Here is a 121,896-nt window from a genome sequence, read left to right as displayed (position 1 = left end):
AAATCATCTGTCAATCTGTCGTCGTCTGCCTCCTAGTTGTTCAACTGAAAAACACCCTGCGTCTACAGAGTGAAGAGGGGGACACTGCAAAACCTTGGCATAGAATACATCATACTTTACATTATATCTATGACACAAAACGTAAATAGATTTATATATTCTTCTATGTTTAAATATATTTGTAGACTGTACACAAATCTTTAGAAAATGAGACGGCAAATGCTTTTACCTGATATTTTGAACAGCAATGGTAAAGAGGCCGATGAGACATAGACCCTGTGATGCAGCCAATGAGATATAGAGATATAGAAAGTGCATTCTTTGTAGTGAGTGACTCCTTTTGAAAAGAACTCTCTAGCTCTTGCATTCGCTGTTTAAAAAAAAACGACAAAAAAGAAAAAGAAAATCTGTTTTGCACCCACGCAAATACATACTCTCTGTCTTCCCTCCGCTACCTCTAGAAGCATATCACAGTGGTAGTGGAACGCAAACATTTACATCAGTATACACAGCAGTATACACATATACACAAGTCTTTGAGGACTAGAGATAGAGAGAGAGAGGAAACAAAGGAACAATTAAGAAAAGAGAAGGAGGAGATGGACAGAAACACAGAGAGAGAGAGATGAAGAGAAAGAAAGAGAGGGAGAGAATGAATCGTAGAAGTGCACACTACCAGAGGAGCCTCCTTCTGCAGATAAAATTGTGTGTGTGAGTGTGTTTTTTTTAACAGTTCACAGTTTGAAATAGTGTGCATCTAGCCGGCACAACGGTTCCTTCAACGCTGGCGACGCTCGTTTTCATCTAAAGCAGATAAACCAGCATTGACGGCTACCTTTCACAGTCTTAACGCTTAAAGTCACATTTCCCACACTGTCCCGTCAGTCAGTCAGATCAGCCTGGAATAACAAGTGAGGTCCCTGTAAATCAACGAGCTATGCGGTGAGAGAACTGAAGACAAAAAAAAAAGAAGAAAAAAATGATAGAGAGAGAAAGGGGGAGAACTGGTGGCTCTGGGTGCAAAGTTCATCAGTACAAAATTAGTACAGTGCTGTGGTGAAAAGGATTCTCCTCTGTATTGCTGCTACATAGCTCCCCCTGCCCCCTTGAAATTAACAGGAAAAACAAAAATAGCAAAACTGAGAGAATACAAAGGAACGAACATGTTAAAAAGTCTCCTTTTTTCCCATTTTGCTCGACAAGCGTGTGGAGTTTATGCTGAGTTCCATAGACAAAGGAAGATTAATGCTTTCTGTTCAGGCATGCAATAGGCACCCTGTGGGGTCCTCAGGATTATCAAAAGTTCATACACGCAGGTCTCAGACTGTTCCCTCTATGATATTTACACATCTTACAATGTGTGTTCCTGTGTGTGTGTGTATGTGTGTGTGTGTGTGTTTGTGTGAATGCGTGCTCAGAGTTGTGATCAGGAGAGAGGATTCAGCTAATGTAAAGCTCTGTGTGTGTGTGTGTGTGTGTGTGTATGTGTGTGTTTTAGGTGTGTGTGTGTATCTAAGTGTGTGTATGTATCAGTTCAGTCTTTGTTTCTCTTCTCTTTCTCACACATGTGTCTCGATGAAGGAGTGTGTGTGGGTCATGAGAGGTGCGGCCAGTGGGGAGAGGTCGTCCTGGCCGTTGGTGCCCGGGCTGAGCTGGCAGATGTCTGAGTAGAGCTCGCTGTGCCACTGCTTCCACTCTCTGAAGGTCTGGGAGCACAGGCCAGGGTCCTCCAGGAGGGCGCAGATTACCGCCAGCTCCGACTCTTTGGCCTGGAGGGAGCAAAGAGGGGATTACCACATTGAATCCTCACACATCTAATTTTTCTCTAAAGGGTAACTCCGCCAATTTTACACATTCAAAGTGTGTTTACAGGTCTTGGCACCACTGCATATGTGAAAAAGTAGAATAAAGCATTTTGTGGCTCCAGAGGAAGCTGCATGTAATCTGATAAATTGCCTCCAGTGATGTCACTCTGTGGCTACTTGCATTGTGGGTTACACCAACATAGCATTACAGGTAAGAGGGAAACGACATATTTTTAATTTTGGAGTCAACCGTCCCTTTAAATCCTGTTTACCCTACCTTCAAGGTGCTGCGGAGGGCTCGGACTCGGTGCAGCCTGTCGTTGAGCAGTGGGTCCCTGGCTCTCTGGGTGAAACAGCGTCGAAGCTCCTGCCTGCTACAGGGTCTCGGGTCTCCGAGGGCATTCACGTTGGCCTGCTCCAGGGCCCGGTACAGCTGCTCTAGCCCGTCCAACGGTTCCGGCTCGCGACCCTCTGACACCCGCCGTTCTCTTCCCTCCGACACCCTCCTCTCTCTGCTCTCCACTCTCAACTCCCTCAGGTCTGACACACCCAGGAGACGAGTAAAAGTCAGATTAACTGCTATAATGACATAATGATCCCCAGTGGTATCTACAGTGGTGTGCTTAATATAAAGCTAAACAAATTCGCAATTAATCAGTTAGTTGATTGACAGAAAATTAATTGATTTTTTTTTTTTCAGCAAAAAAGGGCAAAAATCTCCATCTGACAGCCTCCAAAATGTGAATATTTGGACTCATTATTTTCTGTCATTAGTGGAGAAACTAATCAACACATTAATCAATAAAGAAAGTAATCGTGCAATCGTAAAGTGCTGCCCTACTTTAATATTGACAAAGCAGAAAAATACCAACAAACAACAATGTGTCTTGTTGATGTGACATTTCAGATCTGAAACCATACAAAGAACAATAAGAAAAGTTTACGATAAGAGCATGAAAATGTTCTTTTATGAGGCCCATATGAATCCATCTCCATCCAATCAATGATTTCTAAAATTTGATTGCGACTGTACAAGAGGTTACATAGCAGAAGTTAATCTTTTAGTATTTCCTATGTATGACAATCATCTTGAGACCACCTAGATTTATTGCATGACATGTAGAGAACCATGGCTGTAAGTGGAGTGGTGAAATATAACTGTAACAAGCACTGTACTTAAAGCAACGTTATGTAGTCATTTGATATTTTGTGCGATTTGGAGCCCCCCACAGTGCAACAGTGGAGTGCAACACCACTGTGGTAAATACAAATCCCAGGTCTGTAACAATTGTCAGATGTAATGTAGGTGCTAACTACAAACAAAACTCATGACGTCATAACAATGGCATAACGCTGTGATCCTACCCTCTCCCTGAAAAAACTTTTATAAAACTCCAATAACAGAACTCTTAATAGACTTATCTGGTATCTGTGAGGGATAGAACAATCACAGTTATAGGCATATGAACATCTATTGTATTTAACTATTTATCTTTTTACATGCAGGCCTTTTACTTGTAATAGATTATTTTTACAGTGTGGTAATGTTACTTTTACTTAAGTACAGGATCTGAGCACTATTTAAAGTGAAATACATATAGGACATATTTATGCTGTCTGTCCCAGGTCCACTTTCCACCCTGATACCCAGTTTAACTATGACTTTTGAATATAAAGTTACAATAAAAAGTTTATATGCAGTACTGTTAGTCCTGAGAGTTTAATTAGTAAGTCATGATGTTTGACTCATTTGTTACTTCGTCTATTCTGAGGACCAGAGAGACTTTTTTCACCTATGCCTCTGAAAGTGTTTGTGCATACCAATGCTTCTCTCCTTGTATAAAAACCATTGTGTGTGATTTCCTTACCGTCCTCACCCTGGAGCATGTCTGCAGCCTGCCCCTCTGCCTCCTCATCCTCGCTCCTCTCCTCCATGTGAGCTGAGGTGTGTATCAGCTTCCCTGGCATCGGGTCCCTGTTCCTGGGCAGACTCTGGCTGCGCTGCTTGTGAGAGCGTCGGTGTGTGTGGCTGTGTGAGTGTGGACCTCGCTCCAGAGGGAAGGGCCCGTCCCGCTCCCTGTCCCTCTCTGCGGCGTGGTGTCTCCGTACGGGGAGCGTGGCCTGCCTGCGTCTCTCCGGGGACATGCCCTGTCTGCCCAGACCTCCGTAGAGCCCCATCTCTCCTGCCATGCTCCCCATTAGGCCTCCGTAATCACTTTCCCCTGGTGCTGTCTGCAGGAAGTGCAGCCCTGCGCTGGTCAGAGGGGTCTCGATGAGGTCCTGCCAAGAACGTCGCTCACGATGGGATGAGCGGCAGCCTGACGAGTGGGTACTGGTGCTGCCTGTGCCTGTACCCATGCCCATGCCATCTCCACGCTGGTCCTCAGCCGAGGAGTGGGAGTGCGTGGACTCGCTGGAGAAATGTCGCCCGTGCTTGGGCTCCGGGAAGGGGCTGGAGGAGTTGACCTGGAGAGGGAGAGGGGAGGAGGAAGAGACCATCTGTGGAGGGATGGGGGAGGTGGAGGCACTCATTGGAGGGAGTGGGGACGGAGTGGAGCGCATGAGGCTCATGGAGCTGACTGAGCGGGGCAACTGGTCATAACTGTGGAGGAGGTTGGCCTGAAGGGTTTGTGAGGTGGACGGGAGTGAGTGAATATGGAGAGGAGTGGGGATTTGAGCACAGATACAAGGAAGATGTGACCCGCAAAACAAGGAGACAGAGGAGGTGAGTGAAGACGGAGAGACAAGAGGAGAAGAAAGAAGGACAGGAAAGAATAGAGGGCAGAAAAAAAGACCAAAAGATGAGAGCAAAAAAGCAATGAGATGGCAGGAATGGGCTAAGGTGGTAGCAACGCCACTGCTCCTTAATGTGTTGAACTTCAGTGTTAGATTATCTTTCAGAGATGTTATGAGCAGTGGCAACTGTCGCCACCAAGAGGTCGGACTGTAAACAAGTTCTGGCAGCAGAACACAGAGAAGCTATGGTCTTCTTGGCTGCTTACCGAACCAGATACTCTCACACTCTGATGTTTTATTAATGCTGAGAGCTCTGGTCTATGCAGCTCTGAAAACTGTGGGGCTTTTAGGAATAAAATATTCTATCAGAATGAAACACTGCAAAGAAAATGTCGAGCGTGGGTGTGTGTGTGTACTTACTGATGGTGTGCGGTGATAAGTATCACAGAGGGATGAGGGTCCCTCTTGTTTGAGCGTCATTGAGCCGTCGACCTCGTCCTGATCACTCTCACTCCAGTAGTCTGATAATGAGATAAGAACAATGTTTGCAATTCACGGACGAAAGGGTAAAGTTTTGTTTCTGGCCAAGTGAATCTGTCTCACCTTCATCAGGGCGTGGCACCTTGTCGTCTGGTGTGTAGCCAATAGCAGCAAGCCCCAGCCGGTTCATCCACCTACAGGAAGGAAGGTGAGGGATGAGAAGTAAGGAGGAGAGAAAAGAGAAAGAAGAAAAGAAAAGGAGCAGAGTGGAGGAGAGGAAAAGGATGGGTTATACTGGGTAAATGCTAGGTGATGAATAAAAAAACTTTGGCTTTAAATAATTTAAACGGTGTCTCTTAACAGTTGATATGTGTCTAACTGACTCCATCCCCCTGACGAGGAGAGAACAGCACCGAGATAATTAGAGAGATGGATGAAGAAAGAGAGAAGTGACAATCCTCTGTCCCATTCTCTCTCAGCAGTGAGTCTCAGATGGCGTTCTCTCTCCACACGCACGCTTCCTGTCCTCATCCCATCCCTCTGTCTGTCTCCGCTGCAGATCCCGGCCTGTCCTGTGACTCTCTGCAGACACCTGATAATAAGGTCGTTACTAAGAATAGAGGCCGGTCTGTGCGTGAGGAACAGGTAACCCATCATCATAGGACGTGCACGCCACAGGACTTCCAAAGACCCAAAATTAAACATTGATTGATCCACTAACTTGTATTTTCTGTATAGACGAAGGCTGATGTAGCTTAGTCCGCTGTGCTGTAGAAACACATCAGTGAGCTTCACTGTTGAACTGGCTGACATGTTCCCTTATGAAGCTGAACTTATGCACTGTTGTTTATTTTGAGTCGATCCCACATACACAGTTTGGCTGCCAGAACTTAGAGTGAGACACTCACTAGTATGCCAAATTTGTTTGAATTTGTGTCTTAAAATAGTCCCCAACAAATGCACTATTTTCCATTTAGTGAAAAACCAACAATTTCAAATAAGGTAATTATAAATCATCTGGTCCACTTGTATAAATAATGGATAAATCATTGGTGGGCACCTCATCTCCATGTCCTTCTTTAGTTTGAACCCATAGCATTTCCACACAGTCGATTTACCCTTTTTTTTTTTTTTTTTTGGTGACAGGCTTAGGATTTGGATTGACCAGAAAGATACGGGTTCCTCTTGTGGCACCTCAAAATAAATCAGGAAATCAATATAAGACTGTACGTTAGCAAATTAGACAGCTTTGTTAGGTCACTGATGTGAGTATATTCACGATTATCCCGATTTAAGATTGTCACCATAATGGAAATGTAAGAAATTAACAAGCCTTTACAAAAATAAAACTATATATTTGTGAACCATTTTTAAAGGTTTACATCTTCATCAGGAACAAATGGGCTATAGGCTGAGCAACACAGACAGGGAAAGGAAGACACAGAGTGTTGAGAGATGCACCAACACATTACCAATTTTCCATTTAAACATTCCCTTGAATTCATTCTTCAGTGTGGCTTCTGATCATTTGTCTTCCTACACAAGGCAATCTCTGCTCTTAGTTGCCTCACCAAGGAGGTTATGATTTGACCCATGTCTGTTTGTCAGCAGGATTACACAAAAACTACTTAACACATTTTCATGAAACTTCCAAAATAGATCCACTTAACTTTTGGTGCTGATCCAGACAGTTTTTCTCATTTTCTTTAACATTGCAAGATAGGGCATTTTTCGGCATTGTTTTCAATTTCTCAGGGAATAATACATGGAAAATCAGGGGTATTTAATAAGCTGGTATCTATGAGCGAGTATGATTTGATGCGGATCCAAGTAAAAATCTGAGATCTATCTGATTAAGATATTTTTATTTGAAATTGGATTAGGCTGATTGAATTAAAGGGACCTGATGGGCCTTGGCGGAGGTATGCGCTCTACTAAGTGCCATTCTAGTTATAACTTCTTTTCACTGTAAAACTTTTCTAGAGCAACAGGAAGTGTTTTAGGGAAGTGCATTTCAACCAAACCCCCTGGAAATGTGTGTTTCCCATAAGCTTACATTGTGGAAAAATGTGGCTGTTACATTTTTGGGAAGTGTCACAAGCCCCACAGAACGACTTTGTTCGGTCTTTTGGGAAGTCTAGAAGGGGTGCAAGATTTGATCATTTTATCCCCATTCAAGATAGTGGAGGGCTAAAACAGGAAGTCAGCCTGCTCACCCGGAGGAAGTCTCCAGTGCCAATGCTCTATGGGCCCCACAATGTGGAGGCATGTAAAAGATCCAGGTGATTTTGTTCCCAGGAAGTTGAGCATTTTTGCCGTCATGCGCCACTGAGCAACTTTCATGAATGGAAGGAATGAACAGGGCCCCGTCTCCAAAGCTGTATCCAGTTTCTTCTTAATACATTAGGAACCAGAGTCTATGTTTAGATCTTCGGCTGTCTTATTCCCGAAAAACGTCTCTGCTTTGGGACATTTTTTCAGCTTGCAGAACTGAATGCAACTGATTGGTCGAGTATGCTCACATTTTGCAACTGCGCGCACTGTATTAGTGATTGCCTTCAGAAACTAGGACAATCCAGATGTAAGTGCACCAAGGAGACATGTTTGTGACACACATATACAAACACACATGAAAACGTGTGCAGCAGCACATTCACACATGAACCTACAGCCGCAGTATTGAAGTCAAATATAGCTGGTTAATTACGCTCCCCCAATTATCTCTCCATGTTATTGAGGAGAGGTGTGGATAATTAGAGCTCATCAGCACTCCTGCAAATATCGCTACCGTCTCCTTCTCACACATGCACACGTGACACACAGGCGCACACACATTTACACACACAGTTCCACATTTAACAACAGAGGGCCAGGTTCATGCCTTATTCATGCATGGTGTTGTGTGGGCTGTTGCCTTGTGTAAACCTGGTTTACTCAGTTAAAATATTCATGAAAGAACACGTGATGTCCCCAGCATCTGACTATTGTCCACATTAAGACACAAACACGCTCTCGGAGACACCCACTCACTCACCTGTTCATTTCCTCAAGACAATCTGTGGCGAAGAAGAAGCTCTTGATTTTTGGATGACAGGCTTTGAAGGCACTGCAGTCAGTCAGGGAGAAGGAGACTGATTAGTGTTTTTGTGCTTCATGTTGTGTGGGTGAGAGCAAATGTGCTTGATTAGTAATTTCGGTGACACGTGAGGGACACTTACAATTTCCGTCTGCACTCTATGGCTCGGTCTATTCTGAACTCTGGGAGGCTGATGAAGCCCTCAGCCTTCTCATCCTGCAGGCCAGACAGATGGAGGGTGGTGGTACATCATCAACACACAGAACTAAATGTCATACATACTGATATGCCAATTTTATTTGGGAGTAGTACTCGCAGTCAAGCGTATGAAAACAACATATGTTGTTTACGTTTGCCGGGATAAACTTCTTTCACCACTTGACAAGAAAAAGATGGACGAGATATGATTATCTTTGGCTGGAACACTGAGTTATAAAAACAAATCATCACATTTACAGTTAATTATCGGGTCTGGGGAAGTTTTCTTTCTTTTCATTATGTGGCAGAAATTGAATTAATCCATTGATCCAAACTTAAAGTAAGTCTTGTGTTTATATGATATCAAAAGTCAGTCGATTGATCAATTAGTCAATATGTTGATTGACATCAAATTAATCTATTAGATAATTCAATCAACATTTTAAGTCAACTTTCAACCAAAAATGCCAAACGTTTGATTGTTCCAGCTTCACAAATGTGAGAATTAGCTGCTATCCTTGTCTGCCATTATAATAAATGGGATATCTTTGGCTTTTGGATTGTTTGTCTCACAATAAGGGGTTTGATGATATCAACTTGAGCTTTTTTAATTGATCAGTCAAGAAAAAATAACTGATGATTAGTCAACAATGAAAATAATTGTTAGTTGCAGCTCTAGTATGAGAGCTGAATGTACAATATAAGATAATATTACACAAAAACATATTCTGGGTGATGAGAAACAAGACTGAATCGAATTTACACAATATAACTCAAAACTTCTTTAAGCCTTTAACATTTTTTCTAAGATTCTTTGACAACAGTAACCAGCAAGAAAAGGTTCTGAATAACATGGAAAATAAACAGCTACATTTCTCTGTAACATTAATCCTTAATTTATTATCTAACTGAGGACATTGCAACTACATGGTAATTTTTATGTTATAATGGTCAATTACAATATTTTAAAGCAACATTATGTAACTTTTTTACCTTGAAATAATAGATTCAAAATCATGTTGATGGTTCAGTGTCTTGTAATAGTGTGAATGGTGTCTCTGTCTTAGCCTCTCCGCCCCTCTATCACTATGTCACTTCAGTGAGAGGGTAGGATCACAGTGTTACATACAAATACAAGTTTTTAAGACATAACATTGTTATGACATAATGAGTTTTGTTTGTTGTTAGCACTTACATTACATCTGACAAATTGTTACAGAGCTTACAGAGATTTATATTCAAATATTTTTATGGTGTTGCACTCAGAAACTGTGGGGGGCACCAAATCACACAAAATGCCGATTTTCTACATACTGTTGCTTTAAGTTTTTGTTATTTTGCAGAATGTAACTGGAGACATTGCAGTTACACAGTCATTTTTATGCTATAATGTGTGATTATAAGATTTTACAATCATAAAATCAATCTATATTTAACTGAATAAATATATCATAAATATTCAGTTAGTTCCTAGTATTGGGACAAGCTCCAGAAACACTGGATCCCATAATTCTCATGATGCAACTCAATTGCATCTTTTATTAGAGACGCTAAATGCCCTCAACTTTCAATGTCAATCCCCAGATTATAACACTGATTTGTTGTTGAATATTTAAAGTTTCAAACCTAACTCAAGATGACCCTCTCACTTCAGAGACTTTAGAAAGCTCCCTTCAGAGCCACAGTAGACATTACACGCTGACTAATTCTCCCAATGATGAATAAACTGACCTGTATGTGTAAAAATCAACAGCACACTCCTTTAATTCCCCCTAGCTGTGATATGTGATTGTAAATTAGTTTTGTGAACTGAATGAAGATGTCGGTAAAACGTGTTGCCTGATGAACACTAGAAGAGTTTGACAATGGATTTCAGGACATAATTATCGTTCAATGTGATTCCTTACATTTTGGTTGGTGTACCAGTAGAGGCAGGACTCTTTGAGGATGAACCAGTACTTCCTCCATTTCTGGGTGAAGTAGCCTTTAGCATCCTTCTTCTTCCACAGCCAGCCCTCGCAGTCACCGTGGCCCAGGTCCTTACAGGAAATTCTCCTTCGACTGGCACTCGTGAGGGAACCTGCAGAGGGGAAAGAACGATGTTAATACTGTAAGTAATTTTGATAGCATTTGAATGAAATTAAGAAAAATAAGGCTGAATCTAAATGTCTGGACCCTTTTAAGTCCACAGTAAGCAATATGAAGTGTTGAATTTCTCCAAACTAAAGAATATTCTGAGTAATACACTTGTGACAGTGATACATGAGGAGCATCCAAAAAAGGGTGAACAATCAATCAGGTGTAGCAGGTGTTGACATCTGTGAATGTACATTTTCTATTTTGCAAGTGCAGTGCCATTGCACCTTTGTTTTCATCAAGTCCTATGCATTTTGACTTTTCACATACACATGCAATGTGTTATATCATCGAGCCTGTCTAAACTCTCCTCTTGACATTTTCAAGCCATACTTAAGAAGATATGCAGAGAAAATGTCTACCTTTACTTCGCTTTTTGGTTTTCGTTCTTAGAGAGGTGTAATGGAAGGACTAGAAGAGGGAAAGAGAGAAAAAAACATGTTAGCGGCAAAAAACTTTCCGTGTTGTTGGTGCTGATGCGCGTAGGGAGGCTGCAGGCAGTTCACTCTCCATGTTTAGCTTATTTTTATTTTATCAGGCACACAGCAGAGAGGATTACAGGCACAGAGGGATCACAATCCTAAAACTGCTGCAGCTAGGAAGTGACCTACAACCTGTGATGGAGAGCTGAAAGCTGTCTGCCACAGAGACTGAAACCACAGCAAGGATCAGGATGTTGAGAGCTGCATCACCTTAGCTGACGCTTTGAGTTATTTAAAAACACTGAAATGCATCAAAGGTAATCAGGTTATAGATTTTCAGTACTTTGTCCAGCAACTTAAATTTGTATTAAAAGGCATTGACGATTAAATTAATGGTGGTGGAAAGTAACTTTAAGTCAGTTCACTCAAGTATGGAGTATTTCCATTTCATGCCACTTCTTACTTCCACTCCACTACATTTCAGATAACAGGTAAATATTGTATCATTGTATTTACTCCACTGCAGTTACTTTTCATATAAAAAACATACATGTTATATTATGCGATACAGTGCTATATTACTAATATGACCCAGTAGCATTGATGGGCTGTAACTAAGTTAATTTACTCAATTACTCGAATAAAGTCTAATTTTGAGGTACTTTTACTTCACTTGAGTATTTTACATTTCCTGCAACTTCATACTTCCACTCCACTACATTTTGTAGGCAAATACTGTATTTTTACTCCACTACATTTATTAGTGATTTATTTAATGACCTTAGTTACTAGTTACCAGGTACTACAAATCCACAGTAAGACATTTTAAAATTAATATATTTTTTCAGCAATAGGATTTTAAAAAATACTGAATATCAAGTCCTATAATCAATTGTCCGAAACCATATATACAATACATACATGGAAATATATGTATAATTATACTTTTACTTTTGACATGTAAGTACATTATTACAAGAAAAATACTTTTGATACTTGAGTACAAATAATATCAGAACCTTTAAGATGTTTACTGTAGACTTTAACACAAATTCTTTACTTTTACTCAAGTATGACTTTTGGGTCCTTTTTACAACACTGCCCAGTAGTATTAGTGGCATCTCAAATGCTCTTCATTGACAAACTACAACTTTAAAATGCTCTTACAAGTTAGTTAGTGATAAAAAGGTCATAATATAATATTCTACATTAAAATAACAGAATGAGTCTTTTGTTTTGTTTGTTTACTTTTGATTCTTTAAGTACATTTTGTTGACAATAGTACTGTACTTTAGCTTAAGCAACATTTTTTTAAAGAATTTTACGTGTAACATAGTATTTTTAGCCGATGGTATACTTTAACTTCAGTAAAAGATATGAGTAGACTTTTTCCACAACTGTGAAAAAACCCTCTGCGATGTAATTCTTTGCTGACCGTAAATTCTCTGCTGTTTTTAGCCATGCTAGCGGCATTACTTTTGCGACCGTGTGAATAGCTAAAGTTACTGTGGCCACAAGATACAATTCTGTGCTAATATTTGATGATATGGTATGATTGATACCTGAGGTGAGTAACTCGGTAATGTATCTAAAGTAACAAATAAGAATCTAAAGTTAGCCAACTGTAGCTAACATTAGCCACCATGAGTGACTGGTTATACCACTGCAACTAAATTAAGTCAAAGTAGCAAAACTCCTGAGTGCATTAAGCTGGACCAGGGTGCCTTTTATTGCTTATAGATTTAATCTTTGATTTGCAAAATGAAGAGTGTTTTATTTCTTCTTTCAAAGTTACAAAGATAGCCACACTTTAAAATCTGATTTTGTGTTTGGATTATATCAGCAGGACACTATGCATCTCACAGAGGCTAATACAAGTAGGATATAGATACAAGCAATAACATAGCCGTATGCACCCGCAGGCTATTTATCTGGGAAACAAAGGTGAATAAATATCTGTTTATACTCAACTGAGCTGACTCACTGTATGCCACAACTCATAGTGCTGTGGAGGAGAGGCTAGGGCTAATGACTAAGACAGCTTCCTGTGTCACAGTAACCTAAATATGGAAAGCAATTTACCTCATCCGACTGTTATCTTTTATTTAATTATTATAGTCCTGAATGGATTTAATCTCAGGTATCTCTCCTGTTATTGCCTGGCTGTATGTGATTTGGACACAATAGATCTTCATGTAACAGTGCATGTGGTTGGTGAGAGATTGTTCATGTAGCTGTTGCTTCATTCAAATAATGTCAGAAATGTACCAGAAGGAAAGCATTATTCAAAACTCAGACACAAGTGTGCATAATAGGTTTATAAAACAACTAAATACACAGACAGCCCCACAGCATCGTCTGCTGTCCTACCTTCCTCATGGAGGCCGCTCCTGAGCTTCCTGAGCCGGAGTATCTGCAGGAGGAAACACAGGATTGATTGTAACCACAAACGACTACTTACAATTCTTTCCATCCATCCTGAGCATGTGGCCAAACCACAAACAAACAGAAACTCACCTGTCTGTTGTGTCCGCTCGCAGCGTGTCCGAACCTCGCTGAGACACAGAGGAAAAAAGACTTCATTAAAGAGCCCACCATACTGACATGACTGCAGTCACATACTGTACACACACCTTTTCTGTGCACCACGGTTTGTAATTAGCATTTCATGTTCTGTGGCTTTTGTCTGTACTGTGTAGAGTATATGTGAATCAATACAGTCTGAAAACCTGGATAATTGATATGCACTTCATAACGTTTCGGCAGTCTTTATAATCCATATTTGAAATTCAAAACACTACAACACTACATATTTTTGTAATTTGAAACACTACTACATGTAATAGTTGGGCCACTGAGCAAAGATTACCCTTGTTACAGTAATATATGGTATACATTGGACTGGACGAAAAAGTTAAAACAATTTTACATCGGGGGTAATGACTCCTTATTAATCTGCTGCCACACAATACACATCTGAATTACTATTACCACCACTAATAATATCAATATTAACTACAATGACACTCAGTAGAGCGCATATCTCTGCCAAGGCCAAACAGTCCCCTTTAATTTGATTAAGCCTAATCCGATATACTATTTGTTGCCATATAGCAGCTGAAAAAAGACTATGAAAACATATTTAAATCTGCTAGATCTGGATCTTTATTAGGGTATGCATAAAATTATACTAGCCACCTAAATACACCAGATTTGTTTTTCTGCCCCTTTATCCAGATTGGCACCTAAAGTTAATGGGGTCTATTCTGGGCTGAGACCCATCCTCCATCCAAGTTTGGTAGAAATCTGTTTGTTAGTTTTTGTGTAATCCTGCTCACAAACCAACCAACCAACAAACAGACACAGGTGAAAACATAATGTTATAACAATGCTAGCCTTGTCAACTGACGGGCTAGTTGGCAGTGTTGTACTAACTGGACATGTACTTTGTGTTTTGATAATTGATAATTGAATCTATTTACAAGGACTCTCACATACTTAACTACCTCTACCAAGGAGTTTATGTTTTCACCCGTGTCTGTTTGTTAGTTTGTCAGCAGGATTACACAAAATCTACTGAACGGATTTCCATGAAACTTGGATGGAGGATGGCTCTTGGCCCAGAATAGACCCAGTTACCTTTTGGTGCAGCTCCGGAAAATGGACAGATTCTGGCATTTTTTCTCACTTTCTTTAACATTGACCAAGCAAGAATCTTCCCTTACGTCGCTCTGTAGCACCACGATGCTTCACTTATAACAGTATATTGTGTACCTTTATCAAAAAATGGCAAATGTTCGCCATATTGCTATTTCAATAATATCTTGATTAATTGTTCAGCCCCCGTAGACAATGTGTACATGTCTGCTGGACAAAGACACAAGTCCTTCAGTGAGCTCAAATAATAATTTCTTGCTATAATGTTGGTGTAAACAGAAAAGAACCCTACAGAGAGAATGAGAGAGCAAACGAGCAGGTCATTAAGGTTACCGTATGCTTGTTAGTGCAGGATAGTATACTTCATGTGCCACTGAATAGATATGAGTCACCGCCATGAGAGACACACAGCTGAAAGGGTTAGAGAGGGCTAGTGTTAGCTAAGCTGTTGGCGCACTGTGAATGTGTGTGTGCACGGTGTGTCGTGTTTTAAGCACAGTCTGTCAGTCGTGCTTGTAATTGGTCTGGCTGATGCTGAGTCATACACCTGCTCACAGGGATACTTGTTTGTGTGTGTGTGTGTGTGTGGGTGCGTGTGTTTGTCCAGAATAAACTCCTATTTAGACTCAGGCGTGTCTGAGGAGATGGGGATATTAGGATGAGTTAGGATGAGTCGTGAGATGGCTACCCTGCATACAAATGCACTCCTGTGTGCTACTGTGTGTTTGTTTGCATATGACTGTGTGTGTGCTTGTGTGTGCATGAGAGAAAACACAAAGTTACAGAGGGGTGTGTCTGAGAGTGTCATTCTCATAATCCGTGAAGCTGGCAGCCATGCAATGACAATGATCATCCTCACTCTCCTTTGTCTCCTCTACCTGACACACACACACACAAACAAACAACAATGTGTGTGTGAATCTGTGAACACCATGACCTATCCTGCAACCACAGAAAGTTCCCCTCAGAGAGGACACACGTAAACTGTCGGACAAAGGAAGTTGTGTGTGGGAGCATGCAAGGTAACTCTATTCCAGTTCCAGCTAAGTGGCACAATCAGGATTAAAGCCTTTTTAGTGCCACTTACAGTTCTTTTTTACACAGCAGACATTTTGACATGTCACAGTATGAAAGCACAAGTGTGAAAAATAACATTAACAATGGCTGAATTCCATTTCGTTGCTTCAGTTTTAGGGTCTTCAAGCTGTCACAGCTGACTGGAACCCTTCAATAGAACAGTGGCATCATTATGTTATGAGTAACACCTGTGCCCTTCCTACTATGGCAAGTCAAAATGTCTGCTGTTCTGTACACCGACTTATAAATAGGAATTACTTTTAGTTCACATTGTGTGATCATTTCAATGAGAATGGCCATTACATGTTCTCACAGCTAAAGTTACACTTCTAGATTTTACATTCACAAAATATACGATAAGATTGTAAAACACAACACAATTTTAAAGATTAAACCTGGACTACAAAACCTCTTTAGCTTGTGACCCTTAGAAAAAATGAGGGTTGTAAGCAGTTCAGATAAGGGGAGATTTCCCCTGTAAATCTAAGATGGTTTTACAGAAGCTCTCAGGGGCAAGTGAGGATTTTATTTTCTTCTGGTGATCCATTTTCTTAGTCTGATCTAAAGTGTTTTCTCTGCTGTGTTTGTGGCTTGAGAACTGGTGATGAAAAAAAGTTTTGCCAGGAGAAGTTAGTAAGTCCTTTTTTATATCTGTGAAAACCCGTGGAAAAAAAAAGTTGAGTGAGAAAAAAATGCTCCCATGTGTGAAACCACACACAAAAAACATTTTCAGGAGAAAACTGTTTGGTTTTTTCATGTGAGAAAAAGAAATTCACTTGGTTTCACACACAATTTTTTTCCCCCCCTGATAAAATATTTTCCTACTGAGTTTCACACACAAAAAACCTCCTGAAAAAATGTTCCCACTGGGTTTCACAAATGAAAATATGTATTTCTCTTGAATTTTTTTACCACGGTTTTTCACAGATATAAAAAGGACTTATCAACTTATCCCGGAAAGACTTTTTTTCACCAGTTCTCAAGTCACAAACACAGGAGAGAAAACACTTTGTCTTCAGAGATGACAAAAAAATTAAGGGGAAAAAAAACTATTTGGATCAGACTTGGAAATGGATCCCCAGAAAAAAAAAAACCTCACTTGCTGCTCAGGGCTTCTGTATGGTTTCATTTAAGTAACTGTAAGAGGTACGATTAACCGATATAAGCACAGGTTATGAGAAAATATGAATACAGATTTGTACAGGAGAACTTCGTGTTTCTACTGTCATATCATATCATATCAAACATTACCCTGACAGATGTAAATAATGCACTTACACCTGGGGAATATCTTCAGTTATAGTTTATAAGCACTTGGTGCACTGCTGAGTATTTACAGCAGCAGGATGGTATATGTGGGATTGACTCAAGATAAACTACAGTGCCCATGTTCATGGCAATGAAGGATCATGACAACCAGTATCAGTGTGGTTCCCTTTTTAATAATGTTTGGACAACAATGGAGTTCTATGGCACTGAGGAATAAGATGTCCAGGTTCCAGGTTTTAGCCACCTAGTTAATACTTCCTTTTTTATTTTGGTAGATTTATCCTCCTGTGTAATTTTTACTTTCCACTTCCTCTCTTTGTCTGTTTTCCTTCTTCCTGCTCGAATGTGTTCCATTAGTTAATCATTCCCGTGTATTTAAGCCTATGTATTTCAATTACTATTTGTCAGTTTGCTGTTATCCTGATTCCTGTATGTATTTCACTTTTCTTTTGTGGATTCAGCTTTTAGACTAATAAAGCTTGCTTTTTTCATCTATCTGCCTGCCTTAGTGTCTTTGCATATCGGTACCTTTTTTGGTTGACTTGTTTTGCCCAAAGATATTCAGTTTACTGTCGTAGAGGAATAAAGAAAACAGAAAATACTCACATTTAAGGAGCTTAAATTAGAGTATTTTGCCTTTTTTTCTAAAATTGCTCCATGCGCCACAAAAGCAGTTTTTTTTTTGTTGTTGTTGTTTGGTTTTTTAACCTAATTGAACATTTAAATACATCTAACATAATAATGATTTGATAAGTGATTGATTACAAGCAGTACTGCAAAAAGTTTGACTTATTTGACTCTTAATAACAACATATAACCCAGGAAATAGATAGAAGAAAACAGATATCATTATTCACTGACGTATTTAAAATCATATTTAAGAGACAGTGTACATACAGGCAAAGGTTCAGGAGGCTGGTCTAGGCGCAGGGTTGAGGACAGCATGGAGGGGCTGATTGGAAAGCTAGGGCTGCTGGGATTGCGGCTCTTGCGCCGGGAGCGTCTGGTGGAATCCCGCCGGCTCTCTCTGCCCGGAACCTCCGGCTCCTCCTCGATCACCAGGATCTTGTCGTCGCTAAGGTAACGCAGCAGGGAGTTGTCTGAATCTGTGGGGATGAGGGGAGGGAGGGTAGAGGGACGGAGCAGTTAGAAGATGGACAGGCTCAACAGAACGGAGGGGGGGAGATAGCGGCATAGAGTCGAGGGAGAACCCCAGAGTAGAAACAGATGAGGGAGAATAGACCCTTACAGATAAAAAGCCAACAGAAAGGGATAAAAGTGCCTCAGAGCTGTAGTATCTGATATGGATCCACAGCCGGGGACATACAGCTAATCTGTTTGCAATGATTATGCTGATTTAGAGGGCACTACTGCTAAATCCTGTCAGTCACGGAAAGTTTTAGTCTGCTTGAGCTGCAGACAGACAAAGCTTCTCACCTAATTTGTTTATTATCCATAAACTTAAATGTGAAAAACTTAAAAGTGACTGAGAGAAAGAGAAGGAGAAAGGCAGACCCCCCGACAGTAGTGCTGCACTTTAATGTTATTCATGGACTTTCTGATGCTAGAGTGGAGGAACCTCGCTCGAATACAGATCGAGTCTCGCTGCAAAACGGTGAGGCTGGTTAGAATTGGTCACATAGAAATACCTTCATTTCCAGAGCGGCTGTATAAATGCAATTTCCTTGCATTTATGTTTACTCATCGCTCTGTCAGATACATACCTGGCAGATATGTATCCTCACACAACCACACCACCATGGATAACCAGAGGATGAGCTGAAATGTATTGAGCTGAGTATGGAGCAAAGCACGGCACCAGTCCGACCCTTTTGTGTTTGAGGGGAACTCTGTTTTTGCATGTATGTGTGTTTGTGTGTGTGTGTACCTCGGCTCCCTCTCTTGCCCATGCTGGGTTCCTTGGCCTCGGCCATCCAGTTATATTCGGGAGGCATGGAAACAGGCCTGAGGTCACCTGGAAGGACCAATCAGTAGTCAGAGAGTCTGCTGGGGGGGGAGGGAGTGGGGGTGTCGCGACTGAGAGACAGCGTAGGAGACAGCTGGAGGGGTGGACAGGAGAGACAAGGTGTGTGCAGGTGGGGGGGGGAGAACGGGAGAATATGACGTGCAAGGCAAAGGTCACATGGCATTATTCTCAGGTTTTAGTGTGAAGTTAGTTTTCAATTCAGGCAGTAAACTCAAAAACCACGGACAACCTACATTTAACGCTGTGAATGCATCCTGTGTAGACACAGACAAGGCTCCGAAGCTGCTGCTTCGCTAACGTGATGCTTTGGCCAAGTATTCTGAATCCTCTGCTGGACCATGCATGTACACATTAAAGTAAATTACTGTGGTAGGAGAAGAATCCTTAAAGGGGACATATGAGGGGACATGTGTAAGAATTTTTTAGCTAGCGCACAAGCAGACTAAGCTAAAAACACATATTAATTATCACATTATAAAGTTGTGCTGGTGAACTAGTTGGTAAGAGCTAGCACTATTAAATGTATGAAACATGTTTTTGAAGGTAAACATTTCAACATTTTACAAATACATTAAACAGTAACCAATATCAGCAACTGCTTTGACGCCTGTGGTGAAAGTCCCCAGACTCCCGGAAAAATTGCTAAATTTTTTTAAGTTGTTGAGTTACAGGACATTTTAGAAACTTCTGTGTTGTGTGCACAACACATTCTAAACTATTTGGGCCTTCTTGTTAATTCGGCAAACAATATTGGTGAAGATATTTCTTTTTTTGTGTAGAAAATGTCATATCCGTCATGTCATATCCCAGTGCAAATGTGAACAGCCTCTGCCAGCTAGTCGTTAATTTGACTCTGCTATTTGTTGCTCGGCAACAGCTTCCTGCTGTGGTTGAAAACAATGTCAACCAAAACAATGAGCCAAAAGAGGCTAAAAAGCCCATTAAACCTTAGGTGATCACTCTCTAGTAGGTTTGACACCCTTTGCACAATACGTTGTCACTGACCCATCGTTAATGTAAAAATAGTTATTCACATGGCTTTAAATGTGATTTTTGGTTGCTAGATAGTAAGGCTACCATAAACTACTCTTTCAATATTTCCATCGATCACATGACCCTTGCCTTGCACATGATAGGGCACTTGAGAGTCTCCCAAGAAGGTACAGGATGTCTAGGAAGCCGTCTTGGACAAGGGTGACACAGGTGGTGGGGCAGACAGGGAGCTGGAGACAGTGTTTGTGGACTGACCGTTTGGCATGTGATCAGTGTTTTTAGGACGTGTGCACGTGAGGTAAAGACACAAGGAAGCAGAGCCATGAGGCGAGTGATGAACACACATGGAGGAGTTCTGAGGTGAGAAAAAGGTGAGAGAGAACATGCTGTTTTACAAAACATCCACCATTCACACTGTCGAGTTGCACTCTCCATCTTACCATGGGTGGGGGTTTTGTCCCGCCGGCGAACCCCCGTATTGCGGCCCCTATCGTAGTCGGGCCCTGGGGGTCCGTCTCCCTCCAGCAGGGAGAAGAACTGCCCGCTGTCCTGGTCCAGGTAGTAGCTGACTGCCTCTGAGCCTTTAGAGCCAGACTGGGAGCTGTAGCGGCTGATGTCGTCACATGACATCAGACCCATCTCCTCCCTGGGGAGAGCGGTATTGTCATCATCACTGTCATCAGCGCCATCATCGGTGTCATCAACAGGATCATAATAATAATCACCATCATCAAACATCTGTGTGTGCAAGCGTCTGACCTGGTGCCGTAGAGTCCAGAGACAGGAGAGAGGATGTAGACGTCCTGCATGCTGGGGGCGTCCATTTTGGACATGCCCAAAGTGCCCCCGGGCGTTGGGGAGGTGCTGGTGGGGCTGGTGGGGACCGGCTGAGGGGAGAAAGAGGAGAACAAGAAGGAGAGAATGATTCAATTTGAGCACCTTTTCGCTGAAGCGTAATTGGAGGACAACCTGCAGAAAACGGAGCATCAGGTCTTTTCCTGCCTCACAACAAAAAACAAACAAGCACACAGTTTACGGTGTTACGAGGGAAGGGAACCTTTTATTTTGCTGCACTCGTTTTAACACAAACAAGAGAGTTATTTCCACAGAGCTGCCATGTTGTGTATGTTGTCTTTTTTTTTGTATCTGTCTGATTGTGCAGCCTCTCCCACGTTCAATCGCTTCGCTATTCTGTCATTTTGTCTCAAGCCTCTTCACTCACACAGGGCTCTCCATGTCTGTTCCCATGACAACCTCTCTTCTCCCCGCTCTTCCTTCCTCCTCACCCCTCTCTCCCCTCTCCCGTGCTACAGGAGAGAAGGAGAGGACGGAGGAAAGCTAGCGTGGCCTCCTACCTCGGCTCGACTCAAGGACGCGTAGACTCATTTGTCATCAGGTCCTCCGTGAGGACAGGATGCCTCGCTTCTGATGTTACGGAAACTCAGTCCAAAATTTAAGTGAATTATATTTGTTCACAGTCGGAACAGCTGGGGTGACGAACGCGTAGCTCCAGCCGGCAATTTTTCCCCTGAGGAGGAGGTTTCCATTTTTTTTTGAAAAATGGGGAGTTTTACTGTATGTCTGAGGGGGGACGCTCCATTTTAGAGAGGAGATGCGAGTGTGGACAGACTTGATAAACAGACACAGAGCCGGAGCGATGGCGAAGCGGGCAGCGTTCTCATTAAGGAGGCCCAGTGTTTCATCATTTCATCAGCAGTGCATTAGGCAAATTCATTTCATATTCCAAACTTTCCATCCTCCCCTCCTCCCCCTCCTCCTCACTACCTCCATCCCCAGGCCCTGTCTCTATCTTCATCTCCTTCTCTCTCTCTCTCTCGCTGTCTTCCCCTCATGAAGGCAGCTTACAGTAAGACGGCTTCACGATAAATAATGAAGACAGGCTGGAAAGAGAGGGACGCGAGAGAGAGAGGGGAGTGCAAAGGAAATAGGACAAAGAGAGAGAGACGGAGAGAAAGAGTGCAGGACAGAGAGAGAGAGAGGCGGGGGAGCTGTGCAGTGTGGTGACTGGAGCTCAGAGTGAAAACAGTAATTTAGTGATTACAGCCCACTGCTGCCTGCATGGGAAAGGGGGAGGGGGGAATGGGGGTAGAAGTAAAGAGAGATGGGACCTCCACAGCAGGGGAAATTCCAGTCTGTTAAAACAGCACTTAAACCATTTGACCCCCGCTGCGTCCACTCCAAACTACCGAATCACACTCTCCCCAGACCAATGCTCCAAATCCCACTACCTTACATGCACACATGCAAACCCACAAACACACACACACATTATCAAATATGGTAAACATAATATTTGGACTATTGAAGGACCTCATGAACAGTATGAATACAACGTTTACAGTCATACATTTACAATAAATAAAAGGTAGGATTCCACCAATGTGTTTCTTTGTCAGGGCTGATAACCATTGCGATGTGGAATGTAAAGAAGTACGTTTTACTCAAGTACTGTGCTTAAAGGATACATTCACTGTCCCTCATGCCAACGGAAAGTTCGATGATTTTTTTTTTCTAGTCCAGCAAAACAACTTTGCAGCATTCTCCTGAACAATGGAAGTAGATGGTGACTTGTTTTCAAATGTGAAAGTACCTGAAAAAAAGAAAACATAAATTGTTCCATACAGCTCATCCAGTGTAATTGATTTGAGAAGACCTTATTTAAACTCTTGATGCACGATCGAGCTTGTGCACCCACTGCAGACAGGGTGTGTGCTAACGCTTTTAGCTCAGCAGCTACAGTGAAGATTACGGATTAAAAAATGGTGTAGATGATGTCTTTTCAAATCAATGTCAGATTTCACGGACTTGAAATACACAAGCTATATGGAGCCATTTTATGTTTTTTCAGTTGTTTTTGTAACATTTTAAAACAAGTCCCCATCTACTTCAGTTGTTTAGGAGAATGCTGCAACTGCAAAAGTTTTGCTGTGAAGCTCCAGAAATGTTTTGTGGACTACTTAACTTCACTCAACTTTGAATTGGCATGGGGGTGAGTAGATAACGACCAAAATTTCAATTTCAGTTGAACTTATCCTTTAAGTACAATTTTAAATATGATTGTACTTGTACTTTACTTGTGTTTCTAAATTTCCTGGCACTTTATACTTCCACCACTACAAATTTCGAGTCAAATATCGTACCTTTTACTTCACTACAATTATTTGATAACCTTGGTTACTAGTTACTTTGCAGATTTAGATTATTAATCTGGTGTTGGAGCCAAAGTAGCCCATTTTTTAATTAATTAATTTTATCTGCAATCTGACAAAAAATTGCTGAATATCCCATCCAATAAACGGCCAACCCGATATTAAGTCCATTCCTAATTAAAGGCCTTTTTCATTACAGACATTTTGACCGTCTTAGTAGGAAAGGCAGAGCAGTTACTAATGATATTACAATTCAAGTGGCCCAGTAAGGCAATGTGACAGTGAACCAGCATGCACAACACTAGGGCCCTGAAACTGAGGCAGCTAAATTCAGCCATCATTGATTTTATTATTTATACCTACAACGTCCAAATATCTGCAGTGAAAACGGTGCTTTAAACCTTCATTCAGTCTGATCTAAAGCCTGACCTGTACTGGATTTTTAAGGCTGACAATGATATCAATATCATAAAGAAACATTTTGATACCTTAGTTATTACTGAAACTTAGATATCATGAGCTCAGTAAGACATTTTACAGGTGAAAAATAAACTGATTTCTGCAATAAGCTGCAATTCCATGTTACTTATCGACCAACATTAGCTTACAACAAGCTAATATAATGAATAATAGATTACAAGCTGTTAATATTGACCCAGCCAATTTACAAATAAAGACAGTTCAAACATTTGTCTATGAAAGGATGATTTTAAGTTGCATTAGCTGTCAGATAAACGGACCAAAAGAATGTACTGTAAGTAAGACGTCTTAGAGGCTACAACTCTTCACCCATTCAGCTGGCACATCAATAATATATAACCAGCCAATACATGTTGCCTAAAATAGCATCCATTCTCAAAAGACTAATTATTTATGCATCTTAACATATAACAGATTTATGAAAGCGGGGTCATGGACAATGTGGGGCACACGTGTGACCGGTGAAGTGACCTGCGATGCAGTTGTGGACTTGAGTCACACACCAAATGTGTCTCTGTGCACATTTTGCAGCGTGGCAGACGAGCGTGCATGCAATATGCAGCGTCACAGTAATCCTCAACTTATCTGTTAAAATCATTGCCAGCATCATTGTAATTACAGAGGATCATTGAATTGCTTTTACTCCTTCCTACTGTAGACAGACAGATACACAGACAGACACACACACACAACAACAGAGGGAAAGAGAGAGAAAGAGAGAGATGTGTTGTCATTTAGTCGAATAGAAGAGGTTGCCATGGAGGGATTTGGTGCTGGAATCACATGATAATTTGTGAGATAAATTGTTTCCTTTGTGGATTCAGTTATAATCCAGCTGAACGTTTGCCACATTTGGGCTAAACTTCGCAGCCGCACAATTCATCCTCCAAAACCAGGCTTAGAGGTATGAGTGTGCATGTGTTTGTGTGTGTGTGTGTGTGTCTGTTTTGGGAACGTGTGTATACAGTATGTATCCAAAAAGCGAGCTTACAGAGTGCAGTGACCCAGTTCCTCCGCCTCTCGAAGGAGCGACGCGACTGATAACCGCAGACATCTCTCTTCATGTGTGCACAGGAGCACACTTGGCTTTGACACATACAGACGGACAAGCGTGCATACGGCCATGCTTAGAAATATGTGCACACCGAGTACCCGCGCACACACACGCAGGCTGTTTAGCAGGATATTTTGGATTCAGTGCATTATCTCCAGTATTTGCTGAGTAGCGGCTCTTGTTTCAGAGCCAGTGGAGCCGCCTGTAGTTGCTTATGAATAATTAAGAGCTCCAGTCTTTCTGAGAGAGAACAAATCTAAAACACTCTTTTCTTCTCTTCTCCCGCAGATATCTCGGCGCTCTGATCCGGGCGCTCACGGCGCGTTTGTGCCTTAGCGGCCCATCAGGGTAGAATTCCCACAATCCTCTGCTGTTGCACACAGCAAATATAACAATAAGCTCATGGTAACAAGTTAGAGCGATGATCTAACAAGGTTGCAACCTTGTTAAAGACAGGGATGGTGATGAAGTTGCAGCTTTAATTTGAATGGTTTCTAGGCCGTTATAGAAACCATATGTGAAAATACACTCATATGTATACTGCATGTATGTGCTCACAGACATTTAGAGACCAGACTGGCCCTCTCCATACCCCTCTGTCCATCTCGGCACAACTTGCTCTTTCTCTGCACCCACATTTGAGTGATTTCTCTGGGCTGGGTGAGTGACAGATTTGCAAAGCACACCCACTCTGAACTGTAAGCCTTCAAACAAGCATCCCACCTTTTAGATATACTGCACATTATAGGGGCACTGTGTGGTTTTGGAGAAGAAATTCAAACTCAGAAATTTCAATATTTACAATATTAATGAGGAATATTTTGTCCATAACTGAATAAACAAGCTGTTCTCAGAGGAAAATAAGGTCCCAAGAACACTGTCTGAAGCTAGAAAGGTGGCAGGGTCCGCCAAATACAAACAAAGTAAAACAGTATGAAATAGTGTTGTCCATTAAGGTCAGTTTATTTATTCAGTTTATTCAGACATGAACACAAAGAGAGTTTGTTTAGTTAGTTTGTTTAGGCATAAAAAAACAGTCCATGAAGATCTTTCTCTTTTGTTCAAAACTTCTTCCCCAAAACTACATAGTGCACCTTTAAAAATGAACTCTCTCTTGAAAGAGATGTACTTTGGGGCAGAGGTTGAACAAATCGAGACGTAGGTCTCAATAAATATGAATGTGAATGTGAGTGGGAGTGTGGATCGACCCTTTGGTGACCTTTTATTGGCCCGCAGTCGCCCCTGAGCAGGAAGTTCAGCCAATTTAATACACAAGAGCTAATATAAGATTTAATTTAATTATTCCCCCCTTCACTATCTCAATTTTAAATCATCTCTGTCTAAAAATATTCTTCTGGTATGCATGAATTCTCTTCTGGTGGAAGTTCAGCTACCAACACATTTGTGAATGGCTTTGAACTGTGTCAGCAGTACGGCAGGCTGTAAGAAAATAAGAGATTTGTTGAAACGCTCTACGGGAGGATTGATGCAAGGTCAAGCAGTGAACAAGTTTCCTTTGAAAATATTTGTTTAAAATGCCAGCAGGAGAATGCAGAGTGTGGGCAGTGAAAAAACAAGAGCTGAGAGTGAGTCAAAGATATTAAGCCAGAGGTACAACACAGCTTACTGTATATAGTACTAAATCCTCCAACTTCAGTCCTTAACTGTAAGTACAAGAAGAGCGCAGTTATACATGTACAACACTGACAGTTTCAGCTCAGGATGTGGCGAACGGCGTGTTATAACACGGCAGTTACGGGCGTCCCTTCATGTGTTGCTGGTGTTTACCTGCAGGCCCAGCGGTTTCCAGCGGACGTTCCTGAGCAGAGCCGGCGTGGAGCTCAGGGTGTTCTGGGGTCTTTTCTTCAGTGTGAGGATGACTCCGCACGGGTCCTCTCTCAGAGCGTTGACCAGGTTCTTCAGCTGCCAGCCCACCTGAGGAGCACACACACCGGGGCTACCGAAACAACTGCTGCAAACCACCACACGCACACACCCACACACACACATGCTGTCCACGATGCACTAGGGAAACTAAAACTGCTGAGGAAAACCACCACGCACTAATACTAAGTTTTAAAAAACTGCTGCTGCAAACCACCACACACAGGTCCTGATACTACCCGTCTAACACCACATGCTACTTTTATTGATTTTTGCATATGTGCCTTTATTAGAGTGACAGAAGAGATATGATAGAAAACAAAGGAGAGAGAGGTGCAACAAAGATCCTCAGCCATAGTCAATGTCTTAAACTCTCAGCTTCGAGGTTTCCTGACATGCTACTGTGTAACATATGACCCTGTCAAGGCCCAGGAAAAATGAGTTACTTTGAAATTAAGGTAGAGTTAAATTCGGGGCTTGGAGTCAAATTTCTTTTACTCCTGAATTCTTTGGTTCATGACCGAGGTCAGTATAGGAATATCCTGACCAAATTGGGTTCATAAGGTATTTGAATGAGCCATTATGCTGTACCATTTCTCTATAATTCTCCTAAATGAGGCCTATTTGATATACAGTTTAGTGGGTATCTCATACAACAGTCCTGTAATAGATCTTATCTTCATACAGTGATGGAATTTAACTAAGAACATTTACTCAAGTACTTGTACTTTACTTGAGTATTGTCTCCTACTTTATACTTCCACTACACTTAATTTTGGAGGACATACGTGTAAAAATATATGTACAATTTACTTTTACTTGTACTTTTGATATTTACTGTAAGTACACCTATTGCCAGAAAATTACTTTTGATACTTAAGTACATTTCATATCACACACTATAAGACTTTTACTCTCTAATCGATATCTTTACTTTTACTCAAGAATGACTTTTGGGTACTTTTCACAACACTGCCTTCGTGAAGGTTATGATTAGGCAAAGGGACATTTCATTGAAAATTTCATGTCACCATTATCCTGTCCTGCATAACTGCGATTCACTATACTATCCCGATTATCATCATAATATTCCTAAAACCTAAAAACTAAAATTGCAGTAAAACATACTAGAGTAAGTTCACAGAGAGGACACGCTGCGTTTTTAGTGAAAAACAATCACAGAATCTTAAATAAGTAATCATAAATCATAAGGTCTTGTGCGGCACAAGCAATACATATATATATATATATATATATATATAACTGGCGGTAACCTCCTCTCCATGTCGTTCTTTAGTTTGGAATCCTTAGTATTTACACACATCTGATTTAACTTGTTTTTATGAGGGACACAATGTGCAAGCTGAGACTTCAGCCATGGTGACAGGCTTAGGGCAGTTCAAAACAAATCAGGAAACCAATAAAGGACTATACATCAGCCGGATAGACAGGTTTCTCAAGTCATTCATGCAAGGATATTGATGACTATCCCGATAATTGAATTTCGCCATGATCAACTTATTGGTTTTCTTTACCGCGATCGAAGATAAAATCTTTTATTGTCCCATTCCTAGTTATGATGCTATGAAGTTTTTGTTGACTGACAGGTGCAGCTAATATTTTGAAAGCTGACATCTTGGGGAACAGAAGAGGCATGGATAAAATGCATGCCATGCCAATTATGAACCATGTTAGCCGTTTTCACACGAGGATAACGTCTGCTGCGAGCCCAGCTGATCAGCCATGAACTAACAAGGTGCTGTCAAGTTTTTTCACAGCACTCGACACTGAGCTGGGTCACACAGATACTGGTATTGAAAGGATGCAGATTTTTATATTTTTGACTGTTGTATTCTGATTTTTAAAGGACTTTCTAATTAAAAAAGGGAACGTAGATTTATCTTGCTGCTTGTATTCAATTATGAAAATGTAGCCGCGTTTAGTTCTATTAATAAAATTCAAGAGCTGTCATGAGTCTGACTCACTTGAAATCTTGCTCAATGTGTCCCTTTTAATATTATATTCCAAGCTAATGTCCAAAAATGATAGCCTCCATCAGCGGATTGACATTGTCCGTAACTATGTGCATTTTATTTAACACTATGTGTTCATTTTTCCCAATTCGAAGTGGTGTTAACAGTACAAACAACAGCAATGACAGAGAAGGAAGGTGTAAAAAATATGAATATAAAAATATATAATTCCAGACTCTCCTTGTATCATAAAGTAAATTCATAAATTTTAATGACAGAATAAGCCTGTTATATTGCAGTGGATGCTTTATATCGTAAATATGTGGGTATTAAAGTGTACTGCAAGGACTCAAGAATCAAGGCAAGAATAAATATCACTGTCTGATATGGATCCACATGCAGATTAAAAATAATTTCACCACCATGACTCAGACAAGCTGCTTTTGTTCCCTCTACAATAAATCTTCACCAAACTACACTTTGTGCCTGACAATACAGCAAGACGCTACCACAATGGACCACACAGTCCCAGTACCACTAGTCTGAAAACACGTCACATTAAAACAAAGCCTCGCTTAGTCAGTATGGTTAAGTTCTGAGGACGAGAGCGAGATGGTAAAAGAGTAAGAAAGGACTGCTGACTGTGAAGTTTTTGCTCATGGTTCCGGCCAGCCTGTCTCCAGAGCTCACAGCACTCGTCAGGCCATTGATTGGCTACACTGGTCTCAGCTACTGGAAGTGTCCTCAGAGGCCACCACGCTCAGACACACACACTCACCCACACAGAGACAGCACCGCTCTGACCTTATTCCTGACATAATGATGACCAGCCTGTGTCAGCCTTTAGCGCCCTGTCTCCTGTTCTCTTTGGCCCAGTTCAGGACTCTGGGTTCAGCCAGCGTTCAAAAGCAACAAGAGCCGCCACGGGTGTAATGTACTGCTGAATGTTTTGTCTTGCCCCTCCTACTGAAACAAATGGAGGTTTACGAGGACTCGCCGGGACTACGATCAGTCATTTGTGATTCGATTTATCAATTTAAACTGTTTGAAAGTGAATCATTCCCTAGTGGCAGATATAGGACCATGTATTGCACTGACATTTTGATATGTGTACTGATGATCAGAAACCGTGTGGTCAGACATTTACCTCTGCACATTGGCCTCTTCATGTAAGGAATAGTTTTACATTTTGGGATATATGCTTATTGCTTTCTTGCTGAGTTAGATGAGAACTCATATCTGCCCGTGTCTACCAGCACCTCTAAATCTAATGCTGTTACACCAAAATGATCACATAAATGTGCTTCGTTTAACACAGGTAAAAAGCTAAAACAACTGAAAATAGGTGACTGACTCTTCCCATTGCCATGAGACGAATTTGCCTTCTTTTTTGTTTTTCTTTTTTTTTCTGTTGTGTCTCATCATCATCATCATGTCAACATCACAAACCTGCAGCAGAGCAAGAAAAAGGCTGAAAGCAGCATGAAGGCCAGTGACAATGTTGCTGTGGCTACTTCTTTTCAATTACTTTTACATCCTTCTCCCTTTCAAACTCAAGAGAGACAAATGTCCTTAAATTCAACACTGTCATAGCCCGAGTGTCATATTTCCATTGCTGCCAATTGGAGCAGGAGCTGATTAATACCTACAGACTATTGCAGAGTCGTTTGACCTGATATTTAATGCCAATATTTTACCCTTTCCCACTGAAGACTAAAGCCAGATGTTAGTGGGTGTTACTGGGTCCAGTGTGAAAGTGGTATAACTAATTAACACATTACATCTCGTTTCTTAAACTTGCTCTGTCCCCCTGCTTCCAGTATCTATGCTAAGTTAAAGGATAGGCCACCTGTTGCATTCATATTCACAACAAAATAGGGGGCAGCATATCGCCAGAGTAACCAGTAGCTAGTTAGCTCAGTTAGCGGTGAAGCTAGTGGTCCAGGCTGGGAGCGTGGAGCACTAGTGAAGTGTTGGTGTTTACACTGCCAGCAAAGGAGCTCTAAACTCGACAGGCCTGGGCTAGCTGGTTAGCATGCTAAACATTGCAACACAAAACATTGATGTCATAACGTCAAAACACTTGACTCCTCCACATTCTGTTGATAATTTTAGTTTCAGAAACAAAGTAAATGAACTTATTTCCCAAACTGTCAAACTATTCCTTTAACAAAAGAAGTTCTACAAGCATTTTGCTTAAATTTCATAAACTTTCAAACAATCCCCGGCCTCAGACGGGGAGAGAATTCATTAACCTCTGAAGGAGTACGACATTTTCCCGCCAAAGGGAAACCCTTAATTAACTGAATCAAAAGTGACCTGGAATGGATCTTGATCACGCTAAACTCCTCAACCCTCTTTAGATCCACCTCGATGGTGAACAGCACACGGCGCATGTTAACAGCAGATTTAAACCCATCCTAACCGGGCCAGTTTAGAACTGTTCTGTTGTGCAAATACTCAGAGAGCAGAGAGAAACAGTCAGAGACCTACCAAAATAATAATAGAGCATAAACTGCTGCTGGAGAGGTTTTTCAAATCCCCGGGGTCTTCATTATTTTCCCAGATGCTATTACCTCCACATAATTATGTTGCCTCTTCAAACAATCAGTTTGTTATTTGAGCAAATTCCACATTTTACCTCAAAAGAGAAAGCTGAGCTAAAAACACTGTGAGTCCTGTTTTGAAGTGGGTCTCAAACAGAAGCTCATGCATAGACATGAAGGCAGTGCTGTTGCTAAATACGTGGGATAGGCCTACATAATGATTCTATAATGTAATGGAATTTGTTCATTCAATATTCACACTAATCTCATTTTTAAGTATGGAGCCTCACTAGATAAACTTATCAGGCGTGATGTTGACAGAGAGTTTGCTGGTGGTGTGTATCCATCTTCCCTTTTCAGCAGCTCCATTTAGGGTTGAAAAAGACCTATATTGACTAGAGACTTCCCTCTTCCTTTTCCCCCTGACTCCCTTTTTACTTCCTCCTCCCTTTTTTGCCTGACTCTCATCCCAGCATCCCCTGACTGCTGCTTCTCCCCTCCTTTACCCCCATCATACACTCACACACACATACACACACCTCTGCCTCCCCCCTGGCTTATCTCCTCCCCCAGAGTGAGGGATCAGAGTGGTGAGGGTCTAGCTGTGGGAGTAATGAGGGGTTGGAGCTGAGAGCCTAGCAGGGTGCGATCTGCACTGTCACCCGGAGGAGAGAGAGAGGGAGAGAGATAACACGCAGCTCCCTAGCGTGTCAATCAACGCCGCTCCCCGTGCACGCTTTCGCATGAGCGGCACCTATCGAGACGCACGAGGAAATACTTACGGGGAAAAAAGCACACAAAAGACGTCTGCACACACAGACACAAACCTTTTTTCCCCCCCCTCCTCCTCAGAAATCTCTCAAATAAACACTGGAACAAATCGTTTGTGCCAGAGCTGACAGCGCAGGCAATAGACAGCGCGCTCAATCACATGCTCTCACAAGGCACCCGTTCCATTTAAAATGGCTGCCCATTTTTGTGCTTCCCTCTGATGTGATGAGTTGAAGGCAGAAATGCAACTTATTCAAGTCGGAAAGTGGAACATGAGTTCACATTTCAAAACCAGACGCCTCCTTCAGGGGTTTCTTACGACAATGGGAACAAATTCCGGAAAGAGTGCGCTGACAATCACGCCGGACTGAACAAAGGTCTTGTAACAATCGTCCTATAATCGGCTCCCAAAGCAAGTCTAATTAGCCTACATAGCGACACAGGCACAGGACAGGAAGCACCATGGCGGCAGTGGTGGTGGTGGTGGTAGCAGACATCGTGTACCTTGACATCTCCTCAACATAGCACAGAATGGAGAGCAAAAGACAGTTTGCTGTATGTATTCACACACGGAAAGGACATTCCCTGTGACTCTTCACGACCACAGTGTTGAGTTTGGGAGCTTTTTGACTCACCACTGTCTGGTGGTTGACTTGGATCACCTCATCACCTGCGTGGATCTTCTTACACAGGTCTGCTGGAGACTACGGAGGCAGAAATTGAAGAAGAAAAGGACAACGGAAACAAAGTCAGGATACATTAAAGTGCAGATTCACTGTCAAAGTGGAATTTGAGATCACAGATTGTAGATGGTGGAGCGTAGAGCTTCCGACTGATTGAAACCAAAACTCACATTCTCTGTTGTTCCGGTGATAACGTGGAGTCCGTCATACGTAGATTTGATATACATCCCCTGAAACATAAGTAGGGAGGATTCAGTAAAGAGTACACAGGGAAATGTATGATATGATATTTGAGACTGTACTCATGGATGGGTAACAAATTAAAGGAATATCGAACATTTAGTGTCTCAGTCAGGTGTTGGTCTACTCTCTCATTTTGTGTGTTGATGGTGGTGATGGTGGAGAGTGCTGTCTAAAATGTCGGTACAAAATTTCCCACTGGTGTTCAGTTGGGTTGTGGCTAACATAAATTGTATACTCTTCAAACCAATCAGTGACCTCTTTTGTTGTTTTTCCACAGATTTGTTCATGAATATTACATGAACATTAATTTGTCTTCGCCTGTACTTGAAACTTTAACCCCCCGAAGATTTGACATGACTTAAGACTTAAAGAGCGAAAATCATTCAGTCTCAAGTTCTGACCTGTAGAAGTTCTGTAACAATAAATAATGAATAAAGACAGGAAAAGGCAGGTGTTGCAAATTAACACAACCTTTATTATTTATTTCTTAGCCCTATGCAATGGAGAGACTTGGATTCAGTAAAAACACTGTCAACACTGAAATAGTTTGAACATGTTTTCACCCCCACTGACTATGATGACTTGTTTAAGACAAGTCATAATATGCATATATTAGCATTGGTGCTATTAATGTTGTCAAATGGTTGTGGTTTGGTTAGGTTTACGCAGATAAAAACTTGGTTGGGTTTAGGCTCGATAAACTACGACTACAGTTTTAAGAAAAGGTCATACTTTGGGTTAAAATAACGACCTTCAGTCTCCTTACTCACGTAATGTAAGTAAACATATTTACAACCTGTCTCCTTTATAAATGTTAATGCCTACAGTTGTGCCAGGGTTGTTCTTAGTCAAGCGGTTAGAGTTAACACACTCTATTCCACATCTCAGAAGCTCAATTGGTAGAGCGTGCACCACAAGTACGGAGCCTGTGTCCTCGCCACTGCGGCCCAGGGTTTGAATCCAGCCTGTGGCTCTTTGCTGCATGTCATCCCCGCTCTCTCTCCCCAATTCCTGTCACCACTAACTGTCCTATCGCATTAAAGCCATGAACACACCAAAAAAAATCCACATCCCTAATAATTTATGACCTTTATTCAACTTTTATACACACATACTGAACATACATTGTTGTCCTGCTCAGTGGACAAGGGGTTTGAGCATAAGGCTCATGAACACTGGATCAGCTGTTCAAATCCTGACTATAATTAAGGCAGTGAGGCAATTTCCAGCAATAGGCATTTCAGCTTTCATACTATTTTTGGCAGGAAATGCGTTTTTCTAGTTTAAAAACACCTTACAAACGGGACGCAAACTCCGGTCTTTAAAGGGAACCTCCAGTGCCCCCTCCAGCCTCCCACTCGGACTTTCTCGCTCTTCTACACAAAAGGGGTGCCTCAAAAATTGACGCTAGAAGGGTGATTTAGAAACGTAAGGCCACTGACGAGGCTGCTGTGTTTGACAAGTTGGGAGGGAGAACCGGCTGGAGAACCTAAATGAATTCTAAATGCCATTTTACTTGTGAAGACTTAAGCTGGATTTGTCCTTTGGGGACTTTCGACTTGACCATATGATTTAAAGATGCTATTTATAATAAAAGTTAGGACAGGTCGGGTTGGCCGCCATCCCAAAGCGTCATTATTTGACGAGTTGGGAATGAGACTCAAAAATCTACTTTAAAGCTGCGTTAAGTTCAGAGGCAGTGAAACGAGCTGAAACCAGAACACTATCATATTATGTATGACCTGATAAAGTTGTTAAGGCATATGAGGCAAACATTTGCCTATTTACTCATCTAGCAGACATGGAACAACATTAACAAATATTTTGTGTCTGACTTTTATGCTAAATGTCCCAAATATTAAGTAACTAGTTGCTAACTTTCTCTTTTTGCTGGTCTTTGGTGCTGTCGCATAAAGTGGCTTGATCACATCTTCTTTTTATTGTTTTATTTTTCTACTGAAATCACCTGCTGGCTGCTGAATATGAGGTTGTGGTCTATTTGGTTTATATGAAAACATTGCTTGGTGCATCTCTAAAAACAGCTCTGGATACATGTGTGCGCATGTCAGTTGTGTCCTTACCAGCCCTTCGCTCGGCATGATGCTGGTAAGGTGGACCACCTCCAGGTGGGCGGACTGGGAGACCAGAGAGTCCGACGACAGAGAGATGATGTGGTCGCATATCCCTGCTAAAGTCTTACACTGGAGTAGGCATCGGAGTTAAAGAGAGCAGGAAAAGAGAGAGAAAGAGAGAGAGACAGTGACAAAAAGAGAAAGACAGAAAGTTATTGAGATTGGTTTTGGTCCACGAGGGATGCTTTGACCTAGCTGGAGGAGGTGAAACAGAAATCATTTCATCATATTGTTCCACATCGCCACTTCTATCACTCCAGCACACAAACTGTTTCCTGTCACAGTCTGTCCACAGGCATGCCCACAAGACACTGTCACAGACAGAACAACACATCACCGATACCAGCCAACCCCGAGGTGCCCGCATGACATTTTCTAACATCTAAATTACAGAGCACAAATTCAATTTGCTGGTATCTGCTTCTTTTTTTTTTTTTTTAGGGAAGATAAGGGCTATTTTTGCCTTCATGTCAACTAAACAAACACTGACAGTGGTTAGATTATCTGTCCTGTAATTTTTCTTACACTGCACTTAAATTCCTGAGTATTTTCTGGGCAAATACGGCAAATAAAAAGCAGGGCTTCACCTTGCCTTTGTTCTAAATAAACCCTGACTGTTTTTCAGGCTATTTGTACTGCATGGTCACGCATGCAAGTTAATTTATCATCAGCAACATCTCGGCCTTCTAATCTTGGCTGACTGACTGCAGCAGGCGTACGGAGACTGTTACCCTCCCTGGTTATCCTGCCTCATTGCATCGCCGCTTGGTGCACAGACACACACACACACAAACACACACACAAGACATGCATGTAAGAGAATATATGTTGGCTACATTCACACAAACGGCATGACAGTGATGAACCCTGCATAAAATAATCTTCTGATCTCAATCCTAATGAGCAATTACCGGATTATAGTGATGAAATGAACAGAGATCATCAACACACACACACACACACACACACACACGGTGCAAGCTCTCTCTCTCTCTCGCACACACACATTATAGCTCAGAGCCTATGATTCATTCAGTGTGAGAGAAAAGGTGGAGGATCTTCAGTGAGCTGGCTATGTGATGCTTATGCTCTCTCTTTTTCTCTCTGTCTCATACACTGTCTCTCGCTCACACACACACACACACACACACGTAAATATACACACCATCCTTTTCTGGGTCAGTTATCTGAACATTACGCCGCCTGTTTAGTTTTCCTGTTTATACAGTAATGTTATGTTCTAGTCAATGTGTCCACATTACGTAATGGGATACCCAGGACTCAGCTGCAAACACCAATTTGAAAAAAACCTAAAGGGGAAATGGATGAAGAGGTAAGAAATAAGTAAGGGGAAAATATATCTAATCCCACCTATAGAGCCATTAAAAGCATGTGAAGTCCCCAGCTGGAAACCACAGCGCGGGACAATGTTGTGGCTCTGCTTGTATCCCTCTTTGATCAGTGGACTAATAGTCTTGACCTGGGATTAACATGGGCCGAGAGACAAAAGGCCAGTAACCAGCGTGGAGACTCTCAACTCCTCCAGCTCCGACACACCCAGCCTTGATCTGACACGCCTCTGGAGAATCAGAGCGCAGATTATAGGGAAGTTAACTTATGTGGCTGGCTGGCTGGAGTGAGATTTAAGAGCAGTCAAACAGAAAGCCAGACATAGTACGCTGCCAAATGGATTAAGCACTGGCTGCACACACACACACACACACGCACAACCTCTCCACGTCCACCACCTCCCTCCAAAGCATTCTCTGTCACCCTTTCTTCCTCCTCGCACCTTCTTTTACATGCTAACACACACCATGCGTGGTTGTGTAATGCATCGTCTCCACATGCACACAAATATAAACCGGACCCGAGACACAGAGAAAGATGGGGAGAGGGAGAGAGGAACAGAGAGGCAGGGAGGTTGGGAGGGAGGGAGAGTCCGGGAGGGAAAGGGGAGAAAACAAGGGAAAGAGAAAACACACAACTAGGACAGTCTTATGTAATTCCTCTCATCCTTATGCATGCATGCACATAAAAACACACACACTCATACACACTTCACGCTCCATCAGACACACAGACTCACACATGCTCATATCTTATCTCGCTCTTCTTTCTCTATCTCACACACACACACACACACACACACACACACACACACACACACACACACACACACACACACACACACTATCCCTGTCCATCTGATTGCTGCAGGCCGTAGTCTGAAGGAGAGCAGAGTAGCAGTGAGTTTTGCATTATTGAGGAGAAGCTGACAAACCTACAACCACCACTACAGCAGCTACGACACAGCTGACCTGAGCACTGAACAGTGTCTGAACCCCCATCCTGGATGCACACTGGAGACTCTCTCATAGGAGTCTGTTTGGATCAACCCTTGTACATACATTACTTTAGTAATGTACCAATACCATTGTCTATAAGACTGTATAGGTCTGGTATCTGAAATGTGTACTTCTGTAATGCTGTAAAAAACAAACAAAAGAAACTGAAGCATTAAGAGCAAACTGTCTGATTTTCACTTATTATGCATCCAGTCCTTTCAGAGTATCTACAGTTATTTATATTACTGTAATAACTAATGCATTAACATGTTTGCAGTATAACAATGGTGTGGTTGACATGCGGTTCATTTTAAGTACCTGGACTAAATATTTCATTAAGCTTATATTAGGATTGGGTAGTCTCGATCTATGAAAACACATTGTAGGCCATTGTGAAGTATTATTTACCATGACAAATAGCCTGTTTGAGAAAATGCACTAGATAACATTTCATCACTGGTCTAATGGTAGTTATTAGCAAGTTATTAGTTAGCTATAAGTCAGTCGCAGAAAGTTAGCAATTAGGCCTATATATCATTTGAGTAGGCTAGTTACTAGTTACTAGGCTAGTTAGTTAGTTAACAATAAGTAAGCATCCTATCTAGTTAGTTAGTCAGTAAGCAGATTAGTTCGCTTCTTAGTTAGTTAGTTAGTTAGTTAGTCAGTTAGCATATTATCTTGTTAGCAAGTTAGCTGATTAGTTAGGCTACCTTACTATCTCATTGGCTATTCAGTTAACAGTTTCCTATCTAGTCAGCGAACCGATTAGTTAGCTTCCTAGCTAGTTAGCAGATGAGAGTTACCTTCCTAGCTAGTTTGCTAGTTAGCAGATTAGTTACCTCCATATCTAGTTAGTAAGTTGGCAGATAAGTCAGACTAATCCAGTTAGCATCCTATCTAGTTAGTTATCAGATTAGTGAGCTTCAAATCTTGTGAGCTATTTAGTAGATTAGTTAGCTGATAAGTAGCTAGCTAATTAGTTAGCATTTCTGTATCATCAAGAAAGATGTAGCTAAATCATTATCATCACCATCATTAAGATGATACATTGGACAAGTGCAATTTTCTTTTACCAAAATGAAATACTGTTCTGTTTTAAAATTAACTGTGCATCATCTTCGGGTCCTTTGTGTGGATGTGTGTGTGTGTGTGTGTGTTCCTATGTGTGTGTGTGTTCCTATGTGTGTTCCTATATGTGTTGTGTATGATTTTGTGGCAGTTTCACTTCACCTCGACTTTCTTAATTTCTAAAACACATAGTAAACAACGATCAGCAAGCGAGCAGCATCTAAAAACAAACGCCTCCTCCTCTCTCTCTCCCTTCACGCTGTCTCCCTATTTCACACATAAACCTCCCACACATAACAGACTTAGTCATGTGTAGCCTTTAGTCTGGCACCCAGGGTTTTGTGTGTGTGTGTGCGCACACATATGCACCGCCATTTAAAGATCTGAATTTGCCTGATGTCACTGCCCTGTGTCATTTACAGGCCTGTACCAGCAGCCTTGGTTCCACAACCAAAAAGCTAAGGGGGGAGACCTTTTGACAGGAGGGACATCGCATCAGGGGGAGAGCAACATCTCAAATACATGCGTATGATTGGTATGATGGTTTAGTTTGTAGAAATATGGCATATAATTTGGTATGAGGCACACACTGATAGAACATCTCATCTGGGACTTATTTCTTGGCATAAAATGCTCAGATATGTTTCTGTGAGCTCCCCCTGCCAACATTTTATTTGGTTTCCTCCACCTGACCTTGGATGGCAGCAGGAAGTGTCCCAATCCAACTGTCAGCCTGGATCAGACACTAGCTGCTCACTCGGTTTCAAACGTGGACGCAGACAGTTCTCCGTCATACATGCATGCACGCTCACACTCACTCACACACGCACACGCGCGCGCACACACACACACACACACACACACACACAAGCTAAACTGTGTTTAGCTCAGGCCTCGGGCTCACTTGCACTTTAACATGAACACAAATAACACACAGTACTCTGGCATGCAAACACACACTCCCACGCCAAAAAACGTGTACATAGGCAAGAACACATACATATATTTTTCAGCTTTGCCTCTTCAGTGTGTTTGTTTAAAAAAAGACAGTTTCTACCAGTGCAAATAAGATTTTATTAGAGCACGGTTCAACATTTGGGTTTGCTTTCTTAGATGACATGATAGACACCACTGTCACAATGAGCTTAGCTTAGCAGAAAGACTGGGAACAGGGGAGAACTGCTAGCATGTCTCTGTCCAAAGGAAACAAAATTCATCTACCGGTACCTCGACGACTTAGTTATTAACATTTAATTACCATGTTATGTCTTGTTATGGGCCTGGTTGCCTGGCAACTGTTTCCGTTGATACACTTTTACACTTTGGTTTTGTATAGATTAAAATTAAAATATGGCATGTTGCTTTGCACAATAAGTCAGCACCTAAGAATATGTTGCATATAAAGCTTTGCAAGCTTGTGTGTGATGTGACCAGACAGGGAAGGATGCTGAAATAAAATCAGACTAGCATGGCAATGTTGGGACTTTAATAGCTGTCATTGTTAAGTATGCTATGGTGCCTCTTCCCCAACAACTTTGAGTCATTATTGATATTTTAATAAAAATTTGACATTTCAAAACAAAAACTTACCACATGGAGAATCTTGTTCTCTGTCTCATACACAGTGCAATCCTGTAAAAGAAGAAGACGGAAAGTAGAAGAAGAAGAAAACATGAGATGGGGAAACGTCTAAGTGAACATCCGCACAGAAGCTCAAATATCTCTCTCTCTATAACAAGTAGGAAAGAAGAATAAGAGAAATGAGACGGGCAACAGGAAGAAGGATAGATGAGTTCTTTGTCAATTGAGGACATCAGCAGTCAGCTATTTTATTTCTAACCTTCCCATTATGCTTAGTATATTTTAATCCATTCAGACTGAAACATTGAATTGACCAGTTCTGGATCGACTCTGCTTCCTGGAGCTCCATGAGCCTCTGCAGGATTTAGAAACTACATTATTTGAACATGACAGATTGTTATTTAACGATAGCTGATAGTTAATCTATTTCTGGGAAAGCAGCCCACTGAATCCACCAGATGTGCATGGTAGCAGCTAATTCATCTGTTTGATGCATTAGTGCGGTCAGTGCTGCCACCTTTGTCTGTCACGCTGCACCCTGGCAGCCACATGTTCATTTGGCCCATTGTGGGCCCACGGTGGACCTTTTCTCCTCCTTCTCCTCTGGCCCTTGTAAGAGGGGATGGGTGTTATCTGCTCAGCTCCAGGACTCACTCTGGGCACACGTACAAACACACTCTTACACACTCTAAGCAGGCTCTTACAGGGTTGACATGGATGGGGTCCAGAAGAGCAGACATAGTTTCTGCCCAAACAATGAGATTTCTACAGTATCAGGGTATGTATGCATGCAGCTACAGTTGTATTTATTTTCTAAAGTGCATCTGTGTGTGAAAGTGTAGTGAATCTACGGAGGGGGAGCAGAAGGAGGACAGGAAATGAAGGACTGACAGACCCCTAGTTCATTCTCCATCAGGGCCCACAAGTGAGGCAGAGGATGAGGTCTAACAGTGAGTCAATGAGTACTTTGCCCAAGGCTGTTACTGGGTGATACCCGTCCCATCAGCCACGCTGCAAACAGCCTGTGGCAGTGGACATATGTTCCACTCATAATCAAATCTATTGAAAAGAGCTATAGACCAGAACTAGCTGCATCCATATTGACGTGTCCAATCCAAACCCACTTTAGTTTTGCCCTTCCAATTCAAATCACGACCTGTATTATATGAGTGTAATGAATATGGACACATGATGGATTGTGTGATGCATGCATCCCCTGTGTTTGTGAGTGTGTGTGTGTGTGTGTGTGTGTGTTTGTGTGTGTGTAAGCACCTGTTGTACAATAGTAGTTAATTCTAGGCAGAGCTGCACAATGTTGTTCTTCAGTAATGAATACTCTGTCACACTGGCAAACGGAGACCTGAAGCAGACAAAAAAGAGAGAAAATGTTAGTAATCTGATAAATTAATCTGAGACCTTAAAGGTGCACTATGTAGTTTTGGGGAAGAAATTTTAATCAGAAGAGAAAGATCTTTATTGAATGATTATTTTGTGCCTAAACAAACTAAATCAACAAACTCATTTCCTACTGTTTTACTTTGTTTATATTTGGCAGACCCTGCCACCTTTATAGCTTCAAACAATGTTCTGGGGACCTTATTTTCCTCTCAAAACAGCTTGTTTATTCAGTTATGGAAACGATAAATATTTCTGACTTCGTATTATTATTACCTCATTAATCTTGTAAATATGAAAATTCTGAGTTTGATTTCTTCTGCCAAGAGCTGAAAGCTAAGTATAGTGTTTTTTTTCTCCAGGGTGAAACAGGTCTAAAAATCACACTTTGAGCATGTAAATGTGAGCAAAGCACATTCGGTTAATAGATTTAAAAAGAACAAGTTCTTTTTGAGGAAGTTATTTATTCCATATTGGTGTTTTTATTATGCTCCTTTCATTTATTTGCTAACAGTGTGATTTGAAAAGCTGTGTTAGAGCGGTGAGAGGGACAAATAAAAGCTATTATATGCTCCTCTCAGAGCACAGGAGCAAGTGATAAAGACAAACAACAATATTTGGTTTTATATCGCGGCCAGAAGGCTGTGCAACCCGGGGATCTACTAAGGCTCAACATCGCTTTATTTGTATGTGTTCAAATATGTTCGTTATATGGTTCCTTCAGCCGAAAACACACACACACAAAAAAAATCCGTCCTTACCCATTAATGCATTATGTTACTGTATGTAGTCAAAATAACAAGAACACCTGATAATAAAATGTAGCCCCACAATATAAACTGTCTCTGTGAAGCATATGATGTTAATCTTTGTTTAAACTTTGTGTCAGAGGGAGACTTTAAGGTGTTCCCATTATCTTGTCCACTGGCTGAAGTGGCCTGTGCAGTTAATAACAGATGTACTTGCTCCAAACAAACCCATTGTTGCAGTTGTGTTCAGTAAAATAAATGCTCTGAATATTAACATTCTGACAATTTAAAGGAATAGTACAACATTTTGGGAAATATGTGTATTTACTTTCTTGTGGAGAGAAAGACAAGGCTGGAAACCGTAGACACTTAGCTTAGCACAAAGACTGGAAACAGGGGGAAATGACTAGAAATGACTACTTGCACTAATTTTTACATACAGATTTTTGTGATCGTCTTTACTTGATGAGAATTAGGGATATTGTCCAAAAAAATAAAGGTCAAACTCTGAAAGTAGTTTAACAGCCTCAGGTGTGGTCTCTACCTGTCGAGCCAGGCTAAGAGGTTCTTGGCTGCACCAATCAGATCCACCACCGAGGTAAGAAAATCATTGGGTAGCCTCCGGGAAGCTCGTCCATCGTAGTGTCCGCCCCTCCGCCGGCCAAGGATGAAGTTCTGGAGGTTCTTCGCTGAAGCGTTCAGCTTGTGGGACAGAGTCCGGAGGTTCTCTGTCTCGAGGCCGTAGTTCTGTGGGAAAAACAGAGAAACTTATCAGACGTTTTAAAAAAGCTTCTCTACAGCAGTGTTATGGTTTGCGTTTTCACTCGCAACCCAATGTGTACATTCACACTTCACATCTATTTTCTTCCCTTTCATTCATGTAATTACCTTGACTGTGTATTGGGGCTATGAGCACTGCCAAAGCGCGAGTGACCTACATTCAATACTGTACCTGAACGCATCTCCTGTAGAGGGCCGGAGCTGCTGCTCCTATGCTAACGGGCTGCTTTTGCTAAGCAGGCCATGTCAGAAATAATTGATTTGAGGTTATTTGTGGCACTGATTTGTCTGATCAAGGGTTTAAGGATTAGTTTTCAATTTTGTCAATCTATCCAGGAGTTAGATGAGAAGGTCGATACTACAATCATATTTCTGTGTTAATTCTGATTGAGCTGGATTCAGGACATGGTTAGTTTAGCCTAAATACTGGTGGCTGGGAGAAACAGAAAGAGGAAAATGTGCCTACAAGCACCTGTTTTGCTTATAAGTTCACTTATTAATTAAAAGATTGTATTTTATACACAAAAAGAACCATAGTACAGCACCTGGCAGCCTCATTGGGCAAAAAGACGAGGCGAGACAACTCACTGCACCCTGCTGTTGTTCATCAAGTCAAACCACACAACTCCCCACAAACTGTTATGTGTCACAATATTTTTAGGCCATATCGCAATATATAATAAATACCTCCATATTTTGAAATCTTCTCAAAAGCCCTTCATATTTATAGGGCTATATACTATATACTATATTTTTGATCAAGAAGGCCCTCTTCAATATCAGTATTGCAACAATACTTGGTACAATACTCACAAAACATTAACACACTGAGATTTCTGATACATAATCATCAGTAATGTGGATATAGTGACTAGGTGGGTAAAGACAAGTATTAGAACAAGTAGAACAGTCTGGTAAGTTCAGAAAATGACATCACTTCACTGTGATGCAGCCTTTGAAAGAGTCACGTGAAAGCGTTGCAATATATTATGGAATGGATGCAACATAACTCACACATATGTACATGTATCTCTCTGGATAAGGATGATATTTCCACAGGTTTTATAAGTTGAACAGAGATATCTTCTGTGATTCATACTATCTCTGAAATACCATGAGCATTTTCATAAAACAGCAACTCTCTGCACTAACACAAGAACACCAAGCTGGTCGAGTAGCCCATTACTGCACTGTGACCCTCACACACACACACACACACACACACACACACACACACACACACACACACACACGAGCAGACCCACTGAGCCACATTGCTCTACGTCCCAAGGCACCTCTAGTCATGTCCTGCCTGACAGAGCCTGATTCCTGCTGACACAAAGGCTACACACACACACACACACACACACACCCTTGTATAGGCAGATGTACAGGCTTAGCTAGACGTATCTATTCCTCCTCTGCCTCTAGATCTATTCTACACAGTCACGACCACAGTGACTACAAAGGAGAGAGGGTTTCACTGTGGCAGCGAAGAGAGAGAGAGAGAGAGATAGAGAGAGAGAGAGAGAGAGAGAGATGAGGAACTAAAGAGGCTGAAGACAAGAGGGAGAGAGAGGAAGAAAAGAGCACCCAGCTATGCATCTCACTGAAACTGGGTCATGCATACACTGCGTTCTGTATAATCTTCTGTTTTCTGTGTGGATGTACATGAACTTGGAGCGTACATGTTTGCACAGCTGTAATTAGCCTGTCCTATGATTCGATCTGAAGCTGTGTGCGGCGGCTCCCTCCAGGGGGACGGAGTGTTGAGATGAAGCGGGGGAATAATGCCCTGCGTCAACTGTCTGAATGACTGTGTGTGGAGAAAGAGAGCGAAATAATTTGAACGGTGCGTGCATATGTGCGCCCGTGTGTGTCGAATCAATACAGTAAGAGGGCGATGCCATTAGAGCAACCACCCCTCCACCTTCATGTCGATGTGGTTGCCATAGCAGCCATGTGTGGAGTGGCCTCTCCTCCATGCTGATATTTCTGCCATTGTTCACAGAATCACGCTCAGGCATCGTTGATGAAATGTGTATGAAAGGAGGGCTTCACCATTTAATCCTTTTCTTTTCAAAAGTACAGCTTTATTCAGTCTCTATGAATCAAGATATTATTGATCGTGCGTGTGTTGCTCACAGCGTGGAAGATGTGGGTTCACTGCTCAACTCGGGCAGATGAGCGTCGTATAATGATATACATATACATTATAATTTCTTATTTACCCAAAACAAGTCCAGATAAATTTTTCCAGGATAGGGCACTGGGTCCAAAATGAAACCAGTGCTTTTTTCCATAATTGTCGAATAACAGCTGCTCAAAAACAGAATACAAATTATGAAGCTGTGCATGGTTTTGATTTGTTTGCATTGGCCTTTTTGGGACTGTTTCAAACAAAGTGTTTCAATTTAACCCTTGAGCAGCAACTAGAAAACAAACCGCTGGTGGACAAAACATGGTGAAGTGCCCTGACCTCACTAGAAATATATCACACCTTGTGGTTTGCCCCTCAAACATCCTGAGTCCACCACTGACACAAACTGATCAGAATCCCCTGTAAAAATACACACACCTGCAAATTATCACAATGGCAAAGGATTCAAGAAGTGTTGAGTGAGTGGAGGGCTAAGACGATAATGGGGGGCGCTACTTCAACATTTAACATTCATTTAAACTTCCCTGTATTTCCTGTCTAATTAGCTCAAATGTTCAAATGAAGATGAAAAGGACTATAAATATAAATCGTGGCCAACCATTTAATAACATTCACATAACCAAAAGGATTTTAAAATCAGTTTGGAGTCACACAGGGAAGCATTGAAAAGGACCCAACATAGAAAGCTGACTCAGAGTACAGGAGGAGATGACAGAGTGAATCACTTGCTCAGAACAAAAGCAGAACAAAAGTAGAATTGTGGCATCGTTCCAAACCGAAAAAAAGCTACCTAATTATTATTATAATGGATTATGTGGAGATATTTTAAGTTTCAGAGCTTTTTAGTGATTCAGTTGTGTGTCAGATGTTTGGGTAGAGAGGCAGAACATCCGGTCTTTTCGTATGAGGTATCTTCCAGGTGCTCAGATTGATTAGAAACTCTAGTCCTGATAGATGTGAATATTTTAACTGTGTTTTAGCCCTAACAGACTGTTAGAGTTACAGGGAGTCTTGCTGCCCTTCATCCAGTAGAGAATAACGACTTTCCTGAGGCACTGAAGAGGAAACAGATGGTATAGACATTGCTGTTGGATTCATGTTAACTGAATGGCACTGCTCAATGTTATAGTCACAATGATTGTTTCACCCCAAGAAGGAAATAAAGTTAGTCTAGTACGATACAGCAAAAAGAAACATAAGTGGCACTTCAGCAGAACCTCGGGGGGCAGCGTGAGGGCTGCTTGAATCTGAAAGGTTGATCTCAACCTCATAAGCTGAACCAGAAGGTGGATGAACAAAGTATGTCTGTAAGTATGTGAGAATTGAAACTCACTTGAAATGTATTATTGCAGTACTCAATAACTGCTCACTGTTACCCGGCTGTGGTAGACATATTTACAAAGTTGAATTAAGATGTTTCAAAGGTGTAATATGTAAAAACTTTCATTTAAAAAAAGTTTCAAAAATTAACTAAAATTGTCAACAGAATGGGATGAAGTAACAGTTGTGAAGTTCTGTCGAAGACGGCTATGTATTGTGTTGCAGAGATATATACTGAAGTTAGCATGCTGACCAGCTAGCCCCGGGCTTGAAAACCCCCCTCTGGGTCCAAAGTGCCTGTGCTAGAGGTGTAAACACCAACACTCCTACAGTAGTCTGGCTAGTTGCATGGTTAACTGAGCTAACAAGTTAACAATAGCTACAGTCATGGATGTAACATATTACATTTAGCAGCAGCTAGCAGTTACTCTGCTGATATGAGGCCCTATTTTTTAGGAGTATGAATTTAACAGGCAGCCAATTCTTACATATCGCACCTTTAAGTTGCTCAGTCTTTACACTTTTTATGTAACTTTAACTGTCACTTATGCGTGTCTTTCAGTTCAGATTTCGGGGATGAAGAGTCACTTCATTCTTAAGTTATGCCCATTTCCCAGCACATCTTGCTGAATATTCCCTGCACCCACTGAAGCCTACTTATCATAGATGCTAGGGGCAAAAACTCGACTGCATAGACATAAAAGAGGGGTCTTTTCCACATTTACAGCGAGACTGAAAGCTCAGTCAGCGCTTGAAAGTTGCATTGATCCACAGCCACAGAGGCTCCCCCTTTCTTTTTTTTTACTGCAGAACGAGCAGAAAGTCATAACAGTTGAGCCAGGGGAATGGGGTTTTGCTTTTCTTATGATGGATTATATTGCTAACGACAGTGAATCTTCCCTTATTATCCAAATATTCAGTGACTACAGGTACTATAGCACTGTGTCCCTTTGTTACCTGGGGAGTACAGTTAATGAGAGCTAGGAGGTCAGTTGAGAGTTGCTTTCCCAAGGCTACCTTAAAGGATAGTTCTGTTTTCTTATAACTTAATTGTGCAGTTTTGGCCTTCATTTTGAATCATTATGAAAACTTTGCACTCAATAAAATAATTGCTGAGATATCAGAACACTGCAACTTTGCTTAAACAAAGTCCAAAAGGTCGAGAGATCAACAATAGCATGATCAAGATCATCTTTGCACATAACAACTGTATATGTATACACCTGTGGCAAGTTTGGGTACAAGGTTACAAGGTAAATGTATTGTCATTTTTAAAACACAAGGGTTTAAAAACAAAACTATGTTTTTAGTCTTTTGTGCTAAATCTATGTTATAAATGGAGTATTGATGATGAATTGAGGAGTCTCACAGCCTGGGGAATGATGCTGCTCTGTAGTCTGGTGGTTGCAGAGGTTTGTACCCAAGCCCAGAGTGTTACGTTTGTCAATTTATTTCATGGGTGAGATTGTGTTGAATGCTGAGCTGAAGTCAACAAACAGTTTTCTGATGTAGGTGTTCTTATTCTCTAGGTGTGTGAAGTATGAGTGAAAGGCGGTGGATATGGTACCCTCTGAGGATCTGTTGGTTCTGAAAGCATACTGGTGTGGGTCCAGTTCTGGCAGGGATGTTGTCTTTGATGTGCTGGAGAACTAGTTCTTAAAGCACTTCATCAGAAGAGGGTTGAGAGCCACAGGGCGGTAGTCATTATGACTAGACACAGCAGACGATGGCTCCTGTGGTCAAAGTTATAGCATGAAGTCCGTCTGTAAACTGATAATTGATAATTGATGGCTGCTTGGGTAATATTTCACTGTTGACCTTTATATTTGACTTTTGACTTGGCACTCTGTTAAAGCCTGTCTGATCGTCTGACTACTTGTGTTTATTCCCCAGATGTTATCATATCAGATGGGAACGATAGCTAAAGCTACATGAAGCAAGTTGTAATAAATTGGAATTATGCTTTTTAAGTTTTTGTGATGCACCTTGTCTACCTGGCATCCCTACGTCAGTGTGTGTGTGTGTGTGTGTCCAGCTGCAGGACTTATGGTGATTGCTGCTCTGGGACACTTATTCCCATGCGGGAACGTTTGAATGAGAAGAGGTGCTGATTAGCACACACACAAGCATGTGTGCATACACGCGCTCTCACACACACTCGCACACATTCAAACAGCCCCAACTAATCCAGCCATGTGTGCCTGGGAGATAAGGTGCATCCTGCATACTCTTTCTACATACTCTCTCTCTTTCTCGTCCTCTCTCTTTCCCTCTCACTCACCCTTCGTCTCTCTCTCTATCTCTCTCTCTCTGGGAGAGTAGCACCTAATTCCCCCTAATTCCCTAATCCTGAGCAGGGCCACTGCACATATAGTCAGCAGTGACCGAGGCAGTACACACAAAGCAGGACCCAAATGAGAGAGGATTTTTCTAGCTATTTCTTAAGCCAATATCAATATCAGGTTTGGGAAAATAAACAACAACCAAAATATAAATTGTTCTACCTGTGAGAACTTGTTTAGTAGTTACATGGACGAAAACTATTCTCTCTCTGATCTGATCTTAAAATAATTCTGGCAAAGCGAGAGGGAAATTATCATAGTTTTTCTTAAAAATAAATCCTCTTTATAACCTACTTGCACATAAAAATCAATCTAAAATGTAGATTAGATATAGATACATGAGTTTCAGCACCAAAACCACAACAATGTATTTCTTTGAAATCATATACAAAATAATATTGGCAAGCCAAACGCTAACACACAAACCAGCCAGGAGCAAATCCACTTACAGATTAAAATGGTATTAATTGGTTGTGTCACAAAATTTAGCAATATTAAATGCTGGTGTGACAGGACCGATACTCCACTAACATTAGTACCACAGAATAATTGGGGGTTCAATACCTGGTCCAATTGACAGGTGGGTACACAGTTTTTTATGAAGCCCCAAGTGATTAAATTGAATAAATATTGGTTAGTAAAATAACTAAAATGGGATGTGAAAAGAAATACAAAACTTGAAAGAAGAGCAGCAGCCTACATTTTTTGTCTTTACCTCCACTTAGCTGAGAAAATACATTAAATTTTAATTGATCTTACTCTTCTATTTATAATTTAACTAGTGTCAACCATTAGTGAAGTGATCAGAAGGACTATTAAGCTAGCTATTTTAATTGAAAACACTGATGGCTAAATACATTGAGCACCAGCTTTTTTCCCCTGGCTGAAGCTAACTGTCTATTTAAAGCTACACCAGCCAGTGTTTGAATGTTAATCTTGCATACACTATACCGCAAAGCATACTGTTGCAGCGTCACCTCTTGCAACAGTAGCTAAAGCAATTTAGCCGACAAAGATGACGCAAACAAAGTTAGCAAGCTAACGCTACGCTAGTTAACAAACTACAAGCTAGTGCTACTTCACAAGCAACTGTCTTAGGTTTTATATTGTATGTTGTTGGTTATTGTTGCTTTTTATTTATATTTATATACACATATTTGTCCTTGTATATATGTAACAGTTGTATTTGTATCTTTGTCTTTGTTCAGATTTGTTGTCATGTTTTTTTAGCTGTACAGCTATTTCTGTGTCCAAACTGTTGTTGGATCTGCACATTAGTCCTTGCGCATATTTGGCCCATAAATGTAGTTGTGATCCTGATTAAACTATTGATTATTTATGAATGTGTTCAGTTATATTTCTGATTCATTTGATAATCTTTTTAGTGTTTTTTCTCAGTTTTAGGGCTCCATAGTTCTGGCTCATGGTAGTCTCAAACACACAGTAACACACACATCCAGTACCTGCATATATATCACTCCTGCCATAGTAGGCCTATTACAGATAGAGAGAAATAATGTCAGTTCCTAACAATGGCTGACTGACCAGGGCACAGAGGAGGTCGACAGCTTCCAGGATGAGCTCCTGATGTCCTATTCTGGTGACACCCAGCTCCTCCAGCTCCTGATGGGTGATGTGCAGCAGCTGCTCTCCTCCCATCTGCTCCCGCTCGAAACTCTTAACGTACTGCTGGAGACAGTCATCCAGACCTGAGGAGAACATAAACAGACACAGGTTAGCCAGTGCTGAAAAGGACACAATGATTCTTGTTTTTTAGTGTTATGGGGAGCTTTCTAGCTTTCCAGAGACACAAAAATGAGTGGGAAATATTGATTATTGACTGAGAGAAATAATTTGAGTTCCTTTCTGTGATATTGTACACTCAGTCCTGGTCCACTTAGATGCAACACAGACTTCAGGCATGAGTGCAGACACCCACACAGAAGCGCACTGCGAATGTGCGGTTTATTCTCCCAAATGGAAACAATAGACAGCCGAGAGCCAGAAATTTCATCAATGCTTTATTTGCAACTCACTAACTGTCACCTACGAAACGCGTCTGTTGGTTTGGCTTTTACAATATCTGATGATGATTGCACACCTACACCGTACTGTAATAAGACTTCCTTTGCTGTCACTGATTAAAGAGTCAAAGCAACGCATTTTAAAAATCTGAATTTCATGCACATTCTGAGTGATTGAAGGTGTGTCCACAATATATACCTAGAAAGATGTGACTAACATATTGAAGTAGGACTTTCCGCTGTTAAGTTGTGGCTGCCTGCCATGCAGAGAGCCAATCAGCTGCACATGGACGTGGTGGGTCCGGGATACTATTGATCAGTAGAGCCTCAGGCTTTGAACCAAACAAAGTCAGCAGAAAGCACACCTCCCCACAGACCTAATGAACAAGCCTGCTCAGAAATGAGCACACACAGAGCAAAAACACATGAGAGGAAGCAAATCCATGCATACACACACACACACACACACACACACATGGAGGCAGAGGGCAATGCAAACAAGTACACTCTGCCTCTTTGTGAACACACACTCCAAACACAATCACACATACAAATACAATTACAACTGCTGTTGTTATTCAGGGTCTCGACGCCTCTGTGGAGGCATGTTGTTAAAGCCGAGTGGAGCTGTGAGGAAAACACTGATGCCCAAGGGAAGCGATGCTGACAGAAAGCAGACAGTGTGGTAGCACCTTAACACAGTCACCACACACACACACACACACACGCACGCACAAACTCAATGAAAAGAATGAGCAAAAGGCATCTTGCTCTTGGCGTGCCATGGGACACAACAGACAAAATATAAGCCTACTGTTGCTCTGAGTGACATGGACAAAACAATCCTGTTACATTCAGCACAGAGGAGCAATTTTAAATCTAGCACATCAGTGGGAGGCTCTGCTCTGTAGCACCACAAGTGCAAATTGTTTAATGGAATACGTTCCCTGTGGACAATCACTCTGATCCCACAGTACAGTCATGTGTTTTGCATATGTTAATACAACATTGTGCCAGACAAGGCTGTTATGAAATCAGGTTTGTACATTGAGGACTGTATGTGAAATCAACCAGCTGCATGTGACAACTTGTTTTCACATGTACACAATAATGGCATTATAATCAGATGATGCTTAGCAGTTGTTAAACATTGAAACTGTCTTTAAAAAAAACTGTTTAAATATTAATGTGAGCTACCAGCAGTGGTGGAATGGAACTACATTTACTCAAGTACTGTACAAATTTGAGGTACTTGTACGTTAATGGAGTGTTTCAAGTTCATGCCACTTTCTGCTTTTCACGACTCCAATTCAGAGGGAAGTAGTACTTTTTACTCCACTACATTGACAGATATAGTTACAAGTTACTTTATAAATTATGATTTTATCTACAGTTTAAAATATATGATGAGATTTTAGAATATATGGTTATAGATGCATCAGTGCAAAAAAGACTTTGAATAACATCCTTTAAATAACATTACAGTATAAAACACAGAAAGCGCAGCATTGAGTACTTTGGACACTAAGTATAATAGTAGCAGTACTAGTACCATACCTGCAACCTCTAGTTGCCTTTTGTCAAAATCACTTTTAACTGTCAACCAGGTCATTCACATGAATCTGGTAAATATGAAGATCTTTTTTTTCAGAATGTTTTTTTCTTAGAATGCAGATGTGTTCAAGTGAATTACGTGAGAATGATTGTCGGTGACATGTTAGAGTTAAACTGTCTAAACACAGTGCGTTTGAGATCAGAGCTGCCACAAAGGAAAAAAAAGGCTCCGATTGGTTGAAAGGCCAGGAAGACAGCCTCTGATTCGTCAGCATCATGAATGGTGAGTGAACACGACAAGAAAATGTGGCTCACAACAGCAATAACTGTTTTAAACACGGAAAGATGGATAAATGTCACAGAAGACATACAGTCATTCATTGTTCATACTCTTGGAGTACAATCGCACCAGAGCCCTCGTTTGAACATCACAACGATTAGCCAAATATGTCTCTTGCAAGTAGCGTTCCAGAGATATTTAATATTCGTAACAATATGTCATGTGCGACATCAAACCCAGAGTTACCTTTTAATAATGTCCATATGTCAGATTTTTGCTCCTCAGTCCTTTTCAAAGCTTTGTTGTGAGACAGATTCACACAAGCAGCTCAGCTGGAAAAGCTCCACCTCAGTGATACAGTTTGCAGTTTATTGTCAGATAACGTTACATTAGACATCACATTTATTTTTCACCTGCGTGATCGAACAGCTGCATGAGGCATTTCACTTCACAGAGTTTACCTGCTCTGGGCAAGCGTTACCATTGAGCCCTCAGGCTTTAATGGTCTCTATGGTTTATCCTCAGGCTAGCAGCAGTATGCAACGTAATATGTGAAATGCATGCAAAACAATTAAAATCAGCTCCACAGTTAACAACAGCAACATTAAGTAGTGATCCAATAATGTAGGCTAAATTTATATTATTCTGATATGATATGGGCCATTCTGTGTAATGAGTACTTGTCAGGTCTTCTTAAAGTATATTTGGGTACTAATACTTTTGTACTTTTACTACAGTAACATTTTCAATTCAGGACTTTTACTCTTAAACAGAGTATTACTACACTGTGTTATTACTACTCAATCAGGCTTGCACATGTGAATTAATGCTCTTTTATTCGGACAGTTAACTTGCAATCATATTTGATGTGTTTTTCATGGAAAAGGCTGTAAAACTCTCTTCAAAATGTTATGTTCTCTCATATCCAGCTTAAATTTCTTATCTTTATTCACATAAACAAAAAAACTGTGATAATTCATTTCAATACAGCTCTTCAGATTGTGTACAAGAATGTTCTTGTTGACTTGAATAAAAATAAGTGCACTGCCACTTTTCAGCATTACGTTGAGATTAGCTGTTTTTCTTTCCTTTCAGTGTAAAATGTTTATTACAGTGGCAAAACAGTCCAGTGTAGTGCAATAAATCCTCACCAGTGTTGGCCGAGATATGCACAATTGGACTGAATTTGCAGATGTTCTTTAGATAGCCAGCAGCTATAGGAGCAGAGAGAACATGGAGGCCGAGCAGAGAGAAAACCCTGCAGCTGATAAACCAGGATTTTTGAATATGTGACTCCTGACCTTCGCTATAAGACAGACATGTGAGGAAAATAAACCGAGATGGCTATTTCTCAAAATGGAAGTCTTGATGGAGAGGCGAGCCTACAATACATCCTTCTCATTTCCACCACCACTCCCTCCCTCTCACACTTCCCCATTTACACCCCCTGCCTCTCCCTCTGAAGCACGGGATCACCTTTTAATAGTCGCCATGTCATACAATGTGGCACGTTACGGCTTATGTCATCATCATGCAAATGATATCTGACTATATTTGCAGAATGATGACAGTATAATATCTTCATTGCACATTTGAGATTCTCTGCAGGTGGAAAAGGTGGATTAACGTCTTCACACTTATTATTCCAGTCCTCACTTCATTCCTCTTCCTAATAGCTGCACCTTTTTTTCCCTTCTCTTTCTTCCCTCTCTCCTCCTACATAAAGTATATAAATTATATAAAAAGGTGATGAATAAAGAATCAAAGAGGTCCAGGCTGACTACCTCTGTTTCCTCTGGGAAAGCACCTTACTATAGCTATGTCCTACTTCTGCAACACACAGATGAATGGGTTGCTGAGTTGACAGCAGTGCATTTTGTGAACGTTCTCTTCGAGGCATGATGGGATCTGTAGTTTCAAATATATGTGAGTCCTTGCAAGCACATACACCGAACTTCACACAGACATTCACACATATACATACATGTTGTGACACACAGCTGCTGGCCAATCAGATGAGTCAGAACACTTCCCCTAGAGGACAAACAGCTGATCTGGGTTCATCTGCTGAGTTCATATGCCAGCTGGAAATAGCACATGGTGCTCGCAAAAACACACACATACACAAACTAACACACAGGGGGGGTCGGGTTTGTCAGTACCGCACCTCGCCAGACAGTTAATGACATCAAAATGATGTAGATATTATTAGTCAAGAACTACAGCGTCAAGCTATCGCGCCTCCCGAGTGCCTTCTCACATCAGGCTGTTTGTGTTCACAGTAACTGCAGGAAATATTCAAGCTGACCTCGTGCTTAAGTAGGCCATGTGGAGCAATACGAGTCACAAAAATCTTGGCCTGCACGCAACTGAAATAAACAAAAAGTAATTTTGCATGAGTAATGTCAGAAACGTCTCTCTGTGTACTCATGTCATGAGCCAGTTTCCCCAGGGAGCTGTACTGACTTGTGAATCAGATATTTTATCATAGCTGAACCACAGATAGTTGTTGAAATGATGCTGTAGAGGCAATACAGAGGGCACTGCTCATGTGAGGCCACACTGTAAATATTATTTTCCTGCCACGATTCAGGAACTTAATATTGAACAGTACTGGCTGAAGCTGGGCACATCTCCTGTGTTTTTACACTGCAAATAGGTCCTCATAACACACATTTGTCAGTTTGTCATTTCAACAGTTTTTTCTTCCACAGTCTTAAGAGTCTATTTTTGTGAATGAAGATTAGTGCGTGCAGCATGACGTCAAATGACAATTGAAGCACTCGTTAAATTTCCGCTGTGACACTTGGATTTGTCAGTCAGCTCAGTGCTTTTTCACTTTTATACGCTCCTCTTTTAAGTTGAATGAAAGCCTGAACAAAAATGTGCTGGGTTTTGATAGCTGGCTTTATTAAAAGGTCTGGTTCCAAAAAACATTTCTTCTCATGCTGTTCGTACTCTGAGTTAAGGGGTCCTCCATGAACACAATTTTGGTTATTACTGTTTTGAGTTTTTTTGAGAGATTTTCTATATTTGTGTTTTGTCGCTCCTCTCTTCACTTACTTTAAGTGTCCAGGATTCATTTGGGAAAACAGTCTGATGCCACTGACTTTTTACATTGATCGCTCTGGTGCGCCTAACTATTTCATTTAGGTCCTCCCAATAACACATTTTAATTAAATTTCTTAACACATTGCAAAAATGTAATTATTTACGTAATTAATTAAACAAAAATGGGTGCAAATACATGTTTTTTTCTTTATTTGAATCAAAACACAAGCAAGAAGAAATGGCGATATCCTGAATTTAAAAAAAAACTAAATTTCAGGTGCACCAGTGCCACCATGAAAATGTTTAGTTGCACTTGACAGATTTTTGTGCAACCAAAGTAGTTGCACCCTGTTTGTTAAAGCCACTCTCAAACATCTCTGATCCTACTGCACTACCACAGTCCAGATAATTAATTAGACAATTAATAATAAAGATGCTTTTATCTTTACTCCAACTTTGATTGCTGTTTATTTGGTCATGAATATTTCATGTTGGAGAGAAGTACTTGAAGATTTGAAGTTTTTTTTTTAGCTCTTACTGTTATTAAATCTTTTCTTTCATCTGTTTTTAAGTAGCATAAAGCAATACACAAAACATTTATCTATAACATGTACAGTAGGTAGGTAGAAAATATTTAAATGCCTTGAAAAAGAGCTTGAATTTTAGTTATATGAATGACAATTTCAACCTTTTTTTCTACTTTTTTGAATAAAGGGTCCACTGTACAATCTGAAAAGGTGATCTTACTTAAAAAAAAATCAGGGAAACTGATTAACCTGAAAATGTGTGCACGTTCTCGAGTGTCTCATCTCCACTAACAGAGAGCATGAGTTTAGAAATTGAGTCAGCCAACATAACATCCAGCTTCCAGCACAACAGCGTTAGGCAAACTTGAATCTATGCTTCAGATTTTAAAAATGCTGTTGAAACACAACCTTAACAAACCTTATGGTCATACAAATATCTTCAGTTAGCAGAACTGGAACATCTCTGTATGAAACACTGGAGAATCCCATGATCCCTGCCATCACTGACTCCCAGTGCGTTCAGGCTTGAGCAAGCATCTCATGTTGACAGCTTCATCCACATTTCATGCAATTCCCTTCAATCTTTTCCTCTTTCCTGGGCAAAATAAACCCCTCCCCTTCAGAAAACACGAGGGTTGCCAGGCAACCGGAGCGAGAGAGGCCTCCGAGCAGAAGTGAGGGATCAGCAGTTGCTGCCCCTCAGGACCCTGCACTGATGCTAGGCTAAGGAGCGCGCACTCACAAACACACACACACTGTAGCCTAAGTATGCGGTCCACACACGGACTGAAAGCTTGTTGAAGGCCACAATAAAAAGACTGCATTTGCAGCTGAATATGGCTCGAACTGAGCAGTTACTTTGCAGCGTGGCCATTAACATCAACTGAAATCAGACTGTCAAAGCCGAGCTTTCCTTTGAGACCATGTTTGCGTCAGAGCGGAGCCCGCGCTAAGAGCGGCGGCAGGCAGCTAAGACTCCCGGCCCGTCGCCTTGCCCCCCATCAGTGAGCTTGCAGCCAGAATAAGTGCTTCGGTGAGTGCGAAGAAAAGACACAACACTCACTAAAAATATTCCTACTGTGAAATATTCATCACATCATGACAGAATATTCTTAAGACCGTTGCATTTTAGCTCCCCGGTATATGAGCTTTCAAGTGCACCGCCACCTCCTCTGTGAAATCCAGCTAGCAGGGAGGTGTCAAGAGGCAATCTGAAGGAACAGGAAGATAGAAAACAGGGTCAACATAGATGCTCCAAAGAGTTCAGAGGCAGAGCTCGACTCTGAGGATCTGCCCGACCTCAGAGAATCTTTAGTGACTGTACAAGTACAATAATGTGTTAACATGAACTTAAGCTTTACATCACAAGCCCTAACTGTCCCTATTCAACCCTATTTGAACTATATGCAGCCATAGTTTGGGAAAAGAAGAAGACACAGAGGAAGACGGGACACACTGTGCTTAATAATGTACTCTTCTTAACACTCTGACATAGGTGGAAATGGTCTTTGTGCCAACTTAAATGCGGTTTATACACAGTAATCACAAAAATGTCTCATCTGTTGGCATTAATGCTAATGGACAAATGGAGCAAATGACTGTGTGTAGGTTAAAAAGCTACTCAAGTAGCAAACTCACATACAATTATCACCCAACTCTGCAGTTTACGTCAGTTCATAGTAACATTTTAGCATTTTTCAGCCCTATGTTTTGGTTTTACAGCTTTGTTGTTTTGGTTCACTCTCACAGCTGTCACCAGTGTTGTACCCAGGCACATCAGGCAGCTGTTTTCCCAAAAAAAGGCACTGATGAACCCATTCTGAATTACCAAAGCACCAAAACAAGAAAATAAATAAAACAAAAATGACACACTAAGTTAGAAATGTGTTGGCTAATATAGTGCAGCATTCAGGTGCTAAAGATGAGCAGATATTTTTCTCAGAGCAACCTGGCACACCGAAGAAAATCATGAGAAAAATGAGTGAGTAGCAAATTCAAAGCAATTCTTCGCATTATTTCTCATCACATTATTGAAATTCACTGGAGAAAACAGACTTATAGAGAGATTTCACATCATTTGTATGAAAGTTTAAATGAGTGGTGGTTGCATGGCACATGCGCTGCATTTACGCTATTCAATTGGCGGCCAGTGACAGATTGTTATGACAAAGAGGTCAAAATAAAGCTCTCCAGACAAGTCCATGCATGGAGAAGGGGGAAAAGATGACGGCAGTCAGAAGCCATCTCAACATCAACATTGAGGATGCTCCTCTACCCTCCAGCACCTCCTAACCAAAACCAACCGCTCCAGCCACAGCTCCTAACATGATACTGCCGCAGCCGTTATGGATTTATCAGTAATCAATGAACGTACAGATGTTTAGTGAGTTGAAAAGTGTAGTCACCACACTCAAGGTTTGACATTGCTGCAACAGTTCTGCTATAATGTCACTGAGGACTTTATTGCAGCACTGAATGAAGACATAAAGTTGCAGATCACCACCACCACCTTATTTCTTGAAATTATCACATGTTGCCAAGCAACAGTAAACCAAACTAGTGCCCTGCTATCGATGCATTGAATAAAACTGATTGCTCTCAATTATGTTTTAATAAAGGGTTAACTGTTGGGGTTGAACTATATATCACTTTTTGCTTCCGTTCTTATTGCACACATTATATCCAACAGGCTCACCTCAACTATTATTTCTGGCTACACTTCTTGTGGAAAACTGATAAAGAGGACTTAATAGGTGACAAAAGCGTCTAACATGAATACCATAATAAATCTATAAAGCTGATAATGTGTCAGTTACGTTGGTCACAGCGTGTTGATGCAGGTTTAAAGGGGTAATATGTGTAAGAATTGGCCACCTGTCAAAATCATACCCAAGACAAATAGAGGGCAGCAAATCACCAGAGTAACCGCTAACTGCTGCTCAATGTAGACATTAGCTAGTTAGCTCAGCTAGCTCAGTCAGCCGTGCAGCTAGCGGCCTGGTGTTTACACTTCTATAACAGGAGATTTGCACTGTAAGCATGCTGACTTAGTTGCTCGGCAACACAATATATAGATGTCATAACGCCAAAACTGTCATTTCTTCACATTATGTTGATCATTTTTTTTTATTTGTGAATGTTTTCAACTAAAATGTCTTACATGTTGCAACTTTAAGCGTGAGCTACTGTTTCCTTTGGCTATTTCATTGGTCAGCGCATCATAACTGAGCTGATAATTTGCATGAAACACTGGTACATGTACACACACTTGACTGCTTTCTTAATGAATTCCCCCTGTTTTTATTGTCATTGCTAGGGTTGTTGTGGTTAATACTGATCACATAATTACCTGCTAAGTGCTGTAACATGCAGTATATATACCGGAGTATAAGAGAGTAGCAAACACCATCACTCTCTTAAACACCAAAACAAATTACTGAAGAGCTGCGATGCCATAAAGCCAATTCAACCAAGTGATTTTTATGATTCTGTTGGTGTGAGCTTAAACAGACAAACTAGCTCTGCAGTAAAAGAGTGCTGACAGCTAAGCTAAAATAAACTCCAGAACTCCAGATAGTCATCCTGGCTACTATAAAAGGATAGAAGCTTTCATTCCAGATCTACTCTGTAATCTTGTTTAATCTTTTAAGTCAGGGTTTCTCTACATTTGCTGGCTTGTAAACCCAGCTGTTAAGCTGTCATGTACATTTGAGTTTTTAACACCATTTTTTGCCAGATCCAGAAATCTCCTTCGCCTCTTTTCTGTATATCTCATGCAATCTCACGGGTGGGGTGCTGACCCCGAGGTTGAGAAACTTCACTTGAAGTTAATATATGTGGTCGTAAAACTGCGGCCCCCGGAACAACAGGTGCAAAACCCAAAACACACACACATACACACACATGCACACAGGCTCCTCTGTCCGACCGCCCGGATAGAGCGGGCGCTTTGATATGATGCCCACTGCATCTCCCATTCTCCGCACCGCTCTGCTATCGCCTCTGTGCTCTCCCCGTTTCTCCGTCATGCCCACCCTTCCCCTTGCACACTCCCTCATTTCCTCCCCCATCTTAGCCTCCTCAGCCTTTCTTTCATTTTGCTTTGCGCCTCCCCATTTCTGATGTCCCTGCTCTCTCTCTCGCTCACCCCCTCTCTGCTCAGGGCCATAAAACAGGAGGGGAAGCTTGTGTGTGTGTGTGTGTGTGTGTGTGTGTGTGTGTGTGCACCTCATTATGTGTCTAAATGTGTGTTAGAGGAATACAGGATGTAGATCGGGCATCTCTGCGTGTTGCTGGTTCCCCATCTTATGACATGTGCTGTGACTCCAACACGATCAGATCTGGTTTCCATGACTACCGATGCCCCACTTAAAGCTGCTGCTCCAGAGTTTGTGTGTCTATGCATGTGTGTCAGTGTGCATACATACGTATATACCATATATTTCAGTGAGCATGTGCATCCCTTTGAGTGCGCGTATCAGTATGCAGCGCACGCATCTCCGCATTTCCTTTGAGTATGAAAGTTGACGACTAGAGGAGTTTCCTCTACGTGTGTGTGTGTGTGTGTGTGTGTGTGAGTGAGTGTGTGCCTCCTCACAATGAGGCACGCTCTTTAATCTTTAATGCAGCTGAAACTACAGCGAGCACACAGTCAGAGCCGGGGGAAGCGTGTTTTCCACCACAGACTTCTTTACCGTGTCAGCAGGAGACTGAATTGGGGGACACAGTATGGAAAGGTAGCAAACATGGCTTGACACCCCAGGATACTGAAACCACCAATAACATCCAGGGGATTCTTTCAACACAGGAGCAACACCACTGCTGCACATTTATATATTAGAATTTCATCTAACTTTGTACGTCTCATGATATCAGTCATTCGCAGTCTCTTGCACTGACCGAAATGTCACATATCGCATTTATTTTTAGATTTTTGGTGCCAATACATCCGCACGCAAAGAGGAAAAGACAGATTAGTGCAGGAAAAGTGAACAGCCTTATTCATTTTCCTGTCACTGTATGCATCAGCAGGCCGCAGATACCGTGCGCCTGAAATCACAGGGTGATCTTATGAGGGATAGACAGCACCGACAGCAGAGAAGAAGAAGAAGAAGAAGTCCATTTTTTCTTTGGTGCTAAAAACATTAAAGCGCAGATCCGTATACGCGTCATACTTTACACATCAATTGCGTCTGCACACACCCCAGCAGATACATACCCTTACGCACACAACATAGAGGAAACTCCTCCGGTGTGGGTGTTCAAATCAAAACAAACGCTGATGAGTCATCTTTCTGTGAGCCTCACCAGTGTTCTGCTGCTGGAGCAGTCCTTCCACAGCTACAGTATAGGCTGCTTGGCCTGGTAGCTAGCTGTGTCAGGTTTTCTCGACAGGATTGCAGAGTATCCCATCTCCCTGTCCCATATTCTCTCATATGGCAGGAGGACACTGTTGAGGAAGAAGTAGCTGCTGTCCACAAAGTAATTGTAATTTTACCCTTTTCTCTGTGCTGGGGAAGGATGACTCCTGAAATGTGCAGTCCTAAATGTGTCCATCTGATTAATGTCACAAAACCTGATACTGTCTTCACAATTTACACTCTCTAAGTCCAAGTTGATGATCTCACAAGGCCAAACTAAATACAAATTTAGCTAAAAACATAATTGACCAAAACCACTCAAGTCCTGATGTTCAAAGGGAATCCTGGTATTTTTAAACTTGGGCCTTATATTTACATTTTGGTGTGTAAATGATTCATACTCACCAAAAGCTCTGGAATCTATCCAGTAGATCGTCTCAGCTGGCAGCTGCCACACAGCTGCCATGGCTGCAATGTTATCCTTTGGGACACCTCCGACCGTCAAAGTTACGTCCATTAAAAGTGCTTGTTTTTGCCACTGACAGGCTGAGGATGTTATTCTCAGTGTCTGACAGCTTTACGGAGAGGTTTCCTACGGAGATAGACCCTTTTATCAAGGGTAAAATCCTTTTTGTAACCAGAAACACACGCTCTGAAATCTCGCTAGGTGTTTCGTCATCTAGATTGTTAAAATCAACTAAATATTCAGCCATGACTTTGGAAATAAATTCTCACTGGCAGTTCCTCTAGGTAGACCCCAAGCTCCTCTCTCCAACTCTGACTCACGTTTTCACCGGCGTCTTCCTGCAACAGCTTACCTCTGCCAAGATTTCTGAGTGAGCCTTCTCCATATGAGTTAGACTTTCTGGTTACAAAACAAATCTTATTATCTAACCAAAAGGTCTATCTCCATAGTAATTGTTTCCATAATGTTGTCAGACACACAGGATAACAGACTCAGCCTGTGAATGGCAAAAACAAGCACTTTTAGCACTTTGGGGTTCTTTGCGGGTCGCAGTTGCCCCGAAGGATTACGTTCAGGATTACATTGCAGCCATTGCAGCTGTGTGGCAGCTGCCAGCTGAGGCGATCTACTGGACTGATTCTAAAACTTTTGGTAAGTATGAATCATTTACACACCAAAACATGTAACTATAGGGCCCAGGATTAAAAATACCGGAAAAAGTATAAACTTTCAGGTACATATTGCACTTTTAACAGACTTTTTGACAGCAATAGTTACTGGTTACTTCGTAGACTAAACATAAAACAATAAATTATCTTATATCATATATTTTGATGAAGTAGAATGCCAAGACGTACATAAAGTAGCTAAAATTTGCTTAGCATGCAGGTAAAGCTACTTACCCATTTATGTATCAGTAATACTAAACCAATAGGGATTCAGTAAAATATCTGAGTTATACTCTTAACACAAAATATGCAAGTATGTAGTCTTAAATAAAACCATGTCTCGTCAGTGAATCTTCTATATACATTTTTTATAGATTTACAAAATCATAATATAGAATCTTACAAACAAATTGTAATTTGTAACCAGCATATTTTAAATTTAAGGTAAGATTCTTCAAATGAAGTGAGTAAAAAGTGAAAATATACATAAAATACATAAAATTGATGATAATTTGACAGTATGGTGGTTGGGGCAACGGTCAACTACAGGTGAAGCTGTGGACATTTGATACTCTGTCTTTTTTGTTCCCTGTCATCTCTCTACTGTTGCTGTCTAGTAGAGGCATTAAATGCCCCCAAAATAATAATTATAATATTAATAAAATAAGTACACACAATTTAGCTAGTTTGTCTATGTGAAAGAAGGAGGAACTGAGGACAATGATGGTGAATTTGTGCCCCCACCTTCCAAAGAAATAATAATATTAAGAGCAATTTGTCTAAAAAATGTAGGTGAGGACAAACGCCTGCTATCAGCACATTAAGTGTCTTATATCTGTGTAGATTTAAAGTACTTTTCTCTCTTATGGCGAGCAAGAGCAATCACTACGGCGCTTCTTAAGGAGGTCTCAATGTCACTGCTCCCGAAAAATGGCACAAGACTACTCAGATCAGTGTGCGAGAGATGAAGAGCTTCCAGAGAAAGAGGCCACAGCGAAGCCCCTGTAAGCGCAGAGATTAGTAGTAGCCTTTCGCCTTTTACTTTATTCGTAAGAAAATAAGATCTGAGAGTAAGCCTGCCACTGAGGGGTCTATGTTTGAAGCCACACAGGAAGGAGGAGGGGGCTTCACGGGAACGGGGACGACACTGGGAGATGTTGGCGTAGGTCTGTGAAAATGACTCTCCGAGCCCCGGCTCCTCATTTGGAAGAGGCCAGGAGACTCTTTAACAAGGAACATATATGAGGAGGGCAGTAATGACATGAAAAAATTTCCCCTGCAAGACTTTGGTGTGATCGCGCCTTATTTTTGCTGTCTTTTCTTGACTAATGAGAAACCTAAAAGAATGTTTCAGTGTATTAAATTACCTGAATCCTGCAAATAATAGCATGTGTGGCAAAAAAAAGGAAATACCATCATTGTATTTTTTCCAGATTCAGGTTTTAATCATGACACTCATTAACATCTCTCATCACATGTGCTGTCTTTCCACCGTGAGCTTTAAAGGTGCACTATGTAGTTTTGGGGAGTACATTTAATCAGAAGAGAAAAATCTTCATTGACTTTATTTTCAACTAAAGAAACAAACTCTCTTAATTTCCACGACTGAATAAACCGAATAAACACACTGACCTTAAAGGACAACACAATTTAATTCTGTTTATATGTGGCGGACCCTGCCACCTTTCTAGCGTCAAACAGTGATCTGGGGACCTTTTTATTATTATTACCTTATTATTGGTTTACCATGGGTGGAATGCATATTACTGTGACATGCAGGATTTTATTTTAGCACATATTTTTAGGACTGACTGGCTCATAACATAATCTACAGCATCTTTTAAAACATAACTAACACCACTGTTCTGATCTGCTCTGATCACTTCTATCTTCCTTGCTGTCTTACGTTTAGATATCCTCAGAACAAATATGTACTGAAAGTCAGTTTTACTGTGGCATCTAAGAAAAACTGAACCAAAACCAAAATCTTTGCTGGTTTTTCCATGTTGCAAAACTCTCACCACAGAACCACACTTGCCCTGTTACTCAACTTATCTCCAATCACACTTCATCTCAGCCTCTCTTAATGAAAGGTGCAAAGCTTTCCAAGTGAGCGCTCCGCGGATCAGAAAGGTGAAGCCGTGACTCCACTGGCTGCTGCTTCTCCCTGTGACTGAGGGGAGCAATTATAAAACCAGGAACATCATCGTAACCGCTCAACGTAACGCATCCCAAATACTCCCTCGCCGTGTCCCCTGAGGGTCTCGCAACCACCTTGACTTCTAATCTCAGACGTGAGTGCTCTACCATGATCAAAAGTAGTCCTGGAACTCATTTAGGAAGATGGAGTTGTAGGAAAATCATAGATCAGACGATGAAACCGCTCACACAATCGCAAGTGTGTACAGGAACAGGACATTGTGAGTTGGAGTCAGCACACAGTAGCCTGGTGATTAAGTCATTCTCTTAAGTAAGGGATTGCGGACACCCTCCCTCCCCATTTTCCATTGTCTGTCAGTAGGCCTGCCACAGTTTCTCTCACAGGTCTGGAGCTATGGGGTGTGTGAGAGCAGCTCCTACCACACACACACACACACACACACACACACACACACACTCATACACGCATGATTAGTGATTACTCATTCATACTGTCTGTTTGAAGGGGACGTATCTTGCACCGGAGAAGCGAGCAACCCAAAAAAAAAAATATATATATATATATAGAAAAAAAGGGAATGTGATCGGTGCGTTTGCCTTATAAGGCAGAAGGCACTGCGCTGTCCAGGGTGCTGAAACCGACTGTACGGCTGGCACTGAGGGGGGGGTGGGGGGGTGGGGGGGTACACGCAGCTAACTACATTAATCATACACGCACGCGCTCAGGCACGCAGGCACACACGCATAGAGAGGGAGAGAGAGAGAGTGTGGTGATATGAGCTTTAGAGCATGTGGCAGTGAGTGAAAGAGCAGATGACATATCTTCCACATTCATTGATGAAAGCTGCTGTTGCCGCTGATGGAGTCAGCAGCAGCAGCAGCAGCAGCAGCAGAAGCCTATAGGCTCTGGCTGAGGCTCCACTCCCTGCTTCTTGGGGACATCCATTTCACTGCACCGGCTCGAACCGCGTTCACTTCACTGACTTGACTCAGTCTCACACTAGCGGCAGGAATCACACGTCAGCCTGCAGGTTTGGAGCAGGGGAGCGCACATGCATGCACACAGTGTGGCCCTTCCGCTGCTCACTGCTCAGCATCCCCACCACCACCACCACCACCATCAGCATCATCATCATCATCATCATCCTCATCCTCATCACCCTCACTCCAACACAAGCAGCATTTATATCAGCCTGATGCAATGGAGAGATTCCCAAGAAGAATTACCTTTCATCCAGTCCAGCACTTGCTTTGGTGTCCATTTACTTATAGGTTCCATAACCAAAGCCATGGTGTCACAGTCTCTCCGAGGTGAACGGCGCAGGACTCGAAGCAGGAGGCGACATAAAACGACTTGTCAGTCACATCTGGAATGACACGGCGGTGGGGACATCTGAGGGAAAAGAAAGCGTTGTCAGTTTTATTCTCTCCATCAGAGCATGGCCGCCTGCAGAAACGGTGAACGGGATGCGGTGGTGCAATCCACGCGCACACACAGGAGACACGCACACACACGCGCTCGCTCCTCTCTCCCTCCCTCACTCTCTCTCTCTCTCTCTTTCTCTCGTGCCTTCCCGCCAGCAGCCCGCGCGCTGTGAGAAGTGGATTCGGTGGGCGCGAGGGGATGGAGCGACCCCTCCCCTCTCCTCTTTTTCCTCCCGCCCGCCACGCTGCAGCATCACAAGGGCCACCACTCATAATACAGACCAGGGAATGGTGCAACGCACACCATATAGGGAGGATCTCTCTCTGTCTCCCCCCCCTCCCGCCTTACACACATGCACATACATACAGAGAGAGGGCCAGAGAGGGTTTATGCAAACACAACTTAAACAACCCTTTAATGTATTGTATACACAGCTTAAACACCAAAATGAACCTCATGTAAAGTGCAGTTATGAGTGGCACAGAACCTATAGAAATATCATAGAAATCAAACCCTGTTTAACCAAGGTGAAGGAAAGGATTCGTGACATCATAACGAAACATGCTCATTGTCTGCATGTAAGTGTGCGTGTGTCACATCACAAGACAAGCTGAGGCTCATATGTCAGCTGTTTTTTTAAGTTCACAATCTGTGGATGAGGAAATCAGCATCAGTTGTCAGCAGAGCTCAGCTGTGAGGAACAGCGCCCCCTGCTGCGCACCTGGGACACAGGTGACGTCATGGATTACAGCAGCAGCCCCTCCACACACCCCCGCCGTACAAACAAGACCGACTTTATACAGGGAGAGAGATGGAGACGGTACAGCAGGAAGGTAAGACAGACAGACAGACAACGATAAACACAAGAAAAAAGTTCTTGTCATTGAACATGTGCAGTTACACCAACCATCATCACCTTCATCATCCTCACCATCAGAGGCAACACAATTGCTAAGCATAATGTTCTCACTGATATGATAGGATATGTGTATGTGACCACTTTATAATAGGGTATGCAAAAATGTGAGTGGTTTCTGAGGAGTGACTGAGTAATAAAAGACTTGATAGTAAATGAACCGTTAATGAGTAATTCCTGAATAACTGTGATTTGAGGACCATATAGTTGATGATGATGGGTTACAACAGAACAGACTGAGATATACTACATTAATGAATCATTAGGTAATGATTAGTTCATTCATATCTGTGAGTCGGCATACTGAACACTTTCTTCATGAGTTGTTGAGGCTGATAAACTACGAACCAGCTGCTGAGTGGCATGAACGAGTGACGACTCATTAAATACTAATTACTTAATCTTTACTTACTCATTTTGTTTACCTTCAAGTTAAGTGAAACATAATACTGAGTGGTTAAGAAGTACACTCATTAATTACCATTTACTTAATCATTAGTAACTCTTTTTGTATACTTCAACTAAAGTGAAACATAATATGGAGTAGTAATTAAGTACATTAATTACTTAGTATTAACAAGTAGACTTATTAAATACTAATTACTTAATCATTTTCATTACTTACTCTTTTTATGTACCTTCAAGTAAAATCAAACATAATATTAACTAGCAGTAATCAGGAACAACTGATGAAGAAAGCGGTCAGTATGTTGATTCACAGATATTAATGAACTAATCATTACCTAATAATTCATTAATATAGTATCTCCCAGTCTATTCTCTAGTAACTCATCATTATCCACTATATAGTCCTGAAAACACAGTTACTCAGGAATTACACATTAATGATTCATTGACAATCAAGTCGTTCCTGATTCATTCCTTACTCGCTCCTCAGTAACTACTTACAATGTTGTGTACCTTATTGTGAAGTATTACCCAATATCTAAGTGGTGTTCTGGTGTCTTTATACTTGCCTGTGCATTTAAATATGTAAAATGCCACATCTGGATATAACACTAAAGAGAATCAATCTGTGACCCCCTATAAAAAGCCTACGAGTAGGAACAGATCACAAAACACAGTGATTATAGATGAAATGACTTTATTTCTGTTACAGAGAACTGACAAGGCAAGTTTATTTTAAAGTGCAGGATGTTATGTAGCTCTTATGAGAACCTTCAAACAGAGTGGGGTGCTCTGCAAAGTAACAAAACTGACTTGAGAAGTCTTTCAAATATAAATTTGAAACAGCTTGTGGTCGTGACATTCCTGGCAAAGTACCTTTTGTTTGTCCTGGTTCAAAGGAGAGAACATTTATTGTCCCAGTTGCCTATAATGGTTTGGACTGCTGTCTCCAAATTCTTCATGCATGCTCTTAGGCTATTTGTCTTTCTCTCCGCCTCCCTTCCTAATACATTTTGTTAGCCATAATGCAGTAAAAATGCCATTAAGCTATTAGACTTTAATAAGACAGTACCTAAGTCAGTCTTAATTACTTGAGGTGCACTATAGCCTACTTTATGTTTTAACAATTTTCACTTGTGAAGCACTTTCTGACCTCACTCTGTAAAATGTATTTAATAGATTTTACTTACTTATTGACTTTGAGATGTTCAGAGTTATTTTTAATAATGTAACTAGAACATCTGCAAAAGTCTTTGTCTTCCTAATTTGATTAGATAAAAAGTCATAAAAATGTAATTAAATCTATTTTATGTGCATGACCATATAAATACAGTATATAAGAAAGTTATACAAGGTTTACAAAGTATAATACATATCTGAATATACAATAATTAAAAAGAAATGCTGATTTTAACATTTATCAAACTTGTGAAAAAGGAAAAGCATCAATCATATTGAGCCTTTTAACTGTCAACATCAAGTCTAATAATTGATCAAAAGTGAAAGATACAAACTAATACAACATACATACAACTACATGTTCTGTAATAACACAGTGTGGTCTGCAGTGAAACTGTCCATTTAAACATTTCCTGTTGGCAACATTCCCATCATCTTTTGTATATGCCAGCACAGTGTCAGTGGCAACCTATAAACACTTCAAAGGATACTTTGACATATTCAGGTGATGAGGAAACAATCCATTTTTCCCCAGGCCAAGTTTCTGCTGCTGTCATGTGAATGACCTCCTCCTCCAGCAGCCCACTGAACAAAGTCAATGGTGGGCGGGACCACGGTGCTCAGTTTTCAGCCCTTTCCGAATGTCACAGCGATGATCTCGAGCTCCCATTGGCTCCTGTCTGCAAACACGTCACAATCATGATTAGAATTGATGATCGGACGTTCTGATTTCATTGTCTAGCAAAGGGGACTGGTGAAGAAATCTGCTGAATTTGAACGTTCGTCTGATTTTGACATCAGAAATGGTAAGTAGGAAAGTGGTTTTACTTTTCGCCTCAGGGGAACCCGAGCCGTTTCTGTTCGTTTCCGCCGGGAGCCCGGGTCAGCGCGAATGACCATGCCAGGGTCGGGAAATCACAGATTTGAAGGAAAAGTTTAGCTGCAGCTACCCACTGGGAGAGCTATGCTAATGCTAGCTAACGCTGGCTGGCTCAGATATGGCCGCTCGGGCCTGCAAGCTAACGTAGGCTGTCTGTCTGGCCATTGTGGGGATGCGGAGCTGCTTACCCGGTTTGTTTACTGCCTGGCTCGCGGTCGTAAAGTTATGGCAGGAGCTTCCTGTGTTGTACATTGTGTGTGAGAGTCTCCGGGCTGCTGCTCTGGCGGCGTACTAATCTGACGTGCCCACAATTTGTTCGCTAATTCTCTCCGTAATGTTTCCATATTTGACTGTAGCCATGCGCAGTCAGCCTGCCAAAATAAACCTGCTGGATGCTTATTGGTCGCACAACATTCCCGTATGTGACATTTTCTGTTTTTATTAAAAACCTCCAGCAGCAGTAACAACAAATGTGTTTTAAACCACACTTCTCCAGCTCTCCGAGGGTCCATGTGTTTTTACTTTGACCGTGCTGCTTGATGCTCTTTCCTGTCTCCTCGGTCTCTCTGTGTTCCAGTCATAATGTAGATTTGCTGTGAATATGTCATATATTTGACATTCATAACACTGGTCCTAATTCACTATTATTTTGTATTTGTGTGGCACATTAAAAAGCCATGTCTAAAAACATAAAGTTAAACTTACATTGTAGCGGTTTCCTTGTTGTTTGTACGTGCATCTATTGAATTGAAGGTGTGTTAAAACTGAATTATGTTCATTAATTAGCTTCAATAACTAGTTATCACCTGGAGCTGGATTTTTTTTTACCTGACCTTGCTTATATAAGATCATGTTTGTAAAGTCAGATACTATGTAGTAAGCTATAAGGCTGTAATAAGACAGTCCCTTAGTCAGTCTGTAATAGGGTGTATGGTAGTGATTTGAATGCTGAGATAAAAGATAATCTAATTCAAATTAATTTGTTGTATTTGCATGACCGGAGTGAAATGCAAAATTGCCCAAAGCAGGTTATACAACGTTTACAATGTAAGCATAATATATATCTGAATGTAAACCAAATCTTTTTTATAAAAAAAAGGGCTAATTTAGAAATCTAAACACCAATGTTATCGTCAAGACCAACTAAAAAGTGACCAAGTCATGACCAAGACCAGAATGTACCGAGACCGAGTCAAGATCAAGACCAGTGCGAGTCCCACAATGCATGATACACAATAAAATATGGAACATGCAAACCGTAAGCGCTCCACAAAAGACAAATGAAATTTCCTCTTCATTCACCTCTTCTATTACCACAAATATACATTATGTGTCTTTTTGATAAAATAATCAAAAAGCATTGCAGAGGTGAACTTTATGTGTAGGAATTTTACCAAATGCAAAGGAGCCAAAATCAACTTCACGATTTATATTCAAAATTCCTTTTCCATGTTCTACAATCGGCCTAACACAATCCTTTTTTTGCTTCAGCGTCAATTTGTGTGACTCATAAATTCCCATATAAACCATCATAAAGAACAGTATGTATAATCAATTATTATTATACAGTGATATCCCTGCAGTTGTGATCTTGACTAGTCTTGGAATAAGCAGTAAGTTATTTTTTAAGACAAGCACCTTTTGTGCACTGACCTAAAATTTCTGAGGAAAATTAACCAAAGCACTTCAGATCTAACTTATGAAATGATACTTGTATAATTGTAACTTCAGGGTTAAAACATGGACACACATTTAAATGGTTTTCAGCTGATAAACAGAACAATGTCTTGCAAGGGATGGCACATTAGCTTGATTGATAGTGTTATTGATGTTGCACAGTGGCTTGTCATAGCTTATTATACTGTGACTGACAGTGTGGTGTAATTTTACAGCTCACAGCGCTTGATGTAATTTTTTTCAAAATGTTGTAACGTGTTATATGACAAAGTGTTGACTGGCTGTCTACAATATGATGAAACTGATTGTTGCATTCTCAATCTTGCTCCAGAGAAGATTGCTAGTCTTCTGTTATTTTTAGAACAGAATTGAGCTCATAATGACGTGGATTGAGCTTTTTATTTACACTCTTGGGCATCACGTTGTCTGCTTTGCTTTCTCCTCAGCCACATTTTCCAGCAGTGGGCCAGGTACACTGAGACAGGATGAGCGCAATGAGAGTTGTGCCACACTAGAAAGACGGAGGTTTTGCTGTGATCTGCATGGCAGCCCCGTTCCCCTCCAGCAGCAGAATGGATGCATGGCCACAAAGGCGTGGCCTGCAGGCTGTGAGTAGATCAAGAATTGTATTCCCATATGAGTTGTAAAGAAATGACATAGGTTAAGTTCTGACTAAAACAAAATAGAAGTTTTGCTCCTGCAGTTGTAATTATTATTATTTTTATTAGTTAAACGGGCTCTGTGGAACTTTGGTGTTAGTTTATGTTAGCGGGCTCCATTTCTAAATTAACTAAGTTACTTTTGGCCTCATTTTTTACGTCGCGTTACAATCCACTCAAATAGGGCCAATATGAAAGTTACTAATACATGTACATTTCTACAAATTGCTACATAAAGTTCCTTTAATGCATTTGCAAAATGAATGTTTAACACGAAAAAATATTATTGTTTCTCAAATTTAACTGGCTACAAAAAAACATTTAATTACTGCATAATCCAAAGAAAGGACATCGCACCTTTGACCTCATCATATGCAATTATCTGTCAGCTAGCTCTGATTAGTAGTGAATTCTTATGTAATACAATGTTTTGGGGGTTTGTTGGTCTCTCAGATGAACCTGCGGTCAGTCTTTACAGCTGAACAGCAGAGGATCCTGGAGCGATACTACGACAATGGGATGACCAATCAGAGCAAGGCTTGCTTCCAGCTGATATTGCAATGTGCTCAGGAGGCCAAATTGGACTTCAGCGTGGTCCGGGTAAAATACACAAGTCATGAATTATTATTCTCACTTTGCAAAATTAGTCCCTCTAGTGTTTTGCAGAATGTTTATTTAAGTGTTGTCACTGAGCCGATTGCTCTTTTTACTCTGCAGACATGGGTTGGCAACAAAAGGCGTAAGCTCGCCTCCAAGATAGAGCAGAATGGAGGCGTGTCTCATTCCTTGTCCAGTCACGGACTCGCTGGGGGACTACTTTCCAATCACACATTAGCCGGAGGATCTCTGTCCAATCATAGCCTAGCAGCTGGGGCGCTGCTTCCTGCTGAAATAGCTGCGGCGCGGACCATCCAGAACCGTGTGCATCTTCTCCCTCCATCCTCGTCCTTCCCTTCTTTCTCCTCGACATCCTCCTCTCCTTCTTCATCTTCTCCCCTCAGCAGTGGAAGCAGCAGCAACAACAACAACAACAACAATGACGTCATACTGACCGGGATCTACTCTATCAACTCCGTCCCTCGCTCCCGGCCGAGACCCACAGCCCCTCCGTCTCAATCAGACTCTGAGCTTTCTGCACACACATCTTCATCTCTGATCAACCAGGCCCTGCAGAGCAGGAGCACCTCCACCTCCACCTCCTCATCCCTCCACTCCAAGCTAGTCTCGCTCTCTCAAAACCTCCCATCCCTCACTTCAGCCTCAGGGCCTTTAGTCTACACTGCAGTCAGGAAGGGAACTTCATCCCTTGGGGAGGCGGGGGTAAGTGCAGGAGCAGGTGTAGTACCTCACAGCTGGACTAGGCAGTATGGCACAGCGCAAACTCGCCCTTGGTCCTCTTCCTCCCAGTCTCAGACTCAGCTTCAGCCCAGACCTCACTCCAACCCCCAACCTCAACCACCCGCTCCTCAGAAGACTCGGGTGTCCCTCCCAGTACAAAACTCTGGTCCCTCCTCTGAACAGACACCTCGTATCCAGCAGGTCTTCACCCTGTCAGAGAGAGGCGAGGGGGACAGACTTAGGCAGAGTCATGTGTCTATCCGGAAAAGCCAGGAGAGTCACAGGCCAGCGCCCCATCCGCCACTGGACACCAGTCACAACTTCTCCATCGCCATGGAAACTGGTGATGAAGAAGATGAGTGGCAAAGGGAAGAGGAGCTGGCAAGTATGGCCGCTCGGACACACATCCACAGGGAGCAGACGTCAGCCAGCCCGACCGGGGCTGAGGTGTCCGTGGTGAGAGGAAGCCACACACCTCCTATGACGAGCTCCAGACCCGCACTGCTTCACAGCAACACAACCCTTCAGGGCAGCTACTCCCTCACAGCACAGACCTCATTTACAGGGGAATCCAGCTCACAGGTAGGAAAGGGTCTACTGTGGTTACAGCTTTCCTTGAAAGTGAGTTAAACGACTTAACATGACTGTGTCTCTTTGTGTGCAGACTTCAGTCAGTGTGTCTGCAGCCCCCTGGGTCATCAGCAACTCCAGAAAGAGAACAGTTAGTACTTTTTTTTTGTCACTTTAAATGCAAGACTTATATATAATATATATATAACACAGAAAACTAAGATGGTATGAGATGGATTTTTTTCAGCCGATACCGATACCCGATAATTTTCTGCTTCTTGTGCCAGTTACCAATAAGATAACGAATAATTTCACATTTTTGTTCTTTACATAGCAGTTCCTAACCTCTTGTTTATGCACACCTGAGGATAAAAAAGGCTAAGATATAGATGAGTTAATATTCATGATTTAATCTCGTATAATTTTTTGCTCTTCTCTGAACCCTTGCGGAATGTGTATTGCACATTGCAATCATGTTAACTTCCTCTGAAACTGTAAAAAAAAACATCTACACGGGCGATGACATTGTGCTCACTGGAGCTGGCATGGACTCTACAAGCCTATAATTCTGTGACATCACATGAAGTTTTGCCTCCATGAACACTTGGGTGCATGCTGTCATTAAAGCAAAAGAGGGTCATACTAAATAGTAAGATATTCTGAAACTCTGAAACATTTTTCAAAAATTCAGCTGACCAGTCAAACTGTTAAGCTTGTATCATCATTAATCACTAGAACAAAAACATAAAAAAATATCCGGTTTACTATAATTATTGTACATTTATGTTGTCTGGTACAATGTAAAGCTAGAGTCTGCTTAGTATCTGTGTGAATGTTCTGTAGTTAAACAAGGGTTTGTGTTCGCAGCTGCAGGATCGGACCCAGTTCAGTGACGGGGATCTCATCCAGCTGAAGCGCTACTGGGACCGAGGCATGACCAGCCTGGGCTCAGTCTGCAGGGAAAAGATCACCGCTGCAGCGAACCAACTCAATGTAGACACTGAAATAGTCAAGGTAACCAAATCCACAGGGTTCAAATAATGCAGATAAATCTAGAAAATGATGGGTTTTATTGAATTTGATTTGAATTTCTGCAGTGTCATTGAAACTAGCAAAATGTTTTGTAGACTAAGAAAGTTTGGAGCCTTATTCACATATTCTGGCCACTTGTCTATGACATTTAGGGAGAACAAGATTATTTGACTTGTCTGAACTTTAGTGAGCGAACAAGAAAACAGGGAAGAGTAACTTTTCTAGGTCATGGAAGTTTTCTAACTTACTGACTCAAAGTTGTGTAAAAGTCATGCAGTTATATATCAGGGCCACAGCAGGAATGCTGATGGACTAAATATAGTCGCTCAGTCCTGACACACACATGACCCACGGCCATCTCACTTACTGGGATATTTATTGCATGGAAGAAAAATCTTTGTAGAGAAACAGTATGCTGCTATAGGATCACCTTCAAATAATTTCAATAATTAAACAACTACTTAAAACCAAGGCTTAATGTGATACATGTATTCTGATTGGTGATTATATAATGATATTTCACTAATTAGTTTTCCTGACTTAACCCTCACATCTACCACATTGGACACTTTATTTATTATTTATTAATTGATATACTTGAATTTTAGTTACGCATGTTAGCATTTTGTCTACTGTGTTCTCTAATCGGCAGACATGGATCAGCAACAGACGGAGGAAGTATCGTCTGATGGGTATTGAAATCCCTCCACCTAAAGGCGGGCCTGCTGTGTTCACCACCTCATCCCCAGGAAACGAGTCCCCAGTGGGCCTCAGCCCTGACGAGGAGCGGCTTAGGACGCCCGAACTCGGAGACGACTTGAACGACGGGGGGTCTGTCTGCCTGTCTGAAGGTTAGGCCACTAGTAGTATTACACACACCAACACTTACTGCTGCGTAAACTGTGTGTCTCAACATTCATGCAATGTTCTGGCTCCTAGATGGCACCATCGACTCACAACATAGAGACGGAGAGGATGGAATAGATGTGCCCACTGCTGCTCCACTGGCCAATAATGTGGTACTTGATTATTATTATTTCTCGGATATTACAGTACAGCCTCATTAAATCCATCCACGTAGGAATTGGCACTGGTGGAGCTCATTCATTCTACTTCAGCATGTAAGATCATATTAGTTTGTAGCAACAGAACAACACCAGCTGTACCTTTTTTTTCACCATTGCACGTTATTTGTAAAGTGATGTTTAATAGGCCTTTTTTTAAAGAAGTAAGAAAAGCACAGGTGATGATAATAAAATCAATGATGGCTGAATTGCATTTTACTGCTTCAGTTTCAGGATTGTGGTATTGTTCAAACTGGCTCACTTTCACATCTATCAGTTAATTTGACAGGGACAATACGTGTAGGCATTGTTACATCTTATTAAAATGCAACCAGTGCAATGCATTAAGACTTCTAGCTATGGCTAATTTGCAGTCTTGGCCTGGTTAGGCTTTCAAAGAATAAAACATGATACAAGACTCTAAAATAGACATAAAGGCTAATAATAAAACAGACATCGAGAAGCAGCCATTACAGACAGTGATTGTAACTTAGACCAACAGTTAAGAACAATGACTGAAAATTATGACTAAGATCAAAAAGAAAAGAGAGAAAAAAGGTAGAAATATGTATGCTATATAAAACATGTAACAGATATGACTTTGTTGAAGCCATAATTTGACTTAATACTGACAGCTTTGAGATCAATTAATGTTTTTATTTCTGATAGTAGGGTTTTCCAAATCTGTGGGCCTTTAACTGAAAAACAAATTAAAGTGTGATTATCTGTTCCCCATTGATTGATGAATATTTGGACCTCACAAAAGGATTGTGTTCATTTTAATCATTATTCTGCAGCCCAGATTAAGGCAATAATAGGCTACATTCTGCAAGTGTAATCATGTGTTTTGAATCTGATATAACATCACTGATAGACTTTACATATTTTTCCTGTCCAGTCCGATACATGTTTTTACTTTTGAAATGTTTCTATATTATGTCTGACATCATTATCTCTTTACAATAATTTGTTACTGTGCGTGATGCATTATCACACCATGTTTCATGATAAATATGAGCTAATTTAAACTTTACAGCACTATTGTACTACAGTCAACAGTATAGTTTGTTTGTTCAATAGTAACTGCAATACAAAGTCCTTTACATAATACAGTTAATTACAAAAATAGAACATAATGAGTAATATCCAGAGGAGATATTAGTCACCAGAAGAATTTTAATTATTTTTTCCGTCTCTTTTTATAAAGTCATGATCTAATCTCCTTTTTTAACAGAAGATTGAAGTAATTGATGAGGACAGGGACGAAGATGATGATGATTATGATGGTGAACTAGTGGCTTCAGACCTCGATCAAATGCAGGGCCTGCTGGAATTCAAGGTGAAGACACGCACAAGACTATGACACACTGATCAATCCACAATTACAGTCCTGTCTTTAAACTGAATTGTTCATGCTAATCCGTCGAGTGCGAAGAATTAGAATAAGTGCCGCTCTGAATGAACCTTTTGCCCTTTTGAATTCTTCTGTTTCAGCATGAGGAAGTGCAGTTCTTAGAGATTGAGCTAGAGAACCAAAAACAAAAATACCTGGAGCTTGCGAGCTTCACGAAGAGCCTGCTCAGCGCTGTGAGGAACAATGACCTGGAGAGACAACAGGTACATTCTCAGTCATTTTTACACACTGACCAGATCCACCACAGTTTATAGAAACATCTAACCGGAAGTCTGCTCTTTGCTTCAGGAACTCATGGCTAGTCTACCTCATCCCTCAGACCAGGACTGGGACACGACTTTGGAGGAAAGAAACCAGTCTGCTGCCTTGTCAGCAGACGTGTCCTCCAACCACGACGACTCCCCGGCAGCCAGCACGAGCAGCGTCGAGCTCCCGCCTGCCCCAGCATACGAAGACATCCCGTTGGTCACCATAAACGAAGACGATACAACTGAAGTTACTGAGCCCTCTGCATCAGAGGAGCAACTGCAGGAAGCAGAACAAAATTGACTATCTCATGTACATCAGCTCATATAGACTCATACAGACATTTCCATACTCCACACAGAAGCTGGTTTCACACAAGAACGGACTATATGGTCTTGCATTTACACAAACACTCATGCTCCACGCCTAGTGCCTGTGGATTTATGCTTTCACTATGACTGTTGGGCTGAATATTGCCTTTTTTACTGCATATCATTCGCCTTGTTCTGGACCAGTCCAGAGAGAACAATAAACGACCTCTAACTTAACTGTGTGACTGTGTTTTAGTTGGAAAAGTTCGAGTTTTCTCATGTTGGTGAGAAAGTCATATTGAGACATATTGGTTTAGAGTAAAGGTAGAAAAATGACAGAGATAGTTTAAGAACTGAAGGGTAAAGAGAATCAAGTTCACATGCAGTGCTGTAGACAAAAACAATATTTTCTGTCATCAGATGACTCAAACTAAGGGACCGCCATCAAATTTGTCCAGATTCTAATCATAAAACTTGATTAAAGGTAAAATTTGTATGCATTTCAGTTAAAAACATTTTTTAAAAATCATCAATATTATCAACAGAACATAAAGAAAAAACAGTTGTGACGTCTGTGTGTTGTGTCGCAGAGATATCGACTGAAGTTAGCATGCCAACCAGTTGGCCCCGGCCCATCATCATATCCTTTGCTAATGATGTAAAGATGGATGTAACAATTAAAATCTGGATACAGCGTCAGAGGACGTGCCCCGATTACTCCTATGACAGCTGCTCAGTGGCGCATGAAGATGAAACAGCCTGACTTCTTGGGTATAAAATTAACCAGATTTTCTGAGTCGTGAGGCCCGTAGATCATGAGCACTAGAGACTTCTGACGACCGAGCTGACAAACTTCCTGTTTAGCGCCCGGCTAACTTGAATGAGGATAAAATAATTTAATCATGCGGTTCTTCTAGACTTTCCAAATGTTATTGGGCCGAATGGCTCAAATTATGACAGTGAAACGAGTCATGACTCAGGGCTTGTGACGCTCAAAAAAATGTATCCACCGTTTTACAGACGCTTTTTTCACAATGTAAGCTTATGGGAAAAAGTATTTTTGGGCCGCAGGGCATCACGTGATGCTAAAGTTACATGGTTTGGTCACTACGACAAGTGGCTTCAAACCCTGAGCCACTTCCTGGGGGCTTGGCGTAAACACCCAGTCCAGACCGCTAGCTGCACAGCTAACCGAGCTAACGGCAGCTTAAGTTAGCAGGCGTTAGTGGATACTCGGGTGAGATGCTGCCCCCTGTTTGTTTTGGGTATGAATTTGAAAAGTGGCCAATTCTTACATATTGCACCTTTAATATATATATTTAGTATATTATTGTATATGTAACACCAATGAAGGTGACTGGGCTTGTTTTCATTCGGCAGGTGAAAGTTTTACATTTAAACTTGACTTGAACTTAGAGATTATGTCTACTGTGACCTTTGTGATTAAGATCTTAAGTCAAAGTTGTGTCTATGCGTTAAACAAATGGAGGGGAGTAGTTTCCTCAGCACACAAAGACTTTGTGCCTGTGGGTGGGAGAGAGACAGGGCTGCAGAGAAAGAGCTTTAAGCCTCTTATTTCCACTTGGACTGGGGAAAGACAGGCTTACGAAACACTGGCTTTAAAACATTCAACTGACACTCTTAAGATCAGAGGCTTAGACTCACGGCTCACCGGGAGAGGTGTTTGTCTTCCTCCCTAATGTTATCCCGCTGGGTCACCCATAATTTAAAGTCCTTGTCCGCCACAATGGCAGTGACTATTTCAGTCGCAAGCGAGCGGTCCATCACCCGGATGCATGTATGTCACACGCAGCGTGTCATGCAGCATCAAGTCCCCCCTCCACACGCCACCACGTCCGCTCTCCCTCCTCTCTATCTCGAGATCCGCTGCTTTGGTTTGGACGGGGGGAAATCCTTAACTGAATTGCGTCATAAATACGTCAATAAACTCTCATTCACTGACGATCAGGTACCACGATAGCCGCCATATTCGCATCCATGGCAGGGTAGCGGTGCTCTCGGCGAGTGTATGGTCCAGTCATCAACATCAACTATTCCCCGCACCGACCCCCAGATCCCGTCCCGATAGCTGTCCACAGCCTCGCAGCTTGCATCTGATCGTCAAAGCAGAAACAGCCGGACTTCCACGGAGGGGAAGACATGCAACGTGGAGCGGGGGTCTAGGTAGACTACGATGCCTTAGACTGAGAGAGGAATCCTGGCACAAGATGGAGGTAAACAGCGTTAGTAGTGAGGTGAGTTGATAAACGCGTGCCCTGTGTGTTAATTTGCTTTAGGCTGTTTTCGGTTTGTGCTGTCCCGTTAAGTTAGCTTGCCCCGCGAGGCTGGCTACGGCTTAAATTCGCGTCACGACCTGCAGCGCACCGTGATGCATGCTAACACGCTAGCTAGTGCTAACAGCTGGTGAGATGTTTATTTTTGTTGCACTGTCCGGGTTTGTTTGTTTGGTAGCCGCACCGCCGGGCTCTCACCGCCGCTCGTTATCTCGCACAGAGGACGGGCTCTTTGCCCCGTGACGCAGGAGCTCCGTTTAGCTTTTGTTGTTATTTACACTTGTCAAGAGGAGTTTGCTTCATAGCTAGCTTAGCCAATGTAGCATTAGCATTCGGTTAGCGTGCTAGCTGACAGCTTGCAAGCTTGAAACTTGGGAGACAAGTTTTGACTCAGCCTCTGTGTTCTAGTGAATGGAAGAGCAGGTAAAGTGTTTTTATGTATCTATAGTAGGGCTATAACAAGTTTCGGCATCGTTAAATTGATTTAAAGTTTAGCAATAGGTGTTTTAAATGTGGTCAGAGACGTCTTCACAGCTGAGGGCTGGCTTGTCAGCAGCTCGAGTGAAGTAGAGATGCTGTTATTAGCTGTAACTCTCGGTTTGTTAGCTACGTAATAACTCATAATTTCATTAAGACGTTTATCCAGACAGGTGGGAGTGTGTTAACTGCTAGCAAAGTGAAGTTTTTAATCAAGAATTATCGCTACTTTTTGTTTCCTCCAGGCTCATAACACCTGGGAGCTCCTATAGAATCCAAACCCTTGTATTGATAATAATAACGAGGCTAACTTGTCATCTTCAGACCTTTTACTTAAATAAGTGATATCTTTATAGAGACTTCTTGAAATGCTGTTAACTGTGGAAAGGTTCAGTTTTCTTCAGCATGGGCCCCCATGACGAGATATGTTTGCATTTGCAGCTAAGCCAACCTGACATCCTGAACCTCTTCATCTCTGGGATTCTTCACAGTCTTTCGCACCCACAGTACAAACTGTCTGTCTGACTGCTGGGACTGTGTTAAAGCCAGCAGAGAGCTATTGCAACATGCACTTCTGACCCAGTCTGATCTGGAGTCCTCTCTCCTCCTGTGATCACTCCTGGACACGGCACTCTTAATCCTTTTGTCGCTGAAGGATGTCGGTGTATGTAGGTGGCATGGAAATATTGTACAACGAACTGTAACGCTCCAAATATCAAAAGTCTTGCTACAGACAAGCACTTTAATCTGCTGCTCCTTTAAAAGCTGCCAAGATAACAGATGCGCAGACGTAAACATTAAGCTTAGCCACTTAAACTGGCCAAGTGGTGATGCTGCTTGTGTGTTCCACTTTGTATTGCTTTTGACTTTAAAGATGATCCTAACTCAAAGTGTTTTACAGCGTCAGTTATTAGGACATGATACTATCATCATGTATGGCTGTTGGAGATGGCATTCGAATGGCTGAAAAAGGCTCGACCGGTTTTGCGAAGAAGTGTAGGCTGCACTCTGTTACAAGCCTCGATGAGCCACAGCAAAGGTGGGAGTGAAAATGTATGTGTGAATTATGACAGAAGCACTGCCCTGGCTTTGGCTAGCCTGGATGTTACACTTGAGAGATGCACCGAGGCTTACATTCTGACATTTATCAGCGTGGTATCTTGCTTTGAAGTGTATTTCTTGACTGATCTGAATGTCTGTGTTGTTAATGTTAGCCTATAGAGCTGAGATATAGGAGAGTGGTTTGCTGGCCTCTGTTCTGAGGATGTACGTGAGTGTATGTTGGTGGCTCCACCCACTGAGTGGGCTTGCGTAGCGCTATGACTCATCCCCCCTCTTCAGAGGCTTGATGGAATTCAACACACAAACACGCTGGGCTGAATACATCATGCAGGCTGAGCTTCAGCACAGAACTGAAATATGCAGACCTGGTTAATGTCATGAGCGGTCAGTTTATTGTTTGATTTATTAGCTGAGATCTGACATTGCTCTGCTCACAATATGACTGTTTAAAAAAATAAAAGAGAGGCATAAAGGAGGCTCTTCAATGTACCTCTGAGTAGAACAAAGCATGTCTCTCTGTGGTGTTTAGAAAAAACAGCATCTTGCCACCACCATCATCCCGAAGCCCTGACCGAGCTGGACCCTAGTTTGTCCTCAAGAGGCCGAATGCTGACTGCAGCCCCAGCAAACATCAGCCTCTCAGAGCCAGTCAGACATGTTGTTTTTGCTCTGGCTGGGGATTAAGCTAGAATGCTAATAATGAGGGGCTTTATAGGGACAGGATGAGAGCTGGACAGCTGGATGGGCTGAGAGTATGGACTCCATACTGTTTGACAACAAATAGAGCGACGGTTCGAAAAGTAAAAGCGCACTGTTATTGCATGTGACTCATTGATTTCATCTGTTGAATCTTCCATCATACACGTGGGCGTGCGGCAGCTGCAGTCATAGTCCTGCTCCTCAGCTAAAAAACAAGGGCGAACGAGCTTTGTCAAAGTGTTTACTGTTCCATACTCCTCTGATGAAACTTGTTGGTTTGGCTGCAGGTCAATGGGCATCAGATCATGGACGAGCCCATGGAGGAGGGAGAGTCTTTCTCGCACTGTGTAAGTAATGATGGGGTTGAGGTCGTGGAGCCTATGTGTGTGTTTGTGCGTGTAGGATGACATACCTGTTGTCTCATACTGATACTGCTTGTGTAGGATGAAGGGACATATAAGGAGATTCCTATCACTCACCATGTGAAAGAGGGCTGCGAGAAAGCTGATCCATCTCAGTTTGAACTGCTCAAAGTCCTCGGCCAGGGCTCTTTTGGCAAGGTGAGGAAACAGAGCGGACCAATCGAATGTTTCCAACAGTGCGATCATCGTGGGCGTTTGTTTCTAAAAATTTCTCCTGTTCTTTCAGGTATTTCTTGTCCGAAAGATCCTGGGTCCAGATGCTGGTCAGTTATATGCAATGAAAGTTCTAAAAAAGGCATCTTTGAAAGGTAACGCCGTTTAGATTTTGATTTGCATCTACACAAAACACAGCACAGTGCAAACTGTGCAAATAGCCGGTATGTTCTGTCCTTAGTGTTGAATTTCTCTCTCTCACTGTCCCTTCCTGTTTGGTCTCTCCAGTCAGGGACAGAGTTCGCACTAAGATGGAAAGAGACATTTTAGTGGAAGTAAATCATCCCTTCATTGTGAAATTGCACTACGGTAAGACAAACATTCTTATTTGCTTAGTATACAGGCGATTTATATATAATCTTACAGATTACGTCCCAGTTCAGGTGGAATTAAGGATAAGCTTCTTATGTGCTTGTCCATGTTCATCATAACATTGTAAACGTAATTTATCAGAATGTTTTGAGTGTTATTACACATTTATTGATTATTAATCAGGCCCAATTGGTCAGGGTTATTATTAGAGTTATTACAGTTTTTAACACACAAAAAACATTGATTAAAGGAGCCCTATTGTGATTTTTTCTTTTTCTTTTCCTTCAGTGTTTTTTATACTGTAGGTTGTTGTGCATCTAAAAGGTCAGCCCAGAAAAACACTCCTCCTGAAAAACTTTGTCGGTATTCCCGCGTTTAATTCCGTGACTTCTTGACATCACACTACATCACCGTGTCACACATTTTCTTAATTTATGCCTGTATTCACAGTCGAAGGGAAGCTAACTGGAAGCTGAAAACACAACAAAACCCAACCGTAGACACAGTGCCTTGCCTTGCCTTGCGGTGCTGGCTCAGGCGCGTGTGTGAGCTGACCTGTCAGAGCAGACTGGTTATTTGGGAGGGGGGCCTTTGATTGACAGGAGCTAAAACAGAGCGACTCAGACAGACGGGGAAGACAGTGCTGCTATATGAGAAAATTGCGGGGGTTTTTTGAGCATTAAGGCATGTAAACCTGTTCTAGTAGTAACCCAAAATAAAATTATGAACTTGAAGCTGAAGTTGAACCTGAGCTTAATATGTCTCCTTTAAAATCAAGGGAACAATCTAATATCTATTTTAACTCGGATATATAAATATCATCATCTTGAATGTTAGCAAGTTGCTATTTTAAGTGTTGGCATGTGTCACTTGGAGATGAAATTCAGGGCCAACTGATGTTCAATGAAAGGCTGAAGGACTTAGCTGTCCTTCAGCCTTTCACTGAACTCTTCAAAAGAGCACATTTCTTTTCAAAAAATTTATAAAGCAGCCATTGCTGTACAACCTTCTTTCACATGAAAAAGATTATTTTTCTGAATAGTAACTGCTTTCAAGCCTTGTTAGCCCGCTTTACAACTACATACTCAATGTTAAGAATTTGTTTGTGCTTGCAAAGCCTTACAAACTGATGGCGGGGATGTCACGAGCCAAAAGCTCATGAATGTGCCAGGAAAAAATTGAAGTTACGTATCAAATAAACTTCCAGCAATAAATATCGTCTTATTTACTGATAGGCCAGTCAACAAGGCCGATATCAGCAGACACTGATGTTCAGCTGTTAAAGTGGTGCATCCCTCGTGTCATCCTGTTACCCAAACAACTGAGTGGTTTTGTTAAAATCATTACATATTTAGCTTGCAGGTAACTGACTTGTTTCCTTGTCTTCCAGCCTTTCAGACAGAAGGGAAACTGTATTTAATACTGGACTTTCTCAGGGGAGGGGATGTATTCACTCGCTTATCCAAAGAGGTAAGCTGACATCCTTACATCTCATTATACCTATTTGCACCTTTTTCTGTTATTTTTTTCTGTTGTAAAAAAGTAAAGCACCTCCTTTTCATTCATACATTTAAAGGTTTTTTACCCCCTAGTGTTTTAAACATATTTGTGAAAATCTGAGTCACATATGCCACAAGGTTCTTGTAGAAACTCCAAGGATTTTTAAGTTGACAGCTACTAATAGTCATGCAAATTTAGTATGCAAAAGTATTTAATTTTATAAGAGCGAAGTGCTGCGAAGTCATTAGTCGCATTTTATTCAAATTAAGACTTGAATTCTTCACAGAAACACGAGTGCTTTTCTCAGAATCTTTATTCCCTTTTAGGTCATCGGTTGCTTGTCAGTTAGAGGCTCCAATCAGCCCTTTTCAGATGCTTTCAGAGAACTCAAACAATGTGTGATTGTTCTCTAGACAGACCTTGTGTTGAAAGCATGTCTCAGAACCAAAGCGATAGCTGCTGGCACTGTCAAATCAACAGCTTGCTGAATCGTGTAACCTATTTGAAATGTTGATATTGTGACAATAATCATACTCTGTTTTCTCTGTTTGTGGTTACTGAAGCTTGATATTGAAGTTGTGTTTTTTGTTCTTTGCTGCTGAATTTTCTCTCCTTTTCTGAGTTCAGAGAGTAAATTTGTCCAGTTCTTATCAGGTTATGTTTACAGAGGAAGATGTGAAATTCTACCTTGCAGAGCTGGCCCTGGCCCTCGATCATCTGCACAACCTGGGCATAGTTTACAGAGATCTCAAGCCAGAGAAGTATGAAACCTCGACCTCACCTTCACCTTTGACCCTTTACACTTAAACTACACATGTACCGTCAGACTCAGAACGAACTTGCAAAGCTGTAATTTGTGTTCGGTTCCTTTTTATAGATATGTCTTTCAAAACCTCAGATGATTTTTGACTTGCACACATACACTGTATGGTTGTAGCTGTCATCACCTGGCACATTTTCAAAAAACCTCAGTGCTCCTATCCGTTCCTAACAACAATAGCTAATACTTGCTCAAGAGGTATTACTCGTCATTTCAGAAAGTGGACTCTAAATTCAAATTAAACTATTTCTGTTGTCATTTTACTATTTGGACATTGTTGTGAAACTCAAGATGTCCAACTCCCGTCCGTTTTACTTTCTCCTCCTCCGTACTGACTATAATGAAATAATGAATAACTGATATGAGTCTGACTGTGCTATGCGTGCGGTTCTCAAAGACCTAAAAGCAAAATTATTGTCTCATGTCATTAAGAGGAAATCATATTACGAGAATTAAAACATTTCCCACGTACTGTACTCATAAAGCATAGACCTAGAATAAAACATTTAAAAGATTTCATAACAAATGGCTCACAAGATTCATTTGTCCACTGATCATTTTTTATGTCCAAAATGATTCTGTTTAACTGATTTATGTGTTGTAGTGTTTTTCTGTACTTAACTTGACTTTCACAAGTAATTTCACACCATAACTTCACTAAACATCTATTGTCACACAGATCCACTCCAAGTTACACATTCTTGACTAGACCTTTCTTTAGCCTGAATAGTTTGGACTTTGTGACTACATGTGTCCAATGTAGCTTTGATTGGTGGACTTCAATCTGTTATATGTCACAATCAGCATTCCCTTTGAAACTTAAAAAATATATGTGCAAAGGTTTCTGAAGGCTTCTAGGTGATTTAAGCAGAAAACTAAGGCATGAGATGACTTACGTATTGTCGTGGTCGCTAACTTCTGAAAACCTGTTCTTGTCTTTCAGCATCTTACTTGATGAAGCTGGTCACATAAAGTTAACAGGTATGTCTTTGACATTATAAATGTAATTAATAAGAGTAATTGTATAGGCTGATCTACTTAATAGCCTGTATTTAATCTGTTTCATATTAAATGAGTGTGAACCGAGAATAGATGTGCGACCCCAATTTTGCCCTTAGGCTGACTTTCCTCAGCTGCTATTTTTATGATTCTTTAATCAGCACCTGAAGAATAAAAGCTCTGCATAGCATAGATGTGACTGTTCTGTCAGCTGTGTATTCACCATTTAACCTTGTGTTGCTGTTGTGCAGACTTTGGCTTGAGTAAAGAGTCAGTAGATGCTGATAAGAAGGCTTATTCCTTCTGTGGTACGGTGGAGTATATGGCCCCTGAGGTGGTCAACAGGAGAGGACACACACAGAGTGCAGACTGGTGGTCCCTGGGAGTACTTATGGTACACGAGCTCACACAACCCTTCACACACTGGCTCATCTTTTGTGCTTTGATATTTATATGAACTGATTAGAAAAATAAAATCCTGTTGATTATGTTTCCTTTCTGCAGTTTGAGATGCTAACGGGAACATTACCGTTCCAAGGAAAAGACCGCAATGAGACCATGAACATGATTCTCAAGTGAGTCATTAAGAATGATTAAGACAGAAGTGAGACAATTTTTGTTCAAGTTGATTTTTTCCTTATTCACTTGTGTCTCTCTGATCTTTTCTGCCCTCCAGAGCGAAGTTGGGAATGCCGCAGTTCCTAAGTTTGGAAGCCCAGAGTTTGCTGAGAATGCTGTTTAAACGTAACCCTGCTAACAGACTGGGTATGGTACATTAAAGCTGATTGTGTCTGTGTTTGTGTAACCTGTAGGAAATAAAAGAAAATGAGGTGTGTTGATCCTCACATTGCGCCACTCGCTCAGCTTGAGCTTGTTAACATTTTGGCATCCACTTAAATCACATGCTGAAAACCACTGAGAGAGAAATGTGTGAACGTGTTGATCCTGTGAAAACAATAAAAAGCCAACTTGCCAGGTTAACTGAACCCTAGTGATCTGTGTCTTTAGGGGCCGGGCCCGATGGAGTGGAGGAGATCAAACGCCACGCTTTCTTTTCCACCATCGACTGGAATGTGAGCGCACACACACAACCCTCTCATTTCTCACATACACGCATGTAACTCTCTAGCTTCTGCTGAGGATTCACACCTAACAAACGGTTGGCTTGGTGACTACTGGCCATCAGTCTTGGCCACACCATCCATGTTTGTGTGTGTCTGGGCAGAGGGCCAGTTCTCACTGTGTGTGCACTAATAGCCCTGCGTGAGTGTTTAAGAGCCAGCAGGATGCTATTGGCTGGACCGAGCTGTAGACGGATGGGAAGGGGGTTAATCTGGGAGGGGTCTTGGCTTCTCTTTCACATATGTTCAAACGCTCCAAACAGCCCGCGGTAGGTTTCAATTCCTATCGTGTATGTGTCTCCTGTAATTTCTGCAGAAACTGTACAGGAGAGAGCTCCAGCCCCCGTTCAAGCCCGCAGCAGGTAAACCAGATGACACGTTCTGCTTCGACCCAGAGTTCACCGCTAAAACGCCTAAAGGTAAAAATCTACACCTACACACACATGTCCTGTTCACATGCTTTTTGAGCTCAAAACCAACAGCCACTCCTGCAGCCATGGAAACTGTAACCGAGCACTGACTACAAGAAATAACTTCCAAAATTTTAAGTGGGTGTTTGTATGCTCATATGTCTATTTTTTTTAATTATCTTCTGTATATTTAGACTCCCCAGGTATCCCTCCCAGTGCTAATGCCCACCAGCTCTTCAAAGGCTTCAGTTTTGTTGCACCAGCCCCAATGGATGAGAACAAGAGCTCCCCGCTGCTCAGCATACTCCCTATAGTTCAGGTGAATACACACTGTCTCTGCTTTGCATAAGTCCTCTATTACGGTTGACACCTTAATTATTAACTTATTAACTTCAACGCACAGATGTATGTTTTAATCTTTAGCTGTTATGTGAAGCTTAGTTGGTTTGACAACAAGATACTGACAAGTGTTTTACCACGTTTTTATCTGGCAGGTACCTTGCAAAAAAAGTTGTTAACACTCCAGTTAACACATCTGTAACTGTTACAGAACTGTTATCACAACATGCAGGTTGACAAAACTCGATGAATGCTTTCCAAGTGGTGCTAACACGCATTCCTTTCTCAACTCTACTAACTGCCTGTGTTCAATTTGACACTTTCACACAGAATTGACTGCACTGGTCTTTTTCTGTATAATGAAGTGAAATTAAATAAAACCCAGTTGCTAAACTGCCACAGTTATCCTTAAGTTGTTGTTTTGTTCCACTTCATATATTCACATCACACATACACTGTCGTCCCCACACTTAGCATGGCTACGTTTATGCCCATAACTTTAATTTGACAGCATTTTGCACCATTATGTTAAGTGTGAGTAGGGTGCCAATACTACAATGGCTTGTAAATGGTGGTAAATCTGTGATGACAGTTTGACTGCTGAATATGTAATAACATTATCCACTGAAGCTCCACTCTGGCATATTTGTGAACAGAAGAACCCAACCGATACCTGATGCTAATACCAATATTAGGAAGTAAAACACTCTGATAGATATATCGGCCGATATATACACATATTTTGTTTGCAGCCATCCATCAAATGTGGTTATCAAACACTTATCTGACGGAGGCAGGATATTTTGCAGTTTAACAATAGTTGTCTAAAATGACTCCAGTGCACTGAAACAGTGAACTTATTGAGAAATTAGTAATTATAAATTATCCTAAGCATCTCTTTCTGCATTATAATTTATAATAAAATACTTTTTATATCAGCTCATCATCATATCGGAATTTATAAGCCGGTACCATAATCTTTCAAAGGCCAATATAACTGATTTATCAGTTGGGCTCTAGTTAAAATGATTGCTGTGGAGCACACACCATCAGGACTACAACACACTCTTGTTGTCTTGTACAGTGGACAACAGTCATCACAACATACCATGTCTTGGCATGTCATGTGAAGGACACTGGTGCACTTGATTATTTATTCAGTGAACATTAAGAAGGTAATACAACAGGTCAAATCTTGTTCTTTCCAGATGCACGGGGGCTCGGCCAAGTTCTCTGATCTGTACGAGCTGCAGGAGGACATAGGGGTCGGCTCCTACTCCATCTGTAAACGCTGTGTACACCGAGTCTCTGCCATGGACTATGCTGTGAAGGTGAATCCACTCTGCACCAATGCTAAATTTCTGTAGAGCCATGCTCCACAGTAAAATCACAAATTTGTTGGCCACTGAACAGCCCCACATGAGCCGTCGAAGGTTACGTTCCTGGCTGAAGGGCATCTCAGCAGTGGCTAATTAAGGATGGTCATGCACTTTCCATTGAAGTGAAGATTTATCATGCTCTCCTAGAATTTAACTAGTGACCTTTCAGTCTGAATCCTGCTTCTCCTACCACATTTAAAGTGCCAAATGATTATGTGTCATGTTCAATATCTGTAGTTGCATTGAGGATGTGGCAGTGTGGAATCTTTTTTTTTTATTTTTCAGTGGCTCTTTGGTAACTGTATTTTTTTCATTGAAATAGAAATGAGTTTTTTTGTGATTCCCGGGTAACTAAATTAGACGACTAATTTACCAAAACTTACGTTTTGGTAAGTTTCTGAACTAGAGTGAAAGAAATGACTGAAAATTGAACAAGCGTGTGAAATTGTGTGACGTCAAATGACCAGCAGAGGGCAGCACAGCTTCAGCAACTGAAGCAATATTGCAGCAACTTCTTAACATTTGTGTTTCCATGTTTCTCAGATAATAGACAAAATTAAGAGGGACCCCTCTGAAGAGATCGAAATCCTGATGCGATACGGGCAGCATCCCAACATCATCACTCTCAAAGACGTCAGTAATATTTGTTTGGAGTATTGTGAAGATTATAGAGTTGTCAGTCACCATACTGACAGGTCGTCCTTCTGTGTCCATGTGTCAGGTGTATGATGAGGGCAGGTATGTATACCTGGTGACGGAGCTGATGAAGGGAGGGGAGCTGCTTGACAAGATCCTCAGGCAGAAGTTTTTCTCTGAGAGAGAGGCCAGTGCTGTGCTCTACACCATCACCAAGACTGTTGACTACCTCCACTGCCAAGGGGTGAGGATACGCTTCTGTACATGTATGAGCACGAGTGACAAGTAGACTTCCTCTTCTCTAATGTTTTCTCCTCCTCCTCCTCAGGTGGTACACCGAGACCTGAAGCCCAGTAACATCCTGTATATGGATGACTCGGGAAATCCTGACTCCATCAGGATCTGTGACTTTGGATTCGCAAAGCAGCTTCGAGGAGGCAACGGCTTGCTCCTCACCCCCTGTTATACCGCCAACTTTGTGGCACCAGAGGTGAGAGAGGATGAGTGATGGAAGAAAGAGAAGAAAAACATGATATGGAGAAAGAGATGTAATTGGAGATAGGATATAAAGTGGACAGTTGCACATAAAATTCCCATTGTCATTTTGAGTCCCTAATAGTTTGTCTTTGTTTTTGTTTGTGTGTCTCCAGGTACTAATGCGGCAAGGTTATGATGCAGCCTGTGATATATGGAGTCTTGGTGTTCTACTGTATACAATGCTGGCAGGGTAAGACCGCACTCAGCAACAACTGTTGGACAAATTTGGCTTAAATGTGGGTGGAAATGATTAATAGTGAAGCATGAAGTGTCCAAATTTCTCCTCCAGTCTAATGGCTTTGCAAACACTGAGCTCAAAATAGAGGCCATACATCAGAGCTCCTGTCACCTAAGGCCTTTATACAGTGGGGGGGCGTTTGTTTCGTGCGATGAATTTGCGTGTCAGTGTTAACTGTTGTTTTTGTTGGACTTTCACACTTAACGTGAGTATTACAGGGCAAAAAGCTTTTTTTTTCATAACAAGGTCGATTTTTTCATCTTTTACACTATGAACATACAGTAGAGAGAGAGGGAGACAGAGAGAGTGTATGACCGGATGATGTTGAATCTGTCTTTTATTTGTGAATCTATTTAAGCCTTTTATTGAACATGTGTTGCAACTGTCGTAAATTTGCATCACTGCTGCTATGATTAGGCTACTGTCAGGCTTGGCAAGTGACGGAATACATGTAACAGGATCACGTTATTAGGATAGAAAAAAAGGTGACTGTATTCAATCAAAGTTACAGAAGAAAATGGGTAGTTAGATTACAGATACGTTTTGTAAAAAATGGGGATCGCTAACAGGATAACAATTTTCAAAAAAGAATAATATACTAGTCTGTAACCATGCACATGTGCACACATGACAACTCATGAGTCTAACACAACATCACTATGGCATATGTGCAGTCACACATATGCAAAATCAACAGTGGAGAATATTATTTATATATATATATATATATATATATATATATATATATATATATATATATATATATAAATACATACATACATACATACATACATACATACATACATACATTGTTGTGCATGCATACATACATACACACACAGTGCCTCACATCCTGCACTGCCTACATTCAGCACCAGCAGGTTATTTTCATTCACCTACCGTAGCCATAGTTGGATGCGAACTCTACACAGGAGTATTTCGCATTTTGGTGTAATTTATTCTTCACGTCCCTGGTGTGTAAGGCCTTTACTCTGCTCATGCTGTATGTTTTATTATGGGCATTAAGTGTGCACAGGCTGAAGTTTGGAGCAGTGGATTAAATTTACAGAGTTGTAAAGTCACCACTGCCTCCCATTATAATTTCAGATAGTTTTATTTATGGTGTGTTTAACTACCAGAAAGTTGCAGCAAAGATTTGCACATGAGTATACAGTAGTATTCACATCTATGAAATGAAATGCATCTTGTAATTGATTGTTTGTTTTCCCTAATCTCTGCTTTTACCCCCGTCAGGTACACGCCGTTTGCTAATGGGCCAAACGACACACCGGAGGAGATTCTACTCCGGATAGGATCTGGAAAGTTTTCTTTGACAGGAGGAAACTGGGATACTGTATCAGACACCTCAAAGGTACACACACTTTTTTGCTTCAAACTGGTGGTGTGACTTCAATACATATTTTCAAAGTCTAATACTAATAATCTTTCTGTTTTTTTTAGTCTGTAAAGGACTTTGTACACTTGTTTTTGAAAAGTGCGCCACAAACTGGACGTAGAACAGTTGACTGAACAACAAAGACGACATCTTTTTCTTATGTGTGCTTAAATGGCTGAGACATGTTGTGAGTTTATCTATCAAAAAAAATCAGCCAGTCCAGTCTGTGGCAACACAATAAATAAACCTGCCGAGCATTTAAGTTTACAGGAAGGACACACACATTTAAAATCCTGTTCATTCCTCGTGTTGTTTTCCAGGACCTGCTGTCTCATATGCTCCATGTGGACCCTCACCAGCGATACACAGCAGAGCAGGTTCTAAAGCATTCCTGGATCACCTGCAGAGATACACTACCACACTTCCAGCTCACACGCCATGATGCACCACACCTTGTCAAGGTGAGTGTATTCTGTATATCCTCCTAATTAACAAGCAGATAAAGGCACAGGAACTAAAACGTGACCTTGCTGGCAAAGGTAGTTATCCTGCTGAAATCTGAAATCATTTGCTACCATGTGACAGAAGAAAGGCAATTGTAAGCTCACAGTTAAGGTGGGATACATGGTCTCACATGTGTTGGGTAACGTTTCTAAACATGGAACCACATCACCTCTCCAAACCAGAAGAGGGTCTGATCTCCTATGTGAAGTCATACCCTCGCGGTGCCTGTGCCTCTTGACATTTAAAAGCAAGCGTGATCCTTGATGATTCATACACTTTTCAGCTCATCTATTGCTAATACCAAATCCAACTGAGCAGATGTGTCCACCCCTCTATCCTCTCTTACCACATATGCAGGTCAGATGATTCTTTCAAGTGGAACCCATCAGGTCATATATTTGGCACAGGAGGTCGAGTACACAGTACGTGTGGTGTTGAAGCGGTTTAAGCCGTGAGGAAACTGTTGCTAGGTGACTGACAACAATAAAGGATGTTTCCTTTTTTAGGTTTCAATAATGATCAAATTTTATTTTCACATTCTAAAATCAGGTGTAGGAGAGATGGGATAAAATAGTAGATGGTAAAACTGGAATCAATCAGACATTTTCCATTTATAAAGTCATGAGGACCATATCAGCATGTCTCTACTTGAAGACACAAAAGGTCACAATAAAAAAACAACACAACAGAGCAAACTTCCCCCATCTTTCCATGCAGGGTCAGTTTTCCTTAGACCCCCCACAGAGGGAGGTAGTCTGGGCAGCGTCCTAAGTCAACTTCTCTTAATCCCAGGTAGCAGCAGCTGTTCATTAAAGTACTCTTAAATGGCTGAACTCTTCCCCGAATCATGCAGAGGCCAGCCACCCTGTGCAGAAGTCTGTGATCTTGTTCTTGCAGTTACAACCCAAAGCCTGTGATCATAGGTGAGGGTCTGAACAAAGATCAACAGTAAATAGAGAGCTTTACTTTGTGTCTCAGTTCTGTCTTCCCCACCATAACAACAGACACTCCTTTTTTCTTGATGCCTTCACAGATCTTTCCCTGTACATGTCATAGAAATACAGTATTTTATCTGTTATACTTGTAATGCTTGAACTCCTGAAGCGTTTTCATGCAGTGAACAACCTGTTTGACCTGATCCCCCGCAGTCCTCTGTTATTTCTGAGCTGTGGTGGCTGTGGAGGCCAGCAGCATAAACAAGGTCACTGTCATGTCTACGGGGCAATTTTAATGCATGCGTTGGAACACTGCACATTATCCAAGGATAGTATCACTATTAAGGGATCCACCTCGTCAGCAACAGTATTCAGTTCTGACAAAGCCCCTGCCTGCGGCACCAGACAGTTCAGTTAATTGTCAGGAAAGATGGATGGTCAATACATTCACTGATGCTTCTATTAGCATGACTGCAACCGTGTATCATCTTTATACCCGTGAATTTGAATGGTGTTGTTGCTGACTCATCCTGTTCATGGTCATGAATCCCACTGCTGTCAGTGATCTATTCTTGCTCTTCTCCTTTCTCTCACATGTGATTCAAGGTCTGACAAATAGTTTATATTGAAATGTACTGCTATGATGTGTTATTTTTGTGCCCGTTAGCTTGAGCAAGTCCATTCATGTGTTCTGGCTTATACAGATTACATTTCTCGTTTTCCTTGCTTTTTTTTTATTTTATCAATACTTATCGGACAGTAGATGCTACAATTACAAACTGATGGTGTCTGCTCTGTACAGCAGCTGCAAAATCACAGCACAGAGCAACAAGAATCATAATGCACTTATTATGTGATGAGAGTAAAGGCCCTGACACACCAAAGTGACATCAAAGAACAAGCTGCCATCAAGGCTGACTGTTGCGTCACCTCACGTCTCCTGTGTCTCTGCCAAAGAGCTGCACTTGAACACACCGTGAAGACTACAGCTGATGGCCTACGCCTGCGTGAAAGGAAATACCTCTGAGCATATACCAACTGCAGCTAAATGCCGCAAATAGCCCTGGCAAAAAGGCAGAGGAGAAAAAAACTGAGGGGAAACAGTGCTAAATGTGTGAAATTGTGGATACTACAGCAACAGGCTCAGGGGGCTTTCACTTCTTTTTGTCGTTTCTCTTTTCGTGCACTCATCTGCTTACCTGAACAGCCAATCAGAGTGATTTCTCTTGACGACAAGCCACTGCCAATTCTACATGCTCAATCAGCCAAAAAGCCCCCAACAAGGGCTGTCCAGCACTAATGGTGCAGAACACAGACAGCCTTGACAATGTCCGAAGGCCATCCATCGGCCTGGTTTGTCAGGGTCTTAGGGAATAGGCGCCTATTTGGCAATATCTAGCATTTAAACCTCATGCTAACAGGGAACCTAATAATGTCAGTCATAGAGAAAGAGTTGGTTACCTCACTGAGAAGTTGGAGGTGTGCAGCCTGTCGCCTGTAGCTCTTCATCTAACAACTCATTCCTGTTTCATTACTCTTAAAACTACTCCGACATACTTTAAACTGAATAAATGCCTATAATGACTGCTGTTTTGCTCTGTAGATGCATCTTCGATAAATGATAGCATTAAGTGCTAAACTCAGTGGACATATTACATTTCCTGTGACTACAATACATCATAATAAAGGTCAAACTGTGTTTCACCAGTTAAAGGCTTTTAATGTGACGCTGCAGCAGAAGGAAATGTTCGGTTTGCATCAGCAGTTAATTAATACAGCGCTGTACAGGGTGTGAGCGTCTTGTAAAAAGCCTGGTGTAATCGAGTTTAATGGTTGGTGGGGCAATATCATCACCATGGCAACTCTACTTCCTTGAACTTTCTTCAAGTGGACACCTTTTCTGTCAGGGACACATCAGTGTGTCTACGGCGCCAAACAGTATTTTGGAATATTTTTTCGGCGTGTTTGTCTCAATTGGATAATGACGGCAAATGAGTGGAGAGAAAGTTGAGAGGGAGGAAGTGGGATAACTGAGGAAGTTGTAATTTCATGAGCATGCATCATTGTAACTCAACCTCGTGACCTTGTCTGCCTGCACCTCAGCTCATAGTATTCACTTGTGAATACTTCTACTTTTTAAGATGTATCTGCACCTGTTAGGTTTCAGTGCTGCTGCCCTTCTGCAAATGTTACTACTACTACTACTGTATGACATGTACCGATTCATCTCCCTAGATAATAAAAACATGCAGTGAATTCAATAACATGTTAACTAACTCACCCAGAATCTGAAAAACCTGTCAAGATTGGAGTGTTGGATGAAACTTGGATGATATTTATCCAAATTAGCAGAGAAATTGAGGACTGATCTTCTGTACACAGGAAGAAGAAGAATCCAAACTTCTTTGCTGGGGCTTCGCAGTAAAATGAGCTACAACACAAAACAAATTGTTAACAGAATTAGCTCAAAGTTGGAGTTGTGTATCGATTTAAAAGTTAAGTGTTCATTCTGTTGTTTTCCAGGGAGCCATGGCTGCCACCTACTCAGCACTGAGCCAGAAGACAAGTCAGCCTGTGTTGGAGCCTGTGGCAGCGTCTAGTCTAGCCCAGAGACGCAGCATGAAGAAACTCACCTCAACAGACATGTAGACACACACACACACACACACACACACACACACACACACCGCTCCTCCGCCCTCCAGTTTTGACCTCACTCTCAGTCGGACTTTCATACGCAAAAAGACGCACGCAGACCGAAGTCCCGGCCAGTCAGACCTACTGTCTCCCTTTTTTAAATCTATTTATTTGACCCGACATATGCACGCATACACACACATGCACACTCACACTGGACGAGGTTGCTCTTGAAGAAGTCAGCTGAAGCGGAAGAGGGGAAACTCACATATCTGTTACTGCTGGGGAGACAGACTTGTATTTATTTCCACAGCTTTCATATGCACTCGCCCTCCTCGCCTTTCATTCTTTCTTCCTCGCGTGGGGAAGAGACGCACCAGCTGATGTTCTCCTTCACTGTGATTGGCTGATTCAAAGCTGCTTCGGTAAACTGTGCCCTCCCCCCTCCCCACTGCTCTTCATCTGCACTCTGCCATCCTCCTCCTCCTCAGTTCTCTCTCCCTCTCTTGTTTGCTTTCGCTCTCTGAACTTGTTTTCTCCAAAGTGAAGTAATGGTTTATGTGTGAGAGTGTTGACAGGATGATATTGACTGAGGGACAATGTTAGAGTGTTTCCGCTCTTAAAAATAAAAAAGATCAGAGTCTGATTGTGGCAGATTTAAAAAAGTAACTCAGGATCAAAATCATCTGCCGGCACTTTTGAAAACATAACAGCATGTGTGGACAGAACCTGTATTTCTTTTCCCTTACGATTCACACCCTGACTCATGTTACTTTGTGATGCTAACAATGTATCAAAAGAGGTAAAATAAGCTGCAGATGGACAGAAGATAAGGTGAAACCATGCGGTAACGATAACAGAAATCCTAGTTTGCAAAAAATATATATAAATATATATAATAAAGATGACTAAGATGAAGAGCATGTGGGGGAGCTGTAGGGATTTCTCTGGGGGGGACGGGACGCACCCTGTCGAACCAGAGAGGCTGAATTAAAATATATTAAAAAAAAACATTTCCATGGATATCTCTTCAAAAAGACATTGTGGAAATTGTATGATATTGTATTTATTTCATTTGATTTTTAAGATTCTATTTTTCTTTCAAGTTCTGTATATATTGACATTAAAGATCATTATTGACATGCATTTAGTGTGGTCTGAGCTGATTTGTTCCGTCACACAACGCACCACAAACATCTGTTTATTGTTCATGTGGAATTGAAAAGTGTATGGGCAACAGTATGGTCATCAATATAACAGCAAGACTGCATAACCTTGGCTGATCAGCCGCCATTTTGTTCATAAGTTGCACTTGCAAGATGACATATCGAATTTCCTTCCTTCATGGTGAGGTACAACATGTTTTCATCGTCTACTTTCTGATAAAACCATTAAAAATGTTATCTGTGACATGTTAAAACATAGCTATAGTAGCACAAGTAGACAGTGTTATATTGTCGGCATACTCATGTGAGTTACACAGTAATATCAGCCACTATAAATTCCTGTACTGTGAAGTGAGGTTGTAGCGAAATACCTGGGTTCATTGACTTAAAGTAGAATTACCCACCTCGTGGTTGTATGCCTCCTCCAACCGGTCAAGTTACAGTTCACCTCCATGACTGCCCCGATTTACAGTATATATGTAGGCTAGTGAAAGGTTCGAATGAATTTAATAGATGGTATTAAGTGTAGTTCTTGGCAAAATGGACTATTAGAGAGCTTCATCACATGGTGCAGCAACAATCACCTGAAGATCAATATCAGCAAAACCAAAGAGCTTGTGTTGGACTACTGCTGTCTATCTATTGGTGTGTACGTTCATTGACAGAATTCCTTTTATGTGTTCTCATGTTTGGGCAATAGAACACAAAGACGCTACAGGTTTACCAATTTAATATCCGCCCAAATATAAAATGTGGTCCACAATGTCCACCAATGTTTTTGCTGATGATGTCACAGTGTAGTTGACCTTTGACCTTTTGGATATAAAACCTCATCACTTCAGCGTTTTATACTGGTAGACATTTTTGACACAATTACTAATAGGCATATGAATTCCTGTGATATCACTCAGGACTGACACCCCTGAAAACATAGAAATCTCAAATATCTCAAAACCTTATGCAAATTAAAGCAGCTTTAATTGATTTTTATGGCCACTATTGGGAAATGGAATAAGATAAATACAATACTGACATATTATCATCTCTTAAAGGTCATATGGTGAATATGATGAAAAAATTTAAATGTTGATGAATATTGACACATCCAGCAGAGAAGAAGCTACATCAGTCGTGTTTCTGGCCTCCAACATTCACTCAGCAAATGTTTTATTTGCCATCAACTCCTGAGGGAAATATGTTTCTTTAGCTGCTATATGCTCTTTGCTAAAGTTAATCTGTCATTTGGTGCTGGACAGGTAGCTTACAGTCGGTTTATCAGAGCTGTTTTCATTATAAACAGCTGCTGGTCACGGCTGGAAATATTGATAATAACATTGTGAGAAAATCAAAACACTAAAGTTGAGGGATGTAAAACCAAAACAATGAGTTAATCGATGCTACAACGCTTCGTTTGGTGAACTCTGTGGGTTTCTCATTAAGAGCGAGCTTTCACATAACATGTAGTCATTTGATCCATTGTTAATAAAAAAAAATTCAAAAAATGATGCAGCTTTAAACTCAAAGTATTTCCCATGGTTAGATAATAGGGTTAGGGCTGTGACAACAATATTTTGTTATTTATTCATTGATGAGTGAATTAAACGTGTAGCCTATCAAATGAAAAAAATGTGAAAAATGATCACAATTTCCCAGAGCCCAAAGACTCTTAATTCACTACCTGAAGCCACAAATACATTAAAGCGGTGACAGAGAACTTTTCAAATCCCCCCAGTTTAAAAGGTTACTTTTAAGAAGCTGTAACCAGCAAATGTTTAAAAATAATTGGCAACTTATTTTCTTTCCATATATCAATGGATTAATAGACTAGTTGTTGCTGTTTTAGTTATGAGAACATGTTTTTTGTAAAAATGTGAACAGACCCTTTTAAAAAATGACCACATCCCAAGCTGCTTCATCTCCCTTTGTGTCCTCCCAACATAGATGAGATGCAGAGCGTGTTAGCCGCCGCTAGGTGGTATCACTATCCAGTACATGAGAAGTTATTGGGCTGTTGAACACACAGCGTCCCTCAGTGGGTCTGTGTCCTACCCTTATGTAAATGATCAGTCTCGCCTGCTTCCATTTTGTCTGTCCAACCCCCCACTCCCCCAAGACTATGAGCTCCTCTAACCAGTGGTGTGTAAAGTGTGTGTGTGTGTGCGTGTGTGTGTGTGTTTGTGTGTGTCAGAGCTGTCATGACCAGACAGCAGAGGATGGAGATCTAGGGAGGAAAGCAGATGGATTGAGGCACAAGGACTGCTCCCATCAATGCACACACATTACACACACACACACACACATTGGCCTATGGAGCAGCTGTTGTCCTTTTTCTGCGACTGTCCGAGCTGACTCCATGTCCTCCTCCTCCTCCTCGCTCTCTCTCTCTCTCTCTCTCTCTCCTCTCTCTGTGCTGGATCAGATGCATTTCACAGTCAGCCTGGGAGCTGAGAGGTAAACAGTGGGGCTAATTGTTTTGACATACTGCTCTTTGTTTTGGCCTCCTGGTGCTAATCAACCACTTGGCTAATAAGTCTGCCTGGCAAGGAAAACACAACTGTGTTTAGGCTGGGAGGAAGTAAAATAAAAAAAGGGGGGGGGACAGGTGCTGCAGTCATAGTTGCAGTCCACATTTTGCTCGTCATCCAGAGTTCCCACAGTGCTGCTGTGGCTGGGTAGCGCCCCACTCAGGTGTGAATCTATTTATCCTCATTAATGAGCGTCTCCCCAAAGTCAGCCAATTAACACGCTGCTCCTAATGAAGCCATTAGCTGTCAGATGAGGTAGAGGCAGTGCTTGTCATCGGTCCACTGTGTGCATGTGTCTGTGTGTGTGTGTGTGTGTGTGTGTGTGTGTGTCCGCTCTTGCTGCTAATAAAAGCAAGAGAATTAATGGAGTGAGCGTGTGTGATAATGAGTTAATGTGGAACAAGCAGGACGAGCAGTGATCAGCCCTCTGTCTCAAATGAAGATATCAGACACAGTGATTTACTCTCTCGGAGCCATAAACAGGCCTTACCACTCGTTCATGTTTGTGTGTGTTTAATAGACAGGGTAAGTGGAACGGCCAAATGCAGAGCATGCTACTCAGGCTCTGTAGTTTCTGAAAGGAGACCTCTTGACTGCAGGTGTGCAGCCGTGTGCGACCACTTCACATCACATCAGAGTTTGCGGCCTCAAAATAACAAACTGTGGACGTCACTCAGAGCTGCCGAGCTCCTTAATGGAGCTATCACACGGCACAACCTTAATGTGGTTTTAATTGTCAAAGTAATTGCAAAGACATGACTGGCACAGCCTCAGCAGACAGGAACAATAAGATCACAGGGGCAGCTGTGCTACTGACACCATTTTTTTAGATTTAATTGTTTGTCAGTGACTGAACATAAAAATGTGAGATTTCTCAGAGCCTGCAGTGATCTCGAGAGGTGAGGAAGAGATTCAACGGTTGAAATTGTGTTTTTTAAAGGGTAGCTCCACCAATTTTACACATTAAAGTCTGATGCATATGTGAAAAAAGTAGTACAGAGCCTTTTGTGGCTCCAGAGGAAGCTGCATATAATCTGATAAATTTCCTCAAGTGACGTAGCTCAGCTGCCAAGTTGCATTGTGGGTAATGTAGGCTCCAGTTTAAAAACAAGTGGTCAAAATCAATCCAGCAGAACCAGAAATATTGCTTTTTTTATTCCACACATATTTTATTCATTCTCAAAACCTGCTGCCCACATTACCCACAGTGCAACTTTGCCACTCAGTGACATCACTGGAGGTGGTTTATCAGATTACATGCAGCTTCCTCTGGAGCCACAAAAGGCTTTATACTACTTTTTTCACATATGCCGTAATACTCCCAAAGACCTTTAAACTGACTTTAACATGTAAAATGGGGAAGTTACCCTTTAAAAAACAGGAATTTTAGATTTGTCATGTTTTCTGTTCATGATGACGCTTCATTTTGGGATCCCCTTGGTTGGATGCACTGTACACCCTACAAGCTGTAGCTGAAGCTGCCCCGCCCTGTCAGGTGATGCCAGAGCTGAGGATATGAAATTGATTTTAACGTTATGCGATTAATCGTATTGCAGATTCTTCTTCAGTCTTCTTCTTCTTCGACACCCCCACTCCCCCCCCTCCTCATCCACTCTGCTTTCTTCTCTCAGTTACTCTGCAATTGATCCTGTCCTCTAACGCACCATTGTAACTAACAGAGGTCCTCTGCCCTCCAGTGATCAGTTATCAAGTTTGGTTAGGTTCACTTTGAAGTCGTGTAAGGGGGCCTGCAGAGGCATGGCTGCTTCTATTTTCAAGTCAAAACACACACAATGTGATGAATCAGTGCGTAAATGCTGCCTGCAACAAGTGTGAAAAAGCCGGGCCAGAGAATGTGTTTATACGATTCAAAGCATGCAAATTGTGCAACTAAAAAATGTGTAATTCCAAAGCAAATGAAAACCAGACTTACAGTGTCAGGCTGAGATACAGAGAACAACACGTCTTAATGACTGACTGTTACTGGTAGTGCTCTGACTTTAGTACATGGTGTTTCAGAGCTGGTGTTCTTTTATAGGTCGTCCGTTGTGTGCGTCTGTGAGGCCTGTGTGACTGATCCACTTCTGCTGTTAATTTTTATCCTCATATAAACACTGCCCTACATTACTCAAGTAGATATATACAAATATATAAATATATTTATAAGGGAGTCTCACAGAATATCTTGTAAGTTTACTAAGTATAAAACACCCATATGATGAAATATTAGATAACATAATTTTTCATTAGTTTTATGAACTATTTTCCAGAACTTAAAGGTCCAATTTGTAAGAAAAGTTCATTTCTGAGTCTCATTCCCAACCCATCAAATACTGATGCTTTGGGATTGTAGGTTGGGTCGGTTGCCGTCCCAAAGCGTTGAGAGTTCAGAATGAGACTCAAAAATGAACTTTTCTTGCGAACAGGACCTTTAATATATCTATTTTAAAATAAAACATTTTCTTTTTCATTTCCGTTTCACATGTTAAACACATGTTTCTGTCATTATTTTCAGTTGTTACCTACCAAGGAGGTTACATTTTCACACATGTCCATTTGTCAGTCTGTTTGTTGGTTTGTGAGCAGGATTACACAAAAACTACTTAACGGATTTCCACAAAACTTGGATGGTGGATGTGTGTCGGCCCTGAATAGACCCCATTAAATTTTGGTGCTGATCCAAATAAATCCAAGAATTTGTTTACTCTTTCTTTAACATTGCGTTTGTGACATTTTTTTGTATAATCATAAAATTATGGCTAAACATTTATGGTTTCAAGTTTAGAGTGATACAAAGCTATATCGGATTAGGCTTGATTGAATTAAAGGGGACTGTTGGGCCTTGATGGAGGTATGCGCTCCACTCACTGCCATTCTAATTTTAGCCACTTTTTCTTGCAATTTCAGTAATTTATAAATGATTTATTTTGTATTTACATTTAAAGAGTCATCATAACAAGTGTAACGTCAATGAAATTTCAAGGTTCCCAACCTGGGGTTGGCACTCCGAGAAGGGGTCGCAAATTCAATCTGAGGGGTCATGAGGTTATTGGCAGGATATAAAAAACAAAAACATATTCCTGCTTTTTCATTCTTGTCATTTTCACATGAATTACTGAAAAATTTCAAACAAGGAAAAGAAAATATATAATTATTTGGAAAATGTACAATATGCAGCTGATTATCAGGGTCAGAAGGAGATATTGCTTTGTTTTAAGTGGTAACAACCCAAAAAAAGGGTGGGAACCAACGCTTTTATAGATAATCTATAACTAAACAGAACAACCAGTATAAAGACCAGACCTATAATGACCTGATAGAAGAGGCATGAAGATACATTTATGACCTTGCAGTTATCTAATGGTGTGATGAGACTCGGTGATGTTGAGTCGATTATTTAAGGAAGAGACAGAGTCGGTAAAGTCCAAAGCCATGTGGCCGACCAGCAGCCGATATTGATTATTCCAATGTATGAATCCACTCACGTGGGTTGCTGTTTGTCTGTGTTCTCCGTACAGCATCTAGACTGCAGCCCCCTGCTCTCCCCCTTTCTCATTAAAGAGATATGTGATGCTGAATGTCCTCTCTTTGACCTCCTGCCATGCCAGTTTTACTGCCAACACTATATATCAGTGGCTCGCAAACTTTTTGTCTGCTTTCTCAGAGAATTTGTGCTCTAAAGTCCCTGCTGTTTAATCCTTTTATTTTCTATTCACTTTATTGACCTTCAGAGATTTTTTCTTTTTTACAAAGCCGGGGGGAAAAATAACACTATTAATAAAAGCTTTGGAAAACAATTTATTTAGAAGAATTTGGTAACCACTTTTTCTTTTTTCTTTTTTTACACTTTTGACTTCTTAAGTTTCAACCAAAGTCTTTGAAACAGGATACAGAATAAATTCAAAGAGAACAGAAGGTTTGAGATGAGATGCAATTATAAAAAAAAAAAGGTGCGAGTCAGCCGCTGCCATTATCCCCCTGCCAGTAAACAAACCTCAAAACTGCCACTGCACAAGTTCTGCCTCTCTATTGTCGCTGTCCTATCTGATGATCAGTCCGCTCTCACTCAGGATCTGATTCAGACCCTCAATTATCTGCTGGTGCAAAGCCGAGTCATCCGACCTCAAGCATTTTGGGAAAATAATTACCTGAAGTTCATCATTTAAAACCTTTGAAATGTGCTTTCATCTTGCACCTGTTATTATTTTTTCTCTCTGTCCTTTCCCAAGTCAATCATTTTTCCACTGGTGAGCTATTTCTGTGGAGCTATCAGTTACTCTTTAAAGACATATTTGGAGGCTGCTGGTGAGCATCCCGACTGAAGCCTCGTGAGGTGGAAGAGGCTCAAGGATACTGCAGTGTTGCTCTGGACCTTGGCTTGCTTTGCTTGTTTGCTCGGCTGCTGGCTCCCCTTTCATCCAGGGGCATTCTCTCCCCCCACCTCCAGAAATCAGGGATTATTTCAAACTAAAATAGATGGATGGAATCAATCAGCCATGGTTTTACTTTTCTCTTCTTCTACATAACCGCCCTCTTTCACCTCCACCCTCACACCCTTTTCTCCCTCCCTCCCTCCCTCTCTCTCTCTCTTTCTGTCTCCCCCACCCCCCTCTCTCAGGGCTGCAGACTGAGGAGATGCATAAATTCAGACGCATTAGTATTCCAGTCAGGCTCTCCATTTCAAGGCAAGGCCTAGCACCCTTCCGCCTCTCCTCCTCTCCTCTCCTCCCCTCCTTCACTCTCCCTCTCCAGCTCTATTTTTGAATCATTTAAGCAGCGGCTGCATCCACAGGCCTACTTATTTCCAAACCATCCCTAAATTATTTTTAGGCATTATAATTTTTTTTAAGGGAATATAGCTCTATTTTGCCCTTGCATGGCCAATTATACGCAGCTGTAGTCTTTGAAATGAGATTCATCTGCTTCTGATTGTATGTGTGTCTGAGTGTGTGTGTACGTGTGTGTGTGTGTGTGTGTGTGTCATTGTGTTTTGCTGTCAGGCCCAGCAGCCCAGGCGATAAATCACGCATGTCTGATTGAGGAGGGCAGAGGGCCCGGACAATAACATTTCAGCGGAACTGCTGGAGAAAGCGTCTCAGTTTGCTGTGATCCGTGGAGCCTGCAGAACCTGCAGCCAAGGTCCTGTTGAACCGCTGGATATTTTACAGCTGTTAGTGGCATGAAAAACTTGGGGAAAAGTTGCCTTTTGACATGACATTGAAGCTGAGTCAAGGTTATGTTGTTGTACGTGTGTGTATAAATACATAAACAGAGCACAATATTCTCTTTAGTGTGAGTATAATCAGTCATAGATTTGGATTAAACCCATTTTCAAAATATGTAAAAATTTAAATGGAGTTTTGAATGAAGAAAAATAATCATACATTTTTGATTATTGCTTTCACTATTTTGATGATGACAATAATAATAATAATAATAATAATAATAGTAAAGGATTTTAATTTGTAAATAGTTTTAAATAATTCTGTTTTGGACAGTGAACAGTTGTAGCAAGAAAATTGTTTATTACAACATACATAGTTTATTTCAAAACATAATACAAGCTTTATACTGAAAATAAATAATTACTTGAGCTGTCATCGAAATTTGGAATAAAACCGCCGAAACAGTTCAATCTTACTGAAAATATTGTTTTTTTTTCGTTTACATTGCTAATTAAGTGCATGAATAACTAAGAGCATTTGTTTAAATTAATTACTTCAAAAGGGTAATATATAAAACTGTACAATATTCGAAAAAATACTTAAGAAATAAACCAATAACAGGAGTATTTAAGATTATAAAATTTTGATACTGAACGTACAATAAAATTATAGGCAGGTGTATAGCGTCGTCAACCCCTCTTTCTATTCTCGGCTCTGCTTCAGAGTCCACACAGTTTCTATGGTCGAAGATGATTGAACTCAAAAAAATGCATTTATAAATAGCTGTAACTGTGTGTGTCTGTGTGTGTCTGTGTGTGTGTGTGTGTGTGTGTGTGTGTGGCGGCGCAAGCTACAGGCCATAAGGGAGGAATTCAATAAACAAAAACCCTCCAAGTGCTATTATGTTGGTAGCAATACCTCTACGGCTGCTGACGAGGGCCTATATTTGCATATGCAAAAATAATTACAGATCTGCTACGAGTATGTTACAAAATAATGACTGTAAATATGACGAGGACTAAAGCATCGTATACGCCCGAGGGAAGCATGAGCTGCGCTGTAAAATGGCCTCGATCTGCTGCTGCAACGAATCAATTAAGAAAAAGTGAGATTATTACTATTTGTTTCACTCCACTGTTCATACAACAGAAGCAAAGTGTGTGAGAGGAGCCCAAAACACATCAGTCCCATCTTATCGTTATTATCGAGCTGATGAGAAGTGGTGACACAAACCAAAGGCGCTGGCAGGTTATTAGGCACATTTTGTATTTATATCCGTGATGTAGAAAATAATTTGGCGGGCTCCAAAGGTAATCTGAAATGTGACGTCTATAGAGTAATGCCCTCATGACAGTTAGAAAATGACGAAGGCTGAACAGGTATCTCTGTCATTGTTATTGTTTCAGTGCTGGAGGCGTGTGGAGGAGTCTGTACCGGGACAGGCGCGGCGGCTGGGAGGCGCCACCGCCGCTGCGCCCCGTGCGCTCCAGAGTCTGTGCCGGGGGAATCCTCCCGGTGCTGCGGTCAGAGATCGTGGCACGAGGAGGCGTCTCCCGCGCTCCCGCTGTGAGAGTAGGGTCCCTCGTGCGGCGGCGGCTCCCCCGGCGGCGTCATGCGCTTCTCCTTCTGCCTCCGGTTGCAGAACCACACGCGCACCACCTCCTTCTCCAGCTGCAGCGAGTCCGCCAGCGAGGTGATCTCCTGCGCGGACGGTTTGGGACACTTGAGAAAGTGCGTCTCCAGAACCCCCTTCACGCTCACCTCGATGGACGTCCTCTTCTTCCTCTTCCTCCCCTGAGCTGCTATCTTGTCTATACTGCTAGAGCTGCCCGTGGACGAGTCCGCCTCCTCCAGCCACTTGTTCAGCAGCGGCTTTAGTTTGCACATGTTTTTAAAGCTCAGCTGCAGAGCCTCGAACCTGCAGATGGTGGTTTGGGAAAAGACGTTACCGTAGAGCGTGCCCAGAGCCAAACCCACGTCCGCCTGCGTAAAGCCCAGCTTGATTCTCCGCTGTTTGAACTGCTTGGCAAAGTGCTCCAGCTCGTCCGAAGTCGGCGTCTCCTCGTCGGAGTGGTCGTGGCAGTGGTGCCCGCCGAGGTCGCTGTGCTCGGGGCTGAGTGTGTCCCTGAGGCCCGGGTGCATGCCTTGGCCCTGCGGGTTGGGTGGAGGTGTGAGGCCACCGTGGTCCAGCATGCCGTTGACAGTGAAACCCGTCTGGGAGTAGATGTTGATCTGCTGCCCGCTGGTGATGGAGGAGTTGTGGGACACCGGAGTCCCCCAGGCTCCCGGGTGGTTGCCATGGTTGTTGTGATGAGGGGAGTGATGCGCTACGTGCGGGGAGCGGTGATGGATGATGCCAAGCTGAAGGTCCTCTCGGCCTGGTTTCACGTCCTGCTGCTCCATGGAGGCCGACCAGGGGCTGCCCTCCGACAGGCTGCTCGCCCACTGGTGCCCGAGGGGGTGTCCGTTGCTCTGGACGCTCTGCAGATAGTCGCTCTGGAGCAGCTTCTGGTGTCCCCTGTAGGGGCTAGCAGGCTGCATGGCCTGGCTGTCCGGGTGGATCATGGGGCTGGAGCTGAGCAGGGTGTAGGGGCTGGAGGCAGCTGTGGCCATGCTGGCTGCTGAACCCCACTAGTGCTACTGAAGCGAGGGAGCAGCTCAGCCTCTGACATCTCCCTCTCTCTGGAGTCTCGGCAGCAGCCTGGCACTGACTGACAGCCTCCACCACCACTCACAGACCGACGGAGACGCAGTGACGGAGCGCGTCGACCAATGACAGCGCAGATGCCCGGACCTCCGCCTCTGAAAGCGGAGCTGCGGAGAGGAAAGGGTTACAGGGAGTCGAACCGGAAGTGAGTCGGAATGCTGGTCCAGTGGGTCTGGCTGTGGAACGATGTGCGCGTGGAGCGCAGTTCCTGTTTATTAATTAAAGTTTCCAACTGATTTACGCACGAGTTTATTGCCGCTCCTGTCACCCTTGAGCGCGTGCGAAGGAGGAGATTAAAGCGCAATGGCATTCGTTAGACGTGCCAGCACTTAATTTAGAGGGGATACAATCAAACCAAGAGCAGTTCTCACTGCTAATTATTAACTTTTACAGAATACTTCCTCAGGTATTTATGGATTGAGCTTCTCAAGATAGTTGAGTTTTACGCACAAGTGTTTTACGCACAGGACATTCACCATTTTGGTGAGACAAAAATAACTCTTGTCATGGGCCTTTAACTGCAATTTAGTCCTTAAAATAAGATTTCCATAAGATATTAAAAATTTAACATTTCTCTGACAGCCCAGCTCACACTCTTTGCTGGGAATCTTGTACTCATCGAGCATGTTTACAACCTCAAACTAAATCATTTCTGCATTTTCTCAACGAAGTACATGTGTCCTCCCGCGCCACACACTCATACTTCCAGTCTTTAAGAATCTCATCAGGTCCTCACAGAGATGAAAAAGATCTATCTGCATATCTGAGAGCTAACTTAGCCGCGTAATTATATTTGCCATTAGAAGTCTGCGTCCCGGTCTCCTTATTGGTTTGAAATTCCATTAAATATATTGCTCCGGCTCCCAGGTTAAGCTTGATTTAAATTTGCATACATTTTCATACATTTAGGAGAAATAAAAGAAGGCTGCAGCCACCAGAAAGTCATTAAAGAGCGCTGAGCCGAGGAGCTGCTCGTGGAGACAGAGAGGGGACAGGGAGGAAGGCCGGAGCAGGTGAGCTGACCGCGGGGGCTGGCTGTGTCGGACAGGGCCGCTGGGTGAGGGTGGACCGGAGGAATGACAGCGAGGGAAGGGTGGTGACAGGAGAGTGGTGTAGCCTCGTGTTGTCGTGGCGTGCAGGCCTGTAGATGGGTGGGAAATAATTCAACAGATGCATTCAGCGTGTTTGTTGTTGTGTTCTTCTTCTGATTGTAGTGCGTAAATTCTTCATGTAGTTTACTCTTTGAAATTTCATTAAAAAGTGGCTGAATATTTGATGCGAATGGCGGGGTTGTTCTAGTGGCCTAGTTTGCTGAGCTGGATTGCTTCGTTGGAGATGAAATTATGCAGAATCGCATGCAAAAAAAAAAATGTAGCAGATTTATGGCACAGTGTATGGCTGTATTTCAAAACAATTCCTGCATTTTCTTCCGTGACGCACCAACGCGAATTGATTTCTGGAAGATGAATTCTCCATTTAAAGAAAAATGTATCCAACAAACTCATTTGGTCAACAAAATTTGAGGTTTAACAGAATCGCTACAAAAAAAAAATATGTTTTTAATTCACTACATATTTTTTGGTCTCGTTACAAAATTAAAGTGTGCGTTTCTGTGGCGCATAAAGCAGACAGGAGAGGGACTTGTGGAGGGGGTTGTATTGCTCTCGATAGTCTAAGTTTCTGAGTGTAACAGATGCTTCTCTAGAAACGCTCCTTGTGCTGATTCCTTTTATTCACATCAACATTTTTCTGCCGTCGAGCGCGTTTCCATAGCGAGGCGAATAAAAGGCAAATCCCCGCTCCGCGCCTCCAATAAAGAGCCCATTCACAGATAACCCGAGCCAGCCCTGCTACACTTACACCATGCAGGCTCTCTCTCTCACTCTCTCACTTTCTCTCTCTCTCTCTGCTGCTAAATAACACAAACTAATGAGTCATAATTTCTTTAATTTTGTCTTGATAAAATGGCAGTTTATGTGGTTGTTGGTCGTGTTTGTTTATCTGCGTGTTGGTGTTTATTCGGCGGCTTTGACTAAATCGTTTAGTGATTATCTTCTGACTCAGATTATTTGCTGGAGGCAGTGGAGTAAATAAAAAAAAGAAGGTTTGTTAACTATTAACCTTCAGTAGGCTGGGGTGATTAAAAAAACTAACTATTATCAAGAAAAAAAATATTTATTGATCCTTTTTTCCAGTGGAGCGTCAAACCTTATATCTTTCTACGTGCCAAACTTAACGCTGAAATTTGCATTTTTTAAGAATTTAGTCTAAGAAGTAATTATGATGGTTAATGGTTTTTCCGGTTTAAAAAGAAAGAAATCTGCATTCGTTTAATTAGTTCCGGGCTGCAGGTTTGTGCCATGCTGTCAAAGACGTTTGCAAAACAGGAATATATGCATCTTTTTTGAATTTAGACGGACCGACTTACGTTGCCAGACACAGGACAAAAAATGCACATTTTCCTAAGGAGGTTTGGTGTGTCCGTCCAGCTCAGTGTTTGTCATTTGTTAACAGGCCCTTCAAATATTTTCTGTCTCTCTATAAATCAGAAGTGATTCAGTTTTGTTTTTTGTTATTTCTATTTAAAAATGATTAAAAAATCTTAATGCAGTCCGTTTTTGCGTGAAAGTGTAAATGGGCAGTTCAGACTTAAAGCGTTGTTTGGATTTTTAAAAAAAGACATTTTCTAGTGATTGTTTTTGTTTCTACTCCATGACACTTTGTTTCCTTTGCCTAAACGCTCTCCTCTCCAGTTTGCTGCTGCAGTCTGTAGATAAATCAGCTTTAGTCTGCTATTGAGACAGCCTTGGGCCTCAGGGCGGGACCTGTCACTTGGTGTCATGACCTTTTTGAAAACTTTCCCCATGAAGCCTAAATCTGCTCCTGCGTGCCAGATATGGCCTCGAGTAAAGGACTTTTACAACTGAAACATATCAATCTGTCTTTGCTCTTATTGTTCATGCTCTGCGGCTGGATTATAAAGAAGAAAACCAGCCTTCATTTTCTTATTAATGTTGATGGGACATTCATTTCTCTGCTTTGATTTTTGCCTAAAAGTTGAATTTTGTATTTTCTTATTTTGTCTCAACCCAAAGCCTCCTTGAGTTGAAACGTCTTCTCCTCCCTGACAGCAGCCTCAAACACTTCACAGGCTCCCAGACAGTAAAATCGATATTCCCATTAACCCGTGACGTCGCTAATAAAGGACAGTGACACCGTGTTTAAACAAGGCGGCCCTTCACAAAAACAAACCCGAAACTAATCTCACATCGTGTCGCTGACAAGTCGTTTGTTTTCATCACAGACTTGAAATAAAAACGTGTGTTTGAGCTCAGTTTGTGAGGCTGTCCTACATGTCCATCTGTCAGTCACGGAGCCCAAACCTCACCTCTGTGTGTGTGTGTGTGTGTGTGTGTGTGTGTGTGTGTGTGTGTGTGTGTGTGTGTGTGTGTGTGTGTGTGTGTGTCCAGCAGAGGTGAGCAGGAGGAAATACATCGGACACACCGATGAGTGAATGTAAAGGAAGCTTAAAATCATCCCATGAGAGCACACAAGTGTACATGTACATTCATAATGCATGAGGCCCGGTCCGCAGCGAGACTCTGGTTCGTGTGGGTCTATTTGAAAATGTTTTCATTTAAGGTGTGTTTTGCTTTTCAACAAGTCTGCAGTGAAGTGCTCGGATTTTTTTTTTTTTTTTTTAAATCTAGTGAAGAAAATGAATATCCCTGTCCCGTTCGGCTGCGGGTTGGAGCACGGATTTGGCTGAAAATGGCAAGTTTCCACGAAATTTAGCGAGAAAAACTTCATTCTTGACATTTATGACATGGAAGTTCACACCCCAGTGCACGCTGAACCCGCAGAACACGCAATGTGGGATTAATTCAAGACAATTTCAGGAGATTTTCAGGTGGATTGTTGTGATTTTATTCTACTTTTCAATCTCATTTTTTAATTATGGATTTTCCCCACTTATTATCACAGCGGAAGAGAAGCAATTAATACGAGATAACAGATTAACAAAGCTTTTCCCCATTCCGAAGATCAGATAGGTGAAATGTTTTTAATTTCAGGATAAAACCGCAGGAAAACAAACCTGGTCTGGTTTGAAAATGAGGGTCTTACTTTGAACCAGGAATATATTAAAAAATAGGATCGTTTTTGGCCTTGCTGATGGCATCAACTTCATGTCGTTTTAAAAATGGCACCTCACCCTGATAATGAAATGTTTAAAAACGGAAGTAAAAAATATAGTAGTAACCGGGGTATACTTCCGTGTCAACTCGATATAGATCCGGTGGGAACGGATGTAAATATGACGTATGGAAATAGGAATGAGCTGCTGTCACTTTATTGGCCGTCATGACAATATTCTGATAGTGAAGATAAACTTTAAACCCCCTTTAAAAAAAAAAAAAAATTAAAATCAGATAAAGTTGTTTTGAATTCTGAACTTCCTTCAAAATGCAGCTCATTTAATTTCCTGGAACGACTCAAAGACACCAAGTGCAACGTGTAGCTTCAGTGAAACGTCTCAGCTCCTGGATATTAGCATTCCGGCTATGATGCAAATCCCAGCGTAAAATTATTTTTGGGCTTCTGGTTAATTAGAAAATGAATTCAGTCAAAACAACACACGGGCCTGAGGTCAGGGAGTCTTTCAGCTCTTCGCCGAGAACAAACACTCGCTCGCACAAAAGCAATTGTTGCAATATTATTTTTTATTATCTGCAAGAATTTGAAACACCTGAGCAAAATTGAAACTGTTTGTCCCTCTTGCCTTCACTCAAACAAAGCGAATGTTTGTCGGAGAGATTATTCACCGCTTGCGCGCGTGTGTGTGTGTGTGTTACAGGTGCTGTTTGCAGAAGAGGCTAGTGTATTGTCCCTGGGTCAGTGGAGGAGGCAAGGTTGGTAAAAATCTACATAACATTACCATCTGTTAAACTTCAAACTGCTCAAACACGCACGCACACACACACACACGCACACACACACACACACACAAACACAAACACACACTCTTTGCTATAAACTCAGAGCAGTGAAGAAGAGCAGAGAGTCTATAGAAATGTAATGTATGCTCTTCAGCCCCTCTCCAGCACCTCTTCCACATCCTCCTTCTTCTTCTCCTCTTCTGTGCTGAGAGCAGACAAGAGCTCGGGGTTGAGGCCTCCGCCGGCACCAACGAGGAAGAGAAAGGGCTCGGTGGCGGAGAGAGGACGGACTCATTGTGAAAACTTCTGCGCTGAAGAAGAAAGAGAAATCAAACGTGGTCGACGCTCGGCGAACAACCCCAGTGAATTTCATGTAGATTTTTAGCGAGCAACCAACCGACACACTTTCCCCTGTGGCCCACAAACCCACACACACACACACACACACACACACACACAGGTCCCTCTGAAGGAGCAGGCGGAGCCGGCAGTTGCACATCTGCATTTCAAACACAGACTCTCTGGGATTCATTATTAATTAGCCTGCTGAGCCCTGGAGGACTGGTGATGCTGCCGTCACACACACACTAACACACACAGACACACACAGACACACACACAAACACACCTCATGACCCCTTTGCCCCCTCTGCTCTACAGTTAGAGAGTCCTCACCAGAATACTGAGCCGTACTGAGCGTCCTCTCCCTCCAATCACATCCCTTCCCCTGATTTCCCGGCTTAATGTTTGGTAAAGGATGATGAATTACAGGAGTAGATGGTTTTATTAAGCTGAGCGCGGCGTAACTGTGTTTAAAACACTGTATTCAATTGAGTTGTTTAGCGCAGAGCTAAATGACACATGTGAGGTAGTTGAGAGGAGCCTGAGGAGCTGTACTGGGTCTTATATCACACCAATAAACATTACAAAACTCCTCTCTGCCTCTGTTTGCTTTATTCTTTGGAAATAGATTGTTGTGTTTTGCTTGCCTCTAATTTAGGTGTGTGTGTTTCTGCGCGTGCAGCTCGGCACGTTAACCTCCACCAGCAGCAGATAGAGGCAGATCAGAAAGACACACAGCGATTATGCATGAGGAATGTCTCCAGGGTCCAGAGAGAGACATCAAACACGGTGCAAGCGAGAACCCTCCGTCCACAACACACGTCCCACCGCTGCGCAAAGTTGGGGCTGCGCAGTTTACAAAAATAAACACGACAGGAAGAAACGAACGCTGCAGAGTTTCAGCCTATTGTGTGCCCCCGCCGTTGCCCACGGTTGCATTAGTATGCAGGGAGCCGACATTTGATGCGGAGATCATTCAAGAGCATCAGATCGTGCGTGATTCTCTGACACATTTGTGATGGGATGATGTGTCGACTGCAAATATTTGCAAGCAAGGTGTTAAATCTGAAATGAGAGCTCCGCCTTGGTGTTGAAAATGGAAGATATTTTTTTTAATTGAAGACATTATATAATCTGTGCTCCTGCAACATGTGGCTCCGTCCATTCACCAGATAATATTACCATGGCCAGTGGGAATATAGGTGGGCAGTGTGTGATCCCTGCACCACACATCAACACCTCAACGATTGGCTCGCTCAGGGCTATAACCCTCGCTCTGATAGGGCAAGAGGCTCTGGCAGTAATTTGGACATAATTGCATGATTGAGCAGGACTCCACCATCATCACCTTCTGCTTCTGAAGTCCTCAATTTAGGCCTCACGGTGGCCAAATCTGCTGTCACCTTCTATCTCTAGTCAAAGTGGAGTAGAGCACAATCTCACACTGCAGCATCCCTGCGAGGATCAGTGCCTCTTGAACCAATTGGATCTGATTCAGAGCCAGCAGTGGACCTCCACCGAGCACACACACACACACTTCCTGGTTGTGTCAAGACTTCTGGGCAGCGGTGCGGCAAGGTTTGCAGGGGGAAGAGACCGCTTCTCGACAACACACAGCGCAGCCTTTGTTAGATGTGTAACGAAGAATCTGGGGCAATCGAAGAATCTGCACAAATGTTGTTACAAGTTCTCGCTCCGAAAGGGAATTCTCCTTCCCCTTTCGAAGCGTTCCCCTCGGCCCGCTCTTTCATTCAAAGGAATGTACGTATGATTTTTGGTTTCATACCAATTCCACCTGGAGTCTCGAAGGGAAGAATAACAAATATGGGAAACATTTAATCCAGAATAATATGTTTATCCAGAGACCTGTGGACTCAGGCAGGAATGGACCCCCTCTGATGTGGTCTGCTGCCAGTGTGTGTGTGTCTGTTCGTGCATGTGTGTGTGTGTTTGGGTTGGACGTGTGAGACGGGTGAAGAGACCCTCCACCCCCTGGGGCCAGGAACTCTGGGTGAGGAGGAAGAGAGGTCTAACACACTCTCAGATTTCTAAAGTGTGTTTGTGTGCAAGCTTTTGTGTGTGTGTGTGTGATACAGGATGTGACAAAAGCTGAGCAGCGAGGGTGTAGTTGGACCCAATTGAAGTAAAAACTAGAAGCATCTCAGTTATGGTGGTGCTTCTTGTGGAGAAAGGGTTTTTTTTCCACAGGAAAGAAAATATAAATTTAATCTTTCTAACCTCGCTCTGCATTTCTGTTAGTGGGGTTAAGTGTAGAGAAAATACTCAAAACTCAGATGTGTTTTCACGTCCTGTGTCGAAAGGAAAACTTCTGTTGTTTAGGACAGTAACATCTGAGCGTAGATAACCCAGTGACATCGCTACAGTGAATTCAGACAGGGAAAGAATGCTAACTGTGTAGCCAGATTATCTAAACTACTTTTTTAAAGATAAAACTGCAGGTGAGTACAGGTAAGAATCATATATCAAAGTACAACCAGGAAGTCGGTCTGTACACTATGATGGATGTTCAGAACTGACAGTTTAATTAGTTATTTTACCCTTTGAGTTTGTTTTCCCTCCAGATATGTTTGGCTCGCCTGAATCTTCGCATATACACCTTGTCACGTAAATGTGATGGCAATCTTTCTCGGTTGGGTCGAGTAACCTGACAATCTACGTCTCGGTGCACCTTCTCAAGAGCAATATCTGCCTAATATCTATAGCTGTGTCTCAATTCGAGGGCCGCACCCTTCAAAGGATGCATTCGAAGACCGAATGTGTCCTAAAAAAGGCCGTCCCATTTCGAAGGCTCCTTCAAATGTGGCTGAAGAATGCGGCCTTCGTTTCCTGTGCCGTGATGGATCCAACTGTTGCATCCTTCGCAGCCCACTGTATCCCAAGATTCATTGCGCGCTGGTGAGTTGGATTTATTTTTCCAAAAGACAACTATGGTGGACACACTGAGTGAAATATCAGCTGAATACACTTTAGAATGAAGGTCTAGCCACTCGAATAGCAAACAATACAATTATTTAAAAAAAACAAAAACAAGGGACTCCAATATTGTCAAGGTTGCTAAGCGACAGGAGTGGTGCTTCGGGGTGCATATATAGGAAATTTGCCATAGAGCAGACTACTTCAGTTAACAACGCTCAGTTCGGCCTTCGTGGTCTAGGAAGGCCACGTCTTCGAAGGATGTGGCCCCTGAATTTACATTTTTCATTTCAAATGAAATTATCAGCTTAAGTGTGGAAAGTTGACTCTTTGAAAAGTGTCCATGAATTTCAGAATATCGTTAGGTATGTCCCTCTTTTGCTTTAATAACAGCATGCACTCGTGCTGGTATGGACCCCGCAAGTTTGTTTCAGACCTGCTGACTCAGGTCATTGAAACCTGAATCATCAGGTTTTGTACAAACTTGTGTTGGCAAAGTATATTGGTTATGTTTAGGCACAAAACCCCCTTGGTTAGGGTTAGGAAAACATGTTTTGGCTCAAAATACCTTTTTTGGTCACCACAAACACAGCTGGAGATGTCCTGAGGTCTTGTATCAAACACCCGGTTTTGTCATGACAAACACAGCTGCAGATGGTGCCACATACATGACCGGGAATTGTCCCAAGGCCCCCTTGAAAATATCCACCAGTGTCATGCCTAAATGTTAAAACGCAGACTCAAACTGCAGTCACTGGTTTGGCATTCTTGTCGCCTCTAACTCCACCCCCGTCCCCTCCACCTCCTAATATGAAAGTCAGGTCACAAAAATGTCAATATGGTACGTAACCTATCACATGCGTACACATGGATGTATTCGAGGTTTTTGCAAAACATTTTGTCCTGGCATCTCAGCTGCTGTGGGCGTATTTTCTAAGGCAGATTCTTAAAGCCCTGGAACACATGCAACATTTTCACAAAACCAAAACAGATTTCATAAACTAGGCAGCAGAATTTGCTGCCTCATAATATGGAACATGTTTTAGTGGGCTCTTTTTCTGTCCTTTGTACTAATTAAGGTCATTATTGAGACTTCAATTGCAAAATAACTTTTGAAAGCCATCACTGATGCATTGCACAAGCTCTGTGGCTCTTCCCATAATGGTCCTGTTATGTCCGAATAAAGCCATAACGAACATTTGGGTAATGACTCTAACAGATAGATAAAGCCTGGTAGTAGAGTAGAGCTCTGGCAGTGTGTTTGAAATCTGTCTTATAGTCCATCCTTTTGCCCCATCACGCCTGTTTTTTTTTTGTTTTTAGTGAAGTCACAACATTGCCAGCTCTCAGAAATCCCTTTGGTTTTCATACCTGATACAAAATGACGGCTAAAACTACAGAGATAAGACCTAAATTATCATAAAGCAGAATTTTCCTTTTAGAAACAGGTTACTGCTCATGCTTTGTGACTTGGTGAGTAAAATGTTCGTTCGTTACACAGAATAAAAATGAGCTTGCAGTTCCTTTTTAAAAAGCCTTCACACGCACACAGGATGACACATGAAAGTGGCACTACTACCTCTGCTACTATCTCTAGTACTACTACCAGTTCAGCATGCCAAAAGTACTAAATCCTTCCTTCTCGTCTCTTCTCTTCTCTCTCTCGTGCTCTGACTCCCTCTCTTTCCCTCTGAAAGAAGGTCTTATTGTGGCGATGTCAGCTGTCTCAAGGGCATCCAGAACAAAGAAGCTTTTCACCCCTCTGCATATCCTCCTCTCATCCTTCACTCTCTCACACCTCTCACTCTCATTCCTCAGTCCCGTATCTTGCAAAACCTCAGATTTGTTTGCACCCTCCTCCTTTCCTGTCCTTTTCTCACTTTTGTTTTGGCATCCTCGTGTGGTTGGGACACATATAGATGCAGTCGCAGTTCATTAATTCATTGGTAACTTCCTTAGACACAGAGTATTTCAGATCACTCTGCTCTGCTGCTGTTGCTGTTGCTGTTGTGCGTGATCTACGTCCTGTATGTGTCTGGAGGATGGAGGCAGGAGGAGAGGGATGCATGAAGGCGGCGGCAGCAGCTGGTGGAGATACACAATGTCAAGAGAGCTCAGAGAGACAGAGAGACAGAGAGAGAGAGAGACAGAGAGACAGAGAGAGAGAGTACAACAGAGGATGCCTCCTTGGCCGACGGTGTGGAAGGGGGACAGTGGAGCATAACAAACAGGATCCACCTTTCTGCTTGGCTAATTTTCCCCATTAAAACAGCCCAGCAGGAGCCTCAGCAGTCCACCAGCTGGAACAGAGGTTATTTTAGTGCCTGTCTTTCAGCAGGGTGTGTGTGCATTTGTGTGTGTGTGTGTGTGTGTGTGTGTGTGTGTGTCACTTGCATCTATTTTTTTGGCGTGTGAGTCTGAGGTTTGGGGAAGCATAAAGATCTTCCATAGGAGCGGATTCAATTCACTGATATTAATTTCCTCCTCTCCAGTCATGCATAAACAAAGAAAATCTCCCCGGCTGTCTGCAGTATGTGTTTCGCCCTGCTGCGCGCCGCTATAATGTGCTCGGCGCTGATATTGATGTATGTGCCCATATTTGCCCAGTCATCTCTTTATGTGGCCGGCCCTCCTCTCCTCTGTCTCAGTCAGATCCTAAACTAATCCCCAACCCTGCTACTCTGACAAGAAAATCCCCTATTTTAATGCATGCACACACACACTCCGTCTTCCTCCCTCGCCGCCGGCCACACACCCCAGTCGCACACACACACACTTTCTTTTTATCCCCTCTGTGTACCTGTAAACAGCATCTCTGAGTCCCTTTTGGTAAAGCTTGCCTTGTACACAGGTCACCGTTTGTGATATTTGTTATGGTAATGTCCTCCCAGTGTGGGGGCGTTTCCGTAAATTCATACTGTAAAGAAATTTCTTCTTTTGGCAGCTCAGTGTCATTATGCTCCGGGCTGTCAGGAAATGTTAACTGGAATCTGTTACAGTCCATTTACTGTAAGAAAACAGTAATCAGATAACAGACACTTGTGATTTAAAAAGGCGGGAGACATGTTGTGTTACTAAAACGAAGCATCAATAATGCTTACTAATGTTTCCAAAGGGTCATAATGGTTGCAGATGATAGCGTATTGTAGTCTGAGGACACATCTTGTAACTGCGGAATGGATTTTGGAGGCAAAATAATCCAATAAAATGAACCGAAATTTCTTTCTTCAGGCTAACGAGTTTTGTGGTTAATTACGTTTGTCTGTTGCATTGAGTAATCTGCCCCACAAAAGCAGAGAGACTAGGAACTATAGATAGAAGCGGGAATATTGAGGGGAAAAAAAGAGTTTAAAGGCAGATGGGACAGATGTAAAGGTTGCATTTTATTTTATGCTGAGGGAGAGGAGCATCATTTCATTTTTTTAGTTAACATTTCTTGGTGCAAGCTGTTTTCTAGAAGATTTCTACAAATTATGGTTTTTTAAAAAACTTTTGGGGAAAAAACTGGTGATTTCAAAAAGCAGTGTCCATGTCCAAAGCATCCCCGGTGTAAATGACACCTAAGACAACACCTAAAAAAAAAAAAGCTAATTCTGCATTCTGCCTTTAAATAATAGTCACAAAACAGTAAACTGCAATGAGTTCTCTCAGCGTCAAACATTTCAACTAGTTTGTAACTTTACTTTTATTATTAGTCTATTGCTCTCATACAAGTTTCTCTGTTTTCAAGGTGTCTGTCTGTCCTTTTACTATTATTATTCATATGAAAATCTATTTAATACATTAATTTGATAGGCTTAAAATGCCATATAATGTATTTTATCAACACCAGTTTGTATGAACTCCACTTCAATCAAAGCTGACATGGAGGTTGGGACCTTTAGCAGGATTAGCTAGGTTTCTATTTAGCATCATGACTGGTTTTAGCAAGTGCCTCGTTTCATATTGTGGAATAACAAACTTAAGGGTTGTAGGTTAATCAAGATGGACACTTTTCATTTACAGCTAGGAGGAAAATCAATAAATAAATTTAGTTTCAGCTTATGCTAAAGCTAGCTGGCTATCCCTTTAATTAGCTTTACATTAGCATACAGTATATCTCTTGCTTTAGCTGACTGGTGGGGCTTGATAGCAGAATATAGTCCAGTTACTAGTTTGGCTTGATTTTTAGCTCTCTAGTAATACCAAGTTCTCATGTAATTTATACATTTCTATAACATAATTTATTTTCTAAGTTAAAACAGATGCTTAAAATTAGATTGTGGTCTTAAATCAATTCTTTAACACATTTGTATTTTCCCCTGTAGTGCACAGTGCGGCTATGAACTGGATCAAATGCATACAGCAGGGTGCGGCCTTGGAACAGTCTGTGTGGTGTGGCCTACAAGAGTGCACTATTTGAGTTTTCCCTTGAAAAATGACTACGTACCCAGGCAGAGAAGTCGGACTGAAGGTTTAATTTATGCCCTTGTTGCCTGTCAGGAGGTTTGCCAACTCCAGCCCATTTGTATTTCACACTGTTGTTTGAAGGCTATAAAACATTTTATTTGTAATTTCTGTATTTTATAGCATATTAACACTGATGATAAAGCAACACAATTAAGCTGTAACCCCTGAATGCAACATCGGATTATTTATGTTTAGTTGCAGTACGCTCAGCCTGTCCAGATGAGCAATTAGTGTGTAAAACACGTGCAGAAATGTGACTATTGTGGCTTATATCAGATAAGAGAAACATAAATCAAACAAAATACCACTTTCTCGAGCTAAACAAATGACTTAGGATGGATTTCATCTGCGGAATAACTGCCTTGCATTCAGCATGTGAAAGGACCGTCTGCATTTACCAGCCAGGAGAGATGAGGTGCAGTTGACCTTGGCATGTGTGCGAACAGACGCACACAAACGCAACACACGCACACACGCCACATAGGGGGAAACTGACAAATGGCAGTTCAGCAGCTCAGTTAGATGGTAAATGTGTGTTTAAACAATGCAGAGTGACGCTTACACACGCAACACTTAGTGGCCGGTCGGCGATATAAGATTGATTTGGTTCACTCTCTCACTCTCACTCTTTGAAACACACACACACACACATAGACGCACACACTCAGTGGAATATGAGTGATGTGATTCAGGACACCTCTCGGCAGCCACTCTGCTTTCCATCCTAACGCCTGAGCAGAATACTAATCACTGGATCACATTACAGAGAAAGAGAGAGGGAGATGGTGGCAGCTATAGGAGGAGAAGAAGCAGCATGGAATAGCAAGGATTATATCAGATAACGGTAATACAAAGGTGGGCCGAGCAGACCGTGTTTTTTTTTTTTTTTTTTCTTTTTACACCTACACCTTCCTGTGAGCAGCATGCAAATACTGTGTGTCGGTGATGAAAAAGTAACAGCAGGGCTGGAAACATGTAGGAAACAGAGATGAGATCAGAGGAAGGCAAAGAAGTT

The 121,896-nt window shown here is 41.7% G+C and overlaps 4 protein-coding genes across 7 annotated transcripts; 2 read left to right on the top strand and 2 right to left on the bottom strand.

Annotated features, from left to right (window-relative positions):
• Positions 1–1,559: 1,559 nt before the first annotated feature.
• Positions 1,560–65,897, bottom strand: LOC141012848 (connector enhancer of kinase suppressor of ras 2). The gene is made up of 24 exons (XM_073486393.1): positions 65,834–65,897; positions 50,062–50,225; positions 42,458–42,660; positions 41,042–41,129; positions 39,779–39,820; positions 34,722–34,841; positions 32,568–32,627; positions 32,350–32,418; positions 26,329–26,475; positions 20,596–20,723; positions 20,277–20,482; positions 18,745–18,831; positions 17,754–17,962; positions 13,371–13,408; positions 13,224–13,266; positions 10,794–10,842; positions 10,203–10,375; positions 8,240–8,313; positions 8,056–8,127; positions 5,145–5,215; positions 4,962–5,062; positions 3,674–4,424; positions 2,083–2,345; positions 1,560–1,769 (listed from the first exon to the last, which is right to left on the bottom strand). The coding sequence occupies exons 1-24, from the start codon at positions 65,895–65,897 to the stop codon at positions 1,560–1,562; spliced, it is 3,432 nt and encodes a 1,143-aa protein (XP_073342494.1).
• Positions 65,898–69,211: 3,314 nt separating this feature from the next.
• Positions 69,212–77,963, top strand: hdx (highly divergent homeobox). The gene is made up of 11 exons (XM_073486394.1): positions 69,212–69,341; positions 71,539–71,700; positions 72,205–72,351; positions 72,469–73,671; positions 73,754–73,810; positions 74,527–74,673; positions 75,344–75,542; positions 75,631–75,710; positions 76,990–77,094; positions 77,250–77,372; positions 77,458–77,963. The coding sequence occupies exons 2-11, from the start codon at positions 71,635–71,637 to the stop codon at positions 77,716–77,718; spliced, it is 2,388 nt and encodes a 795-aa protein (XP_073342495.1). The 5' UTR covers positions 69,212–69,341; positions 71,539–71,634; the 3' UTR covers positions 77,719–77,963.
• Positions 77,964–79,685: 1,722 nt separating this feature from the next.
• rps6kal (ribosomal protein S6 kinase a, like) lies at positions 79,686–97,802 on the top strand. 4 transcript variants are annotated; one of them, XR_012180412.1, is made up of 22 exons: positions 79,686–79,981; positions 82,546–82,605; positions 82,702–82,818; positions 82,907–82,988; positions 83,122–83,202; positions 84,596–84,675; positions 85,360–85,466; positions 86,469–86,506; positions 86,776–86,918; positions 87,029–87,099; positions 87,201–87,289; positions 87,533–87,597; positions 87,962–88,064; positions 88,250–88,374; positions 89,603–89,725; positions 90,317–90,406; positions 90,495–90,653; positions 90,738–90,899; positions 91,060–91,136; positions 92,439–92,556; positions 92,646–92,767; positions 92,901–92,982. XR_012180412.1 is itself a non-coding variant. In XM_073486395.1 (22 exons), exons 1-22 carry the CDS (start codon positions 79,955–79,957, stop codon positions 96,666–96,668), a joined length of 2,184 nt encoding a protein of 727 aa, XP_073342496.1. In that variant the 5' UTR covers positions 79,686–79,954; the 3' UTR covers positions 96,669–97,802. The 4 variants fall into 4 exon arrangements, 3 of the variants coding, with proteins under 3 accessions (XP_073342496.1, XP_073342497.1, XP_073342498.1); XM_073486395.1 differs by lacking the exon at positions 92,646–92,767 and adding an exon at positions 96,543–97,802 and having other exon boundaries at positions 92,901–93,041; XM_073486396.1 differs by having other exon boundaries at positions 92,646–92,993.
• A 9,234-nt stretch (positions 97,803–107,036) lies between these two features.
• On the bottom strand, positions 107,037–108,125 carry LOC141013634 (POU domain, class 3, transcription factor 4-like). The gene has a single exon (XM_073487420.1). The coding sequence runs from the start codon at positions 108,123–108,125 to the stop codon at positions 107,037–107,039; it is 1,089 nt and encodes a 362-aa protein (XP_073343521.1).
• Positions 108,126–121,896: the final 13,771 nt, after the last annotated feature.

Source organism: Pagrus major, chromosome 18, assembly GCF_040436345.1.
Source record: "Pagrus major chromosome 18, Pma_NU_1.0".
Taxonomy (NCBI): Eukaryota; Metazoa; Chordata; class Actinopteri; order Spariformes; family Sparidae; genus Pagrus; species Pagrus major.
This window is presented reverse-complemented; position numbering and strand designations above follow the sequence as displayed.

What these genes read in the sequence shown, in the direction of transcription:
- LOC141012848 (XM_073486393.1), bottom strand. Translation starts at nt 65,897, where the DNA reads ATGGCTTTGGTTATGGAACCTATAAGTAAATGGACACCAAAGCAAGTG. An exon ending in AGTGCTGGACTGGATGAAAG is followed by an intron (nt 50,226 to 65,833) that starts GTAATTCTTCTT and finishes TGTTCTCCTCAG; the next exon opens with GTCTGGATGACTGTCTCCAG. An exon ending in GGACAAAACCCCCACCCATG is followed by an intron (nt 18,832 to 20,276) that starts GTAAGATGGAGA and finishes TGGTCCTTCCAG; the next exon opens with GTGACCTCAGGCCTGTTTCC.
- hdx (XM_073486394.1), top strand. Translation starts at nt 71,635, where the DNA reads ATGGCAGCCCCGTTCCCCTCCAGCAGCAGAATGGATGCATGGCCACAA. An exon ending in GCAACTCCAGAAAGAGAACA is followed by an intron (nt 73,811 to 74,526) that starts GTTAGTACTTTT and finishes TTGTGTTCGCAG; the next exon opens with CTGCAGGATCGGACCCAGTT. An exon ending in CTCCACTGGCCAATAATGTG is followed by an intron (nt 75,711 to 76,989) that starts GTACTTGATTAT and finishes CTTTTTTAACAG; the next exon opens with AAGATTGAAGTAATTGATGA.
- rps6kal (XM_073486395.1), top strand. Translation starts at nt 79,955, where the DNA reads ATGGAGGTAAACAGCGTTAGTAGTGAG. An exon ending in TAAACAGCGTTAGTAGTGAG is followed by an intron (nt 79,982 to 82,545) that starts GTGAGTTGATAA and finishes GTTTGGCTGCAG; the next exon opens with GTCAATGGGCATCAGATCAT. An exon ending in CTGTATCAGACACCTCAAAG is followed by an intron (nt 92,557 to 92,900) that starts GTACACACACTT and finishes GTTGTTTTCCAG; the next exon opens with GACCTGCTGTCTCATATGCT.
- LOC141013634 (XM_073487420.1), bottom strand. Translation starts at nt 108,125, where the DNA reads ATGGCCACAGCTGCCTCCAGCCCCTACACCCTGCTCAGCTCCAGCCCC.